The 144,179-nt window shown below is 38.6% G+C and overlaps 1 protein-coding gene and 1 long non-coding RNA gene across 4 annotated transcripts; one reads left to right on the plus strand and one right to left on the minus strand.

The window, feature by feature from the left end:
• The first annotated feature begins 4,203 nt into the window (after window positions 1–4,203).
• LOC109277885 (cytochrome c oxidase assembly protein COX18, mitochondrial) lies at window positions 4,204–86,353 on the plus strand. 3 transcript variants are annotated; one of them, XR_008421754.1, is made up of 15 exons: window positions 4,204–4,718; window positions 5,874–5,974; window positions 8,456–8,619; window positions 9,582–9,706; window positions 11,471–11,578; window positions 19,777–21,266; window positions 43,719–43,865; window positions 46,286–46,456; window positions 46,846–46,997; window positions 71,140–71,277; window positions 71,861–72,060; window positions 75,880–75,937; window positions 78,394–78,499; window positions 82,991–83,108; window positions 83,463–86,353. XR_008421754.1 is itself a non-coding variant. In XM_019467832.2 (6 exons), exons 1-6 carry the CDS (start codon window positions 4,377–4,379, stop codon window positions 14,581–14,583), a joined length of 1,014 nt encoding a protein of 337 aa, XP_019323377.2. In that variant the 5' UTR covers window positions 4,205–4,376; the 3' UTR covers window positions 14,584–17,138. The 3 variants fall into 3 exon arrangements, 2 of the variants coding, with proteins under 2 accessions (XP_019323377.2, XP_019323378.2); XM_019467832.2 differs by lacking the exons at window positions 19,777–21,266; window positions 43,719–43,865; window positions 46,286–46,456; ... (5 more) ...; window positions 82,991–83,108; window positions 83,463–86,353 and adding an exon at window positions 14,410–17,138 and having other exon boundaries at window positions 4,205–4,718; XM_019467833.2 differs by lacking the exons at window positions 19,777–21,266; window positions 43,719–43,865; window positions 46,286–46,456; ... (5 more) ...; window positions 82,991–83,108; window positions 83,463–86,353 and adding an exon at window positions 14,410–14,866 and having other exon boundaries at window positions 4,205–4,718; window positions 9,585–9,706.
• Window positions 30,751–50,679, minus strand: LOC109277923 (uncharacterized). The gene is made up of 4 exons (XR_002085392.2): window positions 50,640–50,679; window positions 50,192–50,316; window positions 36,326–36,472; window positions 30,751–30,978 (listed from the first exon to the last, which is right to left on the minus strand). It is a non-coding gene; the product is annotated as an uncharacterized LOC109277923 (long non-coding RNA).
• Window positions 86,354–144,179: the final 57,826 nt, after the last annotated feature.

The raw sequence follows: 144,179 nt of genomic DNA on the forward strand, positions 1-144,179 counted from the left end.
TAAATAAAAAACGTTGAAAAAAAATTTAAAAAAAAAAAAAAAAAAAAAGTGACTTAACTCTGGGAAATAATATTTGGGTTAGATCACACTTCAAATACTGAAATAATTAATATCTCAATTGTGTAGTCTTTTTATACCAAGCATTCCATTTTAGAGCTGATTTTGTTCACCAGTGCCAACAGAATCCCCTTTTCATAAGTTCTCAACATATATCAACATATTCAGAAAAACTGATTTTACTATTCATATGAAAGATATTTTCCCCTTCTGTTTACTGTTGTTGTAAAACTAAGTCATTTTGTTAGTAGTTGAAAATTAACTTTTTGTTAAATTACTTATTGTGATTTTTCTTCTCGGGAAAAAAATGGCGGTGGGGTCAGTAGTTCACTGACTGATTCTGTCTTGTTTTTCATGAAAATATTACACCATCTTTCTTTTGACTCAAATGACCTAAATACACATTTGCTAAAAATTATTTTGCACACTATATTATTCACTTCATCTTTCAAACAATACAAAGTGATAGACTAAAGAGGGAAATTCAAAATCACAAAGCTTCTTCAGAGCCTCTGTTTTATTTCATCTATTTTTCACATTGAGTTTTTCAGAAACACTCTCATTCCTGCAGATCTGCCAGTACAGAACTTTTGCAATGCCAAGTAGTGTAACGCACACCCTCAGAAAGCAGAGGCTACTCTGCTGTCCACCATTTTGGCCTATGAAAGATGTGGTAGGAGATAGCAGGGAAACCTGTATACATCCCACTGATCAATGCTTGCTTCAACAAGTCCCAACACTCAACTAACTGGTGTTATTTCCAGGGGATGAATTTAGGATGAGAGCTTCATTAGTGCTTTAATGTGACTTAACTGTGTTACTTACATGATTGCAAAACTACTGTCACTTGTATTTTGGGTGAGTAAAGAGTGTGCAACTATGGCTTGACATAAATAAGAGTTCTGTAATGTGACAGAATACATGACTAATAGATGTGTTATAAGAGGTTTCATATTAGACTTCTACCTTTAAATGCATTCACACTTTTGAAAGCTGAAAGCCAATTTTGCATACTCAGTACTTAAGAACCATGATAAGAAAGATGAGAGGATGTTTTTCTTTAAAAAATTTTTTTTATGTTTGTTTATTTTTGAGAGAGGGTGAGCATGAACGGGGGAGGGGCAGAGAGAGAAGGAGACACAGAATCCAAAGCAGGCTCCAGGCTTTGAGTTGTCGGCACAGAACTTGATGCAGGGCTTGAACTCACAAGTTGTGAGATCATGACTTAAGCGAAGTTGGACGCTTAACCGATTGAGCCACCCAGGTGCCCCAAAGATGTTTTTTGACAGAGAGAAGCTAATTTTACATTATGTAGCTTTGGTTTTGAAAAGCAATGCATTAAGTAAGTAGAGGAAAAAAAGAAATTCAACCTAAATCTGATTCCAAGAGGTCACTTTAACAATTTCTTATGAAAATACCTTTTAAAGGTTCTTTTGTCAAACATTTCAAAAGGCATATTTGGAAAATGAGAAAAGTACAAATATACAGTTTATGTGTGTAAATAGCCTATATTCAAATTTTGACCCCACTCCTGTGTTCAGCACTGATGGGTAAGAATTTCAGAAACTGCAGAAAGAAAATGAAAGTCTGTTTTTAAGGAGCTTAAAGTTAAAAAAAATAGTGTGTGACATAGTGAAGACAAGAATATTATAGGCTAATTATAAGCTAATTATAAATGTTGAACTTTTAAAAAGTGTTCTGGTATGTTGTGCAAGTTCATTTGCAGTGTTAGAATTGACAAGATTTCATTTGGTTTGCTAGGTGTTTGTATGGTCATTTCATACTGTATTCTGCAACTCAAAAGATACAAGTTACCACAGTGTTGGATAACCAGTACATACATACACATCAGTGCTAACACTCTACTTTTGTATTGGGCTTTTTATTTTATTTTATTTTTTTTAAGATTTTATTTTTTACGTAATCTCTACATCCAATGTGGGGCTTGAATTTACAACCCGGAAATCAAGAGTTGTACACTCCACGGACTGAGCCAGCAGGAACTCCTGTATTGGGCTTTATAATCGACAAATACTTCCCCCCCCCCCAACATGCTTTACCAAGTAGATAAGTTTCGATCACCTCTAATAAATGAATGTTAGTATATGTGAAATTAGTAGAAAAATATCCATAAATTTTATTTAGATCACAATATTGAAGCTTACAGTAGCAACACTTTAAAGTGAGAATATGTGACACCAATATGTATCCGAAAAGGTGGACCTCATCAACTCCGTGTCTTCTGCATATTAAAAGGTCAGAGTACCTAGCTTAAGTGCTACTGTGGAAGGACCAATTTCCAATGACATCAGTTCTCTGGAAGGAGAGGAACGCAGCATCATAGAATTTGCTTCTTTATTCCCACAATCTTTAGGTGAAGATATTTCCATTTAAAATTCGTTTCCACTTAAAATCAGTAGTGAGTAGCAACCAGTTGTTTCTTATTTACCTTAAGTAGAGTGGTACCTTAGTTTTTTTTTTTTGTTTTTCCTTTTAAAAAGGAACATCTTAGGGGCGCCTGGGTGGCTCAGTCAGTTAAGCATCCAACTTTGGCTCAGGTCATGATCTCCCAGTTTGTGAGTTTGAGCCCCGCATCGGCTCTGTGCTGACAGTGTGGAGCCTGCTTGGGATTCTCTCTCTCCTTCTCTCTGCCCCATTCGCACTCCCTCTCTCTGTCTAAATAAATAAATAAACAAGTTTTAAAAAATTTTAAAAAGGAACATGTACATATAGCATAAGTTGGGATTTGTGTGTTGAAACATTTCAAAATTCATGTAGGTGCAAAATTTGTAACTGCAGTTTGACATTACCCCAACATTTGTTGGAGGCTTGTTTTAACCAACATTTTACTCTACACAACACAATTTGGGGCCTAGGACTAGGAGTAACCCCTATGTGAGTAAACTCCTTCGCGTCATTCCAGTTTGTGTGTACTGTTGTCAGGAACACAAAACTAAAAACTAGTCCGTGTAGATTTAGCCTATTCCTTCTTCTTTTTTTTTTTTTTTTTTTTTTTTTTATTTTTGGGACAGACAGAGAGAGACAGAGCATGAACGGGGGAGGGGCAGAGAGAGAGAGGGAGACACAGAATCGGAAACAGGCTCCAGGCTCCGAGCCATCAGCCCAGAGCCTGACGCGGGGCTCGAACTCACGGACCGCGAGATCGTGACCTGGCTGAAGTCGGACGCTTAACCGACTGCGCCACCCAGGCGCCCCATAGCCTATTCCTTTTAACCCGAAGACACAATGTTACTGTTGAGGCTCTTGAACGTTTCTATAGGATACATGTAAACTAGTAAAGAATACACCGTGCTGCCAGTGATAACCCCTCTTAAGTAATGAGACTGTCTTAATAAAGTTTTGCTCTTTATAATGGAAGATAAAATGACACTCAGTTTGCAGTTGGGCTTGAAAATGTTAATTGGAACAGGTAAACCAATTAAATCTTTGTACTGTAGATAGAACTATGCCTAGTACGTAATGGATGCTCATTAAAACTCAGGGTCAGCCAGAAACACATGCCTTTCTCCAAGCAGGCATTTCGGCAGTATAATCTATTTCAGTAAGTAGCAGAAGCAATCAGGTTGCACGTAAAGAGGTGGGGGACTACCCTCTCTGGTCACAAAAACCACCCACCCAGTCTTTCCACTAAAATCACACAATCGGTTTGAAAGTGAAAAAGAATAGGGACGCCTGGGTGGCTCAGTCCGTTAAGTGTCCAACGGGGCTCAGGTCGTGATCTCCTGGTTTGTGAGTTCAAGCCTCCCATCGGGCTCTGTGCTGACAGCTCAGAGCCCGGAGCCTGCTTCGGATTCTGTGTACCCCTCTCTCTCTGCCCCTGCCCTGCTCGCACTCTGTCTCTCAAAAAAGTGAATAAATGTTAAAAAACAAACAAACAAACAAACACAAAAAACCTGCTAAACTGTAAAGGAATGGAAAGGCTCACGCCTTACACCGACTTAAAAGGCGAGGGCGCCTAGAGACAGCCCGGTCCCGCCCAGGGCAGCAGGCCCCGCCCCCGGCTCTACAATTCCGGTCCAGCGTCTGAGACGCTCCAAGCCAGCAGCGGGAAAGTTTTGTGTCTGCGCAGGAGGCCTGCCCGGTGCCGCGTGGGAAAGGCGGGACTTTCCTACCTCCTGCGTCATCCCCAGTGCGACGCAAGACGTCACTGGCTTGAACGGGAAGGTCAATAGTAGTGCAGCGAGCGCCCGTTTTTCGCCTTGGGTTTCCGGCGCGTGCGCTTGGCGGTCTAGGTGCCGCGGATCGTAGTCCGATTCTAACCTCTGATGCCCGTGTTTTAGCTCAGCCCCGGCGCCCACATGCTGTGCCGGCTTGGCGGTAGGTGGCTGCGGCCGCTGCTTGCACTGCAGTTAGGAGTCCGGGTCCCGCCTCTTGCGCCAACCTCGACGGGCGGCATTAAGCACTCTGCTCTGCCCGCTTGGGCCGTGGCGTCAGTCTCCGCAGTGGGCTCTGGCGGCCCTGGCAGCTGGTACGAGGCCCTGGCCACGTCGGCGCCGGTGCAAGGCGCGGAGGAGGTGCTACTCGGCGTGCACACCGCCACGGGTCTGCCCTGGTGGGCCTGCATCGGCCTCACCACCGTGGCTCTGCGCGGCGCCGTCACTCTACCCCTGGCCGCCTACCAGCACTACATCCTGGCCAAGGTGAGGGCCACCTGCACCCTGCGCATCAGCTTCGGCGGTGAAGGGTGGTAGACGTCTACCGGGGGCTTAAAATCCCTGGCTGCCGCCGGAGTGCTTAATGTAAATCATCGTGACCGCCTTCTTTGCTAAGAAATTTAACTAGCACTGGATATGGAATTGAGAGATGTCTGGTGATATGTGTACTTGTCATGTCGTTTACCCTGCTGGGTTTGTGCTCCAAGCCCAAGTGGTTGCTGCTGCTTGCTGCTAGAGAATGAGAGAAGTAAAAGAATTAGCAGAAGAAGTTGTGTGGAGAAACCTGTAAATTTGCCGTCTTAAAGGTTGTAGTAGCCTGTATGCCTGCAGCATCTTTTGTCTCCGAGTATTCCAGTTCACCTTATTGAAAACAACTACTAAACTAGCGATTTGCAAACTTGATTCCTTATTCAGGCCGTGCTGCCTACAACTCGGGTTAGTCGCAGCCACATGACCTTCAGTGTTTCGTTATTTTTTCTGTGGAATCAGGTAGTAATGCCTTCCTGGCCTACTTCACAGTGTTATGATATCAAATCAAATACTGTAGGTTAAAGTGCTTTGAAAGCAAAATATTATTCAAATGGGAAACTTCAAAAATAATGTCTTAACGTGTTTTCAAATAATTATTGAGGATGTGGAGACCCGGAAACAAAGGAAATTATCACCATTAAGACAGTGACGTGCTGTACAGAATTAACACAGAACAGAAATAAATACAAACTTTTTGTGGCTCTGTCGCTGTCACAGAGCGTATTAAAGACTCTTAATTAATAGACTTCTGTTTTCTCAGTTTACATTATTGGAAAATCCAGGAGTGAAACATTCTAGGATTCAGTTCTTATTTAATCCTTATAATAATTCTGTGAGGTAGGTGTTGTTAAACATTTTATATTATGAGAAAACAGGGTTTTACAGCTTAAGTAACTTGCCTGAAATCACATGGCTAAGAGTATGAGCTGGAATTTGAAATTTGGTTGTAACTGAAGATTTCTTAAGCAAATTAACATCTTCTGCTTAGACTTAAATTTTCTTGAGATGATCAGTAAACCACATTTCTGAGTGAGTTAGAGGACTATTATGAGTGGTTATGGATAAGATCCTTTATGTGCTCATAACAAATTCTACGTTTTCTTTAGCTAGGTGGAAAATTTGCAGCCAGAAATAAAAAACATTGCAAGGCATCTTAACCAAGAAATTGCAGTTCGTGCAAATCAGTTGAAATGGTCCAAAAGAGCTGCAAGGTGAGCTAATTCTGTGCATATAGACCTACATGTGTATGTATATATATACATACACTTACATACATCCCCAAATTGTGTCTGTGATTATGTTAATTAGAGGTTTGAGTATTCTGTAGCTGTAGCAGCAAAGTAGTTCTTTCACTCTTTAATATTTTAATGTGTTTGTGTGGTATGACAGTTTTATATAGTGGACTGAAAGCAAGAAGTAGAGAAACAAAGAGCAAGTTCCTTCTTGAGGGACTCCAGCCTCCTGAAAAAGACCGATAATCAAATAATGACATAACAATTATAAAAAAGGTTATGTACAAGTTCGGTCATCATGGAAAGTCAGGGAAGGCTTCACAGGATGAAGGTACCGTGCCAGTCTGTTGGAAGTTTAGTCAGCAAATGATACAGAATATTTATACACTTGACTGTTTTGGAAAGAAAGGTACAGCAGACAATAACCCACAAGAAGGGGGAGGTAGAAAATGTGAATGTGTGAATGCCAGGTTAGAAGAAATTAGATAGCCAAGGTGCTGTCTGTCCACTGTGGTTACCCTGTGTAGTTGTCTGCCTGGGCTCTTAGCCCTTAGAAAGTGCTTGAATGGGCTGCAATTCTATGCCTGCACTCAGCCACTGGGAACTTCTAAGTCCTGCTTCAGTCAGCCTAAGTTACTACTTAGTCAAATTCTGGTCTTTACTAGACTAAGTGTTCACCGGTTCACAGCAATGAGAAAAATAAGGGTTTTTATTATGAGTATATGATGTATATATGGTTGTTCATATATTTTTACCTATATGGGTAGACATTTGCCTACTATTTTCAACATGAAATTGCTTCCCTCTTCACTTAGTGTTGAAAATTTGGAAAGACCTGCCATTTATTTTTATTTCAGAGAGAGAGAGAGCAAGCAGGGGAGAGGGGCAGAGGGAGAGAGAGAGTCTCAAGCAGGCTCCACACGCAGTGCAGAGTCTGACTCGGGACTGGATCCTGCAACCCTGGGGTCATGACTTGAATTGAAATCAAGAGCCAGATGTTCAACCGACTGAGCCACCCAGGTGCCACAGAAAGACCTGACATTTAAAAAAATCATTGTGGTAGCTTAATATCTTTACTTGATAAACTTAACAGTGTTTAAGTTTTATTGATCAGAGAAATCTAAGGACAACAAATCTAGGCCAAAATAACAGATTCATAGCTGCTCATCTGAGTTATAAATGCAGCCTAGACAAGCCTGATACCTTGCTTATGCGGTACTGGCAGAATGATTTTCCAGATACATCCTCACACAGATAGATGACTTTCTAGAAAGACACATCTGAGGGTTTCCTGCATTTTCAATGGAACTGAGTCTTGAAGGGTAAAAGTGAGTTTGTCAGGTGGATAGCCAGGTAAGTGGACTGTCCACGAAGATGATTTAATGACTTCCAAAAGCATGCTGATGTAGAAGTCTGATATATTGGATAGCCTATGTCATTTAGGCACCAGAATATATAGGTGTGTGTAAAAGAGTAACAAAAAATAAAGTTCAAACCGTAGGCAGAGTCTAAATTACAAAGCCTGGGATATCTGTGTACTGTCTTAATGTAATACTACACTATAATTGTGTTACCTTCAAGCGTATTAAATGTCTACCTTGTACAAAAACCTGCTACAAGAGAATTAGAGATGAGTAAGACCCAACAGTTGACCTTCAAGGAGACTTTGATCTAGAAAGTGGGACTTAAGGCAAGAGCAAGAATAACTAATAGGATTAACAGAGAAACATGAAGAAAATCTTCATGAAAGAATTGAGGGGCACCTGGGCGGCTCAGTCAGTTACACGTCCGACTTCGGCTCGGGTCATGATCTCAGTTTGTGAATTTGAGCCCTGCGTCAGGCTGTGTGCTGACAGCTCAGAACCTGGAGCCTGCCTTGGATTCTGTGTCTCCTCTCTCTGCCCCTCCCATGTTCATGCTCTGTCTCTCTGTCTCTCAATAATAAATAAACGTTAATAAAAAATTAAAAAGAAAAAGGATTGAAGAATGGAGACCATTTTAACAGGTCAAGAACCTGTTACATATTACAGAAGCACATTGCTATAAAAGGTATATTCAGAGATCAAGTAATTGAGCTTGCCTGGAAGGGAGGGATTTTAGTTAAATGTGCTTTCACCTTTAGAATTTCTGGTACAGACTGGTCAGACCATGTCAGTAGTGAAATTTCACTTGTTAAAACCTAATTGGCCAAAGACCATCAGAGACAAAGCTTATAATCCGACAATGTCAGATTTATCAGATTGTTCTATAATTTGTGTACATTGCTAGAGAATTTTCAGTAAAAGGCCTTATTTGCCTTTTGTTAGGCAACCCCTTAATATAGCCTATGAGAACTAAAAATCCTGCACAAAACTTAAGCTAATAACCACAACATGGGTGTGTTTGTACTATGGGTATGAAGCACTGTTAGTCAAATGACATTTTCTCCTTTCCCTTTTTTTCCCTCTTCCTTCAAACTAGACTCACTTATCTAAAGAATATGCGGAGGCTTGTTTCAGAGCTGTATGTTCGGGACAACTGCCACCCTTTCAAAGCCACTGTGTTGGTCTGGATTCAGTTTCCAATGTGGATCTTCATGTCCATTGCCCTCCGGAATTTTAGCACAGGAGCAACACATTCAGAAGGTAGTTATTATAGAAGTCTCTTTCCCCCAAATAAGTTCTCTAACAATGTTTTTGTACTCAAAAAACAAAAACAAAATGTGAAAAATCCCTATACTTTTTATAATTAGTATATTGTCACCATCTTTCTTACAAGGGTATAGGTTTTAAAATATCACGTATTAGCTAACTAGCCATGTTGAGAAAACAAATGAATATAGAAAGGACAATAGTAATAGAATTGACCCTTGAACAACACAGGTTTGAACTGGGCAGATCCACTTATAGGTGGGTTTTTTACAGTACGGCACCATACATGTATTTTCTTTTCATTATGATTTTCTTAATAACGTTTTCTTTTCTCTAGCTTTATTGTAAGAATTCAGTATATGATACTTGGGTTATAGGTAAGGCTTCCAGACAACAATAGGCTTTCAATAGTTAAGTTCTTGGAGAGCCAAAAGTTATACACAGATTTTCAGCTGCTCGGAGGGTCGGCACCCCTAAGCCCTGAGTTGTTTAAGGGTCAACTGTACTTCTTCATGGAAGTCATAATAAATTTAGTGTTATAATTCCATGATTACGTTTTCTGGCCAAGAATTTCTTCTGTTTATAAAATTAAGAGATCAGAAAAGTTTTCACAGTTATGAATGTAACCATTAATTAAGAAACCGTATAATGAAAGCATGTATTTTTTACTTTCATTTAAAGGCATTTCTAACCAGAAAGTAATCTGAACAGAAAGAAAGTAGCCTATGGACAAATAATTATACAAACACAAGTCTGAAAGAGTGCTGCTACTCTATGCTCCTACAACTGTTTGCTACAGAGAGCTTTCTCAGCACAGGAAGGACTAGTTTATGTTGTGGAATGAAAACGAATGAAAGCAATACATGTCTTCAGTGTGAAAGACCCCTTATTTGAATTAGACTACTTATGTCTTGTGTATTTCTTCCTGCTATGTTTTATTTATGAAACTGTTTTAGCAGGTTTTTCTGTTCAGGAACAGTTGGCTAATGATGGGATCCTGTGGTTTCATGACCTCACTGCACTAGATTCCACTTGGATTCTGCCTATCTCTGTTGGTGTCATCAATTTACTAATAGTGGAGGTCAGTGGTTTTAAATGAGATTTGTTTGCCATTGGAATCATTGAGATTTTTGTTGCTGTTGCACCATTTGAATTGTTGGTGATAGCTCTGAGCTAGAATTGAGATTCCTTGGTTTCTGGTCATAGATCAGACATTGGCAAACTCTGTCTGTTTTAAGCCAGTTCCTTAATCTCTCTGGGGGGCCACATGCTTATAATTAAAATGGAGGAGCTGAATTAGAACACTTCCAAAGTCTCTTTCACCTTTACAATGATCTGAATCTAATACATACAATTTTGTGATTAGTTTTTGGTAAAGAGAGTAATTAAGATACTTATCAATCTGGTTTTATTCTTCCAGTAGGTTGGCAATTTGTGTATATATTTAAAATGTAAATTTGTAAGCAGGAAACACCATATCTGATTGTCATTTTTTAGCTGTATGACCCTAGAAAAGTTAGAACTTAGCTTTATATGATGGAGTGGAAAAATACAGATATACAAAATATGAATTGTCAACTATGTCTCACCTTTATCCCATGCTGTGTTACTCAGCAGTTTAGGGAAAGCAAGCTTTTAGTTGTATGAGGAGCTGTTCTCAGACTTTGAGTAGGACATAGTCTCTTTGAACTGGAACAAACCTTAGAAATGATCTTTAGAACTTCAGTTGAGATCTCACAGACCTGTCACTGGTCTCTGTTTGGGGAATCTAAAATACCATCCTAAAATGATGGTACTCTAATATCTTGGGTTAAAATTTCTTGAGAAAAGACTCCATGTGTAGTCTAAGTGTTTTCCTAAGATCACCTAGCACAATCCTATGAATGTGGTTGGTACTTAGTGAATATTTGTTAGAACGAAAGAAGTGGTAAACACAAGGTCACAGTGAATTAATGTCAATCCTTAGTCTTTCCTTTTAGTGACGAATGACCCGGTATATATAAGTTTACAAAAACTTATTTTTTATTTTTTTAATTTTAGAGAGAGGGAGGGAGAGTGCGAACCGGGGAGAGGGACAGAGGGAGAAAAGAGAGTCTTATGCAGGCTCAACGCTCCATGCGGAGCCCAATGCAATGATCTCATGACCCTGGGACCATGACTTGAGCTGAAGTCATGAGTCGGATGCTCAACCAACTGAGACACCCAGACACCCCAAGAAAATTTATTCTTACTTAATATACACCATGTGGCAGGCACTGTTGTAAGCAATTTACATGAATTAACTTATTTAATTCTTAGAATAATCCTGTGATGTAGCAACTAATATTACCCCAGTTTTAAGTTAGAAAAAGTGAGGTACAGAAAGGTTAAGTAACTTGTACAAAGTCACATAACCACTAAATGCAGGGCTGTTCACATGAATCTAGACAGTTTGGATGTAGATTCTGTGTTCGCAGTTATTACACTATGCTGCCTCTTAAGTAATTCATAAATCATAACTGCTTTTCCTAGCCTGGTTCTCCCCTTATTCCATGGAGCCAGATTACAAACCTTTGAAGTACCTATTAAGTTCCTTCTTTATGCCAGGCACTGTATGTAGGTGCCAAAACAAGGGTAGTGATTCATACATAGTACCTATCTTGAAAGGACTTTCAGTCTTACGATCTTTAAAAAAAAAACACAGATGATCAACTATATACATTTATCAGTGTTTTATTTTTAACTTTTTTGCTTCTATTAAAATATATGTAGGTGGAGGTCAGTCAAAAATCAGGTTGTATTTTAAAGCTTGTCTAATTTAATATGCTTAATACTCATTGTGTGTGTTTATATTCTACTCTCTCAGATTTTTGCTCTGCAAAAAACTGGAATGTCTCGTTTTCAGACGTATATTACGTACTTCGTTCGTGCAGTGTCAGTGTTGATGATTCCAGTTGCTGCAACAGTACCTTCAGTGAGTAAGCACCGGCATTGTGGGTAGTGTGCTAAATCCTCTCTGTGCATAGCTTACACTGGCTAGGATTCTGCCTCTTTTTTTTAATGTTTAGTTATTTTTGAGAGAGAGGAAGAGAGATCTGAAATGGGCTCTGCTCCGACAGCAGAGAGCTCCACATAGGGCTCGAACTCATGAACCATGAGATCATGACCTGAGCCGAAGTCTGACACTTAACTGATTGAGCCATCCAGGTGCCCCAGGATTCATCCTCTTCTATTGAGCTTCATTTGACTAAGTCCCTTACTGGTTTCCAGGTTTCTGTAGTAATTAATCTATCACCAAGTGACACTCGAATATTTCTTGGGTTGGTTAATCTTCCTCTGTGTGAAAGTGAGTTAGCTGTCAACTCTGTTTCTTTTTTTTTTTCAGTCTTATACAGCGCTGTGAACATAGTATTTGCTCTGTTTAATTAGTTGAAATATTGAATTCCTTCTGTCTACATAGACTGGGCCAAGGAATTTAGCTCTTAAAAAAGAAACAAAACTTCATGCTGAGTCCATAATGGCTCATATATAATATCGCTTAACCTCATAAAAATTCAGTGGGATAGGTACATCTGTCCCCATTTACATGTCATTACACTCTGATAGAAATGGAAAAAAATAGTTAACGTTTGCAGTTATTTCCTATTTTCAGCCTTTGTTTATTTCCCAATGAAACTTTAGTGCAAAGAGGGCAAAAGCTGTATTTGGCATTATCTCTGTCTTTGCTGAGGGCCAACACATAGACCATGAAGTAGAAGTCATTTGTGGGTGGTATGTAAAGTTATATCTGCATATATGAAAGTACTTCATTATCCTAAGAATCTGAACCGGTATGTTTTTAGCATCAAAAATATATTTTTAAAGCTGTCCCTTGGCCATAATACTGTCACTAATCCTGTGTAAAATAAGTAAGTCTCCACATTTCTAAAATAGACATCGTAATGTCTGTGAGAAGTAATGAAATAGCAACAAGTGCTTATTATGGTACTTTTCATGTAATAGTAATGTTGTAAAATACCCTGTGAAAATAGAATAGTACAGAGTCATCGCATTTCTGGGGGAAAATAATACCAGTTATAACTAAGGAAACTCCCTGGTCAAATAAGATAGGAGCAGTGAGTTTTCCGTGAGGGATTGGGTTTGAAATGGGTGACAGATCTACAAAGCAATGTCTTAAGTACCCAAAAGTTTATTCTCTCCAATATAGGAAATTCAGAGTTAGGCAGTTTGGGGTAGAGCTGGTATAGCAGCTGCGTGAAGATAGGAGAAACCCATCCACCTTCTCTCCCTGTGTTCCATCATCCACAGCCTGTAATTTCTATCTGTAAGGCCACGGGATGGTCATGATGGCTGCTGGAGCTTATCTTGCAGGATTGGTAAAAGGGTGCTTCAAGTGCAGTTATCCTCTTTAAGGAGCCTTGCCAGAAGTCACACCCAACACTTGTGCTTACGTCTGACTTACATGGGTCATAACCTAATTGCAGAAGAGGCTGGCAAGTAGTCTTTTTTTTTTTTTTTTAAGATAGCAGTATACCCAGCTAAAAAAGAGAAGTTTATTACTAAGGAAGAATTATTCTTAGTAGGCAATTTCAGGGTAGTTTTTGTGTCCTGGGTAAGTTCAGATGATGATGATTGCCAGTATTTATTTGATATTGACCTTGTGCCAGGCACTGTTTTAAATGGCTTACATATTTTAGCTCATATAATTCATCCAGTGTGCACTGAAGTGGGTGCCATTATAATCTCCACTTTAGTGATGAGGAAACAGGCACAGAGAGGGTAAGTAACTCACCCAAGGTCACTCATTTATTAAGTGATACTTAACATCTCTTAAGTATCTAAGGCACATCCAGGCAGTTTGGCTCCTGCTCATAACTACTATGCTAATCTCCTTTGAGGATGTATTACGTTCTGCCCCTAAGAATTTACTTTGGAACAAAGGCAGGTAGGTCACCTACTGTGCTTAGCAGTCTCTGTAAGTTATCACATTTTTTCCCCCCCAGCAACCTTCTGAAGTAGGTATAGTTCAGTTCCCATTTTATAGATGAGGAAACTGAAACAGAAGGAAAATAACTTCCCCAAAGTCAAATAAATGGAATTCAGATTCAGGCAGTTCTACTCCGGGACCTGGACTAAACCACCATGGGGTCATGCCCCTGGAGCCTGATCACATTCTGATGCCAAAGAAAAGTTTGGAACAGGGATGTATGTATGGGAATATTTTGAGAGGCTACAGAACTTAGCCCTTGACCTAAATAAGTCACCCTGGATGGAAGTACAAGAGAAAGTGGAAGAGAGACTCTCTGACAAAGGCTAAGATGCTACATTCCTGACTAAGAAACTAATTACTGGGGACATTATTTATAGACGATAGATCACTGTGTGGAGGGAAATGGGATCCAGGGAGCCTGAATGGCTGTGCCCCACAGTACCCTACCTCCAGTACAGCAGCTTGTCAGGACTCTTGTTGGGGGAAAAGTGTGCTGTATTGCCAAAGAAGGGAGGTGACATCTGTCTTGAATCTCTGCCTGGGAGATGCTCTCTGTCACCCACTTTCTATCATGAATACCTCTCCTTTTGCTTTCTTTTCACTTTTTGGTCCTTTCAGCCTCCTTTCTTACTTACTAGATTCATGACAGGTATCTAATAGCCACTACAGGTCTTGCTCAGTCTGGTGCACTGCTATTTGCACTGCTATTTACAGAGATTGTAATTTTCCTTTTTTATTGCCTGTCTGTCTCTGGACGTCAGTGTTCTTGGAGAATGGAGAAGCACTAACGTTCACGTCCTTTCTTCTCTTTACAGTCCATTGTCCTCTACTGGTTGTGCTCCAGCTTCATGGGCCTTTCACAGAACTTGCTGCTGCGTTCTCCCAGGTTTCGCCGACTTTGCCGAATACCATTGACCAAGTCAGATTCAGACACTCCTTATAAGGACCTCTTTGCTGCCTTTTACGCCAAGTTCATTTCAAGAACATGAGAGGCTTTCCAGTAATTTTGAAACAATTGGAAGTATAACTATCACACTACATTTAAGTTTAGAAATTCAGATGTGATTTAATTTGTCTTTATTTAAAATCATGAATTGTGTGAAGTACTGTGGGTTAAGATATAATACAAAAGTAGAATCAAAGTGTCTGGTTCTGCTTATAAAATTACAACTTGCTAGAGGTGCCAAAACTTTGGAAAACAGGATTAGATACTGAATGATGTTAAATTACACTGACCAATCTCATACATTAAAGTTTTTTAAAGTAAGAGAATCCAGTGAGGTGATTCTTAAAATTTTGGTGGTGTGGAGGATCATAGACCCGTTTGCACATCTGCTAAAGCTATGGTTTTCTTTTCAGACAAATCCTGGAACTCACAGTATGGGGGCCTTCATTGACAACCCCTCTGCCCCACACCAAGGCTCTCTGGTGATTTCCTGGTTGAGAACTCTTATTCTCATGGAACATACAATGATGAGTTAATGTGTGACTTTTAAAAAATGGACTTAAGATACATGCAGTAGAGTAGTCCATACAAGAAAGTACCTAATATGGTAGGTGATCTTGCCTTAAGACCTGCTCTGAAAAAATACGAAACGGGTACATTCCTTTTTCTATAATTTAAGACGTCTGGAATAGAGTACAGCACTAAGTATTGCTAGAGCCCAGAGTGGAAAATCTTAAGCATTCAGTTTATTTAGTCAAAGGAAGAAAACTGGAATGGTGGCTACCTATTGTGGATGTGATTTTATAAACTTTTTTATTTGGAAGATTAAGTACTCTAATGGGTTTATTATGGTAGACATATAGGTGAAATTAACAGGTAGGATAAATGGTAGATCCAGTTGTTTGATTTGAAAAGATGATAAAACTAATTGTGGAATAATTTGACAGTTACTTAGGAAGGTGATAAATTGTAAGTTTTCATTAAGTTGGAATGCGAATACAATCCGAGATGCCCTGCCATCCCATCTCATGTTTTACAATAAAGTAAAAACTAAAGCAAAATCAATTCTTTCTTAAATAATGTCTATTACATCTTAGCCATTTTGGTTGCCACCTAATTGAGAATTTAGAGGTAGCATTTAGGATCTGGTTTTCTTTTCTTGACTTCCCAGTCCTGGGTTGTGACTGCCCTATTGATGGAACTGTCTTTCTAATCATAGTGAAGGAATTGAAACATATGTACAGTCAGTCCTCATTATTCACAGATTTTGTATTTGCCAATTTGCCTACTCGCTAAAATTTATTTGTGACTCAAATCAGTACAATGCTTTTGATGCCACAGAGTGGCAAAAAAATTGAGTCATTCGAGGTACATGTTCCCAGCTAGGTCAGATAAGGCAACACTGTGCCTTCTTGTTTCAGCTTTCATACTATATAACCAAGTGTCCTTTACTTGGTCTATTTAGTGCTATGTTTTTTCTCATTTTTGTGCTTTTTGTTGGTGATTTCGCTATTTAAAATGGCCTCCAAGTGTTGTCATACTGAAGTGCTGTCTAGGGGCGCCTGGGTGGCTCAGTCGGTTAAGCGTCTGACTTTTGCTCAGGTCATGATCTCGCAGTTCATGAGGTCGAGCCCCATGTCAGGCTCTCTGCAGTTAGCAGGAGCCTGTTTCAGATCCTCTTGTCTCCCTCTCTCTCTGCCCCTCCCCATCTTGTACGCTCGCGCTCTCTCCCTCTCTCCCTCTCTCTTTCCCTCTCCCTCCCTCCCTCCCTCACCTCTCTCAAAAATAAATAGATATTTAAAAACAAGTCAGTCAATCAATGAAGTGCTAGCTGGTTTTCCCAAGCACAAGAATGCTGTGATGTTCCTTAAGGGGAAAATACCTACATTAAATAAACTTCGTTCAGGCATGAATTATGGTGCTTTGGCCATGAGTTTACTGTTAATGAATCAGCAATATATTTTATTGAGTTGACAAAAACGTGACAAGAGGCTTGCGGGAACATGACCCTTTTTTTTCTCTTGGAGCAATGGTTTATGTTCACTAAGTCAGTTTTTGTGGTAACTTTGTAGAATATAACAAGAATTGACTTTCTGTAATGTGCAATCAAGGAAGCAGAGGCAGAAATGGGTATGGTAGTTGTATTATAGCAAAAAGAGGAAAGGGAGTTTGAAATATTGGAACAAGTTGACTCTTTGCATGTGTATCATTGTGTACTGATACATACATTTTTCTCATAATGGGGTGAAGGAATTCAGCCCTCTTTCCCCATCTTACTCTAAGAAGTTGTCACTTTCTGAAAGTAAGAAATAAAGGAATGCTGTAACTCCCTTTTCCAGTAGGTGAATCTGCTTTCATGAGCATGCTTTTCCTTGTTTACTCTGATTCCTCTTGATTTCTAAATATATACTTAACATCTTTTTTCATATAGATATAATTTCCTATTGCTCTCCCATTTTCCGACTTCTTGAATTGCTGTTACAATGTATGTAAGTTTATTTAAGAATATTTCTCCCAGATCTCAAAATAATTTCTGATAGGGTTGGAGGTAGCTGGGATCTTGGAAAATACTCATGAATAAAGAAAACTGATACATTATGAACAGAGTTGAATTAGTCACCTGACTTCAGGCTGGTAAATATTCCTCTCATTTCTTTCTCTAGGCAGAGTTGTTAGTAAATAGCAAGTCCTAGTTCAGAAAATTTCATCTGTGGTCTTTGCTCTTACTTCCCCAGCAGTTTGTCATAGTCTGGAGTGTTTCCCGAGCCTGAGGTCAGGGGAGGTGGGTACTGGATGCACACAGAGGACACACATGCTGTTAAGATCCCTTGACAACTTACTGTTGGATGCTTCTCTGTCCTCTGCCGCTGAGGGACTGGCAGAGCTCTGTCCTGGACACTGCAGAGTTCAGGAAATCTTTCTGTCTTTTCAGATGGAGAGCATAATCTATTTGTGTGTGTTACCCTTCCTCATTTCTGGAAGTCAGTCTTTTTGTTTGTTTGTTTGTTTGTTTGTTTGTTTGTTTCAGGTGGGCCTTGTTTTTGTCTCTCGCCCAGATTCACTTTTTTTTCTGGGTATGACTCAGCCCAAGAGTTAGGAAAGAGTTAGGAAAGAAACAGTCCTGGATCTGTTTATATTATACCATGATGATACTGGAGCTCAGGAGTATGTTAGGAGATGGAACTGTCATACCCAAATAACTAAATTAGTTTTCCCTGGAACCTCTGTAAGAGAAAACCCAAACAGTCCTGTCTTGACCAGATGACATAGGTGGGAAGAGGAGGCTCACTTAAGTTAAAGGCAAAATCCTTGATTGCCACCTTCACAGATAACCCAGGAGAGGATGGAGAGCAAACCTTTCTAGGTACATTTAAACGTGCTCAAGAGCTAAAGACCAAACCCTACCCCCTCTCAGAAGAGGTACAGCTAGTTCTAGACTATATTGGGGAAATTGTAGTTTCTGAGGAAAAGTGGGAAAATGAGGGCCCACATAAACCTTAGTAATTTCTCTGTTGTGCATGTATGCTTCATTCATTCCGTGTGTCTTCATAGGTTTCTCCTCTGAGGATCCCAAGAATCCCCCCGCCTTTTTTTTTTTTTTTTTTTTTTTTTTTTTTTGAGACTCAACCTGTTAAATTGCTTCAATACCAGAGTAAGCCCTGAAAGCAGTAGGAACTCAGATCCTAGAAAAAAAACTAAAGCATGTAGTTTGTTTTTCTCCTGGGATGATAAGTGAAGTTACGACAGAATGCAGAATTTTAAATTTCAAGTATGACCTGTGAATCTGCGCAAGAATTTGGGTTTCTGTATTAAAGCTAAATATGCAAATGTGATGTAAAACCTGAGACTGTAGTTATAACAGATCATTACCGACACTTGTCTGTTTTTGTGAGCTGATTCTACCAGAACAAAGATTATCTGGAAATGCTGAGAATCTATAGAAAATGTTCTGAATGAACCTTATGGATATATATAGTTTAAAGTTGTAATAACTGATATTTTCTAATTATTTTTGTTATCTTTTCTTTTTATATATTCTGTATCTTATGAAATCAGTATTTAGCTTTGGGACATTTGAATTTGTGTAGTATGAAAACCATAGATATTTCTGAAATTTTGGACCTGTGTTTAAACAAGTAAAATAAGTATACTCATATATATTTTTAATATATTCATATATATAATATGTATGAATTTTCGTTCATGAACATTTCAGGCAAAACCTAAAGACTTTGGGGGTACCTGGGTGGCTCAGTCGGTTGAACGTCTGACTTCGGCTCAGGTCGTGATCTCACGGTTTGTGAATTTGAGCCCCGTGTGGGGCTCTGTGTTTACAGCTCAGACTGGAGCCTGCTTTGGATTCTGTGTCTCCCTCTCTTTCTCCCCTTCCCTGCTCACACTCTGTCTCTCTCTCTCTCTCTCTCCCTTTCAAAAATAAATAAACATTAAAAAAAAATTTAAATAGAAAACCAAAGACTTTGAATTTACATGTATTCTTTGCTAATTATATGAAATACAAAGGTACAAAGGTACTCTCTCAAAATCTTTTGAAAAAATGAAAAACTGGTACTGTGGTCAAGCTAGTGCTAATTGGGGGCATTCTTTGTTTTTCATCAGGTTTTGTTTTTTCATAATGTTGATCAGATTTTTTGCTTCTATAATTATTACTTAAGGTGTTTCTGTACCCATATACATATACTTTTAAATTTTAATTTGAATATAATTAACATACAGTGTTCAATTGGTTTCAGGCATATAGTATAGTGATACAGCAGTTTTGTACATTTTTTAGTACTCCACATGACAAATGTATTCTGAATTGAATTGGGGGAAACCTTTAAACCTGTAAACCTTGGTATGATAATACATTACATTAAGTTGGTATAAGTATCTTATATATTTCAAGATTTATGGTATCGTAGCTTGCAAAAAGCAAAATAAGTTTAAAAAGCTTGAAAAATCAGGGTAGTACTTAGCAAATGTTTAAAATAATGACAGTATATAAAAGTACATTAGTTTTAATATTACTAAAATTAAATGATGGGTGAAGAATTAGCTTATTCAGCCAGAGAGTGTGCATAGGAATTATGTATTTGTAATTATGTATTCAGTCCTTAGAGAATGTAAGTAGATCATATAATTGTGAAATTAGATTGTTGTGCAGAATTCTGGAGACCGGGGTTTTGAATATTTTACATCATCTCAAAGTACAGTAGACTTTTCTCTGTTCTGGCAGGTGACAGCCACAAAAGAAAGCCACCTCGTAAGAGCTTTGAACTATCAGCGGCTGCAATGCCGACAAAGCAAACTGAAATAAATGAACCAAACGTCATCAGATAAGGACAGACATTGTCATGGAGAGGCAATGGTGACTCTTGAACAAAAACAAAAGGAATGATGAAAAAATCTTTATTCAGTAATTGTATTGCTCTAATGTTGCATTGTTATTTTGGAACTCTTATTGTTAGGTAAAATATATAACATCTATTAGGTTTCTTAAGTTTTCTTTGGATGCTGTAACACATTCCTTTATGGCACTTAGGCAACTAAGAGGGAGATGTTATTGACCATATTTGTTGGAGATTTATTTTAAAAATTTGTTAAGTGAAGTATAGTTGATGTACAGTATCATATTAGTTTCATGATATTGCAGCACAGTGGAGATACATAAGATAAATTCTTTTCAAGTTTTTCTTTTAAGATAGCTTCAGGAATCACCCCTGAGAAAGAAAGTGGTCCCACAAAGAGGGTCCTGCCTCCCTGCGGTTCACCACCACCATACTCAGAAAGCCTAGCCTTCATACCTGTTTGACTTAAGACCTTCCACAATCTCAATTAGGAACTATACATAAAAGCATTTTGGTCCTGGTTGATTTCCATCCATAGGAACATAAGACCCGGCCAATACCACAAGGGGAAAAAAGTTACCAGCTTGGCAATGGCAGCAAAATTCCCACGAATCAGCTAAACCAAGAAAGTGCTTTCATACAGAGGCCTTGCCTAGTTCTTAGAGCCATAACCTTATGCTCTTCTGTAACTTGAACGTGAGGGAGATCCTGATACAATTGCCCCAAAGGAATTGCAGAGAGAACCCTGGCCCCTTGCGTTCGATCACAGACTGCCTTCTTGAACGCCCTGTGTTTTGGTAAGTTTTACAGAGTCTTACCTTTAATTACCTAGTCCTATACCGCTGGTTTTGTTTAATAAAATGAGGACTTCTGGGTGTTGGGGAACAAAAGCACTGATGGAAAGACCTGAAATAAAACTAAAAGTACTCCTAGAAAACATCACTTCTACTGAGGTATTCAATCTAAGGTAACAAGACATTTCTATCCTTGAAAGTCTCTGCTAGACTCCAAAGGGCCAAGAATTTCATGAAAAAAGAGGCCTCCAGGGAAAGTGCCCAATTTCTATCTTTTCCATTTCTAGGAAATATCACAAGCACACTTCTCTCCCTTTGCATCCCTGATAAGGCAGTTTACATTTGTTTTGCCTTGGTTAGGAAAGCAGCACTGTATTTAATTTAGCTTTGATTTTTGTCTTCTGGCTAAATTGTAGCTCTCCAGGGAAATTTAAAAATGCATTATGAAATACACCTAACTCTATTCCTTTCATTGCAGCTGCATTTCTGCATGTTCCAACCGTAGTACAAATAATTTGAGGGATTTCTTCTAATTACAACCTCAAGCCTCCTGGATCTTCTGTGAGTGATGGCTGCTTCTGAGGGTAAGGAGTATTAAAAATGTAAATTCTTTATCTATGAGAGAGCTAACAGCTTCATATTCCATGCTTTTTAAAATTTATCCTATATGTTGCTACAGGTAGGAACCCTCATAAAGTTTTATTATAGAAGCTTCTGTTGTGCTTGACTTTCCTAATAAAACGTCTCTGGCTATATCCAGCCTGATCACCAGCCCTTTCTGTCACGTATTCTCCAGAATTTTTCTTCTTCTCATCTAGGCTTCCTTTTTCTTAACTAAGTCTTCCACTGTACCTCTACTCTCCCAAACCTTTCCTCTGTTCTTACGTCCATTATACAGTAAACAAAATTCTCCTTGCAACTCAGGATGATGGAAGGTGAAAGACCTTTTATTTTTATTAGTAGATCATTATTTCCCTACTCATATGTAAGAAAAACTTTCTGTATACACGCCAACTGGATCTACCACTTCCTACGCTTGTTTCTGGCATCTATTGGCCATCTGGTCACCCCTGTCATTTACTGGCTTCCTCTCTGTCTTCAGGGCTGCCATCACAGTGGATGACTTCAGTAGCTAAGTGGACGTCTTGGTAGGTTAGGCAGTTTGTTAGGTTCCTAACAGGATACCTGGAGGTCACTAACGAAGAAGTCATGGCCAGCTATGGGGAAGGTCAAAGGCCTGTCCTGGCAGCACTACACAAGAAGCAGGATCAAACCAGACAGGCCCAAGATGGCAGATGCCATGAAAGGAGACCCTTGGCCAAATCAGGAAGAAAAAGCTCAGAAACCCTGCTTCCCCACCACTACCCAAGTAATAAATATTCTGCCACCTACTTCACTGTAATAAAAGATAGAAACTCGACCGCCCGCGTACACAGCTCCCTCACTGGCCAGCTTAACCTCCCCTTCTCTCTCTCTGTCTTTCCCTCTTTCCTTCTTTCTCTGTGTCCCTCCCTTCCCCCTTTTCCCTCCCTTCAGCTCGCCTGTCTCCTATCTCAAAAGCGTACTTTTCGCTTTAATAAACTTTGCTGCTTGTGTTACTTGTCTGCTATGCTGTGTGTCTGTCCTCGAATTCATTCTTGTGACAAGACCAAGAACCTTTGGCAACTCCTTTGGGTCTGGCTGGGTCGAGGCTCCAGGACCCAGGGAGTCCCCAGTTCACCTGGCAACAGTCTCATCTGACAACTTTGTCACCCGGTCGTTTCACCTGCTACCTGAGATATGTTAGTAATTCCTTTCCAGTCTTCAGGACTAAGTATTTCACCAGGTGATGACAATGTGTACCCTGCAGGCCATAGATTATTGGATCTGGGTTGTTCATGTAGCCTAAGCAGGACCATCAAATCTCTAGGAAATTTAATCTAAGAGCTATGAAGACACCAAGTCAATTGGGTAATTGGTTCATGCTAGACCAGCCATCACACCAGCCCAAACCCACAGGCATGCTACAGCTAAGACTTTGCATAGAAGACAAAGGTAGCAGAGAAAGCTTACGCAAGAAGAGAAGAGACAAAATAACACCATCTTGCAAAAGAAGCTGAGACTGAGAGATCCCAGTCTCTACCCCCATAAGAGATAGAGTGGGTTGCCAAAATTCCAAAATTTGAAATTGCAGCCACGTATGACTTTCCTATTGCTGCTGTAGCAAATAAACTTAGTGACTTAAAACCACACAAACATTATCTTACAAGTTCTAGAGGTCAGATGTCTGATATTGGTTCCACAGGGGTGTGTTCCTTATAGAAACTGTCAGCGAGAATCTGGTTTCTTATGTTTTCCAGCTTTTAAAGGTTCCAGCTTATGACCTGCCTCACTCTTTCAATTGTTGGATCCCCTTTCACTCTCACCCTCCTGACCCCCTTTTATAAGGACCCTTGGGATTATTATATTTGGCCACCCTGATAATCCAGGATAATCTTCCCGTCTCAAGGGGCGCCTGGGTGGCTCAGTCTGTTAAGCATCTGACTCTTGATCTCGGCTCAGGTTATGACCTCACAGTCGGCGAGTTTGAGCCCCACATTGGACTCAGTGCTGACAGCATGGAGCCTGCTTGGGATTCTCTCTCCCCCTCTTTCTCTGCCCCTTCCCTGTGTGCACTCTTTCTCTCAAAATAAATAAAATCTTCCCATCTCAGGGTGTCTGGGTGGCTCAGTTAGTTGGGCATCCAACTCTTGATTTTGGCTCAGATCATGATTTTGCGGTTTCTGAGTTTGAGCCACATTGGGCTCTGCCTTGGCAGTGCAGAGCCTGCTTGGGCTTTTCTCTCTGCCCCTCCCGTTCTCACTCACATGTGCGCACGCACGCTCTCTCTCTTAAAATAAATAAATAAACTTAAAAAAAAAAAGTCTTCCCATCTCAAAATGCTTAACTTAGTCACATTTTTGATCTCGTTCCTCAGGTCCAAGCACATCTTGATTAAGATCTGTGGAGGTGAACATGCGTCTTTATCTTCCATGCCACAGTGGTAGATAGTCCTGCACTCTCTACGTGCAAGGAGTCATTCCGTCTCCGTCTGCTCCCTTTGTCTTCCTATCTGTAGCCCCCTGTTTGCTTACAAGGGTGGTGGTAGGGAGAGCAGGGCAGCTTTTTTTACTCTTAATTGGAGTAATCCCTCCAATTTTTGTGTTAGCTGATGTCAGTGCCTTAGGCGGGGTGTGTTCTCTTCCATCCTCCCTTGGGCAGGAGGTTATTAAAATGCCTTACCAAGAAAATCCTGACCTTGGCTTCTGATGCCGTCCATCTCCGGGAGACTGCCCATTCTACCACTACATAAATGAGCTTACAGTGGTCAGTTGTTTTTTATGTCTGAAGTGCACAAATGCCATTTTGGGGCTTTTACCTGTCTTGCCATACCTGGTGCTACCCCAGACTGACAGATGTCTTCTATATCTCAGTGATGTGCTGAGGGATAAGACGTTCATTTCCCCCACCCCACCCCACCCCACCCCCAGCTTAATATCGCTGACACCTTGTCACTGATCCTAACATTGTTTAATGGAAGCAGGGCACACACTCAAAGATCAAAAATGACGAGGCAGTCATGCAGCTGGTAATTCCTTGTGGCCTTGTAGGCATGGCAACACACACATTGACTCTATTGTTATTTTTGTTCTGTATGCAGAGTTGCTGACATCATTAGTGAAGTTTTGTTAAAATCCTTGGGTTCCCCTGAGGATAAAAGGGAATAGACACACACACACAAAGTCCTTCTAAATGGGACATTTCATATGGCCACTTTTCACCTTTCTATTTTTCCTTTGATCACATAGAATAAAGCAAAAATATTTTTCCCTATTTTTCTCCACCAGAAAGTTGGCATAAAATGATCCATCAGCAAAACTGTGTATGCAGATTTTATTCTCGGATTTTATGAAAAAGGTCCCTGGATACAAATTATATGGGTTTGGTAGTTAAAATCAGGTTACCACTGTGGTGGGTAATATGTTCAAACGAATGTATTGGCCACAGGAGTCACATTTCAGTCAAAATGGTCAGTTCTCTTTGGCCTGAAGAGGAATTCCTATGTGAGCTCTCAGAGTTCATTTGTTCCCCACTTACACACAGAATGCTTACCTGCAGACTTCTTCCCCCAGTAGGACCAGGAGGGAGTGACTCCACTCTTCTTCCAGTGCCCATGGCCACCAGCAGTCATCAGGAAAGAAAAGACAAAGTGGTTACCTAGTGAAAGAGTAACCTCAAGTGAAAATAGAGAAATTCGAAATCTGAATTCTTGAAGGAAAAAAAAAAAAACCCCACCTGTAACTCCCAGGAGTAATATCTCTAGTTCTCTAAAGTAAATGGGACAGGGCCAGGGTTTCAGCTGAAGTCTTCTAAGGGACAGATACAATTTCTTCCAGATTTAGTGTTTTTGTTCCACCTCAAGTAGGGTTAGCTCTTTTTTTCTGAGCTAGACCTTTATTTTATTTCAATTTTCTTTACTTGCCGTAAGACTGCTATTGACTGGTTTATAGGGTTATTCTTTTAGTCCCAGGTATATTCAGATATTACATGCATACTGACCTTTATCCGAGGCAAGGGTCTTCAAACAGGTCTAAAATGGAGTCAGTTCGGTTTGTCTGAGAGGTCAGATCTCAGGCCTGCCGCCATCAGTCAATCCTTTGCCCACTTCTGGAAGAAGGTGTTCTTTCTTGCTTTCTTTCAAGAAAAAATAGTGGGCCTGGGGAGGTATTAAATCAAAATTTTCTTCTCTCATTCAGTATACTGAAGAGAAAAGGTTTTCCTCCTCTCTTTCTGTTGTAGACAGTAACCATCCAGAGCACCATCAGCATAAATCTTGATCCAAAAATGCTGGTCTTGAGAAGAACATTCTAACTTGGGGGCAGGGGGAGGGGTATAAACTTTTTCTTGAGGTTTAGCAAGAAGGGGCACTTGACAATTAGGTAGTTTGGAGAATTAGGCAAGGGTGTTCTCCTGAGAGGGAGGAATAGTTTTCAGATTAGTAGCTATGGTTTGGGCAATTTGGATTTTATCAAGAACAGTGGAGAGCAGTGAGGGGCTAAGGTCATTGTGTAGGAGAGAATAGATAAGAATGGTTGCAGGAACTCTGGAAGCTTCTCAGTTCCTCAGGGCCTCTTCCACTATTTTTAACACATAGGAAAGCAAGAATGTTTTTGCACATAAAAAGGAGGCTATTCCATAATATTTTGTAAGCATCATATATTCACTTTCCTTGTAGCATTATGTACCTCTGGCCGAGACATAACAGATCCTTGCAGTATGTTGTGGAAGAACAAGAAACAATATTCACAATCTACCAACTCATATAATTTACAGGAGAAGGAAGAACTGTTCTGTGGTAATAGCTGAGAGTCCCGGTGTTTCCCATAATAACAGTATGAGTCCTCTGGGAAAATAGCCATTTCTTAAATTTAGAACTGCCACCACCACCACCACCACTGAGCACTTGGCTCAACAGTTGGGGCATTTTGAATTCCCAACAGAAAATACTGATCTATTTTACCCAATTTTTCCCATGCCATATTCCATATGTATCTTAATTTTTCAGGACTCCAAAATCCAAATACTCTGGTATTAATACATCAGTAATATGGTTTTGTAAGTCGGTAATTTTCTCTAATGAAACAATTATTTTTCTAGGATACTCCTTAAAAAGTGGAGGGCCTCATATTGCTAATGTTATTTCTCTTTAACACATTTTCTATCTGATTCAGTGATGGGTAACACCTAAATTCCAATTGATCATTTGCTTTTCCATTGCTTAGTTTCATTACTAGGCCTCTTTTTATTATAATGGATAGCAGCCTAATTCAATCTAACTTCTATTAGAAGGGGAATCAGGGGCGCCTGGGGGCTCAGTCGGTTGAGCGTCTGACTTCGGCTCAGGTCATGATCTCACGGTCCGTGAGTTTGAGCCCCGTGTCGGGCTCTGTGCTGACAGCTCAGAGCCTGGAGCCTATTTCAGATTCTGTGTCTCCCTCTCTCTCTGACCCTCCCCCGTTCATGCTCTGTCTCTCTCTGTCTCAAAAATGAATAAAACGTTAAAAAAAAAAAAGGGGGGGAATCAATTTATGTAGCTAGCTATATATAGCTATAAGCTAGAAGACTACCTTATGTGGTCTAGGTAATGTTGGTTTTAGGCATGGGTGGTCCTGGAGCTTGAAAAATATTATCAAGACCATTTTCCTTTATCTTTCAACTTTGTTTTCCTTTGGGATGCCCTGATTCTTGTCTCAAGTGGCAGATATGGCCACTAGTAGTTCTAGGCTCATGATATTTCTTCAGTTAGTGTTTTTTATATTTCTAGAAAATGTTCCAGGAAAGACCTTGATTGGCTTATGTGGTAGGTAGATTAATGGCTTCCCAAAGATATCCATGTCCCAATTTTTAGAACCTGTGAATATGTTACCTTACATGGCAAAAGGAACTTTGAAGATGTGATTAAGTTGTGGCTCTTAAGATGGGGTGATCAGGGGTGCCTGGGTGTCTCAGTCAGTTAAGCATCCGACTTCAGCTCAGGTCATGATCTCACAGTTTGTGAGTTCAAGCCCCACATTGAGCTCTGTGCTGACAGTTCGGAGCCTGGATCCTGCTTTGGATTCTGTGTCTCCCTCTCTCTCTGCCCCTCCCCTGCTCATGCTCTGTCTGTCTCTCTTTCAAAAATAAACATTAAAAAAAAAAAAAAAAAGACGGGGTGATCATCCTGGAGTATCCAGGTGGGTCTGAAGTAGTTTCAGGAGGAAGGCAGGAAGTCAGAGAAGAGAAAAGATGCTGTGCTACTGTCTTTGAAGATGGTGGAAGGGGGCCATGAATCAAGGAATGAGGTGGCCTCCAGAAGCTAGAAAGGGCAAGGAAACACACTCCTTTCTAGAGACTCCAGAAGGAACACAGCCCTGAGGATCCATAATAGATAATAAATACGTAATAAATTATTTTAAGTCACTAAATTTGTGGTAATTTCTTACAACAGTAATAGGAAACAAATACAGCTTTTAATGATTGCCCATCCCCGAACCAACTGGTCAAACCTTAGTGTAAGAGTTTAGGTGTAGTACACTGCTCAGATATGGGTTATGTGCACTCCCAGAACCAGGGTTGAGGTAAGTCCAACCTAAATCACATGTGTGGAGTGAAGGAATGAATCCATCCTGTTCTTAACTACTCCGCAGCATGCATATCCGTATGTGTGTGTATTTATATACATTTATATTCTCATGATCCAATTAGCAGTCTCTTTGGCCTCTTGTTGAGTGATCAAACACTGGTATGAAATTTCTCAGTATTTTTTAGTCTTATATGGAGGCCACCAATCCGTCATGTATCAAGGCCAATGCATTTGTGGCATTTAACCCACATATCACCTTGAAGGCAGAGGCTACAAATGTTTCATAACTCTCCTCTGTTTATAGTTCTGATACATCTTATTCTTACTCCTTATTCTTACCACAACCTATAGTCCAGATTCAGCCCATCTGGGAACCATTTTGTGCTCTGACAGATACCTTTAGCTTTCTCTATCTAGTAACATACAACATAAGCTACCTTAGCTCTTGCCCTGACCATCATAGGCCATCACATTGGTTCTGATGTAATCACTGCATATCTATTCCCCTGGTCAAATTCTGTGAATGTATCTTCCCTTTCTAGAAGTGATCCAGATTTCAAAAAGGAATCATCAGTCTAATAATAAGGATGTATATACCACTTTTCCTATATTGTAAAGAAGCTCGGTAAAGGAATTGACCTATTGGTTTTGAAGAAGGCATGGTTCCAGTCTTCTCAGTTTATATACTTACTCACTGACTTGAGTGACCAAATCACAAAATGAAACACTATTTCTCTCTCCTTATGAAGATTCCAAACCCCAAAACCACCTTATTTTGGATCCACTTCTCTTGGTACCATTTTGCTAATAATTTTGGTTGCCAAGGTGGATTGTCTCTTAGCTCAGTTCTTTTTTATGATTTGCTTCAGGCACAACTTGACACTCACATGCCCCTGGGGACACTCCTGTGGGAAGCTGTGAACTATAACTTGGTCACTCTGCCTATTATCTTAGAGATAGAAAACTGATGATAAGGAGAAATTGTTAAAGGAAAGTTGGGCACTTGTTCCAACATGGCTTTTTTTTACCACTGGAGAAATGCAGGTGTCTGCTGTTAATTGATGAGGGAAAGCATGCCCTACCTCTTTCTCAGCTGGAAAAACAACAACAACAACAACACACACACACACACACACACACACACACACACACACACAAAAAAAAAACCAGAGTTGCAAATGAGGTTCATTCAGCTCTCAGTTCAGGTTTGCACTATAGTTTAACCCATATAACATCCATTGGGGGTGAGAACTTAAGAATGACTTTCTTTATTTTACCCATTTCATTCTCCATTCATGTAGGTGAGCTTTCACTTATAGCCTCCAATGGGGGCAGGGAGGGTGGTGGCATAAGTCCATCCTCTTCATCACAGAATCTCATCTGGACAGTCTTTTTTTAAGTTTATCTTGAGAGAGAAAGCAAGAGGGAGGGGCAGAGAGAGTGAGAGAGAGAATCCCAAGTAGGCACTGCACTGTCAGCTTGGAGCCTGACACAGGGCTCGAACCCATGAACTGTGAGATCATAACCTGAGCCAAAATCAAGGGTTGGACGCTTAACCGACTGAGCCACCCAGGCATCCTGGACTCTCCTTGAGCTATTCCCATGGTCCTTGATCCTCTTAACTACTTCTCTTTCATCCTAATCCCAACCTACTCTGTTGTGGGTGCTCCTGAAATAGGTCTCCTTTTCTTTTCCCCAAGATTTCTGTGCTGGACAGGTCCAGAAGATAGAGGAGGGTAAAAGTGATAGTCTGGCTGGAAGGTAGAATATAAATTTTAAAAAGATCTGACACTTTATATTATAGATGTTTATTTCCTATCAACATATCCCTTTCCTTTTATATCTTACATTAAAAGCCTGTCCTCTGCCCAGCACAGACAGCCCGCATTCTATCACCTAGGTGTAGAAGCTTTCAGCTTCCAGGAAATAGGGATGGGTGAAAGAAAAACTCACCTCACTATGTCAAACAAAAAATAAGGTGGCAAATGTTAGCTTGGTCAACTTCCTGACACCAATTTACAAACTTCACATCCACTATCTTTACCCCCACTTTCTCTCCTGGTACTATAAAACACATGTCTTTTTTTATTATTTATTATTATGTATCATTTGTTACTCTTTTTTTGATGATCCCTCCAGCAGGGACCTCACTGCCATGCTTAACTTAATGGTTCTCCATCATCCAGCATTGCTTAATCTGTATCTTTCAGTATTCCATGTTACTCTCTCTCCCTCCTATCTCTCTTCTCCCATTCATACTCATTTTATTTATAAGTCATTCATACTAGCTGTCTCCACTCTCTCATTCTTCATTTCCCCCCAGTTTTCATCACTTTGACCTTTTGATTTGTGCTCTAGTTCACTAATTTGTTCTTCAGCTGTCTCTGTCCTTCAGGTGTGTCTACTCAGTTCATCTACTGAGTTTTATTTCAGTTACAGAATTTTAAATTATAACTATTCTTACAAATTTTTGCACCAGCCTATTTTGCTACAAGAATATGGTATCTTTTTTTTATTAAAGCTTCTAAAGATATTAATTATACTTTAAAATCACTCTTGGGGCACCTGGGTGGCTCAGTTGGTTCAGTGTCTAACTTCAGCTCAGGTCATGATCTCATGGTTCATGAGTTCGAGCCCCACGTTGGGCTCTGTGCTGACAGCTCAGAGCCTGGAGCCTTCTTCAGATTCTATGTCTCCCTCCCTCTTTGCCCCTCCCCTGCTCATGCTCTGTCTGTCTCTTTCTCCCAAAAATAAACATTAAAAAAAAAAAGAAAGAAAAATCACTCTCAGTTTGTTGTATTTATTTTATTTCCTCAGGAGTTAGTTCTGTGTATTTGGATTTATGCTTATGTTTCAGGGTGTGATTTTTGCTTAACTATTTGGTGATTCTTGGTTGTGTTTTTGTCTTTGACTTAACTTTCTCTGCTAGCTTCTGTTATTGTAGCATCTTCCAGTAATTATGAGGAAAAGATACCAGGTCTTCTATGGAGAGTGCTCCTTGTAACTCTTGGGTGTAGCTAGCCATTCAGGACATAGCTTTGCTTTGTGTGAGGGCACGGCAAGAGGACAGCTGTCTGGGAACCAGGAAGTAGGTTCTCAGCAGACACCAAATCTTCTGGCATCTCATCTGATCTTGAATTTCCCAGTCACCAGAACTGTGAGAAATAAATTTCTACTGTCTATAAGCCACCCAGTCCATGTATTCTGTTATAGCAGCTGGGAAAGATTAAGACAGCATCTGAGTTGGTATAAGTCAAGATTAGAAAACTCACCACCAGCCTTCTTCAAGTATTCAGGAATCTATTTAAAACTGTCTGAGACAAAGACATATCTGAACTTTGAAACGACTGGAATTGTTGCCCAGTTTTTCAACCTTCAGTTATGCTCAGATAGCATATCAGAGACTTCTCACTAAGGATATTCATTTCTGTGTGAAATTAGAAATAATCTTATAGGGCACCTGGGTGGTTAAGCATCTGACGTCAGCTCAGGTCATGATCGTACAGTTCATGAGTTTGATCCCAGTGTTGGGCTCTGTACTGATAGCTCAGAGCCTGGGAGCCTGCTTGGGATTCTGTGTGTCCCTTTCTCTCTGTCCCTCCTCTGCTCACACTCTATCAAAAATAAATAAACATTAAAAAAAAAAAAAAAAGTAAGAATCTTAAGTTTCCAAAAAAGACAGCTGACTCGATTTTTTCTAATGCAATACAGTGGAAATGAATGAGGCTGATGGAGAAGATAATGTCATTGAAATATTCATGACAAAATTAATGAGAGAAAATCACATTATAAAACAATATGTGCAGAGATTCTTTAAAAGGAAAAGCTAGGGGCACCTGGGTGGCTCAGTCGGTTAAATGTCTGACTCTTGATTTCATCTCAGATCAAGATCTCATGGTTTGTGAGATTGAGCCCTGTGTTGGGCTCTGTGCTGACAGTGCAGAGCCTACTTGGGATTCTCTCTTCTTCTCTCTCTGTCCCTCCCATGCCTATGCTCACACTCTCTTATTTAAGTAAATAAACTTAAAAAAAAAAAAAAAAGAAAAGTTAAATGCTTATAGAAAGGATAAACCACAAAATATAAAGTGATATTTTCAAGATGTTAAGATTTGGGGGATTTATATAGCCTTTTCTGTGAAGCTAAAATTTATTTAGTGAAATGTATTACTTTTGTCATCATAAAAAGTGTTGTACACACATTTTCAGAAATCTGTCTATTTGGATAAATCAAAATCCTATATAATTGTTCTGGATCATTAAATAACATCCTAATTCTTTCATGCACAATTGTAGTTTTAATGAGTTGCTATAATAATTTAGGTGATTAATTAAAGATTGAGCTAAAATTATACCACTTAGGAGACTCATGATCAACTTATGGTAAAACAAGAAAACAATGTCTAATGTTGAGCCTTTTATTCTTTAAATTTTCGTTTTTGTATCTTATAGCAATAGCAAGATAGCAATTGCAGCAGTGGGTAGGTGGGCACAGTTCTGAGAAAAATATTGCAGAAGTGGTTCTTCATTGCCAGCGGAAGCTCATTGCTCACCCTGCAGGCTGTGTCTTAGGCAGTAGCCCAACACTGCCCACTAGTGGTTTGTAGAAACAAAGCATCAATGCCAATAAAGGGCAGGTGTTTTGCGTAAGCTTTCTTATACCTAGGACTTTTAAATTAGAATGAAAAGTTGTTTATGCTTATAGAGTTTTGCAATTCATAATAAACAGCCTCCTTATTTTATAGATGAGAAAACTGAGAAGTAAAATGAATAGCCTTAGATCCCACAGCTACATCGTAATAAAGATGGGAGTGGAACCTGGGACTCCATTGTCCCTAGCCAACATAATTTTTGCCAATCTGAGCTACCTTAGCTTTAAATTGGTTGGCTTAGAAGTCCAAGGTATTTGTCAAACATAGTCCTGAGTTGTAGACTCAATTATGCATAGGAAGCTCATGGCTCCTCATTATTTTCAGCCATCCCTTAACTTTGCCTGGTGATTTGTGATAGTTTGGATATAGATAGACCTTTGAATTTTGGGGACCTATTTATTTATTCAAGTTAATGTTACATAGATGAGATGTGCAGATGGTTAATTTAAAACATCACCCAGATATTTGGTTATTGCTGATGAGATAAAGCCAGCACAGGAAGGCTAAACTTTCTGGAAATGCACTCCTTGTCCCTGATAGCAATGGTAACTGGCAGAGTCTAATAACATTTATTGCAGACATATTTTCATTGTTAAAAGGGCATGTTGTTTGTTGAGTTAAGGCTTATGTGGAATTATTATGGTTTCACTTTCCTGATCTCCTTGACACCCACAAGTAGAATTGTGGCCTTTATGTTGTGCATTTTCTTGTGGAAGAGGCACAAGTGAAGAAACCACAAAGGTGTTAACAAGTGAGATGGTGATACAGCAAGTCTAACAATTTGACAGGATGTGTATATTTGCATATCTCCTCTTGATTTGGTCTTACTTCCTCCCCCGACTGCATTTAGATATGGGAGCACTTGATTAATTTTCAAGTCTGTGATTAGAGGGAAACTCAACTGCATTTTGAACTGACTTGTAGATAGAGTTCACTGAAATGAGAGTCAGACTTATGATTAATGCCTCTAGGTGGTGCCTGTGACCTGTATTTGGATTCAGTAGCTTATCAGAGACAGGAAGAATACTATAGAGGAGTGTGTGTGTGTGTGTGTGTGTGTGTGTGTGTGTTCCACTTTACAAGCTCTGTAGGGAAACAGTGTTAAAGACCAAAGAGTGAGCTTGGGGACCCTTTGTGGTTACTCAGTTTTTATTTTTCCAATATCCTTTGTTTTTTCCCTCCTGGGAAGGAGAATTCACGAAGTTGACATAAAGAAGGAGGTGAAACCCAAGGAAGAAATTTGGAATTTTTAAAACTTATGACTAGCAGTTTATGTTTTTAGGGGTGAAAAAAATGACTCTTTCATGTATATATTGCATCTAATATTTGTCTAATAAGCATATGCAGAAGGCATTCTGTTAGCATGCTACTCTTTTTCTGTGATGTGTCTCTATAGCCAGTCTTTTTCTCTCCCTTTGTTTTAGCCCTCTCTACTGTTTGCAGCTTGGGAAGGTTGATTTGATCACTCAGGTGTTTTTTTCTGAGTTGACCTCCTGTGTGATCTGGAGGTTCTGTTAGTGTTACAGTGTAACTAAGGTGTATGTCCATGTATTAGTCTAGAAAGCAGAGCTGGAAGGACCTTTAGAGATCAGCAAGGAAAGGAGTTTTCAAGTTCTCCGTTTGTGTGATCAATAACATTTCAAGCACAGATTGCCTAATCATATCTTGGGTTTAGAATAATTAAATAAAACAAACAAATAAAAAGGTCGCATAAGTCTGTAATTAACAGAGCCTGCATTGAATTAACAGAGGCTCTCAACTGTTTACAGATTTCACTATCATTCTACCATATCCACTCTTTCAGTGAATTTCAGTGGATTTTCAGTGATTTCATAGACCAAAAATTTGGGGGGTCAGTTTAGGATTGGCAGTGTTTTACTTAGGACATTAAAGCCACCCCTAATATCATGTCACCACTACTTCACAAATGAAGAGATATTTTAACACCATGTGGGTAAGAAGGATTTAATCTCAGAATTGATGACAGTCTTTCGATTTAATAATATATGTAAAACTCTACATTGTTCATTTCACCAAGGACAAATGAGCTCCTCTTAGTTTATTGGTAATCCATGAGCAGCAGTAGAGAACTATCTAGGACAGTCTCTTCATTTTTTGGGTGGAGAAACTGAGACCCAAATAAATTGACTTGTTTAAGGTCATATGTCTTGCAAGTAGCAGAGAAATGAGTTTTCCTTATTAGTTCAATAGTTAGAAAATTGGATGGCCCTCTCCCCATTTTTCTCTTTTTTTCTGCTGTTGCTGAGCGAAGGACACATACAAAAGCTAAGAAAAGGCAGTGTATGTCAGGCAGAAAATAGATCCCATAGTGGAATTTTCAATTCTATGTCATAATGGTATTTTTATTTTCTATGAAATCTAACTTGTTTCTTTTTTTCCTTTGTCATCTGTTTCCTTCTTTTCCAGGTTTCCCCCCAGATTTACAGAGGTATAATTGAAAAATAGAAGTGCGTATATATAAGGTGAACAACATGATGATGTGATAAGCATATACAATGTGAAAAGCTTATCACAATCAAGATAATTAACACATCCATCACCTCACATAGATACCATTTTTTGTGTGTGTCGTCCATTTTGTTTCTGAATCCCATTTAGAAATATATCAGTACGTATTTAAGAGAAAGGAATAATGTTTACTGAGTACTTGCTCAATTACAGGGATTTTGCTAGGTGTTTTGCATAGTTATTTAATCTTTGCCTGTCTCACAGCAACGTCTGAGATCTGGATGAATAACATTAAATGCCAAAATTTCCCACACCATTGATTTTCCTCCCGTTCGGTATTTTCTTTAGAAATACAGAACCGTATCTTCTTGCCATCTGGAATTAATTGTATTATTGCCTATATATCTACACATTCTCCCTCGGTCTTCATTTTACTACAGCTGTGGTCAAAGGAGGGGCTTTTTAGAATTACCAGACAGTGCTGGTGGAGGGAAATAAATCAAGATGAGCTGCATTTGTATGCAAATTAATGAAGGGGAAGGAGAATCAAGTCAATGAATGCCATTTCCTCTTTGGGAATCATTCCCCATGTAGCAAAATGGGTGAAAGTTCCCAAGTAACCAGTCTTCACTAATATGACCACCAGGGGGTGTTCAATACTGTCAGATTCTGGTGGTTCTATCTCCAGCAAAATCACAGCACAAGTTTTCTGTAATTATGTCTTTTCTCTCTGTCCATCCTTTCTGCTTTAGAATGGGATCATGAGGCAGATGTTTTATCTTTACTATTCCTTGACTTTTGGAGCTTTAATAATATTCCATAGAAAATAAGTAGTCCTTTTATGAGATTAGACTATATATTATACATGAAATTTTGAATTTACTAGTTACGTTGACCATTGTTTCTTAGACTTACTAGTTACCTTAACCATTCTAGAACCCTCCATGAAATGATGGAGGATAAACATGCCACTGGAAGGCCCTCTGCCGCTCACCTTTAATTTTCTCATTTTATTTCATTTGGTTCCAGGCCATCCTTTACATCCACATTTAAATTCCTTTCTTCTTAATAAAATATTTTCTGGCTATTTGATTCTAGAGAACTTTCTTCTAAACTCCTACAGTTCCTAATTCTTCACATAGTCCTGTATTGTCTAACACCATTAGCTTCTGCATTGTTGCTTTCTTTCCTCTAGAAGGTTAAGAACTCCTGGAGGAAAAGCCCTGCAAAACCTTTTCCTCAGGCCACAACAGTGTAGGAGTGAAACTGTGGTCTCAATGACCATGGCAAGACATACTTTCAGGCTTCATCCTCACCCACTGTGTAAGAACTCCAGCTCCCCCAGATGTGTCCAAACTAGCTCTACAGGTCTGCCTGAGCTTACTTCACCTGTCGGTCGCTGTCAGGAGGAGCTGGTTCTGGCTCCTCTCTCCTTCAGGAATGCTGTTGCTGGGGCCACCAGAAGCATCTAGAGTCCCTGCTGTTGCATCTGCAGTGCTAACCAGCAAGCTGGCCTCCTCTCCGGTTCCTCCTGCAGAACAAGATTTTAGTGCTTATTGACCTTTATTTACACCTTTTTTTTTTTTTAATGAACAGCTATCTCTCTTTTTTTCTCCAGTTTACAAAATCCAAGGCCCTTAACAAAAAGCTTTAAATACAGAAATGTTTTTCTCTGTGTTGAGGCATTAGTGTATGTGTATGTGTGTATTTGTGTGTGTGTTTACCTAAGACTTTTTGTTTTTATGAAACAGGTATATTACTGTATACTTTAAATAATTTATTTCACAAAAGCCTGTGCCCATAAAGTAAAACAGTCTTTCTATGAAACATTCAAGTAACAATGGCTTGGGCACCAACCAGACACAGGAGCAAAAAATTCACGCTTTTCCCTGGGTGTTTTTTTCCAAATATCTTGAAACTTGCCAAGGTCTCTTATACTCTTACCTCAATTCCATTCCCTAGTTGCTTACCCACAGCTGCCTTCTGAAACTGAATACAGGCCTGAGGGCCATAGGCTGCATTCCTAAGCCCCAGGAGAATTCTGCTATGAACTCTACTGCACCCAGGCATTTCCTCAATGTGGAGGCACCACTGTCATGGTGTTCCTAATGGCCTACTGCTCCTGGTGAAAATATCTATGGATCCACACTTTGAGGTTTGAAAGAGGATACTTCTCAGCATCATGCTTCATTGAGGTGCCCACAGTAAAAATACATGCCTCAGGCTAAATAATTTTTGATTCACTTATTGATTCATTGACTCACATGTTTTTTTCTTTCATTCAAGGAAAATGTTCAATGAGCATGAACTCCATGTCAGGGACAGTGCTAAACAGCTGGATAGACATTGCCCATCTGGTGTCCTCAGAGGACCTGGGGGTGGTGGTGGTAAGAGGCTGTGTTGGAACAGGTTCCAGCATTAGATACACACCGGTCCTGAAACCCACTTTCCTTTCAATGACTTTGGCCTTAGGTCTCAGTTTGGGTGATCCGTGGCCTAACCTTTCTTATGTGAGTTTCCTTGTGGACAACACCTTATCTTGTTGACATCTGGCTTGGGTTTGGATATCTCCATCCTCTCCCACCCTAGCTCATCAGACATGTTTTTATATCTTTGACTCTCTCAAGAGTATGGCTTTGGGATTCATTTCATTTTTTACCAGGATGCCCTTTTACTTCATACACATTTATAAAAGCATATGGTTCTACTCTACCAAAAAGACCTGGGCTCTAAATTCAGTTACTGTGTTGAGAGAGACATAATTCTTTTAATCTACAGAATCTGAGCCCTGATTCAGATGTAATATCTTGTAATAACTGTGTATATAATTTTGAATTCTTTTTCTCCTCCTCTTCTTCCTCCTAACTTAACTTTATATATAATAAATGCTAGCAGATATTATTAAAGATTCTTGAAAACATATTTTAAAACCTGCATAATGACCCATTGTGTGAATGTCCCATAAATGATTTCACCATATGATTGGGGAGTTTGTGTTTTGTTTGTAAAGTTTTGCTGTTATATAAAAAATCTTGTGATGAGAAACTTCAGATATAAATCTCAGTCCACACGTATTTCCTTAGGAATAACTTCTAAGAGTAGAGTTACTTATTAAACAGGAAACTTTTTTCCATAATTTTTCACCAATTTTTCTTTCTGCCAGCAATGTATGAGAACTATCCCACTGCATCTTTATTAACTTTTAGCATGTATTATTTTGGCATTTTGATAGAGGCATTGTTTTAATTTATATTTTTTGATTACCACTAAGAATGTACATTTTAATATATTTGTTGGCTTTTGTATTTCTATTAGTTTTTAATGCTTTTCATGATGATTTATGAGCTTGCTTTATATGGTAAAAATACAATGGCTCTTTGTCATAATTGTGCCAAGAGTTCTTTCTCCATTATGTTGTCTTTTCATTTTGGTTATAGCATTTTTGATGTGTATAAACTTAAAATTTTTATATGTCCAAATTTTTTCATATTTTTTGTGATTTCCTGACAAGTATAATTTACATCCAAATATCAGCAAAATATTCACATATTTTTCTATTTAATTGTTTTATTTTAAAGCCATTTTAAAAACATGAAGTTTACTAGATTTTATAGAATCTATCTCTTCCTCAAAGATTGATCTAGTGTACCTTACATTCTTTGTTGAATAATTAATTTTCCCTCTTGTTATGATGTTGACTTTATGATATGTTCTTTTATGAACGATGGTTATTCTGAGTTTGTCAATTTTGTTTTAGTAATCTGCCTGTCTCCCAGTACAACATTGACTTAATTACTATGATTTTGTTTTTAAGTTTATTTATTTATTTATTTAGAGATAGAAACAACATGAGTGGGGAGAGGCAGAGCGAGAGAGAGAGAGAGAGAGAGAGAGAGAGAGAATCCTAAGCAGACTTCACACTGCCAGCCCAGAGCCTGATGTGGGGCTCAAACTCACCAAACCATGAGATCATGACCTGAGCTGAAACCAAGAGTCGGACGCTTAACTGACTGAGCCACCCAGGTGCTCCAGTATGATTTTACAATAAATGCTAATATTTGGTAAAGCAAGACTCCTTTATTATTGCATTAAGAAGTTACTCTGCACTCTTGTCTATTTATAGTTCTAGGCTAAATTTAGAATAATTTTATCCAGTTGGGATTTCTCATTATTCCATTCAAAAAGTGTTTATGGAGTCCTTCACCGTGCCAGGCATTCCTTATTCTAGGTGCTGGGGAATGGAATGCACTTGTGTCCAAGATAGACAATCACTGCTGTCGTGGGGTTCATGATCTCTCAGAGGAGACAGACGGTAGACAAATAAAGGAATGGCTGTACGGTGCAGTATCAGGTGGTGCTGGTGTGACAAACAAAAAAGCAGGGCAACGGCAGAGAATGATGGAGATGGTGTTAGAGAATGTTGTTCAAGAATATTTCTATGAGGAGGCCATGAGAGAGTGAGTGGAAAAGAGTAGTCACAGGCAGAGGGATCATGGGTTCCTGGTGCCAGAGGAGCGGGAGGAAGGCTTGTGTGATCCGAAGGAATGAGGGGTTATAGGGATGAGGTCAGGAATGGAGTCAAGGGCCAGATCACGTGCAGCCCTGTAGGGCCTGAAGAATACTTTGGATTTTAGCAAGTGTTTTGATTAAGATTATGAAACATTTATAACTTACTTTGGGAAAGAATTGATATATTTTCAGAATTCCATTTTTCCTTTGAAGAAAGTAGTCTCTTACCATGTTTTCGTTTCCTTTTATCCCTTCACCTCCTTCTACTTTACACTTTATAGTAAAAATATGTCATTTTGTTTGTGTAGGTTCCTCACATGTTTTTGGGTCATTTCTAGATATTTTATATATGCTTCATGGTACTGTCAGTGGAATATATATTCTATTGTATTTTCTAACATACTTTCTGGTGTACAAGAAAATGTGGATATACATTGTATATCTTACACTTGAGTACTAAATTTGAAATTTTCGATTAATTCTTTACCAGTTTTGTGTAAACAGTTTTAATTTCATCTTCCATCATAATGACAGTATGTCCTCTCCATTTACATAGCTCTACCAGATCAAGAGTGATATTGGATAGATATCTTTGCCTATTTACTATTTATGTAAATGCCTCTAGATTTATTTTTAATATAAGGTTATTATTTTAGAATATTTATTTGCACATTAAATAATTTCCTTCTAGTTCTAGCTCTTAAAAGTTACTTTTTTCCCCGTAAGAATGATTTACTGACTTTCAGATTCCTTGTTAGCATCTTTTGATGATTGTATGGCTTTTGTTCTTTGACTTGCAGATTTAAGGAAAGATTTCTAGAAAAAAAAAGATTTGTAGATTTCCTAATATTAAACAATTATTGGACCCTTTAAATCAATGCTGTTCAGGGGCGCCTGGGTGGCTCATTCGGCTAAGCATCTGACTTCGGCTCAGGTCATGATCCCACAGTCCATGAGTTCAAGCCCCGTGTCGAGCTCTGTGCTGACAGCTCGGAACCCGGAGCCTGCTTCAGATTCTGTGTCTCCCTCTCTCTGACCCTCCCCTGTTTATGCTCTGTCTTTCTTTGTCTCAAAAATAAATAAACGTTAAAAAAAATTTAAATCAATGCCGTTCAATTATGGTAGATGTTTGCTCTAGTCTACTGATCAATTTACTTTGTTCTTATTTTATTTGGTCCTTGTCAAATTCACATAAGTAAGACCAATTTATAACTTTTGTATTTTGGACTCACTTTGGTCACCTTTGCTATTTTGGTTATGAAATTAACTGGATCACCTACCAGTAAAAATGTCTGGTCCTAAAATCTTTTACTGGATATAATTAGATGATAACCTTCAATTTCTTCAAAGCTTATCGATCTTCTCTTGTTTGATATTTTTCAAGCCAGTTTTGATTCCATATATTTTTCCTCTCAACCTTTTATTTCATTGAGATTTGGGGATTTGTCAGCACAGACTTAGTAATTATTTAATTTCAGGAAAATCTCTTTTCATCGTAAGGCCCTTCTTGTCCCTGTAATTTAGACTTGAGACCATAGAGGCAGGACTGGGGTGATCTGAGAGACTGACGTTGGGCTCCACTCATTTGTCCTTATCTCATTATCTATGAACAAATATATTCAGATGGAAGCAAAGGGAGGCAGAAGGAGATGTTTAATTATTGAACATGGATTTCAAAAAAATGCATATTCTGAATACTTTAACAACACAAGGGCTGGTACATGATGTAGACTAGTGTAGATTGATATAGAGGGTTTTGTTGGCAGACCACCTAGGTTTAAAACCAGACTCCATCACTGACTAACTGTTTGACCTTGGGAAAATTGCTGTGCTTCCCTGTGCTCCAGGTTTTTCATTTGTGAAATGAAGATTAATTAATTTGCTGATTCAACAAATATTTATTATATTTATTGAGAGCCACCTATGTGTTAGGCACTGCTTTAAGATCTGCAAATGCCTCAGTAAAAAAAGTACTTGATCTTTGAGTGTATCCTACTTGGAGTTCTTGAGCCTCTTAGATATACAGATTAACTTTCCCCACCTTCATTGAGATATAACTGGCACATAACATTGGGTAACTCTAAGGTGTATAATGTGCTTATTTGATGTACTTACATATTGCAATATGATTATCATCACAGTGTTAGCTAACACCCCATCATTTCACATAATTGCTATTTCTTTTTTGTGGTGAGAATATTTAAGATTTACTGTTTTAGCAACTTTCAAGTGTACATCATAGGATTGTTATTGATTAATCACAGTGCTGTACATTAGATCCCCAGAACGTATTCATTTTCTAACTAGAAGTTTGTACCCTTTGATGAGCACCTCCCCATTTTCCCTGTCTCCCAGCCCCTGTTAACTACCATTCTGCTCTCTGTCTCTATAAGCTCAGCTTTTATAGATTCCACCTATATCATATAATATTTTTCTTTCTGTGTCTGACTTATTTCACTTAGCTAATGTCCTCAGGGACCATCCATGTTCTTATAAATGGAAGGATTTCCTTCTTTCTCATGGCTGACTAATATTTTATTATGTAGAAATATAATATTCATATGTACATATTTATGTGTATGTAAATATATATATTTAATACATCTACTTTATCCATTCATCGATCAGTGTTCATTTAGGTTGTTTCTATATCTTGGCTATTGTAAATAATGCTGATATGAACATGGAAGTGCCCATACAACTTCAAGATCCTATTTTCATATCCTTTGGATGTGTACCGAGAAGTGGGATTGCTGGATCATATGGTAGTTCTATTTTAGATTTTTGAGGAACCTCCACACTGTTTTCCATAGTGATTGTACCAATTTACATTCCCACCAGCAGTACACAAGGATTTTCTTTTCTTCATATCCTCACCAGCAGTTGTTACCTCTAATTTTCTCAAGGATAGCTATTCATTCTAATAGGAATGAGGTGATCTCTTACTGTGGTTTTTAATTTTTTTTAATTTTTATTTATTTTTTATTTTGGGAGAGAGAGAGAAAGGGTCCACAGATCATGGCTTGAGCCAAAATGAAGAGTTGGACACTCAACCAACTGAGCCACCTGGGCACCCCTCAACCTTTTTTTAAAATCAAATTTGAAATTATTGGTCACTATTTCTTCACATTTTTTTTCTGCCCCTTCCTCTCTGTTCTTTCCTCTGTGACTCCTATTGTACATACTTTGGTAGCTTGTAGTTTCCCACAGCTGCCAGAAGCTCTGTTCATTTTCTTCATTCATTTTCCTTTCTGTATAATCTCAATTGACCTGTTTCCACGTTTTCTGATTCTTCTACCAGTTCTGCCATGAAAAAGTAGTTGGGAGTAACTTTGGGGTGGGCACTTCTTTATAACACATATGGGAGTCCTCTTAAATGACATTTGAGTTGAGACTAGGTCATAATAAAATCTGGTTTCCAAAGGTGATGGGTTATTCTCCAACTGAATTGCAGACTCTCCCTCCATGGGTTGGAGAAGGGGGTTTGATCCTTCCCTGGGCATCTCCACACACCAGTGCACTTGATGGGAATTTCTGTGTTCCTACTTTAGCTCTCCAGATATGCTATACAGACAAGTGTTCTAGTTCTAAGAACTTTATTTTTTAATAACTCGTTGCCAATTGTTCTAAAACCCCTTCCATTTGCAAAGGAACTTTTATGATTTAGGCAGACATGAATTTTTCATAGAGAAGTAGGAGGACTTAATTATAGTTTCAACACACATTGGCATGCTTGGAAGTATCCAAAAGGAAGTCAAAGAATTTTGAGAATTTAAGCCAAGATACTTATTTCATCTTAATAATGTTGTGGCTTGATGTTATTTTACCAGTAAATATTCCCATAAGTATCAGATAATTGGGCTTTATTCTATGGCCTGAAGGCCAATATTCTTGGTGCAACCAACTGAAAGACTGAATTCCAAAAATGGAATTTCTCCATGGAAAATATGTTGTTTCCAGCCCTTGGTATTCACACCTAAGGCGTGTTGGCAGCTGTTCTTTGGCCAGCGGAAACAGGCATGGTGGTACATAAAGGCAGTTTCTATGGAAACCTGAACCCAAATGATACTGGGGCTGTGAAGATCAAAGGCAACACCCTGAATTGTTTGGAGAGCCCAATGAAGGTTTCAGAACTTTATCGTTCTCCACAGAAAACACTACAGCCAAGAATTTGAAATGCTTTCTTCTCCAGGTGCATTAGAACTATGTGCATAAAATAGAAATTTGTAGTTTGCTCATGAATTTATCTGTTCTAATTATTTTACCAGCTATTTTACAACATCCTTCTCTGCCATAAAGAGAATTGTCATCTTCCATTAATGCTGTGATGAATACGGAAGTGTCGATACTACTTCAAGATCCTATTTTCATTTCCTTTGGATGTATACCCAGAAGTGGGATTGCTGGATCATATGGTAGTTCTATTTTTAATTTTCTGAGGAATCTCCACACTGTTTTCCATAGTGATTGTACCAATTTACATTCCCACCAGCAGTACACAGGGGTTTTCTTTTTTTCACATCCTCACCAACAGTTGTTACCTCTTATTTTCTCGAGCATAGCCATTCTAACAGGAATGAGATGATTTTTTACTGTGGTTTTTAAAATTTTTTATTTTAATAAATAAATAAAGCAATAAGACACACAAAATATGCTGAGCCTATAAATTTGGTGGCAGAGATTGATTTATTTTCATAAACCATGGATAATCTATTCAGTGTGTTATTTTTCCCCATACACTCTTCTTCCTATATACAAACACCCATGTTGCCAGATGCACACACAGCTAAACCACAGTTCTACCTGTAAAGAACATTTTGACCTACAGTAGTATTTTCTCACATTAAGTGTCATCCTTACACTGATTCTTTGTTTAGTATTTCGATACAAATCCCATTATCACAACCTTAGCAGAAATTAAAGTGGAAGAAAATATATTCCCATGAACGTGTCTTCCCAAGAGTGCATTTTGTTTTTATTTTGTGGAGCTTGATGTGTACTCGTTTCTTCTGACAAGCTCCCAGTTTATTAAAGTCCTGGTGAATGACAAAGGAGCATTTTCTTCCTGTCTAGTGCAGATTGTCAAGATAAAATCTCTGAACATACTACATTTGTCTGTGGGGATTTGCATCCTTGGTTTCAAGGGCCATTTTAGAGTCAAGTGGATATGTTAAGGTTAGTTGAAGTAATCAAAAGCATCATATTCACCATGAAGTAATGAAATGAAGACTGGATATGTTTATGCCAAGATTTATGATTAATTTGTGCACATGAAATATGGAGGGAGGGAATGGTATAATTTGAAGAAGCTCTCTATGAAATACTTATTAAACCTTACAAGGCCTTTACTTCTCATAGACATCCAGAACCAAGTAATCAAGCTACCTAGACCGTATTTATTAGAGTCTAGTTTTCTTAACATTCCTGAAGGGAAAAGTTGCTTTTTCCCACCTTACAGGAGCACTCCATCTCTGCTTCTCCTCTCTGAGACACAGAGTACCAGCCACATTTCCAGGCTGGTTCTGCATATTTTCTTTACTTTTCACTCCTGCTTTCATCCCTCACCTATGAGGGGCACACTTGCCAGAATCTCCTCTCATCATACCTCTACTTTTTCCTTTCCCCACCACAAACAAAGGACGTTTGACTCAGAATTGTGATAAACCTCAATCTGGAATTTTCACTTTTCTTCTTGCAAAGCATTACGTTTTAATAGTGAGCTATAATATAACTAAGGTTTAAATCAAACTGGCAAATTGGCTGTTTGCCATTTAATACACAGAATCATAGGATAAAAAGATATAGAAGGGAACTTGGAGAGTATTTATCAGTATTTTGCCATCATTTTTCACTAGAGGACTTCTGCAGAGGAAAAAGAGCCAATTCAGCAGATGTCTGGAGGCACAGAGAAAGTTCCAGTCAGAATGAATATAATATATAATGTCTTTGAAGTTCACTATTTTAGCTTTAAAATTTTCTGCAACTTTGAAGTTGATACTAAATTATACCTTTACTTGTTTTCTAATAAAAGTAGTTCTAGAATTACTTACCATTAAGTATAGTGGTCCCTATTTTTCCTTCACCTTTGTGTAGCATCTAGCACGTATCTTTATACCTTGAGGAGAATGTAAACCCCAATACAAAAAATACAGACTGGACAATTATATTCTATGGTAGGTGAGTAAACTGAGACCTAGAAATGTAGAAATTTGCTTAAGATCACCATGGTAGAATCAACATGAGAATTCAAGTCTAATGGCGTTCAGCCCAGTGAGCTTCTCATCAAACTCAGACATATGTTTCAACCTGATATCTTTTCCACATGTGTTCCTGGAAACTAAGGTTTCTGTAAGTCAGGAACATCTTTGGAACCTGACTGACCTCACTTAACCTGGTTTTCATGCCGTATAAGGATTCCTGAAAAACCACTGTAAGAGTAATTGTGTGTCTATATATGCCTCTTTCAGTAGCTTTGCTCACAAGGGGAGACGTGAGGGTGTGTGTGTGTGTGTGTGTGTGTGTGTGTGTGTGTGTGTGATAGCAGGTGAAGTAGGGAAATGGTGAGTGGTGGTGGTGGTGGGTAGCATTCAACAGATCATTTTTTTCCCCATTTTCTGAAACCACTACTTTTTCCTGAAACCCATTAGTCTGGTTTTGGCTTTAAGCTGCTGAAGGAAAGCATTATTCAGGGAGTACTGCAGGGGCTGATTCTTGTGGAACTCATGAGAGTTAGATTTGGCTGATGTCAAAATTTTCATCAGATTTTGAATTTTCAGAGACATTTTGTACTCTGCTTATGAGATTGATATAAATAGTTTTGTTCTCTGTCTCCCAGATAGAAGCATGGATAAAAAGAAGAACTTCATTTGTTCCACATGGAAGATAACAAAATATATTTGAGTGATTGGATGGATGGATCTTTGTGGATAATCATTAATCAAATTTACATAACCATTTTCATGAATAAGGGAAAATTTGCTATTCTAAGCTAAGTTGACAAAAAGAGGTAATACTATGTCCCTTAAAAAATATAATACAAGTGAAATGTACACACTCTAACCAACCAGGTAGAAATAAGGAAAAATCCTTATTGCTTCCTTTCATAGGTGAGATTAGAGAATTCTGACTTTTCTCTTTGGTCAGGTGAACCATTCATAGGTATTATGTGAATGCCTTTATCAAATAATCCTGGACTTCTCAGGATACCTATTTCAGTGCCAGCCACTCAGATAGAAGTTGGGAATATAAAAATAGCTAAGGTCAGTTGTGCCTCAAGTTTCTTACAGTCCATTGGAAAGACAAGTACATGAATAACTAACCATAGTATAACACAACAAAGTTTTATGCTGGCGGTACAAATGAGAAGAGAGATTCTGTTAATTGTTGTTACTGCAGGGGGCTACAGAGGGTTTCACTGAGAAGATAAGTTGTAATGCAAGGATGTATTAACTTGGAAGTGGAAAAGTGGAAGGAGAAAAGCGATGGCAAGGCGATGGTTGGAAATGGGAGTGCGCCATGATCTGTTGAGGAAATGGCAAAGAAAAAAGGTAAGTGCAGGTTCGACCAAGAAGGGCACTTATGGCAGGCCAGCATGAACCTGGGAGCCAGCCAAGGTTTTAAACCGAGAAATCATTGATTGGGTTTGGGCTCTTTAAAAAGCTATCTCTGACAAGAGCTTGTAGAATCGATTGGGTGGTGGGTGGTGTGAGAAGATTAGAGAGAGGGGGACCAGTGTTATCCAATTCTGTAACCCTTTTTTCTTTTCATACAAACTCAAAAGTTGCTAAAAATAAAGGAAGGTTTTAGAAAAGCTGATTTTATCTCTGATAGGTGAGGTGACAATAAATAGAGATAAAATGAAGTTGCATGCAATGAGAAGGGGAAGTGCAGGTGCAGGAATTGTGTGAGGAAAGACTAAAAATCTCTTTAAAACAAGACATTCAGAAACAGTGATTTGTCCAAGGTTGTAGGGATGTTGGAAGCCATCACAAAATGATCCTTTAGCCAACTAGAGAAGAGTGAGAGAGCAGTGAGAAGACATATCCATATTGTGTATTTATTCCATATGATGTAATGTTAAATGAAAAAAGATATAAATTTTTTTTAAGTAAACATACTCTCTGCCCTCACATAATCACAGCCTCCCACAGTACCAGCATCCCATATTAGAGTGGTACATTTCTTGCAGTTGACGAACCTACACTGACACGTTACTGTCCCTCAAAGCTTTGTAGTCCACATTAGGGTTCCCTCTTGGTGTTGCACATTCTGTGGATTTTGACAAATGTACAATGACATGTATCTACTATTATAGTTTATTACAGAATAGTTTCACTGCCCTAAAATCTTTTGTGCTTTTTAACACTTTTATATAATAATCATAACATTTTAAAGACATATATATGATATATATGTACGAAAGATTGGAACTAAATTGAGCAGCATGTTTTAAGAGTGCTGATTCAGATTTCCTGCTCACTTATAGATTCATATTTCTTGCTTGGCCACAGGACATACTAATGTCCTTTCCTACGATCTGGCCATTTACTAGATCACTCTAGGCCCATTGGGCATGTTTTATCATTAGGCCTAAATAACAGCGAAACAGGATTACTTGTGACAGGAGACAGTTCCAGTTTTTCATGAATGTTTACAATTCATTAAAATATGTGGGGGAAGAGGCTTCATTTAATCCAAGAGCAGTGAAATAAACATGTTAAGAACATCTAAATAATTTCAATATATTCATTTTTGTGTTGGGGGAGGACAGTCATTTAGAGTCCCAGGCTCTGATATCTCCCATACTCTCAGACCCTATAGCAGCAGTGTGAAGGTGTTAAAATCCAGCATACCTGTTCTCTGCAAAGCAGTTATGGTAGTGATAGGGTGGTATTGGGGCATGGGTTGTATATGTGAAGAATCAGGTTCTGTGACTTTAAAAAAGTATAATTACCTACATGGCAGGGAAAAAAATTGAAACATTTAAAGAGAAAAAATGGTGCAGGGAAAAAACATTCTAGGAAAAAACACCTAATAATCTAAATAAACTAGATGACTCTCATCATCTTTTGTTCCTTTTAACTCTGGGAGTATCCTGGTTGGAGCAAACGAATAAAAATAAGAAATAAAATATTGTTCAGTTATGAATGGGACAAAAAGGGATTTCCATAGTATTCTTTAAATGGCAACGATAACTTTTTCTGAAGATAGATGGATACTTGTAAGGTTACAGCTGGGATAGATCATGTTCAGGGATAGTTTTGGAAAATAAAAAGCTGATATTTTAAATAAATACAAAATTGGAAGATTAAAAAAGGAAATGATTGGTTGTGTTTTGCTGCAAGAAAGAATAATTCTAAGAATGCTTTTTCTTTTGTCTATCTACCATCTACTTCCTATGAATTAAATATATGAATGTCTTCTTCAGAACATTGGAATGCCACCTTTTAGAATAATTTCCATTTTTTGGTAAAGGTGTTTAAATAAAGACATGTTTGGGCTATGCTTGAGAAGGCAGGAAAGATTTGGCTGTATTGAAATTTATATCCAGCTATAAATCCAGTATCTTTACCTCTTGATTTTTAAAGGCAGTGGTGAAAGGGAGCACAGCATGTGGTGAATTATGAATGAAGACATGAAAGGATTTCTTGGTCTGATGTGAAGCCAGTTCCTCCCCCACCACACTCTGTTTCTGGAGTTGTCTTGAGTCCATTATAAATATGACTCTAGTGAACCATACAAATATCTCCTTTGGAGTGTTATGCACAGTGTTAATATGTAGTCTATCCCTGAGATGCTTTTGTGCAAATAAGAAGTGCTACTTAATAAAAATCAGTGTGTGCAAGGGTACAAACTAAATATCAAACCTTCAAAGCGTCTTCATGACAGAGATTACCAATTCTGACTCTAATTCATTATTTATATAGCAAAAGCATGTGGGAGTATGTGTGAGCAGCAGTAGAGGAGTGGGGAGAATCTTCCTGTTCACATCAAAGGTGTTAGGATACCAGGGACTGTTATCAGGATTCCTTTTTGAAAAGGAGTCTCCAAGACTTTGGGGGAAAGCTAGCTAACTAACTCTCCAACTAACTAACAGCAGTGAAGGGATTCACTGAACTGGACACTTGTGCTGTGAGTACCCTTCTAAATATATGTTATACTTAACAAAGTTTACATTAAAAAATAGTGGTGAGTGCTTTGGGATTAACAGGCACCTAGGCCACTTGGATTAAGGCACTTAATTGAGAAAGACAATTATTGACTGCTAGTGTCTGGTGAAAATAGGTAGGCAACTCAGGTGGAGATAGCTGACAACTGGTCCTAAAGCTTGGGATCTGGTTTGCTACTGGGGAGAAATGGTTTTGAGAACATCACTTATAAATATTCTCCAACACTGCTGTGTGTGAATGTGTCCCACATAACACCAGGAAGGGGACTGTAAACATTGAAATAGCAATTGGCTCTTTAGTTGCCAAACAAATACTTTTACGTGTGGGGATGGATCCTTGTGTGCTGGAAAGAGAAATTTATCAAAGGTGAGATATCAGAATTAGTTAAAAAGTGGGCCAGCAATAGTAGAAGCATGGCTGCCAGGAGAAGAGAATGGAAGTGACAGCAGCAAACACAGAGGATATAATCCAAGGAGAAAATGATCCCTGCAGGACTCAGTGAGACAGAGAAGCTTTCAGGATTTGAAAGAATAATTCAGAGCTCAATATTCAAATGCCACTAGGATTCTTACCTACACACTTGATTGTCCCTGTAACTTCCTCCTCCTCAGAATAGCCCTTCTCCTACAAGTGACCTGGGAAAACAGGGATTATATTCCAGTTGCCATTTTGATTGTCATCAAATCTTGGTTGTTTCCTGATTGGAATGATTTCAGAAAATAAGGTTTATATTTTAAATTAAAATAGCCAGAGTGGGTGGGGTGGACTTTATTTAAAATATGTACATATTTAATAAATATATTTATAATTTAATGTATTTATTTAGGGTATTGTGCTAAGTGTTGAGTGGAGTACCAAGAAGTTAAGACCCAGTCTTCTCTCGCTAGAAATCTAGTAAGTAGTCATCTGTTTCCAGATTTTCACATCTAGGATTGGGTGGTGGTTCGTGTGGTAAATTATTCAAGATAGGCTAACTGGTGTAAAAACAAAACAAAACAATTCCCAGATTGAGCTACTTACATGGCATATTTTATTGCAGGTCAGTGGAGGTGAAAGGATCATTTACACTCTTTCTATTCCATGCCTCTTACATCACAAAGGGCCTTGGAGTCTTCTATGGGATCCTCTGCATCTGAGCTTCCGTTAGGGTCAGGCCTGGAAGATTTTTATACGGTCTAAGCCTGAATGTCACTTCACTTCATTCTAATGGCCTCACGACCCACTGATTACAAGGAGGTCTGAGAAATGCCGTCTTTCTGCATTCCCAGAGGGAAACAAAGTGGGGTCTAGATGGCATACAACATAGTCTTGTGCCATCAGAAGGGATCTCTCAGGCTTATTTTTTCTAATTTCTGAGAGTTTGAATTGGATTTGCTCTTCAGCCATTAAATTTCCCGCCTTTTAATAGGAAATAGAAGCAGGGAAGACAACACTTATCAAATATCTACTGTACATATACATGAAATCAATTAGCCCTTAACCAATCTACTGAGATGGGTATGGTTCTGGGTTACATATGTAGTTGCTGAGGCTGGGAGAGGGTAGGCAGCTTGTTCAAGGACACTAGCTAGAGATCAGTGGAAGAAGTGTTTAGATCTGCATGTCTGTTTCCAAGGCATTTATTCTTCTATTATCTCTGAAGTAGGAAGTTTAGCTAAGGAACAAATACTTGTTGAATTAATTAAAAAGATAAAAGAATTAAGTTACGAAAAAAGGCAAAAGTAAGCAATGAAGAAAAAATTTTAAGAAACATTTATGGGGTTTAATAATTTTTTTTTTAAGTAAATGTATGCTTAGAATTATAAGAAAAAGGTGCTCAGCACTTAGCTGTTGTCCCACCCTTCAACTAAACCTAGGGAGCAGTGACTAGTTCGTTCGTTCTCTTTCTTTCTTTCTTTCTTTCTTTCTTTCTTTCTTTCTTTCTTTCTTTCCTTGTTTCTTTCTTTATTTCTTTTCTTTTTTTTTTTTTTTACCATTCATTCAGCAACTATTTAATGGAAGCTTAGCATGTATGCATCATGAGGATCAGGGATGAAGAAGACAAACATAATTCTTTCTTTCACCAAGCATACACACACACAAGCCTTAAACACCACTCTCATGTAGCTTTTGTTGGGTTTGGGCAGCCCTTTCTCTTTAGGTGCTGCACTTGAAATCTGCTGATCAATATCTTTGTTCTTTCAAAGCAGAGGGGAAACGTCCTTCTTAGAAAGTAGTGTTTTGAGAATTCTCTCTGTGGGGAAGCACAGTAATAAGAGACTTGTTCTGTATTCCTGAATGCTTCCAAACAGCAGTCTGCTTTTCTAGAAATTGTTGGATGGCTTCTCCCAGGCACAGGGGGGAGCTCAACATTTAAGAATCCTACCCCAAAGCGTCTTTGGAATGGAGTGGTTAAATTGGTTCTTGAAGGTTGAAATGTATCTTTTCAGCTCTGCAAAATCAGCTTCCTTCATGCTTGTATTCTTCCTTTTCAACCAAATGCTGTGATTTTGTACTTGCCAAATTGATCTGTGGCAGAAAGGAGACTCCCAAAAGCTGGAGATAAAGAGGAGGAAATGTCAGGTGCTAGCCAGATTTTTTTCATTAACTCTGCAGCCGGGGAGTCCCTGAGTAAAAACCATACAAGTTAAACTCAGCATTATAGAAGAATTGTCATTATTTGTTTTAAAGCTAAGATTCTAATTATAATTTTAATACATATTGACATACTAAAATAATCTATAGTACAATTAATTTTTAAATCAGGTTATATTTAATGTGTTCAGTAGCTGGTGTAGATGATCCTTCTAGATACAGACTCTCTTCCTGAAGTTTTCTAAAATGTCAGTTTGGAAAAGCACTTTCTTGTATTTAAATTCTCTGTCACTTTCAAAAATTATGAAATCCCAGCAGTGTTTCTTGAATTTTTCCCAGAAATACTCACTTTGTCTTGTTGTATAGTTAAATTATTGTTTCTTTTTCAATCATTCAACAAATAATCATTCAGCATCTCCTGTGTAGCAGTTCCTGTACTAGGTGCTTTGGAACCATCTATGAGCCAACTGGTAAAAGTCCTTGCCCTTTACCTGAGTTCTAGCAGAAGGAGATAGACAATAAACAAGTGTATTAGGTAGATGATGTCGTTCACTTATTTGGGCATAAGCCTCCTTCATTGAAAAGGTGACTTTAGAACTAAGACTTGAAGGAGATGAGGAAGTATCCCAGTGGAAACCTCGAGGGAGAGACTTCCAGACAGCAAGAGCACTCATTGCAAAGGCCCTGAGGCAGGAGTATGCTTGGCATACTTGAGGAACAGTGAGGAGTTGAGTGCCCAGAGCAGAGAGAGCCAGGGGAGAGGAGTTCAGAGTGGTACTGTGGGCCAGATGGAGGGTGGGGTGGGTGTAGGCTATTGTAAAGACCTGGGCTTTTGTGCTGAAGGGGATGAGGACTCATTGCAAGTTTTTGACCATAGTAGGAACATGATCTTTCCCTATTTTCCTCTGTTCTTATACTTATTTGCTTTTGGGCATTTTTGTAATATTTATAATAGTGTTATTAGTAGGCTCTAGTCATGAGTATATTCAAATTTTTATCTGGTATGTTGCCTACAAAATGCAAAATCAGATACTGCAACAGCTTAGTTATATAAGCAAACAATACTCTATTTGTGGATACTAAGTGGCCAGGGGATTTCTGTATTCTGATTGGTTGACTTTGTGACTCAGTCAGTCCAAATATCATCCCTGATGCAACTTTTTAGAGTGCAGATTTTAGTAACCAATCTTACAGTGAAGCAATGTTTGCATATTTTATAACTTATTAGATTCTATTTTTTTCTAGATGGATCTCTGAACATTTACATTTTAATAAACTTCCCCCAGAAGAATACATTCTTCCTGCACACAGTGGCTCCCTTACATGTTTGAAAATATGAGCAAGCTTATATTTTGTATTTTATGCCCACTTCCCTTCTGTGAATGAAGTATGTGACTTCACGTTCTGTATTTTCCAGTTAGGTTCAGAGGGTGTTTTTGGATCTTGCCTCAGGCCCACGGACTAGAGAGGCTGTGGCCTGGTTCACCTCATGGTAATGGCTAGTAGTAATGTGTGTGGATGGATGTACTCCTGACCTGGAGCCCTGGGCCCATCTAAGGAGAGAAGTGTTATTTAATATAATTTTGTTTGCATATAAAGAGCCAAATGATTAGAGTATTGAATTAGTTGTTAGATATTTCTACTAATGGAAGCAATTTTATTTTGGCAGCTGGTGAGGTAAAGGGGTATAGGGGAGGAAAAAGTTTTTCCCTATCCTCTTAGGATAACTGGCTGAGTCCGAAAAGTAAACTGATACAGACAGATTAATAGGAAAAATGCATACACATTTATTAACTTTTTACATGTATATGGAAGCCTTCACAAGAGGCTGAGGCCTGGAAGAAACCACGGAAGCAGGAGGCTTTTATACCTTTGAGACAAAGAAGCAATAAATTGGTGAAGGATTGGGGCACCTGGGTGGCTCAGTCAGTTGAGCGTCAACTTTGGCTCAGGTTGTGATCTCACGGCTCATGCGTTTGAGCCTTGCACTGGGCTTTGTGATGACAGCTCAGAGCTTGGAGCCTGCTTCGGATTCTGTGTCTCCCTCTCTCTCTGCCCTCCCCCTCTCACATTCTATCTCAAAAATGAATAAACATTAAAAAAAAATTTTTTTTTAATTGGTGAAGGATTGACAAGGCAAAGGAGTTTGGGCTTAGGGTAGTGGTACTGGGGCTAGTAGGTCTTATCTTCCTTAAGTAGGGTTAATTTAATAAGATTTGTTTGCAGATTCCTCTAGTGCTATCTATGAGCTAATGAGAGTTTGTCTTTAGTAAAATAATTTATTTTATGCCTTTAGGTAGAAAACAGGGAGTTTTTTCCCTAGGTTTACTGCTTAATTGCCTTTTATTCAAATTGCCTTTAATTAAAGCAGCATATTTTAAGGTAGCATATTCTGGTTACCTTTGGTAGGTTGCTGACAATCTCTTTAAAAACCTAAGAAAAAGGGTAAGAGAAGCCTCAGTCTACCCATCTGCAGGCCTTAGGCCAGAGGCAGGGAAGGAATCCTTGAATCTTCCATATGGTTCAAGCCCCTCACCAGGAGTAGGGGCTCCATCAAGGCTCAAAGGTGGTGAGATGATTCAAACTCCTTAGCCTTGTCCTCTATGCAGAGAGAAAGTAAGGGTTCTGAGAAAGAGCATGGGAGGGACACTTAACCCAGATTTACAAAGCAAGGGGCAGATAAGGCTTTCCAGATGAAGTGAAATTGGAATTGAGGCCCAGCAGGGTAAATAGAAGTTAGCAAATCATGAGAAGACAGAAGAGGAGGAGTGGGAAGAGGAGGAGGAGGAGAGGACGATCTTGAACAACAAGAAGAGAGCTTAAAGAGTGGGATTGGGAGTTGAGTAGTGGGTCAGGGAAGAATGAAGACTCATTAGAGGAACTACAAGGATTTTGGCATGGATGAGTCATAGAATGCATTTGGGAAGAAGAGAAGAAGCTAGAGAGTTAGGCAGAAGCCATAGAGGTAGGGTCTTAAAGGCCATGGTGAGTTTCTAGTTTATTATAAAAATATCAGGGAACCTTGCTGGGGTTTTAAGCAGTGGAATGATATGTTTATGTTTGCATTTGAGAAAGGCCATCCTGATAATAGAATAGATTAGAAAGAAACAAGAGTGTGGGGGGAGGGAGGGGATGGGGAGAGAAGGGACCATTGCCATTAATTCAAGTGAAAGAAGATGCTGATGGCTAGAGCTACTCGGATGGCAATGGTTATGAAGAAAAACAGTTGTGTCTGAGAAAGAGTTATGTAGTAGCTTTCATTGACAGGACTTGTGACAGACTGGTGTTGGAAGCTAATGATACCATTTAACATAATGGTAAGGAATAGGATTGAAATAAAGATCACAGAAAAGATCCTCTTTGTAGGTTAATATGGAACACACACTGTTCACATCACATCTGGGTTTGGCAACCCTATAAAACCACTGCCCAACTTGGTCTTCATGATGACCACATTCATAGAAGCAGCGTGTCTAATAGACAGCTACCCTCTCTTCTTGTCTTCCTCCTCTGCCTTTTACCTGATAACCCTCTAAATTTTTGTCCCAACTCTCATCACTTTAAAAGGAACAGCCCTGGAATGCCAATCTCATGGTGGGATTGAGTTTCAGCAGGAGACTTGACCTGTAGCCTCTGGCAGCACCTTGCTTTGGCTCTTGGATAAGAACCCTAGACAAGAATGTGCTGTAGTTTATTTGGGCATCACCTGATTTTTGAATTAGCCAAGGAACGCCATTGCCTCAGCAATTTGCAGAGAAAAGCAGATTGTTACTAACTTGTCACCATTCAACCTCTAAATCTGCCAAACTTGCCTTGATCTGGACTAGATGTGATTCCATCCCTTAGGCTAATTTTGGGGACAAGAGCCCTGGAGTGGTGGGGAAGAGAAAGTTGTGTGGAAGTTTGAGGGGCAAGTCCTATCAGATAATCTCTCTAGAGATGATGTTCTTCTCTGAAGAAGATTTTTCTTCTTTTTTAACACATACTCTCCATCTCCTCTAATTGTAAAGTCATGCAATCCACAGATGTTGGCTTGGCAAGTGTGTCCACGCAGTCAGAAAAGCGAAGCAGCAGAAGGTTCAGTGTGCCAGGTACCAGGGCATGAGTTTTCAAGGAAGTGGTACCTTCCCAGTGCAATGGTCAATAGTCAAAACATTTTACCCCCTCTCCTCCTTTTTTCTTTGGAGGGTTAGAGAAGGGCTGGTGGGGGGGGGGGGGGATGTTGGGTTGGACTGGGGAAGAACCACAAAGGTGTTTTTCTGTAGAACAGATGAGGTCTCTGTACCGTATCTTGTGTTTAGTTTGGTTTTTATGGGTCCACAATTGAAATACACAAAAGCTAGGTGCCAAAAGGATTGAAAAGTCATTTGGAATAAGGATAGGAGCTGAACATGACCTCATGGGAAGAATGTTGCTCAGTGGAGACAAGTGGGAAACTTACATAGATGTGGGGGGCTGACACATTGTTCGCTTTCCAGAGAAGGGTTGGTCAGGGGCAGCATGCCAAATGCTGGTAAAAATGTTCTGAAGGGCAAACCTTACATGGCCTGAGCATTTGGAATTTTTTGTTGGCTTCTTTAAACTGCTATATTTTCCAACTCTTTGGGCATACGAAAGCTCTCTTCATTCCCTTGCAGGCTATTAATTTCCTAATATGTAGGTCTTTGTCTCATTGACTAAATCCAAGCCAAAGTTAAGCAAATGAGATATTTATTATCTCACAATTCTGTGAAGATTGGAATTACACTGCCACAAGCCAGAAAACTACCAGAAGGGAGGAAAGAGGCCAGGAACAGATCCCCAACACCTTCAGAGGAAACATGGCTCCACTGACACCTTTGTCTCAAACTTCTAGTCTACAGAACTGTGAGACAATACATTTTTGGTGTTGAAGCCATTCATTTTGAGATACTTTGTTACAGCAGCCCTAGGAGACTAACACACCATCTGAGCCCCTTGAACAAATTGAGTGTGAGAATCTATGCTTCTAGTGCGTTCTCTCACTGCCTCTTTTGCAAATGTTTCTTCCTAGAGCGTGAAGATACTAGCTCAGATGGAGTCTGTTTAGAGTATCATTCCCAGTGGTTATGTTTCTGTGTGCACTCAGTGTTTGTGGTTGAGGTGAACTTTGCTGAGTTATATGAATCAAAGTGTTTCAAAATGGACCTCCACATGAACTCTGGATGTCCTTTATCTTTGAATCAAGAAAAAAAGTTCTTAAAATGATTTGAAAAAAAAAAAAGACTTTTATATTTTAGATGGATTTCAAGGAATTAAATGTTTCCCACATTAAATATCTGTTAGAATGAGTATAATTGGACAACTTCAGATAAGTCATTTACCTGAGTTACATATCTTAAAAATGGTGGTAACAACAGTTTCCTACTTGCATCAAAGTGTTGCTTAAAAAAAAAAAATAGTGTGAAAGCCCACTATGAACTATAAAATACTATACACTTTTGTTGATATAAACTAAATTCATGATTATTGTTTTATTTATAATTTGCACTCTACATTCATTTAAAATATATTTGAGACATAATGAAATACAGATAATTAAAATAGAAAATAAAATACAAAATCATCTAGGGGAAAGAGAACACAAATATGCCTCAAATCCTAAACTAAAATAGTGTGGTAGAAACTGCCTTAGCAAACACCCAGGCTACAATTCCCAGTTTTCTTTGTAGTCAGATGTGGTCATATGATTTGGTTCTAGCCAGTGGGTCCTAGTGAATGGAAGTGATCTGTGCCACTTCCTGATCTGACTCATAAAGGCTTCCATGGTGTTTCTTTATGCCATAACCCATTCACAAAGGGTGGAATGGTGACCCGAATACCAGAGTGATTTCGGAAGCCATATATTGCATATGACACAGATCTGTTAGCCTAGAGCAACTGTGAGCAGCAGATAGACGCTTTCTCTTCTCCAAAGGCAACCAGAAATACCTGCCCTAGGCTGCTCTCTGAGTGTCTAAGAACCTCTGCTGTCATTGTATTTTGGACCTGTCATTTTATAGTAGTTTAGTCTAACTAATACATACAGTTACTATATCTGAGTATTAAATTTAGTTCACTTAGTTCATTTTTCAGGTTATCATCTTTCTCTGTTAATCCTTCCGTGTCTCCAGATTGCCTTCACAATTAAATTCAAAATCCTTAACATGGTTCACAAAACATGTTCTGATTTCTCCCTACTTCTCCATAGTGTTTCTTGCTACTCTTTATTTTGCAGATAATTCTCCAATGAAACAGAAAAACTTGCCTTTCCTCTAACATTCTCATTTTTGTGTTTCTTGCTCTCCCTGAACTGCTTTCTCTTTTTCCTGCCTAGTTTTAGATGATCTCAACTCTCACCTGTGGAAAGCCTTTCTTAATTCTCCACTCTCCTGACTAAATATTTATCTTATAGTTTCCCACAGCACTCCATCTGTTCTACTAAGACTTACTTTCCTCTATTGTAATCATTGGTTTGATTTAGGGACCTGTCAACTGACCTAGAGTTCATTGATGGCAGAAGACTTTCTTTGAGACATCTTTGTATCCCTAGTTTCTACCAGAGTACCTGAAATGTTTTTCAAATAAGTAAGCAAATTATTTCAGTGCTATTTATTGAGTGCTTCACATGTGTCAGGCCCTTTAAGTGCTGGGGATCCAAAAAATGACAAGGCCTCTGCCTTCATGGAGATCACAGTCTAGTGGAGGAGACAGACATCAATCAAATAATCAAACAAAAAATGTACAACCTTGGTAATGCTGTACATATGCATATATCAGCCATTAATAACGTTCCAGTCTGACTTCTCAGCACTTGAGTACAAGAAATTTAAGATTTGGCACTCAAAATTATTGCAGTTTGAAAACATGTAAAATTATTGAATCCTATAAATATTAATCAGACCTATCACATATTGAGCTTTTTTTATGGGTGAGGCACTTCAAAAAGATGATCACATTAAGATCTTCTTGAATTCTCAGGAAAACCCTATCAGTTGTAGACTATTATTACAGAGAATGAATTTATAATTATGGTCTCTAGACCAAACACAAAATCAGAACCATCTACCTAAAAGTGCCATCAGGCATGGCTTGGGGAATTAGTTTTTGGCCATGCCTTGTACCAAGCTCTGATCATGGTATTGATCTACAACTTGCTCTTCCTCACAGAAGAAAGTAAAAAGTGAGATGCTTCTTAGATCTGGTGAAATTTCAACTTCAAATCATGGGCATCTAATGTATTCCTGTGAGCTCTTAGGGAAGCCTGAGAAAGTATACCTCCTGGTGAGGGTTTACTGCATGTTTTTTCCCCTCACCTTTCTTTTCTTTTTTTCCACTGTTTCCATACAATCATCCCCATTTTTCAGATAGAGAGTTGGGGATTAGTGAGATAACAAGTGCTATGTCCAGAGGTGTGATGTGATTTGCCTAAATTCAGGTATGAAAAGTAAAGAAAACTCTGTTTTCATAGATAGATAGATAGATAGATAGATAGATAGATAGATAGATAGATGGCTTATACAGACAGAAGAAAATACATAGGTTTATAATTTTAGCTATTTAAAAAAGGAAGCACTCAGATTTTTCAGGTAGTACATTTCTGGCCTTTGATTGTAGAAGAAATTGGAATTTTATGATCATTCATTCATTCCTTCATTCACATATGGGAGTAAAAATGTTCCATAGGGACACTGTCCTTGCTCTGGAGGAGAATGAAAGAGATACACACGCAAATATAGGAAAAATACTGATTTCTGTGATAGAGCAGCTGTTACATATTATGAACATGTAAAGAAGGTGGTAGCTATATTTCCATGCATGGTCAGGAACAGTCTGAGGAGGTGACATTGTCCCCTTGGTTTGAGTAGAAATTCATGAAACAGAAGAGAGAGAGAGAGAGAGAGAGAGAGAGAGAGAGAGAGATATATACAGGGAAGAAGTACATAGTGTGCAAGAGCTTGGAGATATTACAGGGAACATAGGAAAAGAGCAAAGAGTTCAGTTTGCTTGTTATAGAGGATACTAGGAGTGTGGCAGTGGTGAGAGTGACTGGGGGAAAGGTAGACTAAATCATGGAAAGCTTTGTAGACTATTACAGGACTAGAAGTTAAGATATTATCTTATGTAAAATATAAAATGTGAGGTTAATGAAGACATTTAAGACAGGGAAAGGACATAAACATATTGGTGTTTTCAAATGGTAACAGTGCAGTTAGGAAAGAAGAATTGCTTTGAGAAATATCTTTTCAAGAAAAATTTAGGAGATAGAAATTATCTTATCGGAGATAGAACTGATAGCAAAAATTATTTAGGTGAGAGGAAGGACTGGAGCTGTGCTTTCCCATAGGATAGCCACATAAGGCTTTTTAAATTTAAATTACATTAAATGCAGCGAAAATTCATCTCCTCAGCCACTAGCCACATTCCACATGCTCTATGACCATGAGTGTCTTGGACACAATATTGGACAGCACAGACACAGAACATTACCATAATTACGGAAAGTTCTTTTTTTTGTTTGTTTAGTAGAAATTTCTATTGGACAACACAGGACTAACATATCACTCTGTTTTAAGTTTGGGTAGTGAATGACAATGGCACTTATCAAAATAGGGAATATAAGAAAGTTTGAAAGGGAAAAAAAGGACTTCCATTTGGATACAATGTGTCTGAGATACTGTTGGACATCCAGGTGAAAATGTCAAGCAAGCCGTTATTAGATCTGGTACTCAGGAGAGGCAAGTTTAGAGACAGATAGATATCAGAGTCTTCAACTTACAGGCTGAAGCCATGGAAGTGGTATGAGAAGAGGACCCGGAATACCCCATAGGTCTTCCTCACTTAAAGGGAAGCAGAGAAATAGTAGTACAGTATGAAAAGTGATCCAAAGAAGAGCAATCTGAAAAGCCCAGAGAAGAATTCTGATAGAGTGATAAAGTTAGTAATGAAAATAAATAAATAAAATTAAAAATTAAAAAAAGTGTAGACCCTGAATATTCTTTACCTGTAAGTAGGAGTGGGTGGAGTTGAAAAGACTTAAATGGCCTTGGAGTAAAGGTGTAATTACTGAGCCAAATGTCAGAGACAGTGGAAGGAAAGATGGGTGAATCTTGAAAAGGGAAAAAGATTACTTCTGTTTCCCAGAGCCAGGGTGGAAGGAGAGAATGATTAATAGTTGCGGGTGGAGGTAGAGAAATTTGGAACTGTTCACATCCTAGTTTTGTAACTAATGTTTTCAAGTATGATTTATAGACTATACAGAAACATTATGTATATGGCTAATGTTGAACCTTGACAAAAGCCAAAGGCATGTCAACTCAATTCATAAGATTTTGCATCGGAGGAAGCTAATGAAGTCTAAATGGACAATTTTCCAGACTGGGATGATTTATAGTAAATCCATTAAGTAGCTTCTGATAGGTCTGTGTCTAAATTGGACTTCTGTAGAGCAGGTTAATAATCAGCTCAGAGTTGAATTTTGTGGTAAATAAGCTCTAAGAAAGACAAAATGAATAAATGAATGAATCTACTTTACACATCAGAATCAAACTTCAGAGTACGAAATACAGAAAATAAAAAGAAAACCTAAAACACTAACAGAGAAGAGAAAACATTAACTACAAGGGTAGGTAATTAGATTGGCAACAGGCTTCTTACTGGCAACAATAGAAGACCTAAGAAAGAAGGGAAATATCTTTAAAGAAAACATAGTTGCCAATCTAGTATACCCAACTAAACTATGATTCAAGGGCAAAGATAAAATGAAAACATTGAAGAGTAATCCTGAAAGAATTTACTAGTTATAGATTCTCATGGAAAAAATTAAGGACACACTTTAGGAATAAAACTTTTTAATGTACAGAAGGAAAGAATGAGAAGCAAGAGGCAATGTGATAAAAAGAAATGGGTATGTATGGCAATATCTAAATAATCACTAACTCTGTAAATAATAAAAATAGAACTGATTAGCTTGGAGATAAAACATATATGGAGGTAAAATACTGACAATAATGTATAAAACAGGAATGTGAGTAGAGTGAAAAGTTCAGCAGAACTTTTACTTATTCAGGAAGAAGAGAGTTAAATTGTTTCAGATTTTAAGTCAAATTATGCATGTGAAAATTATAAGGGTAACCGTTCAAGTTATAGAATATATAAAATTCAAATAACTCAAAATCTGAAAACAAAAAAAGATCAAACTTAAGCCAAGCAAGAGAATAGAAAAAAAGAATTATAGGGAATTTTTTCATATTGCCCCTATTGGCTCTGATCGATCTATCTATCTATCTATCTACCTACTATTTATTTATGAGAGAGCTGCAAGTGAGTGAGGGGCAGAAATAGAGAGAGAGAATCCCATGAGGTGCAGTGAGAGAGGGAGAGAAAGAGGGAGCGAGAGTGCGGAGTCCAAGCTCACCTGAAGTGGGGCTCAAACTCACAAACTGAGATCATGACCTGAACCAAAGTCGGATGCTTGACCAACTGAGCCACACAGGCACCCTGGCTCTTTTTTAATTTTAATTTAAAAATGTTTCACTATCAATTGTGAATGTTTTTGAGTCTATGGGTTTAAGAAAAAGGGAAAATATGCAGTTTTCCTCAAATCTATGACATGCCAACCAACATAGTGCTACATGTTAGTGTTACATAGTGTCATTTTGGTGGTGAAATGACTGTATGCATAGCAATTCTAGCAGAAATAGGAGAAAGCTATTAGAACTAAAGAGTTTAGCAAAGTTTTAGATATATGACCTATTTATAAAAATCAGTAGTATTTCTCTATGCAATTATCAACTAGAAAATATAACTGAAATGAGATGTTATTTATAATATCACCACAAATGAATAAATTTCTACAAATCAATCTAGAAAATAAAGCCAATATCTTTGTGGAGAAATATTCAAAGCTCCATTAAAAACATAAAAGACACTTTGAATAAATGGATAGGCTGATTTAATGTAGTACAGATGTCACTTTTCCTCAAACAAATCTACAAACTCAATACAATTCCAGTCAAAATTCCATTTATATTTTTTTGAAGAACTTGAAAAACTGTATAAAATCTAGGAAAATAAAAGTCTATGAATAGCTAAGCCACATTTGAAAAAGAAAAGAGAGGATTTACTACATCAGATATTAAGACACTTGACAATTATGTGGTTTAAAGTTGTTAAAAAATTATTGGTTATGGAACAAAGAGTGGAATGGAATAAAGACTCATAAATTGAACTTTGAATATGGGAAACATACAGCTGACAGGTAAAGTGACATAATAAAAAAAAAAAGATGTAAGAACAGATTATTTTAGTGTCACTGGAACATTCCTCATACAAGAAGAAATTTGGACCCCTATTTTATACTGTATAGGAGGCAGTTCTGCATAAATTAGAGACATCATTGTGAAGGTTAAAGATTCTAAATATAATAAAATATTTATTAAAAAACGACAACATCAATGACAAAACACAAACCCAATGAAAAATGCATTAAGGATATGAAAAGGCAGTATAAAGCGGGAAGTCTGAATGGCTAACAAATTCCCAAAGAGATCTCAAATGTAATCAAAGAAATTAAAGCCAACAGTGAGATGCTCTATTAAAGCTATCAGAATGGCAGACATTAGAAATGTGCATACCAAGTAGAGGTCAGGATATATAATGATAGATACTCTAATGTTCTCCTGTGGATGCATGCAGTGGTATGTTCATTGCTGTTACACCCTATGGTCTGGCAGGCTCTTGGTTGTTTATCCCAGAGAATTTCTTGCACATATCTATGAAGATCCATATAAGTAAATGTTAAAATATGAAATAATGTGTATGTTAGACCTGATGAAAGCATGAGATATTTGAAGAGAAGAGAAAGTAGGGCAGCAGGTTGGTGGGATGTCCACAAGTTTGTTATTTTTTCTTTTGGGTTTGAGTTTTGAGGACAGGCTATAAAACCATCTGGATAGGGATGGGGGAAGCACAGTGACTGGGCTATTTGTGCATATTTTTATGCAAAGCCTTGCCTTTGGCATGAGCCATATCTAACATGGTGAGAGAAGGAAATAAACACAGATGGAGGAAGGTGCCTAGAGGAATGAACCTGAGGTCTTGTGCCTGATTCCACACTGCAGGTCATGTGAGGGCAATGAGTGCACTGGAGATATGGGCCCGCAGTAAGGAGGCAGCAATGTGTGGGGACTTCCTGAGAACCAATGGCTGTATCTACTGACTCCAGCAGTGGGTGTCTGCATGATGCTCTGTAGGGCTAGGAGTGATCAGCCACATTTCAGTAGATGTCATCATAGAATTCCCAGGGACCAAACTGTATCCAACTGCTTCATAAGCCCACATACTAAGAAAAGGCATAAAGACCTACAGGTGAGGAATGTAAACACTCCTTCTTCGGATAGTTAAAATCACATGATTTCTCACATACCCACAGACAACATATTGGAAAGGAGAAAGGGGAAGAGGAGGTGTGCTAAAAAGATTGGTAACTTACCCCAAAGAGAGTTAACCTGAAAGAAATTGTTAAGCAGGAAGAGATGTCTTTAACTGGCATAGGAGATTAGATCAGTTTTAAAATAAGAAGACACTGCATTTCCCCCTTGCATATATGTGTGTAAAGTTGGTGACATGACCTTGCTACATTGCCGTATGTATTGTCATTGCACCAAATTAAGAATGTGATTCAGGCAGTTCTTTTTCATACTTGGTCTAAACAGATGGAAACCCCATGGAGCAAATTATAGGATGATTCAGAGCAGGAAACACACTTTCACAAGGAAACAAGAATCATAAGGCTATGGTAATCATGTGTAATGGGTTCACCCACGACTATTAAACAGAGGCCCTTGTGGGATAAAATCAGCCTCTATGACTCTTAATGGTGTTGACAAGCTGAGAAACTTGAGTCGGCCTGCCTCAGGTGATTTCAGGACTCCAGTGGCATTCCTCATGTCCTCACTTTTTTTTTTTTTAAATCTGACAGATGCTAGCCTTTGCTTTTCAGTTCTTGGCTATTATTTTCCATTCATAAAATTCATGTACCTTGATTTAACACCGATTTAAAGCAATTCCTCCCCCCCTTTTTTTGGTCACCAAATCTAGTTATTTCTTCCTACCGTGTTTTGAGTAATAATGTCTACCAGCAGGGAGAACTTGTTTTAAGATAGTAGTTTCTCATTTTTAATTAATCAAAGATATAGAACAGTTCAAAGTAGAACTTCTGGTCTGCTTCTAGCCACTTAGTATATATAACCACCTTAGTATATTCTAGGCTACAGTTTCCCTCTATGCTCATTTATCACCTTGAGGACCTCTAAAATGGAGACACAGTAAACCAAGAAGCCAGTACAGTACAGTTTTGGGGAAAGAACATGACTGATTTTTGAACTGCTTCACATCCTAGTTTTGTTTTTCACTTAGGCAAGACACTAAACGGAGTCTCTCTCATTTATTTAAAAGAGATAAGACTTGGGGCGCCTGGGTGGCGCAGTCGGTTAAGCGTCCGACTTCAGCCAGGTCACGATCTCGCGGTCCGTGAGTTCGAGCCCCGCGTCAGGCTCTGGGCTGATGGCTCGGAGCCTGGAGCCTGTTTCCGATTCTGTGTCTCCCTCTCTCTCTGCCCCTCCCCCGTTCATGCTCTGTCTCTCTCTGTCCCAGAAATAAATTAAAAAAAAAAAAAAAAACGTTGAAAAAAAAAAAGAAAAAAAAATAAAAGAGATAAGACTTTCTGCATTATTGTGAGAAAGTTTAGATGGTTCAATATGCATAACAGTAAAGAGGGGGAAAGAAACCACTTAGTTTCCAATATTTAGGGTTATTTTACCCTAGTTTTATCTAACATTAGCTCTATAAACAAGGAGGCTCTAAATGAGAATAAAAAGTAAAGTTAATTGAGAAGTTTTGGTAAATCCTCCAGTGGAATTCCTCCCAGAACATGAGAAAGTGAACGAATGACGCTAAAGTGAGTAACAAATGTTTCTCAGAGGGAGGTAGTATCCAGTTCTTTAACAAATCAGTGGATAGATCATTAAACAAATTTTGGCGATAGATCATGGTAGGAATTTCCCCAAGCTGCTATAACAAAGTACCACAAACTGGGTGGCTTAAACAACAGAAATTTATTGTCTCATAGTTCTAGAGGCTGGAAGTCTGAAACCAAGGTGTCACCAGGGCCATATTCTCTCTTAAATCTGTAGTGGAGACTCTTTCCTTACCTCTTCTAGCTTCTGCTGTGTATCAGTGATTCCGGGCACTCCTTGGCTTGCAGGTGAATCACTCCAATCTCTATAATCAGATGGCTCTCTTCTCCCTGTGTGTCTTTACCTTGTCTTCCTTCTGTGAGTGTTTGTGTCCAAATTTCCCCTTTTTATAAAGACACTGGTCATACTGGATAAAGGGCACATCCTGTTCCAGCATGACCTCATTTTACCCAATTACACCTGCAACAACCCATTTCCAAATAGGTCACATTCTAAGGTACTGGGAGTGGAAACTTCAACATATGAATTTGTAGCGGGGGGGAGGGTGGGGTGGGAACACAATTCAACCCATAACAAGGAGAAAGGCTAACTCATAGCCAGAGGACTAACCAACAACTTTGGGACACCTGGGTGGCTTAGTCAACTAAGCGTCCACTTCGGCTCAGGTCATGATCTTGCAGTCCGTGAGTACGCATCGGGCTCTGTGCCAACAGCTTGGAGCCTGGAGCCTGCTTTGGATTCTGTGTCTCCCTCTCTTTTTCTGCCCCTCTCCTGCTCATGCTCTGTCTCTCTCTCTTTCTCTCTCTCAAAATAAATAAACAAACAAACAAACACTAAAAAAATAAAAGGAAAGAACTAACAAGAACCTTGATAATTTTGTGTATTCTGTTTTCTTTCAGTCCTGAGTCAATAAAAATTGGGGGTTTAACTGGGCTCTTGGGTATTCGTCACTGGTTAGAGAGCTGTTTGGAGGCTGGGTAGGTTCATTGGAAGCGTAGTTCTATTCCAGAGATGGTTTGGCATATGGAGCTCACCAGGGGTAAAGACTGTGGTAATGTGTGGGTGAGCCAGCAGGAGAGGTAGACAAGTCCAGACACAAGTTGAAAAGAACCTTTCTACTCTGGACTCACTTCCCAGCGCATTGCAGAAAGCAGTTCCTACTGGACCCAGGGAAAGCGCCTTCTCAATAGAATGTGACCTTCTCCTTCCAGAGTCACAGATTTATGAATTTTCCTGTTGGTTTCTTTATTTTCATCTCTCTAGTTGCTCGGAGGAAAATCAGGATAATTCTGACAGTAGAACTTTCAACTTAAGGCCTTTTATTGCTCCTGGGTTTGTGGTTTTGGGTATTACTCATACATTTACATCCACAAAGTAACCTTGAGTTGTTGAAATGTGGTCATTAATTAATCAAGTAATCTAAGTAAAACCTTCCCTGTTAGGCATTTCTTGTATCATTTTTCCAGTGAGTTTGAAACTGGGTTTCCAATAATTTCTGATCATGAAGGATCCTCTGGCTTAGGACTCACAGTAGAAAAGTTCATGGAAAGCCTAGGGTATTAACTTCTTTCCTGGCTGTATTCCAGTTGGTTTTAAATCACTCTGCTTGCTTTGGCTTTCCCACATTACCTCTTTATGTGGGTGTTATAGGAACCTTCCACTAGTGTCCAGTAAAACTCACCCCTTCCCTCTCAGTCTTGCTACAAAAGGTTGGAAAAAAAAAAAAAACCTGGTGGTACCCTTACCTTAAAAGTCAGGCCAAAGGATAGACAGAGGTAACAAAGAGGGGAAGCTGGGAGTGGTCATCATTTTTCACACTTAACTGTTTGTGAGGGACAATCAGAAAAGAGCTCTATGGAGGGAATGGCTCTTTATGGAGTGAGCCCTTTGGAGGAAATATGAGTCCCATGAGAATTTGAAGTTCACCTAGAGGTTTAAGAAAGGATTAGCAATTCATGTGTGCTACCAGCCAAAGGCAGAAAGGAAGTTATTCTTGTGTTGTGGGTGGTCAAATGTCCATGGAGCTATGAGATTATCTGACGGAGGTAAATAGCAGTGAAGAAGAACAAAGAAGGGATGTTTTTTTTTTTTTTCTAAGCATACAGCTGTACTACTAAGTCATCCAGGTTAGGACTGAGCACTTAGGAGGATGTTCAGATATAGAGAGCACCACACACTCTCATAATATCTCTTCATTAAAAAATTATTTTTATCCCCCAGTTTTTAATTATGAAAATAATAATACATGCACATTGAAGAATAATCAGACTGTATGGAAACAAATTAAGGAACTGAAAAAAATACATACTATAGACCTTCTACCACAATTATTTTCATTATTACGTATTACCTTCTAGTTTTTGTCTAATGCATTCATTTTCCTTGAGTTGCAATCTGCTTGATATTAAATCATAAACATTTTCGCATGTCACAGTCTTTATCATTATCATTTTACACCACAATATACTAGTTCATTGTATTATGTATGTTAAACCATTTTCCTATGGTGGGATATTGGGAAACATGCACTTTTATGGGTAACTTGAATTATAGTCTTCGTAGATGGTGTTTTGCTTCATTGCATTTGGGGCGAATACATTTTCCAGGAACCATATTGGGTTCATTAGACATAAGAATTTGATACCAGTACCTGAATTTAATAAAAAGTGAGAATTACCCAGTACCTGTACCACCAGCCATTTGTAGGAGATGAGTATTAGAATGTTGGTAACATGGAATTGGTACTCTAAAAAAAAAAGAAAGAAAGAAAGAAAAAGGAATGAAAAGTACTCTCTGGGTGTCAAAGACAGTCAAAGAGAATTTTGAGGCATTAGCAGAGAGATTAGTGACTATTATAATGTATTTCTGTGTTCTGGATAAGAAGGCATTCGGCATGGTCTGCCCAAAATGAAGCCAGAATTCCAAGTAGAAATGCAATAACGTTAAGAAAACTTTTCTTGGCATTATAAGCTCACACATGTACTTTTATATGCTACAAAGTTGAAAAAAAAGTTAAAATTCTGAAGTATTGAGGCCACAGCTATAAAAAATTAAGGTTTTAAACTAGATTTATGAAAGTAAGAAAATATATGTTATGGTATGCTAAATGCTATTCTAACTACTGCTTTTTCATGCTGGCAAATGTTCTGCTTCTGCCAATGTGAACAATTATTTTTGCTGGCCCAAAACAGTTCAAACAAAAACAGAAGTCAGCCACCATTTCTTAACATAGTAAAGTTGAAAATTTCAAACATTTAATGGAAATTATTTTCACATTTATTTCATTGGTATTCAAAGGAAGTAGTAGGAATTCCATAAGAGTTTGTGTTTATGACAAAAGTAAATTGCTAATGTAAAGTTATTTGGAGGTTAGAAGTATGGTAAATGGAGATGATTTAGAAAGAAACAAGAGTATCTATTTTAAAAACATTATTATTAGCTTCTTCCTTCTTTGACCCTCACAGACTATGTAAGAGTCTGAAAAAGACACGGTGAGTGGACTACCAAATATTCATTCTTTTTTCATGTTTAACAGAAACCAAATTCCTCAGTGAGTTCCACAGATTCAGCTAAAATACTTTCCCAGACTTGCTTACAGTTTGGAGTAGCTACATGACATTTTCGGCTGATGAAATAATTGACAAAAATGCTAGATTCAACTCCTTTACTCTTCTTTCCTTCTTGTTCTTGCCTGGAAGACAGGTAGTTAGGTTGAAAGTAACATCCAACTTGGGACACCCCACAGCAAGGATGAGGAATTAGCTATATAATGAGAATGAGGAATGAAAAGGAAGTGGGATCCAGGGACACTGATGACACCATGGAACTAACCACTGGGCTGCTTGTCTCTGCACTTCTTTTTATGTGAGGCAAATTATGTGAGGCTCTATGGTTAAGCCACTGGCATCAGTTTTTTGCTACATACAGTACACACAAATGCTAAATGAGGCAGAGCCCTTGATATAGCCTCTTTTTGTATCTTGTACTTCTATTTACAAAGTCTCTGCTATGATAATAATGTGTTTAATGATTTTTGTCCTCAAATCTTCTGAGCTATTAACTACATTAATGACTTAACATTTGTAAAGCATCCTCTCTTGTTCATCATTGTATTTAATGCCTACAAGTATCTGACATACCATGTGAACTTAATAAATTATATTTCCAGGTAATTTGGAAAGCTGTTTTGACTCCAAAATACACACGCATGCGCACACACACACACACGCCCATCTTTACATAAATACATGGATGCATAAACATTCTATATATTTATGTTATGTGTTTTAAAATACTTGTATTGCTTTGAAGTACTCAGATATTAAAGAATTATTCTACGAGAATAATTGTCACTATTTCTTTTCCAGTTAGGATTTGTGTATTACTGTAATAATGGACATTTATGTGTCTCATTGAATGCTAAGGTCTTAGGGAAGCATAAGAGAACTGATGTGGCTGAAAGGGAGATAAACAGTGACTTTGGATCTCCAGCTGCATTTGTCAGGCCACAAGCATTCTGTAAAAACGAAACAAAACAAAACAAACACGCAGGATTTTAAACTCAAGTAACTTTTGGAAATACAGCATGTTACACCGTCTTTATCCTGGTGATTCATGGGTCCATTAAAGTTGCCTACAGTAGAGAAAACTGTTTAACTCTGTGTAATCTGGAATTTTCCAATCTTATGTGATCATCAAGCCCTTCTATTCAAGTTACACCTATTAATAATGCTCAGGGAAGATACTTCTGTAACACATACTCTGAAAAACCCTACAATTCAGTGACCAGAAACCTGAAAAATCATCGCTATTACATGGTATTGATCTACATTAGTTAGTGTAACTAGATAGTAATGAGAAATAAAACATATGACTTTTGGAAAAGAGTAGAAAAATGAAGACTTTTTGCAGAAGACAGAAATACCTAGTTTACCATGAAGGTGAGGCATTTATTTTGTTCCCTATTTTAGCTCCAGTGGCCAGAGTAACATGTAAGTGTTACTTGTTGGTGGAAGGAAGGCTTGGTGGAAGGAAGGATTGATGGAGAGATAAGGGATCTCATGGGATCCAGTATTCTAGAGAAACATCCTGAGAAAGTTGCCTAACAGGTATGGTTTGATAACCTTTCTGAAGACTTGAATGTGCCTCACATACTGCTTTTTCTCCAAATTGTCATTGTTTAAAACTTTTGAGTTTTACTCTAATGATAGAAAATATGTGGACTTGATATCTATCAATCAGAATTTTCTCAACATAGTACTCCAGGCAACTACTACCAGCTGATTAGCATAAGGAAGAGAGCGAAAACCATCTCTAACATAACAACTTCCATCTCTAACATAAGGCTTAATATTATTTTTTTCCTGCTTAAATAATTTATACTTATCTCATAATCATTAGTCTCATGTCCCTAGCATTATCTGAAGATGAATTATTTACTTTTATCTCTCAGATGCTATTGTGATTGTTTTAAAATGACCACAAATTCTTTGATGTTTCTCTTCAATAGATGGAAACTAATTCCTTGTCTACTAAGTGTGGGCTGGAGTAGATTTAGTGAATCTCTTCTAATGAAAAGAATTTAATGGAAGTGACGTGTGAAACTTTGAAGACTAGATATAAAAAATACTGTGATTACCTGCTAGTTTTTTTCCCCTCTTCTATCTCTATTTCTTATTTTCTCTCTCTCAGATAATTCAGTGTGGAGGAAGCTAGCATCCAGGCTAGAATCCCGTGTGGTGAGGAACTGAGACCTCACTCACCAACAGCCATATGAGTGAGCAATCTGGAAGTGGTACCTTCAGCACCAGTCGGGCCATCAGATGAAACTGCAGTGTCTGCCAGTACCCTAACTACAACCTTATGAGAGTCTCTGAGCCAGTGCCACCCAGGTGAGCAACTTCTGAATTCCTGACCCATAGAAACTAAATAATACATGATTACTATTTAAACCACTAAGTTTGGGGATAATATTTAAAATATAAATGGATAACTAATTCAACAATTTTAGGAACGTTTTTTAATGTTTATTTTTGGGAGAGAGAGAGACAGAGTGAAAGTGGGAAAGGGGCAGGGAGAGAGGGAGACACAGAATCTGAAGTAGGCTCTAGGTTCTGAGCTGTCAGCACAGAGCCCCACTTGGGACTCAAACTCACAAACCGCAAGACCATGACCTGAGCCAAAGTCAGATGCTTAAACAACTGAACCACCTAGGTGCTCCAACAATTTTAAGAACTTTTAAAGAAATAGGACTCATTTACAGCCCCTTTAAAAACCCACCCTCCTCTACTCCCAATTTTATTACTTTGGTATGGCCAAAGTAACTAGTTATCCACCAATTCCTGTTTGTTTGTTTGTTTGTTTTTTCTAAAGCAGGGGTAAGAAAACTGTTTAAAAAGGCCAGATAGTAAATACTTTAGGCCTTGTGGGCCATGTGGTCTTTGTCACAACCACTCAACTCTTGCAGCATGAAAGCAGCTGTAGACAATACTTACATGAATGAGTATGGCTGTTTTCTAATAAAAGTTTATTTGTGGACACTGAAATTTGAATTTCACAGAATCTTCACATCATGAAGTATTATTCTAATTTTGATTTTTTTCCCCAACCATTTTATTTTTTATTTTTATTTTTTAATGTTTTATTTATTTTTGAGACAGAGACAGAGCATGAACGGGGGAGGGGCAGAGAGAGAGGGAGACACAGAATCGGAAGCAGGCTCCAGGCTCCGAGCCATCAGCCCAGAGCCCCACGCGGGGCTCGAACTCGCAGACCGCGAGATCGTGACCTGAGCTGAAGTCGGACGCCTAACCGACTGAGCCGCCCAGGCGCCCCTCCCCAACCATTTTAAAATGTAAAAATCTTTCTTAGCTTGTAGGTCACTTAAAACCAGGCAGTGGGCCAGATTTGGCCCACAGGTATAGTTTGCTGATTCCTGTATTAAGTTAATAGAATTCTTGATATTTAACTGTCATGAATGCCCAAAATAAAGACATATTTCAGACAATAGCCATGTGACCACATCATGGTTAATGGGATGTAGGTGGAAAGGGTATGTGCAAATTCTGAGTCATGCTATTAAAGAGAAGTAGTGGACTCCCCCACCCCCACCACCCCCTTTATTCCCCTTTCTCACTGGCCAAAGTGAAGATCATCCTGGACCATGTAGATGACAGAAATGTCCTTGGGGTGGTGGAACAAACAGAGCCAGAATTCCTAGTTTTGGATCGTGTGCAGTCATACTTTTATAAGGGTAAGAAATAGACTACAATCATGTTTAAACCTGTCTGGTTTTAGATCCCTCTTCACACGTCACCAAATGTGAGCTCTAACTGATTCAGCTGGTTAGTGGTTAGCTACCATCTCTTAATGTAATGCCAGGTTGACATTGTGTTGTACTTTCAAGAATCACTGCAGACAGTGGTTAACAGCTATATGTGGAGTTAAAAAAATAATTCTTGGTTACTTATCAAGTCAGAATAGTCTGGACATAGGATAGCTTTGACTTTATTAAAAAACCAGAATTTCTAAAAAATGGCAGGTATTTGCCTTTTCTTCTGATTGTTGATTTCCTGCAATTTGGAAGTGAACAAATGTGCTTTTGTATCCATTTTCTCCCACCTCTATCATACTTATGGCCAAGAGTGGAATATGGTTAATTGAGAGACACATAAACAATACACTCTTTATAATATCTGAGGAAGAATTAATTCATAGTGTCCTTTGTGGAGCTTATTTATATAAATGAATGGGTTTAAAATCTCCCACCCCTACCCCCCAAAGTATCCCATGGTCCTATGGATCTTCTCATTCATATAACTAGAAGAAAATGTAATCATAATAGATATACCTATCTTCTGAGCACTTTTTATTTTCCACACCAGAACATGGGGGTCCCAGGGTGTGAACAACAGTGAAAAAGAATCCCACAGTCAAAGTCTGGAAAGCACTATGAGAATCATCAGCCATCACTTGGCAACATCAGAGCATCAGGCATTGTCCAAACACAATTGTTTGAGTTCTTGTGCTGACACACAGTGTTTCCCATTCATCTCTCCCCCTTTCTCTCCTTCTTTCTCTCCCCGCCAAAAACCCAACTCACTTTAAATAGGCACCCTCTTCCAAGTCCTGGCTGTTAGTGTCCCCAAGAGATTTCAGGGAGATACAGCCCTGGCTGAGGGTTAGAGCCAGAGGCCAGCCAGTGAAGGGAACAATGTCTGGGTTTTGAGAACAGCTGGAGCTTCAGAGGGAGAAAAGCAGCTTGGCGAATGAGGAAAGAATGTACTTGTCACTTCAGAGGCAAGAAACTTCGATTTCTCTCCTGCTTCTGCCAGCAAGTGTTTATTGGAAAGGAGAGTGGTGGTGATGGGCAGGTGACTTTCAGTTAGGATTTTATGGAATTTTTCATGTTTATTTTACCTTTTCAAAGAGCAGATAGATGTACAAATCCCACAGTATAACTATTCTGAATTCTGCTTGTGTTTTTATTGGATAAAGGAGTGTTGTTCCTCAGAGCTATTTTTACGGATGCCGCCCCTGGCCCATTTTGAAACTCTGCTTGCTTTCCTTGTATGTGAGCTAATATTTGTTATAGGGATTTTGGAGAAAAGTAGTAGAGGGTATTCAATGGAAGGTGAAGGCCGAAGGGAGGAGAAATCCTGTTCTGAGAACATGAGCTGAATTTACAGATGGGGGAATTGGATGGGCCTTTTCAGACAAAATAGGGATGTTTTAGCTGACACCAAGGTGAGCTTATAAAAAGTTTGATGAAGTTGGGGGGAAATAAAGTTTTTAAGATGTCATATTCTTTGGTCATGTCTTGAGTTCTCTGATTTTCTTAGATTCTTCTGGAAAAGGATAGAACAACAGAGACTGTTTTCCCACTCTGAATTCCTTTTGTTAGACTTGGAAAGTTTGATCTGATTTTAAGTATCCCTTATAAAATGAACAAGGAGTTCAATATTAATATTCAAAAAGTAATAATTGTTACCATTTAAAGGTCTCTTATCTCCTTTTCTCCATTCCCCCAATTTTTTTGTCTACTTCAGGATTCTTCTTTTAATTGTACCTGTTCTTGTGTTTGTTTTTTAATTTTTCTTTAGTTGGGGAATAAATATATCTAAAAGTTAAAATAGGGAATGAGACTTTATTGCAAGAATGTAAGGGACCAACTATATAGTCACTCTGGGTCTCTAAATTTCCCCAACTAGAATTAGTACTTCTGAGAGAAAAATAATATGTTGTGGTCTATTTGTCAGTAACCACAGTGAATTTCCTGACCTGGCAAGGTTCATGCAAGCCACTTCAGAGGCGTGGCCTCCTCCGCATCAAACTGTGTGGTAACTTAGCCTTTAACTTGGACACTCTTGTCTGAGGCCAAAGTACCAGGTTTCATTCAGCATCTATGGTGTGAATCACAGCAACTGTTTGCAAAAGGTGTCTCTTAGAAGGGGCTTGTGAGCAAAACAGGAACTTAGAATTTCATAGACTCCTTCCCAGCACAAGAATAGTCAGTGAACTCCAGGGACTATCCTGGGAGCAACATCTATCACAGTTCTTTATTCACCAGCATCAAGAGCATCTCCAAAGGGTTGACATATTTTTGTTGTTGTTGTTTTTTAATTTTTAATTTTTAAATATTTATTTATTTACTTATCTATTTATTTTTTAAATTTTAATTCCAGTATAGTTAACAGACTGTATTATATTAGTTTCAGGTTTGTAATATAGTGACTCAACAATTCTATAAATCACCCAGTGCTTATCATGGTAAGTGTACTCTTTTTAACGTTTATTTGTCTTTGAGAGACTGAGAAAGAGGACAAGCGGGGGCAGGGGGGGGGGGGCAGAGAGAGAGAAGGAGACACAGTATCCAAAGCAGGCTCCAGTCTCTGAGCTGTGAGCACAGATCCCAACACGGGGCTCAAACCCACAAACAATGAGATCATGACCTGAGCCGAACTTGGATGCTTAACCAACTGAGCCGCCCAGGCACCCCATAGTAAGTGTACTCTTAATCCCCATCACCTATTTCACCAATCCCTCCACCCACTTACCCTCTGGCAACCATCAGTTTGTTCTCTATAGTTAAGAGTCTGTTTCTTGGTTTGTCTCTCTCTGTCTCTTTTTTATATTTGATTATTTCTTAAATTTCACATATGAGTGAAATCATATGGTATTTGTCTTTGACTGACTTATCTTGTTTAACATTATACTCTCTAGCTCCATCCATGTTGTTGTAAATGGCAAGATTTCATTCTTTTTTATGGCTGAGTAATATTCCATTGTATGTATACACACAAACATACTACATACATGCCACATCTTTAGCCATTCGTCTATTGATGGACAGTTGGGCTGTTTCCATATCTTGGCTATTGTAAATAATGCTGCAGTAAACATAGGAGTGTGTGTATCCCTTTGAATTAGTGTTTTGTATTTTTGGGGAGTGCAATTGCTGGATCACAAGGTAGTTCTATTTTTAATCTCTTGAGGAACTTTTTTCCATACTTCTTTCCACAGTGGCTGTACCAGTTTGTATTCCCACCAACAGTACACAGTGTTCCTTTTCCTTCACATCCTTGCCAACACTTATTATTTCTTGTGTTTTTGATTTGAGTCATTCTGACAGATGTAAGGTAGTTTTATTGTAGCTTTGGTTTGCATTTCCCTGATGATGAGTGATGTTGAGCATCTTTTCATGTGTCTGTTAGCCATGTGTATGTTTTCTTTGGAGAAATGTCTGTTCATGTTTTCTGTCAGTTTTTTTTTATTGGATTATTTGGGGGGTTTTGGTATTGAGTTTTGTATGTTCTTTATATATTTTGGATACCAACCCTTTATAGGACACATTGTTTGCAAATATCTTCTCCCATCCCATAGGTTGTCTTTTAGTTTTGTTGATGTTTGCTATGCAGAAGACTTTTTTTGATGTATTCCCAATAGTTTATTTTTGCTTTTATTTCCCTTGCCTCAGGAGACATATCTAGAAAGATGTTGCTAAGGCTGATATCAGAGAAATTGCTGCTTGTGCTTTCTTATAGGATTTTATGGTTTTATGTCTCACATTTAAGTCTTTAATCCATTTTGAGTTTATTTTTGTGTATTTAATATTTAGGGGTGCCTGGGTGGCTCAGTCAGTTAAGTGTCTGACTTTGGCTCAGGTCATGATCTCACTGTTCATGAGTTCAACCCCCACGTCGGGCTCTGTGCTGACAGCTCAGAGCCTAGAACCTGCTTCAGATTCTCTGCTTCAGATTCTGTGTCCTCTTTGTCTCTGCCCCTTTCCCTGCTCACGCTCTGTCTCTCTCAAAAATAAATAAATATTAAAATTAAAAAAAAACATATTTCTTAAGGGGCTATTTTTAATAGATTTCCTAATTTGGGCATATTATTCTCAATATTTTAAAGGCTTGCATGTTTAAGACTAAAGAACAGCTATATAGGGGAGTCTGGATGGTTCAGTTGGTTTAGCATCCAACTCTTGATTTCAGCTTAGGTCATGATCTCATAGTTCCTGAGATCAAGCCCCATGTCAGACTCTGCGCCTAAAGCACAGAGCCTGTTTGGGATTCTCTCTCTCCCTCTCTTTCTCTCTTTCTTTCAAAATAAATAAACACTAAAAAAGGAATGGGATTCTCTCTCTCCCTCTCTCTCTCTTTCTTTCAAAATAAATAAACACTAAAAAAGGAACAACTATACATAAAATGTCCATACTACCCAAAGCAATCTATAGATTCAATGCAATCCCTATCAAAATACCAACAGCATTTTTTACAGAACAAATAATACTAAAATTTGTATGGAACCACAAAAGACACTGAATAACCAAAACAAATTTTGAGAAAGAGGAGCAAAGCTGGAGATATCACAATCCCAGGTTTGAAGATATACTACAATAATAACCAAAACAGTATGGTATTGGCACTGGCACAACACATAGATCCATGGAACAGAATAAGAGCCCAGAAATAAATCTATGCTTATATGGTCAATTAGTCTATGACAAAAGAGGCAAGAATATACATTGAGGAAAAGACAGTCTTTTCAATAAATGGCGCTGGAAACACTGGGCAGCTACATGCAAAAGAATGAAACTGGACCTGTTTCTCACACCACACATTAAAATAAACTCAAAATGGATTAAAGACTTAAATGTATGACCTGAAACTATAAAACTCCTAGAAGAAAACATAGGTAGTAATCTGTTCTGCTTTTTTTTCTAGATAAGTCTCCTCAGGCCAAGGAAACAAAAGCAAAAATAAACTACTGGGACTACACCAAAATAAAAAGCTTTTGCACAGTGAAGGAAACCATCAACAAAATTAAAAAGTAAGCTACTGAATGGGAGATGATATTTGCAAATGATATATCTGATAAGGATATAAAGAACTTATGAAAAGAACCAATAAATAGATAGATAGTTAACTTCTACAACTAAAAAAATCCAATTAAAAAATGGGCAGGGCTCATTATACTTCAATTTTTAAAAAATGGGCAGAGGACCTGAATAGGTATTTTTCCAAAGAAGATATACAGATGGCCAATAGACACATGAAAAGATGCTCAACATCATTAATCATCAGGGAAATGCAAATCAAAACCATGATATCACCCAATACCTGTCAGAATGGCTAGAATAAGAAAGACAAAAGATAAGTGTTGGCAAGGGGGTGGAGAAAAGGGAACCCTCTCATGCACTATTGGTGGGAATGTAAATTGATGCAGCCACTGTAGAAAATAGAATGGAAGCTCCTCAAAAAAGTAAAAATAGAAATACCATATGCTCCACTAGTTCTACTACTGGGTATTTACCCAAAGAAAATAAAACACTAAATCAAAAAGATATATGCACCCCTGTGTTTACCGTAGCATTATTTACAGTAGCCAAGAGATGGAAGCAACCCAAGTGTCCACCAATAGAAGAATGCATAAAGAAGATGTGGTATATATATACAAAGGAATATTGTTCAGCATAAAAACGAATGAAATCTTACCATTTGTAACAACATGAGTGGATCTAGAAGGTATTATGCTAAGAGAAATAAAAGAAAGACAAGGACTATGTAATTTCACTTACATGTGGAATCTGAAAAACAAAACAAAGCATAGCAGACACATAAATACAGAAAACAAATTGATGGTTGCCAGAGGGGAGGAGGTTGGGAGGAAGGGCAAAATGCATAAGGAAGAGTAAAAGGTACAGGCTTCCAGTTATGAAATGAATAAGTCATGGGAAGAAAAGGTACAGCATAGGAGGGGATATAGTCAGTGGTGTGGTAATGGCATTGCATGGTAACAGATGGTAGCTAGACTTGTGTTGAGAATAGCATAAGGTATAGACTTTTGAATGATTATGTTGGACACCTGAAACTAACATAACCTTGTGTGTCAACTACATTTTAATTTAAAAAAAAAAGGAAACATTATCTGGGTATATCAAGTGGTCAACATACCAAGTCTGGGCTTTTCTAGATCTCTGGTTTACCATTTACCATAGCCTTCATTTTTTGGCCGAGGTATTCAGTTTTGTTAACGCTTGAATTGCCTGCCATCAGGGAAACTAAACATAGCTTAGTAAATCTACCAAAGCTTTGTGTATAACAACATGGATTAACCACATGGGTTGCAGGAGACAGACCGCTCGATTAGACCTTGGCTTTGCTTTTTACTGGATTTTGATCTTGATCAAGTTATCTGACCTCTGCATCTGTGTCATCATCTGAAAATGAGGGTAATAAGTGCCTCCTATGTTACTATTGTAATGAAATAATGTGAGTAAAATGTGAGGTATGAATGAAATGATGCTTGTTAAGCAATTCACCCATTCCTGGCAATACTTAAAGGCTCAGTAAGTATTAGATGTTGATAGTGATGTTATGTTGTGGATTTTCATCATTTTATTATTATCATGGCTGGTTTTATCATACGAGGCAAAAAGTTAATATAATGAATTTATAATAAAACATAGTATAGTACCTGGAATACTTGAGTTACCTCTCAATAGTACTTCATTTATTGGTTTAAAGGTAATTTAAATATAGAAACCAGTAGTTAGAAAGCTGTCTGATTAATAAGGATAAAAGATTAGTTTATGGACAAATTGAAATAAGTTTTTTTGTTTGTTTTGTTTTGCTTTTAGCTGGTATCAACTCATATTAAGAGAGTAACTTCTGGTTATCTCTGCTGATAGAATGATGATTGGCCACTAAATTTACTGTTGATTAATTCTTTTGATTGAGGTGAATTCACATAACATAAAATTAACCATTTTAAAGTATATAATTTATTGGCACTTACTACATTCATAATGTTGTGGAAACACTTCCTCCTAGTAGTTACAAAACATGTTTTTATCACCCCAAACAAAATCTCATACCCATTAAGTAGTCACTTCTCACTTCCTGATCCCGCTAACCCAAGGCAACCACCAATCTACTTTTTGTCTTTTTGGATTTATTTACTTTAGATATTTCATGTAGATGGAGTCACATAATATGTGAGCTTTTATGTCTTTCACTTAGCCTAATATTTTTGAGGTTCATCCACACTGTAGCAATTATCAGTACTTAATTCCTTTTTATGGCTGAGTCATATTCTGTTGTGTATATAGGCAATATTTTGTTTATCCATTCGTTTATTGGTGGCCTTTGATTACTTTTTACAAGTGTAAAATTACTTAATAAATACAGCCCGGTAGAAAAAATACTTTCAATATGGGCTTCCAAAAGGAAAATGTTAGGATCATGAATAAATGGTACATTTACCTAGCAACCGTTGACTCTCCAATGACGAGTACAGAATGTGACATGTGAATGAATTGAATAAACTTGCATGAATGATGATGTTAGAAACTGACTTACAGATGGAATCAGTGTTCCCCATTGCACCAACTCAACTGAAAGGCAGAGGGTAAGGGAGCTCACTGCTAGAGTCTATGCAGGTCAGCCATATGGGCACAGGGCACTATGGAGAAAGGCAAATCTGGAAGGGCAAACTGAGAAAGCCAACATATGGACCAAAAGTCACTCAGGTCAGAAAGGGGCAGGTGACTGCACCTCTCATCTTATTCAGGGCCATAGAAGAATGAGTGATGAGTACCATACACAGATACCCATGCTCGTGCTTTCCTCCATTAAGCCTTACATTCTGGTTCTAATACAGGGAGTTAAAAAAGTAATATATAAAAATTAATGGTTTTGATTAGTATACAGTTACAATTTTGGAAACTGCTGAAATTTAAGGCCCACAGAGTGACGGTAATAAAGGTAAACTTGAAGAAAAATTGAGACTTGCCACACTATATATATCATATGCCCTAGATGGTGACTGCAAAGAAGCAAAATAAACTTCATAGAAACTGTGCCAGTTTAAGGAATCTGGGGAAAGATACTTGCTGAAAGAGCTCACCACATGTTTGCAAACATAAATCAAATTTAAGACAAAATTTTCCTTGAATGTGGTAGTTGAAGAATGAAGCCTGGTTATGAGCATAATCAGAACACTTTCACCACCCAAAGCGCCATTTATTCTCAAGATTGTAATGAATTTATTCTGCTTCAGAATTGCTTTATGTCCCACATGCTGTAATTTTTTATCTGGGAGTAATTTCATGATGCTTTTATTTGGCTAGCATAATTTAAGATTTAAACATAAATGCTTATAGATAATTTTCAATAATAGTTTTGTGATTTATGGACTTGCCAGGAATTAGATGAGGTCTGTACACGCAGCAATTTGACATATTTTATTGAAGAATATATAAAATTAAGAGGTTGGGAGACAGAAACATACATGAGTAAAAGACAGGGAAATAAGTTATATTGGGGGGCAACTGGGTGACTCAGTCAGTGAAGCGTCCGATTCTTGATTTCAGCTCAGGTCATGATCTCACGGTTTGTGGGATCTAGCCCCACATCGGGCTCTGTGCTGGCAGCACAGACACTGCTTGGGATTCTCTCTCTCCTTCTGCCCCAACCCCCTCAAAATAAATAAATACATTTAAAAAGATAAGTTATATTAGGAACAGCTAAATAAATGAATATAATTTAGCTTAAAGAGGGGGTATTTGAAGAAGAGTTATATGGAAAATGCTGACTAACTGGATCTTTCTCTTTGTTAAGGACATGGGATAATGAACTTAATGAATATAAGTGAAGGATATGAATACTGGATTCAAAAGGACTTGGGTTAGAGTCCCACCTCCAAACACTTACCTGCAGTCTATAACTTCGGACAGATTCCTTAACTTATCTCACTTTGGTTTTCTGATGTGAAAAATTTCAGATATAACAGTAATTATGAGGTTGTTGGGAGGATTAAATGAGCTCAGCTTTGCATCCTGATGCACAGTAAACATCCAGTAAATGTAAGCTATTTTTATTGCTCAGAGTCAAGGACATTTAAATACTGGACTAGATCATCAAAGGAATAGATTCTTCCCTTGAGAGCAGAGAGAATGTGAGAGGATCTTCTCTGTCTGCAAGAAACATTCTTCTCCAGATGATCCATTTATGTATTTTTCTAGTTCACAATCCTAGCAGGAACGTATAAATAAGGAGCAGCTGTTGTAAAAATCCTTTTTCCTCTTTCATGTCGGCTTGCTATCTTTGGGAAGAAAATTTTTGCTATTTAAACTCCACATTGGTCACTATGCTTGTGGGTTGAAATAGGGGCCTTACTGCTGATGGGGCTAAACCAAAGCTTCCAAGGGGGAGCCAGTGCCTGAGAGGTATGCTGCTATTGGTGCCCTGCTCTTATTTCTCAGGCAAGCCTCCCCACTTCAGTTAGACAGGCCAAATCTGCCTGATCTTTTCTTCCAAGCCAAGGGTGACTACCCTGCAATGGCACGTGGCAAGTGGAAGGACCAAGGAATTGACATTCTCCAGGAGCAGTCTTCCCAAGTGACTGGTAGAGGTGGTGGGTGAATTCTTGAGCTCAGGTAAGAAAATTCTCTTTCACACTGTTTTCTCATAGGAGTTCACACCTGGCACCAAGTGGGATTCACTTTTATTTGCTGCTTCCTTTTCCTTTTCTCACTTCCCCCACTTTCCCTTTGGTGTTTTGGGGATTACCTGAATTACCTCAAATAAATTGCTTGCATTAAAAATCCTTGTTTCAGAGTCTGCTTTTGGGAGAGCCAAACTGAGGCAGGGTGTGAGTGGCTGTCTTTCATGATTTGTTGATTTATTTTTTCCAGCTTTATTGAGATACAGTCGGCACATAATTGTATAAGTTTAAGGTGTACAAGGTGTTGATTTGATGCACACATATATTGTATCTTTTATGTTTTCAGAGCAGCGAACATCAAAATAGAGATTATGGGAGATTTGATGTGAATGGGAAAGGATGAGATTTATGGGGGAATTCACAAGAGGAGAGTCCATTGATTATAATTACAGACATATTATTGAACACTAAGTGCCAGACACTGGGCTAAACCCTGCTAGCATAAGAGATGGGTGCTGTCCTGGAGAGAGTCACACTCTTCCAGGAAAGACACTCCTAGCAATTCATCAATAAATTCCAAGATGATTCATGACTTAAGAAAGCTGAGAGAAATGTGCAATGGGAGTACTGATGAGAGAGAAGCTTGGAAGGCTGATGAAGATGTACTCCAAATTCACAAAGGAAGTATATCTGTGGTAAAGGATGAATAGGACTTTGGTGGGCCCAAGTTGAGAAGAGCCTTCTAGACAGAGAAAACAACCTGCATAACGTTTGAAGTTACATGGAGTGTTTGGGTGGACAGCTGGAGAAAAGTTCATCGTGGGGTGGAAAAGAGGCAGGAGATAAGGCTGAGAGGACGTGAAACATCTGATTATAAAAAGTCTTGTCTCCTTCAACTGTAGAACAGATGATAGGAGGAGGAAGGTCTTGATGCATCAGAAAATGCAAGTGCAGTGCCTTGTTCGTCACTTCCTTTTCTGCATGTCTCTGGTGCAAGGAGAAAAGGGAGAGGAGAAGAGACTCAGGAGAGAGGCTGTGTATCTTCAGGTACATCCATCATTGATGATCACATGCCTGACACCATACTAGTTCTTTCCAAACCTTATCCCATTTCATCCTCACGGTAAGCCAGTGAGGGAGGACTGTTCAACTGTTTTGCTGGTGAAGACATTGAGGCTTAGAAGAGGTCTAGAAAATTGTAAGATTTGGAATCATGACTGCCTGCTTAAAAAGCCCTTAACCACTACATTATACTACTTCTCTTTGGGAAGAAGCAAATGTGGAGTGGACAGCAGCTGCTGTGGTCGCCTTTCCTGGATTGGGTGACAGCTAAGTGCACTGAGTTCTGCTTATGGAGCCACAAAAATCAGAAGAAACCAGAAGGAGCAGCCATCATGTTGGAAGTCATTTCTTTTGGTATTTACTTTGGTGAAGTCTCCAGAAGATACTTTGGACTTGGAGTACTTGCTTTTTCATCAGATTCATCCTTAGCAACTGCTAAAAGCATTCAACAGAGGACAAGAGAATAAAAAAATTACTTAATTCACACAGTGGCAATGCCAGCGCTCAAGTGACTATTGGCCTTTGGTGAACCATTTTCTTTAAGAGCCCTCGTATAGCACTATCATAATTCTGTAACACCTCAACGCTGACCTTTTCGTTTGTAAAAGGCTTAAGTAAACAAAATTATAGCTTTTCTGCTACACTCCCAGCATTTTTGAGCTACTTAGTATTTTTGAACTTTAACATTTGTCTGAAGAACTCAGTTACTTGAATGAAAAAGTTTGTCATTGACCTGTCATTTAACACTTGAGAAAGTGGGGTCTAATTAGTGTGGCTTTTAAATTTTTTTCTACAAACGGAATTCTGAAATGTAGATAGATAAGAAATATAAAGTGGATCAGATGTTCTCATAAATAATGAAAACCAGACATTTGAATGGTTTGGAAAATTTTAATCACTGTATATTCTCATGCTACCCTGAAGAGGGAAGAAGTACAGAGACAATCTAGAAAATGTCAAAGTACCTTTTACACATGTAACTGAAGTCTTAACTAAAAAGCTCTGTTGGGGCACCTGGGTGGCTTAGTCGGTTAAGCATTGACTCTTGATTTCAGCTCAGGGTCATGGGATCGAGCCCTACATCAGGCTCTGCACTGTCAGCCAACCTGCTTGGGATTCTCTCCCTCTCTCTCTGTCTCTCAGTCTCTCAAAATAAAGAAATGAATGCATGAATGAATGAATGAATAAAAGAAAAGCTCCGTAAATTGCAGAATAATCAATTATTAATCTTCTGCTAGACTGATAATCTTATTTTTATCAGAAGTCTCACAATAGTGCACTGTAAAATTTTTTTTCAAATAAAAAATTATTTGAAACAACCCATTTCTGTAATGCATTTTAAGAGACCCACATCATCAGATGCCCTAAAAACTGGCACACCACCATTATAAGATCATAGCATATGGGGACTTGGCATTTTGAACAGTGATTATTTCAGGTAGCAATCTTAAAATAAGCATTTAAGTCATTTTTTGCATCAACTACTAGACCCCTGTCTTTTAGAACTGGCACAATGTTTACTCTGTATCAGAATCCCAGTGATCTTTGAGAATCAACCTGAAAATGTTAACTTGCTGCTTCTGATGATGGTTGATGGTTATTCCTCTTTAGACTGAAGAGGGAAAAATCTAATGCATTCATCTAAAAACTTTATTTGCTATGGGAATTTGCTTTGGCTAATGCAATGTTTAAGACCTGCTGGTTCACTCAAAGGTCAAGGAACATTTATGTAAGGAATCTTCAATAACATTCTTTCAGCTTGGCGAGCAGAGAATACCCTGATGCCAGTTTTCCCCTCTTTTGAGTATTAAATTTGTGTATGTCTGCATTTAAATTCCTACCAAAGAGTGAAATTGTTTTCAAAATATGCAGATAACATCATGTCAAGTTAGAGCATTGTTTTAATTTTATTTCCTTTTCAGTGATTTTCCTTGTTGGTTTATCAAAAGCACTACTTTGAAACATTGATCATAACCAAAGCCTGCACTGTGAAAATATCTTTTACCAAACAGGTCGGTTTGCATTAAAGATGCTTCCTAAGGGGATGTTTACCTGCATTTCCCAAAGTATGTTCCGCAAACCTCTAATTCTAAACACTGGCTATGAGGATGGTAACAGTTGTTCAGAAAGAAAGAAAGTGTTCTTTCTGTGATTAAATAAATTCGAGTGATTCTGGGAATGTGGTGACACAACTTCCTTTCTTCCACTTTCAGTTTGAAACTACTTGACTCTCCTGAGCCATGTATCTATTGAGCCTGAGAACCTGGGGGTGCGGGGGAGGCTTTAGGCACCGTTGGGTCCTTTTGGTGAGGAGTGGTCCAGGGCTTCCTTGGATTAGAGGGTACTTTGTAAACACTTTGAAACCCAAGGCACCTAATCCTGGGAAATTCTCCACCTCCGTTTCAGATGAGTGTCCCCCTCCCTAACTGTCCACAGATCAGGAGAGAGCTGAAAGACTAAGTGGCATCTACCCTGCCATTCAGGGTAGGAGACGACAGGGAAGTTCTGCAGGACTGGTACGCTGGGTTTTCATCACATGCCCCAGGTCCTGAGAATATTTTGCCTATCACTGCCCTTTATGCTTTCTCAACAATAAAATCCAAGTTCCAAAGAAGCTACAAAAAAAGATAGCAGCCCAGCCGAGAGGGTCCAGCCACCCAAGAGAGAAGGAACAAGTTGAGCTATGAGAACGTATGTCACAGAAATACAGAAATAGAAGCGCTGGGGACAAGATTACGGTTCAAGATGGCGACGCAGGAGGCTCCCGGGCTCATGTCTTCTTCCCACGGACAAACCCAGTCTGCAGCTACATACGGCACAAAGTCTTCAGAGAAAAACTGTCCGAGCAACTCCTGTGCATCTGGTGAGCGAGAGAAGTCCTACTTTGAAGCAGGTAGGAGAGGCTGGGACACAACCTTGCCATAAGCCCTGTTCCCAGTGCCGTGACCCGCAATTGGGAGGGAACTCAAAACCCCGAGCTTCCCCTGGAGGGTTTGAACCCCACACCAGGCATATCAACTTTTAAGACCTGAGAGACAATCCCCCAAAACATCTAGCTTTGAAAAATAACAGGGCTCATCTCAGTGGGGCCCCCAAGGCTGTGAGGATCTAAGAAAAAAAAGCTCTTAAAGGGTTTGCACCCTTGGACTTACTTGCCTGGGGGTTCAGTGCAGAGGTGGCAGATAGAGACATGCTCAGACTTTGTGTGAATGAGGCTCATTTGCCGATTTCAAAGCCTGGGTCTGAGGGACAGGCATCTAATTCCGCACACATCTAGGGGCCTGCTGGCTGGTGAGTACCCTCTTCACACTCTCCCTCTGCCTCCCTCTGGCCAGCAGGCGGTGTCTTTTTCTTTCTTTTCTCTTCCCCCACCCCCCACCCCCAACCCCTGCAGGCACCATCTACATGCTTGCCTTGTGTCTCATTCTGATTGGCAGGTGCCATCTTCTGTTGTACCCCTTTTCCCCCAGGAGGCACCACTTATATGTTCTCCCTCTGCCTGATTCCAGCCAGTGGGCACCATCTTGGTGCCCTCCCTCTGTTGCACTGCAGAGCATCACTATCTCCTGGAGGGGAGCTGTTGCACGTGCCTGGTGCCCCTGGTTTTATAGCTGCCACCCAGGGAATGCCCCTTGATCATCTGGCTCTGTGGGCCAGGGGTGCTTGTGATCCTGAGTTTCATGGGAGTGTAACAATCAGAGAGACAGTTCTTGGCAGGCTACCGCTCCTGGGGCACTGCACAGACAGCAGACTGAGACACACCCCAGTCTTTCTGTCAAAGAGGCCTGCTTGCTAATGCTGGCAAGGGGTTTGGCACACAACTAGAAACCAACAGAAGTGCCCTCAGGGAATGGAGGCTGGAGAACTTTGCAGTCTCCCTCTGCCTAGCTACTACCACTCACCGTATCTCCCCCAAATGAGCTTAATGCTTGTATGGCACCCTGAGCTTTGCAACTCGCCACCAGGGGACATCTGTACATTGCCTGACACTGGTGGCCATCGGGGGACCACAGGACTGTATATATTTGCATCCTTTAAAAGCTGCTGCCCGAGGGCCTGGCTTCTAATCAGCTAGATGGAAATGATGATGGAAAGATAAAAGATTGGTGGGTAAATCCAGGAAACTGAACATATGGGTAGTAGGTATTCTGAAGGGGAAAAGAGAACAGATGGAGGAGAAACTGTACTTAAACAAATTCTAGGGGAGCATTTTTCAAGCCCGAGCTGACTTGAGTCTGCAGATTTACAGCACTCTCAGGGCTCTAGGCTGAACTGTTAAGAAAAGATACTCACCCAGTTATTTTCTGGTAAAATTCTTAAACTTTAGTGGATAAAGAAAAACTTTTTACAGTCTTCCAGGAAGAAAGATCAAATTGCCTCTTGAGCAAAAAGAATCATAATGCCACTAGAATACCCATCTGTAAACAAAGGAAACTAAAAGACAATGGAATAACATCAGAGAAAAAGAATAACACCTCAAGAATGCTGTATCCAGCTAAGGTATTGTTTACCTGAATAAAGACATTCCAGGATAGGTGACAAAATAGAGTTATCCAAGTAACCCCTCTGGGATAAATACTTGAGATAGTCTAGCTAAGATATAAGTGAAACCCAAATGAAGAACTCAAGCCAGAGGCAAGATGAAGAGGACAGGAATAAATGATAAACAGGGAGCCTCACCATATGAACAGATTCATTAATTCAATCAAAAAATAATTGTTGTGTGCCTGATACATACGAACATAGTTGTTGACAACAGGGATACTGTAGTGAATAAGATAAACAAGAATTAGATCTTAATGGATGAATCTAATCTGAGAATAAAGAACATAATGGTAACTAAGGATGGCTGAAAAACAGGGAATACATTGTAAGGGATTTTAAAATAAATACTAAAAAAATTCCCACAAAGCCTAAAAGAAGGGGGCGAGGAAGAATGAATGCATTCTGAAATCCTAATGGCGGGGGGGGGGGGGGGTGCGTGGGGGAGGAGGGAAATGACAGGTGTTGGGGGTTGGTAAGGTGACATTAAAAATATTCTAAAGAACTTTTGCTATTGGGAAGAGTGGCAAAGCAGTTGTTTTAATTGCAGATGTCAGCTGTGGTAGGTAAAAATCTGAAGATGACTCCCCGACATCTCTTGCCCTAATCCCTAGGACTGTGAATATCATGCATGTGATTATGTTATCTTACATGGCAAAGGCGTTTTGCAGAGGCAATTAAGGTTACTAATCAGTCAACTGAGTTAATCAAAAGAGAGATCATCAGGGTAGACCTAATGTAATCACACGAGCACTTTAAAAGCAGAGTGTTTTCTCCAGCTGATGGCAGAAGAGGAAATCAGATAGATTCAAAGCACAAGAAGGATTTGATGCACCACTGATGGCTTGGAAGATGGAAGGGGCCACATGAAAGAACTTGAGGGTGGCTTCTACTTGCTGAGAATAACTTCTGGCCAACAGCCAGCAAATAAATGAAGACCTCAGTCCCACACATACAAGGAGCTCAAGTCTACCAACAATGTGAATGAACCTGGAGGCAGATTCTCCTCAGACCTTCCAGATAAGATCCCACCATGGCCATTCACCTTGATTTCTGCCTGTCAAACTCTAAGCAGAGTTTCTGGGTGTCCAGACTTCTGACATACAGAACCGTGAGCTAATAAATGGGTTTTGTTTTACACTGGTGAGTTTATGGTGATTTGTAATGCAGCAATACAAAACTAATATGTCAGGTTGTGAAAGTATTGACTGATACTTGACTTTTATTACATCATCTTGATGCTTTTGATTAATAATAATTTTATAACTTACAATTAATGACAAATAATTAGCTTAGAATAATTTGATAACAAATATCTAAATTGAAATAAATAATAAAGAAAGTAATGTATTTGGAAGCCCTTTGTAGACCATAGAGTGGTATACACTGTATAGAAGCATATACAGAACTTTAGGAAATGCATACAGAGTATTATTCTTTAGTTTGTTGACTCTTTTTCCTCAGTGTGACACTTATTAACATTAAGTGTGTTAACTCAAATGGAAAGTGATCTTTAAGTTAATATGAAGTGTTTTCATGACAAACCTATAATTAACACAAAGAAATGTTATATGCTTTTTACAGAGATTTGCTTGGCTAATAGATTTTTCTCATGCCTTATTACTGTAGTCTTTTATATTTAAGTATATACTTTATGTAAATTTTCATCCTTTCTCTTAGCATATTCAGCTTTGTTTTCACTCTAATGGTTTATATCCTCCTCAACTTTTACAAATACAAATCAACCTTATTATTATTTCTATCTGTAGAATATGGAGTATAGTATTTCTTAAATAACTAATATACAGTTTCTAGGTTCACCTAATCTCATAGCTTCTTAATTAAAAGACATTTAAAAATTATCCAAAGCTCAAGAGGCAGTATGAAATAGTAGAAAGAATGTTGTATTATATTAGAAGCTGGAGAATTGAGTTCAGTCTTCAGACTTCATTGGCTAGTATTGCCATCTTTGGCGAATCTCTTCTCATCCTTCTTGGGCTCTATTTTTTAACATTTGTAATTCAAAGGAGTGGTGTCCATACTGCAGAACCCTAGGCTCTTCTTTGGGGTCCCCATATTTGCTCTAGAAATAAGTCAGAGCCAGTGGGGTGGCTTTTGGATGCCTACTACTGTTTTAATTGGTGTAGTTCTTTTATCTGTTTCATATAGTGGCTTCTGTATCATATTTCATTTCAAGAAATAGCTATATAGTTTTTAAAAAATGAACACCAGAATACTAGATGATTTCTAAGATTTATCCTGGTTTAAATATAAGTTCCTCTTTCCACTTGAATTTTCTTTTCTGAATTCAGTAACTGAATAGATTCAGATAGCAAGGTATATACATTATATACTATGTATTACTTCACAGAAACAGAACCAACAGGATGTGTTTATTTTAATGAATTGACTCATATGGTTATGGAGGCTTTATAAGTCCAAAAAATCATCAGGGTAGGCCAGTAGGCTAGAGACTGCACTTTGAGCTTTGCTTTGAGTCCAGACAGTCTGCTGACAGAATTCCCTCTTGGTTGGGACAGGATGGTGCTGATGGTCTTGTCTGTCTTTGATTGGATGAGGCACATCCACATTTTGGGTGGTAATCTGCCTTACCTAAAGTCCACCAATTTAAATGTTAATCTTAGCCAAACAAACACCTTCACAGAAACATCCAGAAGAATGTTTCATCAGTTTCAGGGCACTGTGGGCAAACCAAGTTGACATACAATTAACCATCACATACTATCAGGTGCTTGGGTGGCTCAGTCAGTTAAGCTTCTGACTTTGGCTCAAGTCATGACCTCATGGTTGGTGAGTTGAGCCCCGCATCAGGCTCTGTGCTGAGGCTCTGTGCTGACAGCTCAGAACCTGGAATCTGCTCCAGAATCTGGAATCTGCTTGGGATTCTGTGCCTCCCTCTCTCCCTGCCCCTCCCCCGTTCTCACTCCATCTCTCTTTCTCGCTCAAAAATAAATAAACATTAAAAAAATTATTTTAAAAATTAAAAAAAATCTCACATACTATGAAGGAAAAATAATAGGACATTATAGCTATATAATTGGTCTTTTGCCAATAGACAAGAATATGCACTAATAAAAGATAAAATATCTTCTGCCCATTTCTTAAACGGATTATTTATTTTTTGGGTGTTGTGTTTGATAAATACCTTATAGATTTTTGATACTAGCCATTTATCTGATATGTCATTTGCAAATACTTTCTCCCATTCTGTAGGTTGCCTTTTAGTCTTATTAATTGTTTCCTTCACTGTGCAGAAGCTTTTTATCTTGATGAAGTCCCAATAGTTCATTTTTGCTTTTGTTTCCCTTGCCTCAGGAGACATGTCTAGTAAGAAGTTGCTACAGCTGAGGTCAAAGAGGTTGCTGCCTGTTTTCCTCTAGGATTTGATGGTTTTCTGTCTCACATTTCGGTCTTTCATCCATTTTGAATTTATTTTTGTGTATGGTGTAAGACCCTTTTCCAAAAAAGACATATAAATGACTAACTGATACATGAAAAAGTGTTCAACATCACTTATCATCAGGGAGATACAAATCAAAACCACAATGAGATACTACCTCACACCTGTCAGAATAGCTAATATTAACAACTCAGGAAACAACAGATGTTGGCAAGGATGTGGAGAAAGGGGAGCCCTTTTACACTGTTAGTGGGAAAGCAAACTGATGTGGGCACTCTGGAAAACTGTGTGGAGGTTCCTCATAAAGTTAAAGATAGAACTACCTTACCACCCAGCAATTGCACTACAAAAGATACAAAAATACTGATTCAAAGGGGCACATGCACCCTAATGTTTATAGCAGCACTATCAGCAATAGCCAAATTATGGAAGGAGCCCAAATGTCCATCAACTAATGAATGGATAAAGAAGTGGTATATATATACAATGGAATATTACTCAGCCATCAGAAAGAACGAAATCTTGCCATTTGCGACGATGTGGATAGAACTAGAGTGTATTATGCTAAACAAAATAAGAGAAAAATACCATATGATTTCACTCATGTGGAATTTAAGACACAAAACAGATGAACATAAGGGGAGGGAAGCAAAAATAAAATAAGATAAAAACAGAGAGGCACTCCATAAGAGACTCTTAACTATAGAGAGCAAACTGAAGGTTGTTGGAGGGGAGGGGGGTGGGATAGATGGGCTAGATGGGTGATAGGAATTAAGGGGGGACACCTGTGATGAGCACTTGGTGTTATATGTAAGTGATGAATCACTAAATTTTACTCCTGAAACCAATACTAAAAAATGCAAACAATCAAACAAACAATAAAGAAAGAAAGATAAAATAGTCACTGGGTTTTATTTTATGGAAGATGACAGAATTAGAAAAGTCAACGTTCATTTTAATAAGTAGAGCATAAGTTAAATTGCTTGGACAAGAAATTTCTCCTCTTTGAGTAAATTTGGGCCTAGATTTATAAATAAGTATCTCCTTCTAAATGATAGCTATTTCTTTCATTGAAGAAGTATCTCCATAGTTCTTAGAGACCATGGATTCATGATGTCCCAATCTTTACTTAATGTCTGTTCCTTCCTAAGTCTTTGCTTCTTGCATCTGCTTACTGTTTCCCTTTGTTGTTCCTTCCATCTTTGTTCATTTGTTGCTATTGTCTTCAGTAACTTTTCAGTAAATCATGGCATTTTGCAAAAATAAAATGAACATATTCTTAGTAGATTGCTCTATATAAAGAATGTATGTATCTTTTTTATATTTCTTCATTTGGTAATTGTCTGATGCAAGAGGAAGGGGCAAGGTACATTCATCTTACAGAACAATAGAGAAATGAAGCATTTGTTCAAATTTAGTGATAAACATAATGAATAATTAAGGTTCCCTTTTCTCTGAAGACTAAATGAAATTTACATAATTTAGCAATGTATATCATAGAATAAAAATAGTTTGTGCAGTGCTGTAGCTCCCCTTGAGGTAGATTTCCCCCACAGAATGGCATTCTATTGCTAATTTAATTATTCTCTTCTTTGTACCTTAAGAGTTCTAGAGCTATCCAGATGTTAAATATCCTTTTAAAAAAGAAGAGTTTCATTATGAAATGATGCACATGACATATTTGCTTACAATGACACTATACAGCCAAATTCCCAAAGCAGCAACAGCAAAGTTTCTCAGGCCCTCTTAACAACTCATTTGTATTCTTTCAACATGATTCCTTGCTTCTATGCTGCTTCCTTGTGTTGGGTCAAGGTTATAACTGATTTTTCTATTTTGCAGCCTCATGAAGAAGCTTTTTTATTTCCTGAAAAAAAAAGATGATGAATAAGACTTTCAATATTTTTTAAAGACTGAAAAGATTGGACATAAAACTCTGGAATAGTGGATACAACTTTTTCATGCTTTGAAAGTAAGTAAGTGCAAGGAAAAAGGAGTTGGTCAGGGTGAGCTGTGAAGACAACAATCTGATGAGCAAGAGTGATCTTCCAATTTTCAGGAAGTGGCCAAGGAGCCAACTCAAAACATCACCAGCTTTTGAGAAAGATGCCATCACCTGTTAACTATCCTGGATTTGAGGTTACTTTAGAAATGAGAATGGTATGTTCACAGTTATCTTTGAGATTGTTCTAGAAAAAAAACACTTACCCATTGCCAGAGGTTGAAGGAGGAGAGAGGAGCAGATTTTAAAATTTTGAATGTAGTGTTCTATAGTTAGCGTTTCTCTCTCCACAGGAACATGTTCTACCCTCCTGCTTCTCTTAGACAAGGACTGTTTTATTTATTGTTGTGTCTCTGGAACCTCACACTGGTCTTAGGTAAGATTGCATACTAAAGAAATATTTGTTAAATTGAGCTACCTAATTTCTCACTATTAATATGCCATTTATTCTAGCTTTTGCTTATGCTGCTGTATTATGAGATCTTAGAATTACTATGATTGATATTCTTTTAAAGCCCAGTAGAAGCAATTACGTAGCAGTGACATAGTAGTAACATCATTTGTTTTTATGAATCAACATACAAAAGAAGACTTAAAGGCAAATTTCAGGTTTGAACCCAGAATGTCCATCTCTGTATTAAGTTAAACTGCCATACTTCCAGCACCTACCCAAAGAAGAGAAAATGTTGATTTGCAGTGAGTTCAATCCAATTTAAATTCCTCAGAATTTTTTTCCCTAAACCTTCTCCTGAAGGCAACCAATCCCTAATTTGCCTAAAGCAAATATGAGCCATGCCCCTCTGTGCCTACTCATACATTAGTGTTCCACTTGACCACCTACATTTGGTTATTTCTAATTTGTTAGGGGTTAGAACTAGAATCTGAAGTTGCAGACTGATTGTCTGCACCCAGATATGGCTCACATAATTGATTTTGTTTGGTATTTTAAAAATTAGTGTTTGTATTTGGGGGTCCTTAAAACCATCTTTGGGTTCAATGATTTGCTAAAAGGACTTACAGAACAAAGAAAAACTGTTACTCATGGTTACAGTTTATTACAGCAAAAGGATAGAGATTAGAATTAGCAATGGAAAAAGGTTCATAGTGCAATGTCTAGGAGACACAAGGCAGAAGTTTCCAGCTGTCCTATCCCAGTTGTCATGGAGACAGTGCTTAATTCTTCCAGCAGTGATATTTGACAGCATGCATGGAGTATTGCCAACCAGAGACATTCACCTGAACCTTGGTGTCCAGTGTTTTTCTTGGTTAGTCACACAGGTATGACTGCCTGCCTGTGTAACTGACCCTATCCTCCATTCTGTCCAGAGGTCAGGCTGATATCACAGGACCCTACATCTGTACCATAAATCACACTGTTGGCATAGACTATGTGACATGGTCTAAGGCCCTTAGGTATGCAAAACACCCTTATCAGGCAGGGTATTCCAAGGGTTTGGAAGTTAACTTCCAGGAACCAGGCAAAGGCCAAACCTTTCTTTGGAATGTGCAGAGGGTAGTCAACCTCGACCTGTTGAGTGAATCCTTTGCTGCATAGTATTAATAGTAAACATATGAGGTTTAAGACATTTCACATTACATATGGATTTAGGATTCTCTTAAAAAACTGGACAAAGTGGCCCATGTGTCAACCTGGCCACCACTGATAGGAGCTGAGCAGCTATTTTTACTTTAGGTAAGTCATGTTCTTTTCAGCTTACCATAGTCCTTCAATATTATATCCAGTTTGTTTCACTCAATTACATGACTTGTTCATCTCTTATAAGCATTAAATTATAGCTGGCTTGGAAACTAAGAGATTTGCTGAAGATTCAGAATGAAAAAAAAAAAGATCATTCTTTTACCTACGGAATTTGTCATGTGTCTCCTGAAGTTGTTTTTCCTATGATACTTTGTTCACCATTTCATTCCTTAACTCATGGGATAGTTATTTCTGAGAATATCATCATTATCCAAATTAAAAACCCCAGATTACTGTGGAACAAGTTTTCAAAATTTTTTAGTCCAGTGACTGCAACAAAGTAATTATAGATCATCTACTCTTTTCTTTTCTTTTCTTTTCTTTTCTTTTCTTTTCTTTTCTTTTCTTTTCTTTTCTTTTCTTTTCTTTCTTTCTTTCTTTCTTTCTTTCTTTCTTTCTTTCTTTTTCTTTCTTTCTTAAAAAAATTTTTTTTAACATTTATTTTTGAGAGACAGAGAGAGACAGAGCATAAGCAGGGAAGGGGCAAAGAGAGGGAGACGCAGAATTCGAAGCAGGCTCCAGGCTGTCAGCACAGAGCCTGACACGGGGCTCAAACCCACAAATCACAAGATCATGACCTGAGCCAAAGATGGATGCTTAACCGACTGAGCCACCCAGGAGCCCCTCCTTTTCTTTTCTTTTCTTTTCTTTTCTTTTCTTTTCTTTCCTTTTCTTTTCTTTTCTTTTCTTTTCTTTTCTTTTCTTTTCTTTTCTTTTCTTTTCCTTTCTGTTCTTTCTTTCTTTCTCTCATTCATCTTTCTTTCTTTTTCTTTCTTTCTTTCTTTCTTGAGAGCAGGGGAGGAGCAAAGAGAGAGGATCTTAACATGGGACTCAACCTCATGACTCTGAGATCATGGCCTGAGCCGAAATTAAGAGTTGGTTGCTTAACCAACTGAGCCACCCAGGCACCCCCAGATCATGTACTTTTTCTAACCTCACTCATCCCTTTTTCCTAAACTACTCTTACCTAAATTAAAGGAATAATTTTTTTTTTCTTATTTTAATGATATTTTATTCAATACCACACAGAAATTTTAGCTGGAAACCAGGACACAAATTTTTAGACTACATACGGCCACTTTTTCTTGGGACTTGTTCTAAGTTGATCCCCTATAACCTGACAAATAGGTTATAATGAAAACAATTTGCAGAACAAAAATGCCACACATTCAGGTACTTTTTAAATAAATGTTCTTTAAAAATAGGTACAAAACAGTTTATATTCTTTGCTTGGTAGGCTTGATGAAGTCCCAGCTCCGTGTCCTTTTAGAAGCTTTGGCTGCCTCATTACAAGAGCAATTTGCTCAAGGCACACATCCATCAGTACAGAGGCAGCAATAAGGCAGCTGAATTCCTCCTAATCCAAGGGCTCAGAGCAAGACATTTAAGGATCAAGCCTGAGCATTACGCATAAGGGTGCAGCTGTAGTCTGAATTTTATAGAGTGATTGCTTGCCTTAGAGTTGAAACTTAAGCTAACTGGCATATCTATAATTATATATTGTCTCTACTGAATTATTTAAAAGTAAATTATAAATATCTTAACACATTTCCAGATTGCTAGTGATAATGATTTGTAGTGATAATGTTGACCTGTTGAGAAAGAGAATCGATATCATATGATCTGTCTCCTATTCCAAAGCAGGAGTTTCACTTAAAATATCCATGTGTATAGATATCTGTCATATGGAGAAAGTTGAGACTCTATCGGTGAGTTGGTGGTTATTATACTTTAATTCTTTTGCTGATACTCATTTTGAGAGGAAACACATGCCAGTTTTCTTAACTTAAAAAGTAATGATTAATAAGGGAATATGATTTAAATTACATAGAATATGTGGTCACAATGCAATAAATCATAATGAAAATGAATGTATCAGGTTAAAAAAAACCTCTTGGCTTGCAGCAGCTTACTTGACTGGCTTTGAGATTTATTCTTAATAACAATAGGCAAGACAATTATAAAAATCTAAGAAATACTGTGTTAGTACAAAAGTATAAAAGCACCGTCTTTCTCTTGAGTTGGTAATTATCAAGAATTGGAAGTTCCATTTAAAGCTATATACTTGGAGCCATTAAGAAGTCAACTTATTACTGAGAGCCCTACAGGAAAACTAAATTTGTTATTAAGACTCTGGAACTCTCTAGCCCCCAATCTCTTTTTCCCTCCACTGAAACAATTGTTTTTATAGCATGATTTTAGATAACTAAGGTTTCTAAGGAACATAAGGATCACATTATAACAGAATAAATGGCATTTAATGTGACAGTAATAGTATACACGGGACTAGAAAGAGACAGGTGGAAGGATTTGTGAATATCTGAGCCATTTCCTTTAACACTTACGATTTTGTCTCACATGCAGGCTTTCAGCTTAGTAAGGATTCATTCTTTTGATGTTTAAAAAGAGAATGATGATTTTTTCTTTGTGTAAAATTTATATCAAACAAGTACTTACTCTTTCTGTAGACATAAATTAAAGGTTACATTCTGTATATTCATGTGCTCATTACACACAAAACACATATAGTCATCCCCCTACATGCAACTGTTATGGATGCTCTTTTCTTCTGTCAAGAGCTCTCCCTTCACATACTCAAATTGTATCCACCTTAGTGTTTCTTTTCTTTGCCTACTCATGCAACAGCACTCCCACTGAGACATAAATGTGATTAGGAACATGTATAAAAATACAACTGGCAAAAGAGCAGGGGAAAAAAAGAGGGAAAGGTTCCGTGTCAGGGAAAGGGATATTTTATGGGCAGGAACTACAGAAGTCAATAAGATACGGGGTAGTACTTCTCCATCGTTAGAAGGAATGTCATAAAATGTGTTAATCATTCAAGGAGCCAAACACATTTAGATACCTCATTCATATGTTATCTTTCATTAAATCTGAAGCTGGGGCTTGTTCTACTAGTGATTTTCTGCCTACAAAGAGGAAAAATGAGTTACTATTCTTAATTACATGATAGCAGTAGGGTACATTGCCTTTGTTTGAGAAATGTTTTATTGTTTTTTATTTCAGGAATGTTAACAGTATGTTTTATCAGTTTTGAAAGTTTTCCAGTTAAAGGTTTAACCATGGGTGGGGTGAGGCTGAGGGGTGAAAGGGACAAAATAGGTCTCAAAATTCTCTCTTTCTAGCTCTAGCCAGAAAGTACTCTGTACTTTGAATTCTCCCTCTAGACAAAGAGTCAGAAGGAATGTGGTATGCATTTTAAAATATATTCATTAACTTGGGGTGCCTGGGTGGCTCAGTTGGTTAAGCGTCTGACTTCGGCTCGGGTCATGATCTCACTGCTTGTGAGTTCAAGGCCCATGTCGGGCTCTGTGCTGACAGCTCAGAGCCTGGAGCCTGCTTTAGATTCTATCTCTTTGCCCCTCCCCTGCTCACACTCCCTCTCTAATATAAAATTAAAAAAAAATTAAAAACATTAAAAAATAAATAAAATATATCCATTAACTAAGCAGGAAAAATAATTCATAGGGTACCAGTTATTTTTATCTTTTAAAATATGAAGATGCAGAGTCCCAACATTTCGAGAGAATTCTCAGTTCAATCAATTCTCAGCTTAATCTTTAGATTAAGCCCAGTCAGCATCCTAATATTCTAAATTTTGTTACTGTCCTAAGTATACCCCTTTTTCAAATCATAACTTTATTCAAATGTATATACTAAAAACTTCTAGCACATAAACACAATCAGCAATCATTTGTGGGATTATTATTATTATGTGATATTTAAAGCATTCCATTAAAGAGCTTGGTTGGTATCAAGATACCAACCAGTTTCGGGGCATTTGGGTGGCTCAGTCGATTAAGCGTCCAGCTCTTGATTTTGGCTCAGGTCATGATCTTGTGGTTTCTGAGTTCGAGCCCTGCATAGAGTTCTGTGCCGACAGCATGGAGCCTGCTTGGGATTCTCTCTCTCTCTCTTTCTGTGCCCCTCCCCTGCTCTCTCTCCCTCTCAAAATAAATAAAGTAAAGATTAAAAAAAATGAAGAAGATACCAACCAGTTTAATAATGGTTATAGAGGAGAGCACAAGACTGTGAGCTCCCAGAGAGACCACCGTCCGCATCACTTTTGTCATTGTATTCCTAGCACCTGGTATGGTATTGGCGTATAGACAGCAGGAGGTTAATACGTGGTTTAGTCTGAATAACTGGAAAAGAAGATTGCATAAATTCTGTGATTGACATATACAATGCATCATCTCATTTAATCCTCAAACCCCCCTCAAGTAGGTACCATTTTTATCCATTTTATTCATGAATTTAACAACTTAATGACTGGTGAGTTTTTGTAGCTTGCCCAAAGCCACATAACACAATGTGGTGGAGCTGAAATTTGGAGGCAAATTCTTTAAACTTTTGCTACACTAACTTGCTTTTGCCACAGAGTTCTGAACACCTAAACTATTTTAGAAGGAGGGGAGAAGCTCAAGATTTGCAGGGAGAGTGCTCTTGAGACCCACTAGTTTTTGTTTTTTTTTTTAATGTTTATTTATTTATCTCAAGAGTGAGTGAGTGAGTGAGTGAATGAGAAGGGGAGGGGCAGAGAGAGAGGGAGAGAAAGAATCCCAAGCAGGCTTTGCACTGTCAGCGCAGGGCTGTACTTGGGGCTTGAGCCCATGAATCATGAGATGACCTGAGATCTAGAGGCGGACACTTAACTGACTGAGCCGCCCAGGTGCCCCGAGACCCAGTGGTTTTGAGGTCCCAGTGCAGCAAATGTTGCCTAAAATGTTCCCAAAAGATTTTAAATGGATGTATGAATGCTCTTAGTTCTGCTTTGGGCAGGAGACTTTTTTTTTTTTTTTTTTTAATACAAATATTTCCAAATGGTAGAGGGAGAAAAAAAATCTTAAAAATCTTTATTGTCTCTTGAAAAGCCTTTTGAATACACAGGAAGAAAACTCAGCAACGTGAGGCAGGGGCTCAGATGTGGCTGCCAGAAACTGTTGATAGGTCCAATTACACCATTTATTCTAATAGTGACACCAACTTATTTTCCTTTAATTTTCTACTCAATTTTCTGTTCTAAGTTTAGATTTTTGTAACATTAAACTGTTTCTGAAGCAGTTTCTAAGGAAACCTCTCAGGCGAGGCGCTTAAATCGGTAATTAGAAAGCCGTTATGTGTAAATTAAGTGAAACAGGCTGCGTGCCTAGAGGAACAGATGGGAAGGGGCAGTTTCAGAGAGATTTCAGCTACAGTGGCCGATATGTTTTATTCCTTTGCTGACAGCACCCTGGAAAACAAGCTTTCCAAGGTCCCCAAGGATGTTCAAGGTCAAAATATAACAACAATTTTGTGGTTATCAAACTCTGTGCCATCTCTGACCCCCCGGTGATCTTGCAGCCTCACCTTGTCCCAGAACTTTGTAGCATCCCTGATCCTTCTCTTTCTGCTGTTCCCCTGCACACTTGTGATTTCAGCGGTGGGAGGGGGAGAGTGTCCCATGCTTGGAAACTCTCCAAGTGCTCCAGCTTTCTGGGATTCTCTGACCTGTGATATTTAACTGAAGTTGATGCAACTTCTTTCCTCTAATCTTGCATCACATGTTTGGTGGGAACTCAAGAGCCATCCCCATATTTGGGGCAAAACAATTTTTTTTTTGGTGCCAGGGTTGGAAAGTATAGATTATGATTTCCCTGACTTCCTCTCTGGCTCTGAATTCCCACCTCTGCCTCTGCTGAGCCCTGTCTGCTCTGCGTTTTGCTCCTTTCCACTCCATTCCTTGCTGACTGACTCTCCCCAAAACAAAAATTTATCGTATTCTATTATTCAGAGCAATTCAACTTTCTGCAGCCATGACTGTAAACTTAACCCCAGAAATACTTTTGCATACTCAAAAAAATAAAAAACCTTGTTAAACAGTCTCTTTGCTCTGTTAGCAGCATGAAGCATCCTCAGAAGTGTTGAAATGACAGTTTTTCCTTTATCTTAGGCCAGCTCACATTCTTGGGGATGGCCTTCTCCTCCTTTGGAAGGTAGAAGGCTATAGTTAGTATCATTCGTTTTTGTTAATGTAGTATTCTTATCCCCTGCGTTTCTTTTTTCCAGGCAGAGGGACATTCATTAGGCTAACACATCTGGCCTCTCCTTGTCCCTTTGTTCTGTCCCTTGGCAAATCTGGGACAAGAGAGTGGGCACATGTGGCCCATATCCTTCCTGCTCCTGTGTTTTGGTGTGTGCCTGCCTCAAGGGCGTGCACATCTGCTCTGCTATTCCCTGATGTTCATTTTAAGGGGCAGGTGCTCCCCCCTCACCTTTTTCTTTTTTTTTTCTACTCTACTCACCTGTGGTATGTTCTCAGCTCCCAAAGTAATAAAGGGAACACTCTGACCTCAGTTTATTTGACTTTCACATGCCAATCTGTCAGTTATTTTCAGTCCTATTGGGGCTATTTGTTGGTTCCCTCAACCCCCATCTGTTTTAATGTTTATTTACTTATTTTGAAACAGAAAGAAAGGAGAGAGCACAAGTGGGGGAGGAGCAGAGAGACATGGGGAGAGAGATAATCCCAAGCAGGATCTGCACTGTCAGTGCAGAGCCCAACACAAGGCTTGAACTCATGAACCGTGAGAACATGACCTGAGCCAAAATCAAGAGTCGGATGCTTAACTGACTGAGCCACCCAAGCACCTCTAAACCACATCGTTTTAAAAAAAATTTTAATATTTGTTTATTTTTGAGAGATATAGAGACAGAGCATGAGCAGGGAAGGGGCAGAGAGAGAGGGAAACACACAGAATCTGAAGCAGCCTCCAGGCTCCGAGCTGTCAGCACAGAGCCTGACACGGGGCTCAAACTCATGAACCACGAGATCATGACCTGAGCCGAAGTCGGATCCTCAACTGACTGAGCCACCCAGGTGCCCCCAAACCACATTGTTTTAAAAAGCACATCGCCCCTCCCCACCAATGTCATGTTTCCATTTTAACCAATATCCTAAATCCCTAAAGCCTGACCCTTGCACCTATCAGTCTCAGAAGACAATCTAACCTCCTGCTTCACAGGGAAAATTAAGCCAGTTGTCTGTTCCTTTGCCTAAGCCATGAACCTCCTTCCTGCCTTCCCCTTTAGTCTGCAAAGAAGGATGTACTTCACTCTTGGAGCAACCACTGTACATCACTTTTTTTTTTTTTTAAGTTTACTTATTTATTTATTTTGTGAGAGAGAGTGCATACATGAGCAGGGGGAGGGGCAGAGAGAGAAGGGAGAGAGAGAATCCCAAGCAGACTCCAAGCCATCAGTGCAGAGCCCGATGTGGAGCTCGAACTCCACATGGGGCTTGAACTCATTAACCATGAGATCATGATCTGAGCTGAAACCAAGAGTCGGATGCTTAACCAAGTGAGCCACCCAGGCTCCCCTACACAGCTTGTCATCTCATGCTTTCAAGGCACATGCAAGGTGTTGTTCCATCTGTCAGCATGTTCTCTGTTGAGTCATCTGTTTCCTTTCCTGCTGCCCTTCTTCTACCCATAAGCATGCTTGGGTATTCTCATCTTGGAAACCTTTCTCATTACACTGTCTCCGTCATTTGCCATTATCCCTCTTTTCTTCTCTTCACAAACAGATATCTTTGAAGAGTAGTCTCTACTCACTACTCTCTCAGTTCCATTTTTTCTTAACTCCTTACAGTCAGGCTCCCATCCCACCAGTCTAATGGATTTGTTCTGGTAAAGATTTCTGTTGAATTCTTAATTATGAAATCCAATGAATCTTGTTCATTTATCATTCAGTTTTCCTCCCTGCATCACTTAAAAGGTTAACCAACTCCTTGAGATTATTTCTTGGATTTCCTGAAACTACTCCATAGTGCAGTCTCTGGAATCTAGATGAAGGTTTGCATTCTGCCTCTACCACTTACTCACTGTGAGGCTTCACACAAGATTCTTAACCTTTCAAAACCTCAGTTTCACCACTTGTAAGACAGCAGTACTAACAGTATCCTCATCACAGGGCAGGTGTGAGAATAAAATAGAGAACGGTACATGCTAAGCTCTTTACCCTAGTTGGAGGCATAGTCTTCAGTCCTAGGCTCTCCTCAAATGACTTGCCCTGTAGTTTGCAATTCTGTGTCATGAAATCCCATGCATTGTTCGTTCTCATCTTTTTGAACTCACAACATTCAATAATTTTGACCAATCTATCTTGAAAACGCTTGCTTCTCTTGGTTTCCTGGACACCATACTGTCATGTTTTTTTCACCTATCTCTCTGCCCCTCCTCCCCCTGTCAGTCACCTTCTCTGGTTCATCCTTTTTTATTTAGTATTTAAGTGGCTGTGGTTTCTTGAAACCCTCTTCTCATGTTTTATTCTTTCCCTGGGTCATTTCGCCCATGTCCATGGATTCAGTTCTTACCTCTGCACTGGTGACTCCTACACTAGTTTTTCTAGCTAGACTTGTCCTCTGAGCTACACAGCCAACCATCTATCTATGCACCTACTTGTGTTCACAGGCATCCACAAAGTCTATGTGCCTCAAATGAAACTCAGGGTGTTCTCTTTCCTTACCAAACCCTGACTTCCTCGAGTTTTTTAATATTCCAGAAATCTAATATTCCAGAACCTTGAGTTTTCTAATTTTAGGCTAGGCTGAGCTCCCTATTTCACTGTTCACAGGGTTCAGTATTTCTCTGTTAACCTGTTATCACAGTTAGGGTTGTATAACTAGTTATTTGGTATTTTCTACCCCAGGTAGTACAAACTCCAGGACACCTAAAGTGTCTGGTTAACAAGAAATAATCAACATGCAGCATTTTACCTTATGGAAATAAACATTCCATGAATAGATAAAATACATTATGTGAAGAAACACTTAATGGAATTCCTGGCACATGGCCATCACTTGAAAATGTTAGCTATTATAATCTTAGCCACCAATCTGTAACTTCCCTCCTCCTCTCTATCCTTTGAAATACTGGTGTTTTCCAGGGTCTCTCTCTATCTCTCATGTCATACTTTACATATATTTTTTTAAGCAATATAATCTACTCTCTGGTTTTGTCTATTCCCTGTGAGCTGACATTTTAGTAGGGCTTTCAATTTATACTGAAAGACCAGGGAGATGCTCTTTGAAGAGTAACATTAAGGGATGAAACTTTCAGAATAAGTATGGGCCTGACCTCCAGAGGCCAGAGGTCTGCATGACCACTATAGGAAATTAGTTCTAACAGGGTAAGTCGGCTACCAAGCATGAGGTATCTGAAACATGGCATTCCAAGTAAATTCATCACTTACTGCTGCTGTCTCTTCCTATATTGAAGACCCGTTCTCTCTGATTTGGTGAAGCAGTGTCCCTGGGCTTGACTCTGACTTCATCTTCTATTTCCATTCATGCAGGCCATTCATTCAACTGCAGTGATTCTAATATGGAATGCAAACAAAAGAGCAAGAAATTTTAAATGTTCATGTAAAGAAGTATTACTATATACCCTGAATGATGTAGATCAAGGGTTGCCAACTTGTTCTGTAAAGAGGCAGAGAGTAAATTATTTTAAGCTTTCCAGGGCCTAAATACATACATACATACATACATACATACATACATACATACACAAATAAAAATGCATCGCCCAGTGGTTGACAGAAAAAAAATAAGACAAGAAACTTGCAGTGATTCTTCCAGATGTTAGGAGGAAAAATTAATCTCACTCATGGTCAGTGCTATAAACAATTAAAGTGAGACACAACCATATTGTTCTGAGTTCCCAGCATTAAATCCCTTTAATTGATAGCCACACACAATACCATTTTTAACAAAGCAAAAATTATTAATAGTATTCCCTTTCACTCTCAAAATGTCTTGATTTGGATAATAAATTATATGATCATCCTCCTTACAGTTCACTCAACCTAAAGTGACAGGGTAATTGAGAGAGGGAAGGGATTCTAGTTTTGGCTTCTTGACATGCTCAAATCTAGTCTCCCTCATGAGAATCGAGGTCCTGGCATTGAGCTAAGGACACCAATCCTTGACCATGTCTTGTCACCTTGAATGACTTCTTCAGAGCCCTTGGTCTAATTGTAGTTGCTGGCCTTAGCTGGGACTTCCTCAGTATGCAGAGGTATTCTATTTACATCAAATTCTAAGATCAGTCTCAATGTCTTTCATACAGGGACGCTCTCAGTCTCCTAATGTGAATTCAAGCGTCTTTCTCTGGTATTCTCAGATTCAGCATAACAGGCAGTATTACTTGGCCAAGCCTGAAAACTCCAGTTCTACCTTCTATCTTACATCAAAATGTTTCAAATGATCAAAATAGTTCACTGATAAGATTCAGCTAAGAATGAAGATCTGTTCTGGGTGCCTGAGTGGTTCAGTTGGTTGAACATCCGGCTCTTGATTCTGGCTCAGGTCGTGATCTCATGGCTCGTGGATTGAGCCCCACATCAGGCTCTGTGATGGCAGTGCAGAGCCTGCTTGGGATTCTCTCTCTAACCTCTCTCCTTGCCCTCCCCTCCTCAAAAATAGATGAATAAACATTAAAAAAAAAAAAAGAATGAAGAGCTGTTCAAGGTGAAATGCCGGTCATCATCACTGAGAGACTTCTAATCAGCTCATAACTGTATTTTTTTTATTTTTAATTTTTTTTTGCTTTTTCCATTTATCTATCTATCTATTTATTTATTTATTTTTTAATATATGAAATTTATTGTCAAATTGGTTTCCATACAACACCCAGTGCTCATCCCAAAAGGTGCCCTCCTCAATACCCATCACCTACCCTCCTCTCCCTCCCACCCCCCATCAACCCTCAGTTTGTTCTCAGTTTTTAACAGTCTCTTATGCTTTGGCTCTCTCCCACTCTAACCTCTTTTTTTTTTTTTTCCTTCCCCTCCCACCTGGGTTTCTGTTAAGTTTCTCAGGATCCACATAAGAGTGAAACCATATGGTATCTGTCTTTCTCTGTATGGCTTATTTCACTTAGCATCACACTCTCCAGTTCCATCCACGTTGCTACAAAGGGCCATATTTCATTCTTTCTCATTGCCACGTAGTACTCCATTGTGTATATACACCACAATTTCTTTATCCATTCATCAGTCGATGGACATTTCGGCTCTTTCCGTAATTTGGCTATTGTTGAGAGTGCTGCTATAAACATTGGGGTACAAGTGCCCCTATGCATCAGTACTCCTGTATCCCTTGGGTAAATTCCTAGCAGTGCTATTGCTGGTCATAGGGTAGGTCTATTTTTAATTTTCTGGGGAACCTCCACACTGCTTTCCAGAGCGGCTACACCAATTTGCATTCCCCCCAACAGTGCAAGAGGGTTCCCGTTTCTCCACATCCTCTCCAGCATCTATAGTCTCCTGATTTGTTCATTTTGGCCACTCTGACTGGTGTGAGGTGATATCTGAGTGTGGTTTTGATTTGTATTTCCCTGATAAGGAGCGACGTTGAACATCTTTTCATGTGCCTGTTGGCCATCCAGATGTCTTCTTTAGAGAAGTGTCTATTCATGTTTTCTGCCCATTTCTTCACTGGGTTATTTGTTTTTCGGGTGTCAGCTCATAACTTTAAAATGTCAGCTTCTTGGGGTGCCTGGGTGGCTCAGTCAGTAAAGTGTTCAACTTTGGCTCAGGTCATGATCTCGCAGTTCATGAGTTCAAGCCCCACGTCAGGCTCTGTGCTGATAGCTCAGAGCCTGGAGCCCATTTTGGATTCTGTGTCACCCTCCCTCTCTGCTCCCTGCCATGCTCTGTCTCTCTCTCCTTTAAAAATAAAATAAAATAAAATAAAATAAAATAAAATAAAATAAAATAAAATAAAATAAAATAAAAATAAATAAAATGTCAGCTTCTTGAGGTTATGCACACATACACATGTTATTCACACACACATTCATTTATATAAGCATAAAAGTATGGAAGGTTATTCATCAAGTGATAATTATGAAAGCTGTTTGTTTTTAAGCCAAACTGAAGAATAAAAAAAACATAAAAATCATCCTGGTTACATTGTCATCAACAAGCATATTTTGAGTACCAGCTGTGTGCCAAGCACCATGTAACTACCTTTTGAAATAACATAAGCAATAAAATGTTATAATCTGAAAAAAGTTGATTTTTTTCTGTAGTTTGTAGATCTCTGACCAAATTAACTGCACATTTATCCTTCTCCCATAGAACATCATACTCCCTTTCAGTATAGCATGCATCATCCTATATGACAGCTATCTGCTTCCATTTTTACTGCCTCTGTCAAATTGTGATCTCCTTGAGGGGAAACTCCATCTTTTCATCTTTATAATGCCAACTACTGGCCCAGTGCCTGGCTTATAATAGGTATGCTAATTTTTTTTCTCTTCATGCTAGTTTTTTTTTTTTTAACTTTTCCTTATATAAGTCAATTTAGAACTAAAATAATTGAGTGGAGTTGAAATCTGTGTAGAATGACTTCAATAGCAGGCTAAGAAAAAAGATAGTTACAGAAATACTTTCCTAAGTGAACTGAGTTGAAAATAAACTTGCAGACCATAGTGTGAAACTGGCTTTAGAGAACGATGTGTAGTTTCAGAATGATTATTGGTTCCAGCCAACTTATCAGTTGGCATATGATTAAGTTTATTTTGAATTAAGAACAATATCTTATCAGATCGGTTTAGTCCATCTACATAGTACCTTAAAGTAGGTGTTAAATAATGCTCATAGAATGAATGGGTCTACATTTATCATAGAATTTGCATTAGATGTTTTACCAGAAGTAGTATTTGTTTTGATGTTTAATATTTATTTAATAATAAGGAAAGCCATTACTGATTATAAAAAAAGCATATGCTTAGGAGTTAGTATTTCCTTATTAGTAGAGTAATTATTAAGTGCTCAAAAAATATTTGGCAAAATAATAAAATCAAATGACCATAGTCTTCCTCTATGACTGGTTTAGCAAAACTGGGCATCCTTCCTACTGTCATTTCTTTCTTTTTTTTTTTTTTAATGTTTTATTTATTTTTGACAGAGAGACAGAGCATGAGCGGGGGAGGGGCAGAGAGAGAGGGAGACACAGAATCCGAAGCAGGCTCCAGGCTCCGAGCTGTCTGTCGGCACAGAGCCTGACACGGGGCTCAAACTCACAGACCGTGAGATCATGACCTGAGCTGAAGTCAGACGCTCAACCGACTGAGCCACCCAGGCACCCCTCCTACTGTCATTTCTTATTCTGTGTCTATTGTAGTTCTTAGTTTTATGTTTTTATTACTTATATTTATTTACTTACCGGTTTTACTCAATAGAGAATCGTTAAGCAGCCAGCGTTAGGCAGCCTGGGATTGTGCCATGGCCACATCCTGTCTCTATGCCCTTTGATTCATTGCTCAACTTCTGAGCATCTCAGTTTCCTCACCTATAGTGGAAAAGATAATACCTTTCCTCACAGGAGTGTTGTAAAGATCAAATGATATAGTGTTTGAATAAGACACTTCTTTTCACCTCGTTTTCCAGGTATTTGGAGTCATCGCTTCCATTAATAATCAAATAAAAAACCCTCAGACTTGTATCAGATAAAGTGGGAAACCCAATGTCTTCCTAATATTTCTGTGGATTCTTAAAGGTTTGGGAAGAGCTTAGATTCTTCTTCTGTCTGATAATTGAAATCTCTGCACCAAGCTTTAACTTTAGCTACTCTTCCTTCTCTACCCTTGTTCCCAAAGTTGCTGTGTTTTCCCCCTCTAGTATAAACATCCCCCCTTTCCTCCAAAGTACCATTCACACATCGGTGTTATGAATAACAGATTAGCAATTGTTTTGCTGGTGGTTTTGGGGTTATGGGGCTGGAGTGTTAATCGCCATGTAGAACAGGAAACAGCAAATTTAGTCTCAGTCCTCACTTCCTAGGCATTCATCACTTTGCCCACCCTACAGAGTTTCTGATAACTTGTGCGTTCCTCTCTTTGATCTTCCACTAACTTCACTGTCAGAAGTGGTGTGTGTGTTAGTGTGCGCACGTGTGCATGCATGTGCCCTGGAGTGCAACGGAAGGAATGAATGACTTGTAATCTTTGAATGGTCTCCACCTTGGTATTTAACTGTGGTTTGCATGACTTCAAATGCAAATCATTCTTCTTGGATGTGTATTCTTATATATTGTCTCTTTAATCCTCCTAGGTATTCTGTGACTTCTTGATGTCTGTTTACAAAAATACTTTACTGAAGTGTAATTTACATTCAGTTCAATTTACACATTTAAGTTCACAGTTGATGAGTTTGACAACTATATTCCTTTGTGTAGAGATCACCACTGTCAAAATATAGAATAGCTCTGTCACTCCTAGAAGTTCCCTAGTGCCCCTTTGCAGACAGCCCTAACCCCAGGTGACCACCAATCTGTTTTCTGTCATTATAGATTAGATTTCCTTTTTCTAGATATTTATGTGAATGGATTGTTCTGTCTTCTTTCTCCCATCATATTGTTTTTGATATTAATTCATGCTGTTGCATGTATCAGGAGATCATTCATTACATACATTACATTGCATGTATATACTAAGTTTTTATACTATTCATTCACTTGCTGATGGACATTTGAGTTGTTTTCAGTTTGGGACTATTAGGAACAAAGCTGTTATGAACATAAATGTACAAGTCTTTGCATAGTGTTACATTTTATTTCTGTCTGTTAAAAATCGAGGAGTAGAATTACTGAGCCATATGATAAGTATGTATTAAACTTTATGAGAAACTGATAAACAATTTTCCATAATGGTGGTACCATTTTAAATCCCCACTAATGATATATGGGAGTACTGGTTGTTCTATATCATCAACAAATCCCTGCTATTGTTAGGTTTTCAAATTTTATACATTCCAGCGGGTGTGCAGTGGTATCCCATTTCAGAGTTTTAATTTGCATTACCCTGACAACCAATGATGTTGAGCACCTTTTCATATGGTCATTGGCAGCTCATTCATGTCTTTTGGGGGGTGAAGACTACAAAATTTCTATAAATACCATTTGGGTCCTTTATATGTCTTCTGTACTTGTCCTTATCATATTTATGCTTCCCTTTATCTTCTTGAATATATGGAGCATATTTAAAATAGCTGCTAAAACGTCCTTGTCTTCTAATTCCACTAACTCTGTTACTTCTGGATTTGTTTCTATTGATTGGTCTTTTTCTTGCTTATGGGTCATATTTTCCAGTTTCTTTTCATGCCTGTTAATTTTTGTTTTGATTCCAGCTGGTATGAATTTTATGTTGTTTATTGCTGGATTTTGTTGTATTCTTTTAAATATTTTTGGGCTTTATTCTGACAGGCAAGTAAGCTACTTGGAATCTGTTTGACCTAGTTGAGGCTTGCATTTAAGCTTTGTTTGGGCATGTCTAGAGTAGTCTTTAGGCTAAGGGTAATGAAGTATACTTCTGAGGACTCTATCTACCATCTCCTAGATTGTGAAATCTTTTCAATGTAACTTGTGGGACAGAAACTCTTTGTAGTGCTGAATGAACTCTGTGAATTGTTTGGTGCACTGCTGTTTGATGTTTCTTAATCCCACCTTGTGGAGTATGAACCCTTGCAAGCTCAGATTGGTATTGAGTGAAAGATTCAAGAAGAACTGTCTCCTCTCAGGTTTTCTGCCCCACAAATTCTAGATGCTTTCACCTTCCCCTATTGTGCTATCTCCTCAACTCAGTGAGAGGACAGTGCTCTGTGCTCCCTCTCCCTGCCTGTTTTCCAGGCAGGAAACTAGGGTTTATCATTCATTTTCCTATTATGAGAGACCACAGCCCTGTACTATCTGCTGTCCGATATCTGAAAGCAGTTGTTGATATGTTTTGTCTGGTTTTCTACTTGTATAGTGTGGGAGGATAAATCCAGTCACGATTACTTCTTCATGGCTCAAAACAGAGGTTCATATACTAGTATCATTTAAAAATTTGATGGCTGTAATAGGATTAAGAACGTTTAATTTGCTGATTAACAAAAGGAAAATTTAGACTCGCCCACATTTCATAGAAGAAAAGCTATTTAACAGTAAAAATTTAAGAAATATCTACTCTCAGTATATAGGATAATTCCTTCTATTAAATAAATGTAGTTCATGAAAATTTTACATTATTCATTTTCTCCTTGTCACATATGAGTAGAGTTTACTTATGAACCAGCTTTAATCTGTTGGGTTTTGGTCAGGAGCCACTGATCCAGGCCATGCCTTCCTTTTCCTATTTAACAGAAAAAGCACTGAGATTCAGATAAATTAATGAGAAAGTGATAAATGGTTAGCAATATGGCCAAGGCAAAAATTGGATCTCTTGACTCCTGGTGCGGTCCTACATCACAATGAGGTTTTCCATGTGTGTGAACACGGTCAGCCGAGCTACTGGACACTGCCTTCTCATGGAAGTGTTAAACCTCACAAAGTTACTTTGGTCCTTTGTCACTAGTCTCTAATCTGAGTGAAGTACAATTACTTTGATGAAAATGCTAACATTAGCTTTAAGAAATTAGGAACTAAGCTCAGTGTAGCACTTAAAATAAGAAAATTCAAATCTGTTCATGTGACTTTTGCAAGAGAGAGAGATGCTCACCAAAGCTTCCATCTGGTCTTTAACATTTACCATCCCCCTGCGTTAGGCAGGTCACATAGCCAATCCTGGCCAATTGACTGTGGGCAGAATGACATGTGTTGGTTTTATGCAGAAGTATAGGAAAACTGGAGTTGGACTCACCAAATGCCTTTCCTCTGCTGTGAGGACTGTGGTGTTGGCACATCCCCAATGGTAAAGCTATAAAACAGTTTTTCTTTTAGCCTTGATTTTTGAGTGACTCTGTGGACAAGAGTCCCCACCAACTCACAGTGGACATATAGCATGAATTATAAATATACCTGTTTTTTTTCCTTTAAGCCACTGGGATTTGGGAGTTACCCCAGCGTAATTCAGTCTGTGCTACATTCTCATTGGTTAAAGGATGCCATCCTGAATTACTGATGAAGCAGGGAATGATTCTGAACATACCTGTCACTCTCCGTCTTTATCACAGTTCAGTCACATGGATTTTTATCTGTTAAATGTTCTTTTCTCCGTAAGCTGCTGCATATCTTGGCAGCTTTGAGGGTAACCGAGTGTCATCATTTGTACACTGATAGTCACTGTGATTGTGCTAATGGATTGGGGTAATTATAGCATGTCAGCATATATTGGGTGAAATTTTTATCAAATTATATATTTTTCTTAACTGCTATAGAAGTGGCTTTGTGAGGCCATGAATTTACATAAATAGTTCATAGGGGTGGATGGGAAACACAGTATAACATGCATTTTTAATGAATAAAGCCAATTTGAGATAGTTTAAAATATCAACAACATTAAGAGAAAGAATATATTGGAAAGATATTTTTCTATCTCACAGAACCCCAAGAACATCTTGAGCCTCTGGCCTACTGGAGCAGGAATTGAAAAGATAAATCTTGAATCCAGGCAACACTCTTTCTCTTCAGTCTCTGGTCTCTGATCTGCTCATCATTCTGCTTTATTCTTTTCTATTAACTGGAATTATCTGCTTCTTTGTGTGCATGGGGGTAGATGGCTACACCCCAGTCTCAAGTTTGCATTATCTTGGTTCTAATCATATGGTGGAAGTTAATTAACTGTATCTGAGCCTTTATTCCAAACTCCTAAGAAAAGTATAATTGGCCAACATAGGATCAGAAGAGTGTGTGTGTGTGTGTGTGTGTAGTGGATTTCTTAAAGAAATCAAATCATTGTGAAGTGAGCAGAGACCCTGAAGTTATTTTCAGCCATTTGAGATATGAGAAACAGTCTCAACAGCAAATCACAGAGTTGGGGCACCTGGATGGCTCAGTCATTTGAGCATCCAACTCTTGATTTTGGCTCAGGTCATGATCTCATGGTTCATGGGTTCGAGCCCTGTGTTGGGCTCTGCACTAGGAGTGCAGAATCTGCTTGAGATTCTGTCTTTCTCTCTGCCCTTCCCCTTCTCTCTCTCTCTCTCTCTCTCTCTCTCTCAAAACAAATAAACTTAAAAAAGAAAAAGAGCAAATCAAAGAATTGATAGGTAAAATTCACCAAAGCTTATCTAGAAAAAATGAAAAATCTTTTTTTTTTCAAATTTTTTTTTTAACGTTTATTTATTTTTGAGACAGAGAGAGACAGAGCATGAACGGGGGAGGGTCAGAGAGAGGGAGACACAGAATCCAGAACAGGCTCCGGGCTCTGAGCTGTCAGCACAGAGCCCGACGCGGGGCTTGAACTCACGGACCGCGAGATCATGACCTGAGCCGAAGTCGGTCGCTTAACCGACTGAGCCACCCAGGTGCCCCGAAAAAATGAAAAATCTTAAAACCAGGAATAGTTTACTTAAGAATCAAGAGAATTGAATTATTGATTATTAAATATAGGAGCAGAGGGTGAGATACATGATAAATTTTGCTTATAGAGGTTTATTTTGATTAGCTAAATGTTTATTAATTTAATGAGCTAGAATAAACAAAATGCATGTCACAGAGAAAGCATTCCTTAGTTTTACTCTTCCTCTCACACTCTAACTTGGCTAGTCTTTTTTTAAATTTTTTAAATTATTTTTTAATGTTCTTATTTATTTTTGAGACAGAGACAGAGCACGAGCAGGGGAGGGGCGGAGAGAGGGGGAGACACAGAATCTGAAGCGGGCTCCAGGCTGGGCTCAAACTCATGGACTGTAAGATCATGACCCTAACTGAAGTCGGATGCTCAACTGATTGAGCCACCCAGGTGCCCCCTAATTTGGCTAGTCTTAAGGGAAATATATAAATGGTATAAGGGTTATTGGTTATATGGATAGTAAAAAAACAATAAAAATAAAATTTAAAAAAAAGGAGAGAATTAAAAGGCTTCAGAGTTTCCAAGAAAGGAATTCAAGGAATCTCAAAGGCAGCAAGAGTGTTGTGAAGCTGAAGATAAGCTTGACATCTTGGCCAGAGGGCTGCAAAATGGGCACAGACCCTGAAGGATAAAATGCTGGGATACGGGAAGAAAAGACTTCATTTCTATTTATACTTACTCTCTACCTAAAAATTTAGAAATAAATGAAGCTTTGCTGATATGTATATAAAAATTGATAGCCTAACCTGTATTGCATGTTAGACTTGAGGTACCATGTCTGACACATGAGGGAGAAGGCAATATGCGTCATGGTTAGGATCACAGACTCTGAAACCTCATGTCTGGGTTTTGGTCCCACCTATTAGACTGACTATTTATGTGACCTTACATGAATTCTGTAACTCTCTGTGTTTCTTTTGCCTCACCTATAAAAGAGGAATAAAAATAATAGTATTTGATTCATAGAATTGTTCTGAGAGTAAATGAGCTGATCCATGTAAAGTACAGTAAAACCTTGGTTTGCAAGCATAATTTGTTCCAGAAACATGCTTATAATCCAAAGCACTGGTATATCAAAGCAAATTTCCCCATAAGAAATAATGGAAACTCAGGTGATTCGTTCTACAACCCAAAAATACTCCTATAAAAATGATTCCAATACCTAATATAATATTAAATAATAAAGAAAATACAAAATATAAAGAAAAATAAACTAACCTGCATTTATCTTTGAAAACTTTTGTGGCTAGTATGAGGGAGACAAGAGAGAGGAGGGTTCTTGTGTAGAACGACTTTCACTATCACTAACGGATGTGGCCTACAGTACAGTATTAATAAACTTGTCATATACGGTATTTAATGTACCTGGCAATAAAACAGCTGAGGAAAGGGTCTCTATATGTGGGCAGCCTGACCTAGAATGAAGCAAAGCAGTCCTGAGCTTACTCTTGTATGGAAAAGCAAAGGAGTATTCATAGGTGCTTTGAAGTGACAAAAAACACACAAGTGACAGTTGTGGGCACCTTCCAACATTTGGAAAAATCACTGATTTCTGCCAAACTCTGTAGCCTGAGCCCGAGCAGCCGAGCATGGGAGATGATCACCTACAATCCTGCAGCAAGGTTGAGAGAGAAAAAGAGAGAGAGAAGAACCATTGGCTCAGCTGTGATCATGTCACATTCGGCATCACGCACTATTCCTATTGCAAGACATGGCTCATTTATCGAGTTAAAATTTATTAGAAATGTTTGCTCATCTTGCAGAACACTTGCAGAACAAGTTACTCTCAATCCAAGGTTTTACTGAACTTGGAAAAGTCGCTGATACATATAAGCATCATGTGAGTGTTAGAAACAACTTTGATCCTGAGAGAAGCAGGCAAGTTCAGCAGCACAGATGAGCTGATGGTGGTGCCTTCCCTCATTTGTTCACTTTCAGCATTATGTAATATATTGCCATTCAGATGCACTTCCTTTAATGGAATAATACGGATTACATCATTTAGTTTCAGTGAGGGCAGAAAGGATTTTTAGTACCATTAATATGTAGAAATAAGCAACACATTATTTTTTTCACGTAAACTTAGGATAAGAACTCTTGATTTTGTCTCTTATGATTTTTCTAAATTCTTTTCTTTTTCTATTTGTTATTCATATTCTCTTTATTTGAGGTATATTTTAAGGCATTTCACCTAATGCAAGGAAACTGGAAAAGAATGCAATCACATTAATCTCTGCATCAGACTGATTATATCAGGCATCAGCACTATGATGGAATCTTTAATTTGGTGCCTTGAAAGATGAAAACAGACCTCAAAGATAGAACGTGTGCACATAATTGTAATTAGTAGGAGGACCGGAATGGGTCGGATTGTTCAGAGTTTGTTCTGTCTGGTTGGGAACCAGAGCAGGTAATTCCCAGTCAAGTAAGGGGAACCAGTGCGTGCTAAACCCCCTGGGTGCCTGTGCCATTGTGGCACAAAACATTTCATGTTTTGCAGAAAAGGCAAAAACTCAGTAGAACTGATATTCAGAATTTGGAAAATGGTAGAAACTGTTTTTTACATGGTTTCCTAAGATTAAGGATCAGGAAGCAATCCTGAGTTGTTGTCCTTGTGTGGCCCCTTCTTCTTTCTTCTCTCTTCTTTCCATTATGTGTGGAAAACCAGAATTTGATTTCTTGGGAAGAATAGCCAAATTGAAGGATGTACTCAAATGTTGTAATGGTCAATTTTGTGTGTCAACTTGACTGAGCCACAGGGTTCCCAGATATTTGGTCAAACATTATTCTGAGTATGTCCAAGAGGGTGTTTTTGATGAGATTAACAGCTGAATCAGTAGACTGAATAAAGCAGATTGCCTTCCCTAGTGTGGGTGGCCCTCATCCAATCTGAAGGCCTGAATAGAACAAAAAGATTGGTCTTCCCAAGAATAACATGGAACTCCTCCTGCCTGACTATTGAGCTGGGACATTAGTCTTTTTCCTACCTTTGAACTTAAATTGAAAAATAAGCTCTTGTTGGGTCTGAAGTCTGCCAGCTTTCAGACTGGAACCAACGCCATCAGCTATCTTGGGTCTATAGCTGACTGCAGGTCCTGAGGCCTCTTAGCCTCCATAATTATGTGATTCAATTGCTTGTAATAAGCCTCTTCATATAATAAAACATGTATATATAATATATATGTATATATTCTATTGGTTTTGTTTCTATTAAAAGCTCTAACTAAAACAAATGTCAATAGCATTAAGAATGATTATTCTAAAAAAAATAATTATTTTCATTCTAATACATTCTGGTAGTATTAGAATGAATAAAAATGGCCCACATACTGGCTTAGGCAAGATATACTTAAGAAACTTAATTTAGTGTAGAGATCTGAAAAACAAACAAAAATAGGTCTGAATCAAGAATACAAGGCATTCCAAAATACTACTTTTTATGCTAAATAACACATCTTGGTGTGAAAAACAGCATATGACTGCTTAAATTATTATATATTATATTGATAAATAGAGGAAAGAAATGTAAGTCAAGCTTAAACGGAATCTGTATGTATATAAAAAGTGAATAACTTCATCTTTTAATAAGACAGACTACTCTTCAGAATCAATCACACCTTATATTTTTAATGCATTTTATGGAGTTGAACATTAAGAATATTGTTGAGTATTTTTTATTTGGCTTTGTCCTCTAACCATTAATTAATATGGATTTCAGTATTCACTTAATGGTATGGCACTGTGATTTGGCAGTGCAGGAAATAAACATTATAGCATGGCTGTTATTATTCCCTAGGCAGCCATGAAACCAAATAAAGCAAAGATGAGACCCAGTGTTTTGAATTTTACCTCTTTCCTATGTGCAAAATGGTCTGGGTTTAGTGAAAAAATGTTCCCTTGAAACCTCAGAAAATGTTTGCTTGGACTGAACCTCAAGAACGTTTAGAGTTAGAGAGAGAAGGAAAAAGATGCATTTTAATAATTTGAGTGAAAAAAAGCACAGATTTAATAACTCACAAATGGGACATACTGCACTTTTTCTGTTACTGTGGCCTTTGAAATAATTTGGGTAGGTGCCTTGATAAGCAACCAGACAATAGTATTAGCGAAATTGATCATGTGGGCACTAAACCCAACTCCAACTTTACCAGTACTTGCCTGGGCTCTTCCACCATCTCAGGTATGCTTGTAATAGCTGGAGATTCTGGGATCGATTTCCTATGCTTCACATAGCCAAAAGCCAAATAGTGTTTGTATTTCATCCCCAGCTTTACCACAAGTCCAAGCTCTTGCCAAATATCCCAATACCGAATCCAGAGTATATTCCTTATGGACTTTCTTTCTCATAAGGTGTTATTTATGTGACTGTCTTGGGGTTGGATAACATGACTTTTAATTTAACCAAAAGGCAATAGCAATGCACTAGATGCTACTTGTGAGACAGTGTCTATATGAGAACAGTGGTCTCTTGAGGAAGAATTAGACATGCATGTGTAGGAATAGGCTGCCTGACAATAAAATTGTTATTCCTAACAATCAAGTCAGACTTCTTGGCAAACGAGTTCTGGGTAATATGTAGCTTACAATGTCTTTTTACTTACAGATTGGCAGCGTCCAGCTGATCTGATTGCTGATACATTACATTCCTCTTGAATAATAAGAAAAATAAATCCAGAGAAGTGGAGTGTGGGGGAGATTATTGCTATTTTCCCCAAATAGGTAACTACAAAGTGTCAGTGCCAGTGGAAATGCACAGCCCTGAGAGCTACTCTGGTTTCTTGGTGGGGGCTAAGAGAGGAAGGTCAGCTAATATACTTTAAGTCAAAGACTGAAGTGTTTCATAGAGTTTATCTGACCCTCACGGGGAAGGAAAAACTAGGGCTTGCAATTTCATTTGTTGCAGAATTTCTGCCCTGTTTTTAAAGACATAATGATAATTATATGGGACAAAGAATAATTAAAATCATGGGTAAAACAGTGAATACATCAAGTAATTTTCCCCAGCTTCTTCCTCCCTCTTGTACAAAGCTCTCCTCTTCTTTCTTGTTACCCAGAGGCTTTGTCCTTCATCATAATTACTCTTTCTGTGTCATTTCCCCTGAGGCTCTTCCAGAATCTAATGATAAAACTAAAAATTCTATTTTGGTGAAAGTGTCAGTGATCAATTATTATTCAATGTGTTGCCCTTCCTAGGTAATATCTGCAATTTAAACAATAGTTTTCTGCATCCCTATCCCTGAGGGATGAGCTGAGCAGTTTGAGCTCATTTGTAGTGTTATTCTAAATACAACACCTTGATCCTGAAAAGCAGACAGATTAAAATATTCTTCTGGGTCTTAGAATTAATTCAACACATATTGAATAAAACCTACTATTTGCCAGACTATTCTAGTCATACAAAAACAAAGGTGAGTAAAATACAACCCTTGCCCTCAGTGAGCCCCTGAAGATTTTACTGGAAAGAAATGTTATAGTCTTCTGTGCATGGTCTTAGAGTCCCCAAGTTGGGAGGAAGTCATTAGCGGTAAGAAGACGAAGCATCTAAGTTAGAGGTAAGAGTTATGAAATGGTGTGGGACATGCTAATCACTCCTGTGTTTACTATTGCACCCTACACTTCATCCTCCACGTTATACTGGGGGGGGGGGGAGTCTTTGCTTAGGGAACAAATGTTACTTTGGTTCACACTTTGGTACTTGCAGTCAAACAGCCAATCTGACAGTTCAAACCTTGGCTATACAACTGACCGACTATAATCTTGAGCACGTTTATGTACCTCCTCAAGCCTCAATTTCCTCATCTGTGAAAATGAGGAAATGAAAACCTCTAAATTGCTTATTTTGAGGGGAGGATTTAATTGGATAATTCATGCCAAGCACTTAGTACAGTTCCTGGCACAAAGTAAGCTCTCAAAGAATGTTGGCAAATATAATGTAAATAAAAATGGATGTACCATGTGGCTCAATCTTCACCTGGAATTAAATCAAAGGCAATAGAAATCCAACTCCGGAAGCCTTGATGAATAATGTAGGAATTTGGTGTCGTTTTCTGAAAGAAGCAGTCCCAGAGATTTTAGAGGGTCTAACACATAAAGAAGCTTCTAAGAAATACTCTAGAGTATTTCCAGTCATTTGTTCCATTGTCTTTCTAAATTCCATGCCATTTGTGACAGCTGCTAAGAACCTCTCTCACTCTCTCAGCTAAATTTGTCTCCTCATTAGCTTCCCCAGCCCCCTTCCCTAAAGAGCCAACTCACTGGTCATGTGAGCATGTTCATGCTCACAGTTCCCATGCTCAGGCACTGCCCGCACCCCAAAATGTGACCATCTCTACTAGGTACAGCCTCTGAGAAGCTTAGGTTTTCTCTCATTTAGATTTAGTTTCTGAAAAGTGTTATTTCCCTTGAAATTGTGATGAATGAAATGTGACGTCTTACTGAATAGTAGTAATAACATTATTATTAAGTGAATAATCAATGCATGACTCTGCCATTGTGGCAAAAGGAGCCCTAGACAATATGTAAATGAATGGGTTATGGCTGTGTCCAAAAAAAAAGCAGGCGGATTCTAATTTGCTGACCCCTGATGTAGCCATCGTAGGGACTTTGGCTTTTACTCTGAGGACAAAAGATTCTATTAGAGGTTTCAGGGCAGAAAGGTGACATAATCTTACATTTGAAAAGGATCCTTCTGAGTCTGTGTTGACAATCGACTGTAGTGAACAAAGATAGGAGGGGGAGAACAGGTGAGGGATTATTGCAACAGAGAAGGATAGCATGAAAGTGAGAAACAATGGGATTCTGGAGGCATTCTGAAGATAAACATTTACAGGAGTTTTTTATGGTTTGCATGCGGGATTATAAGCAGTAAAAGTGTGGGAGTGGGAGGGCCAGTTAGAAAGCAGTTAGGTATTCCAGATGAGGGGTGATGCAGGCCTGAACTAAGGTGTGGCTTATGGGTTTTATGCAAAATGCTGGCCATGTGTAGTTGTTAAAGGGTGTGTGTACAGCAGGGAGATAGTGCCTGCTACTTTTTGTACATGGCAAATCTATTGATCTGTCTCATTTCATACCTAAGCTTTCTCTTGAGCTTCTAAGGTGCCTTGAAGAAACTAAAGAGAGAATGTGAGGAGTTGCTAGTAACATCCCTCCTGCCTCTGTGCCTGCAAATTCTGGTTGGAGTGAAGACTATCTTCTTAGCCTGTAGGGGGTGGTGGTTGCCTGCCTAATAAAAAGGGAGTAAGCTGATGTTGACTTGGTTTCTTGTCTTTATCCAATTTAGTATATGGAGATCTGAACCTAAGTTACATTCCTAAGGTATTATCTAAATATTTTACCAAGTTTATGATCCTTTGATTATATAAGTCACCGTTATTTTTTCCCCACTACAAAAGAAACAAACAAACAAACAAAAAACCACTGCTAATTGAAACACAATGCTTCCAATCACCTCGGTTGTGAGACATATCCTGATTTTAGAGCTGTCAAAAGGTTAAAAGTATGAATCTTAAAAATCAATGAAATACAGCATGCTAAAAAACAACAACAACGATGACAACAACAACAACAAAACAACAACCATGTAAGCTGGCAACCAAATAAAAATAAGGGACTTCTGTACTGAATGCCTATATTACATCAGAGTGCCCTTCAGAAACTCCAGTATTCACCATATATGCATTTTCAAAATAACTGGGATAACTTATCCTCTTTAAATTATATCTTAGTGGATATCTTGTTAAAATGTATTATGCATTCAACTAACCCTACTGCTTTATCTTAAAATGGGCATACTGAATAACATTCCATCTTTTTATCAGTGGCTTAAAGTCATGATTATGAATAACATTGGTTTCTAAGACACCACTCTCTTTGCTTTACTCCTAGTTTAGTGGCTTTTCTTGTCTCCTCTCAGGGTTCACTGTCATTTCGCCAAGGCCCTAAAACTTTCAGGTGCCCCAGGCTCAGTCCTTCTGTGTCATCTTCTCCTGGTGCTCAGGTGAGCTCCCTAACTTCATGGGTTTTAAATACCTTGAACACCACCAGCCAGAACCTCCCTCTGAATGTCTCTCTTACATCCAGTTATACAGTTGTCTCCTTCACTTGGATGCCTGATGGACACCTCTTACCTGACCTCTCCAACTGAGCCCCTCATTTTCCTTCTGAAAGCTTTTCCTCCCCAAATCAGTTTTGTTTCAGCAATGATATTTCCATTCTTCCAGTTGTGCAGGCCAAAACATCTGGAGTCATCTTTGACACTACTGTGTTTCTCACCCCTCATATCCAAGCCATCAGTAAGTTCTTTCCATCCTATCTGCAAAATATATTCAGAACCCCACCGCTTCTCACCCCCTCCACCAGGACCATCATTCTCTCTTAGCTGGAGCTCAACAACCTCTCCTTGCTGCCACCCTTGCCTCCCTAGCACCCATTCTCAACATTTTTATATGGATCCTTTAAAAATGTCATCTGATTATGCCACCTTTGTCGTCAAAACCCTGCAATGGCTTTACAACTGTTGCAGAGTAAAATCCAAAGTCCTTACCATGATCTACAAGGTTCTGCATGGCCTTGGTCTCTGCCTCCTCTCTGACTTCATCTTCAGTCTCTCTTCCATGGGCTTCTTCTGCGTGCTTAACACAGGGTCTCTCAGTCTTAGCACTGTTAGCATATGCTTTGTTCTGGAGGGGTTGTCCTGTACATTGTAAGATGTTTGCTAGCATCCCAGCCTCTATTCAGTAGATGACAGCAATACCCCTGCATTGTGACAAGAGAAAATACCTGCAGACGTTGCTGAATGTCCTCCAGGGGTTGGCGTGGGGTGGGGGATGGATCCTGATGGAAAACCACTGCTCTAACAAAACAAAGCTCAAATGCGCTTCTTCCTCTCTTCCTCAAGACCTTCGCATTGTCTGTTCTCTCTGCCTTCTTCCAGATACCACACAGTGTGCTCCCCTACTTGGCCAGGTCTCCGTTTCAAATACCATGTTAACATAAACTAGCCATCCCACTCTCATTCCTTGCCAAGCTTACATGCTTTATTCTCTTCTGTTCCATTTACTGTTGCCTTATTTTAGTCACTTACTCTATCCAGGTGTTTCCTTTAACGTGAAAGGAGCACAATTAGGGTAAAACTCTTGTCCTCTCTGTTCGCTCCACCCCAGGGAAGTGGGAGGATTTAACTGATTGGCATATTTGGTAAGAACAAACTGGGCGTTTGGGGCTCAGTTCTCATTTTCTTTTTGTGTTGGAGGTGTGTTTCTCCCCAAGAGCAAGTGAGGGGATCTGCTGTGTTTAACGCTGTCTGCGACTGCATGGGTAAGTTTGCCTCAATCTGAGGTTCCATAACTTTTTCGCCTTTTTAGCCACACCCTCTTATTTAGCCTTTATCAGTAACAAAGGTGCTATTTCTAGCTCTATATACTTTGTCATCACATATCTTAATTTGTTCAGAATTTAGGGGAAAAGGAGTGATATTTATCAGACCCTTTGAGACTCTAATATCTGAGGCATCGAGAAATAAAGGGGGGCACCTGGGTGGTTCAGTTGTCTAAGCATCTGACTCTTGATTTTGGTTCAGGTCATGAGCTCATGGTTTGTGAGTTTGAGCCCCACATCGGGCTCTGTGCAGATCGTGTGGAGCCTGTTTAGGATTCTCTCTCTCTTTAAAGAAAAAGAGACATAAAGAAAGGACTGGAAGCTGGGGGAAGCACCATAACATGTAAACAACAAGATTCTGGTGTGATCAAAGTAGTATGTAGCTTTCGTTGGGGATTTTGTTGTGTGGATAGGGTATACTGACCTTTGCTACTTGTAGAGGATTGTACTTGGGCAGTTTTTAACTACTGTGGCCGGGGCAAGAGGCTTTCAGCCTTGGGCGATGCAATATTTTACCTTTGGTGGATGACTGCATTGTAGAGAGGTATTTCCAGAGTCCGATATCTTTCTACAGAGTCAAGGCTGTGCCTTCTAGGTGTCTGAGAGCCAGGGCTGCCTGGGCCTCAGCAAGGGCACAGGGGTCTCTTGGGTCATGGCACTGGCTGCGTGTGAATGCAGCCGTCACAAAAGCAGCAAGCAAAAGTGCAGAAGGTGCGGGCTCTCCTCATGTGCAGGCCTCGGCAAGTGTAAGGACCTCGGCAGAGGCAGATCGGTGGGGCTCCAAGGAAGGGCTGCTGTGGCTCACTACACAGGTGCAGCTCGGCCTTGCATATTGCTGAGGTGAAGATCTGACAATAGGCTAAAGTGGTTTTCCACGTGGCAGTCCTTTGTGACATTAGGGGAAGGAAGCCTATTCACTACCTTGACAGAGCAAAACAACCAAGGCCCATGGACACTACAGAGCATTTACTAAAGGAGGGGAGGAGGGTGTAGTTTTCATTGTTAGTGCCAGGCCTGGCAGACAGCACTACACTCAGGGCCCCAAATTCCATTCCCAAGGAAGGGATGTGGAAGGTTAAATTGGGATTTATGTGTTCTTTCCATAGGTGAAGTGTTCCTTCCACGTGGTCTCAAGTTGGTTCTTGATTGGTTAATTTTTTTCTAACGGAGAGCTACTCTATAGGAGGCAGGTTTTTCAGGCCTAACAGCCCTTGATGAGAAGTAGAGGAAACAGCATGGTGGCCTAGGACCAAAAATATCTGATTTCGGGGGAGTGTGAACAATATGATCCTGGATAGAGCCCACACACCCTTTACTAATGGGGCATCATAATTGGGGGTTCCATGGGAAATGGAAATTAGGTAAGTAAGAAGGGAAAGTAAGGCTCTTTGCTGAAGAACTGGTGATTGGTGCCCTCACCAATATAAAATTCCAGCCTTGTAAGAAGACAGTAACTTCTCAATGTATACACCTAGAAAAGAGACAAAATACACAAGCAAGTCCCTCCCTCCTCCTCTTCATGCTAAATGTTTAATGCCAAAATGAACCAAAATTCAGTTCTCCCCACTTAAGGTAAGTTTCCAGATCTTGGGTTTTGGGCACCAGGTTTAGGCTGACTAACATTCTGGCAAAACTGTCCTCATTTTTTAAAGATAACATTGAGTCTTTGCAACACTAAATATTTGGTTTCAGAGACATAATTTTTTCTAAGATAACAGTTTTGGGGGTGGGGTAGGGATTTGTTTATTTTCTAATTTAGTGGGTGCTGGCTGGTGCTGTGATATACTTATGTGTCCAATTAACTTTTTGGACTCTATAATAAGGGAAGTACATCAAAGACTTGGCATTGCACTGCATAGCCCTGAGGCAACCGCTCTCTTCCCGTAAGAGACAGCACACGCTGCAGCTGATTAAAGGACCCCCCACTTCACCCAGGCAACAAGAACCCCTTTAAAGTAGAGTAAGAAACTTTGGAAGAAAAACTTTGGATCTGAATTTTGTTGACCTTTAACTTACATGGGCAAGAGTATTTGATTCCATTGAATTTTAATACTTTTGGACATTAAATCACAGAGATTAGTGTCTGAACTTTGCATTTTTCTCTGAAATTACATAACAGATGGGAGTTTATATCTAATTGTGGGGCATCTCTGTGTTGGCAGGGTATTATAGAGTGCCTCAAATTGTTTACTTTTACCAAAAAATCTCCGATAAGCTTTCTTGGATAGTGTGGCTTATCACAGTTGGGTATGAGACATTGAATAGGGAGTGAGATGCCAACCTTGAGAGAGAATGACGCTGGAATTGGTTTAAGTATTAAACTGTTCTAACTCATTTTAGGGTTTTCCAAGAGAAAATTCTAAACCTCCCAAAAATATCTTCAAAAAAGAAGTGGCTGGTGTGGAAGGTGTTGCCTCAAGAAGGCAACAGCAGGATTGTTCTAATAAATTTCTTACCTCTACTCTGAGAGAGATAGCAAAACCCAGGGTTGACCATAGACAAATTGGTTAGGCTCACTTAAAAGATCAAAAAGCTGGTGCCTGTTGGAGAAAAAGGTAGAAATGCTTCTTCTTTAAATGCTGGTGTCTCCTTCCATGTTGAGGGAGTTAAATGAGTGGAATACTTAGTGTGTCTCCAATCTTTTGCTCAGAGCACAGCTAAGGAAGAACAAATGACTTACCTTATTTGAACATTTGGAAAGAATAAACTGCATGCTTGGGGTTCACTTCTCTCCTTCTCTTTTGGGACAGAGATTCCTACTAAGCAGTCAGCTTCCTCCTGGCTCTCTATACCTTAAGTCTTAGCCTAGGCAGTTCCTGATAAGAGCACATCTTCCCTTGTCTAGGCTTGCCTGTGACTGGGTGGGAAAGCCTGTCCAAACTGGGGGCTCAGTATTAATGGTCTACTTAGTTGACCAGTCATATCCTTCAACTTAGTCTTTGTCCATAATAAAAGTTATATTTGACCTATTATCAATCTCTCACTTTTGTTTTATTTTTCCAATTCCTCAAAACTAGAGGAGAGGGAGCTACCCATGCTTGAAAATATCCATACTTACCACTTTCTGACCTATTCTTCCTTTATGTAATGTCTCTCTTTGGTAGAATACGAGTTCCAAGGTAGGAATGTGTTTTCTTCTCTGTTGTATCTACATTTCACAGTACTAACACAAGGTAGTTTCTCAATAAATATTTTTTTAATGAGGACCTCAATTATGATGCCATACAAACTAGGGTGGTGACCTCAGGGAATGAGTTTTTCCTGCATTAAATATGTCCATGTAGGGGAGCCTGGGTGGGCTCGGTTAGGCATCTGACTTTGGCTCAGGTCATTATCTCACGGTTCATGGTTTGAGCCCCATGTTGGGCTCTGTGCTGATAGCTCAAAGCCTGGAGCCTGCTTCAGATTCTGTGTCTCCGTCTCTCTCTGGCCCTCCCCTGCTCATGCTCTGTCTCTCTCACTCTCTCAAAAATAAGTAAACATTAAAAAAAATTTAAAAATATCTCCATGTAAATTGTGGATTGTTAATTTTCTATCTCTGCTTTTTCTTATGAGTATTATAAAGGTGCATGCTTTTACTCTCTCTCCATCATCTTATTTTCTAATCTTCTGTGTACTTAGGGTAAATAAAATTTTTTTTAATTTGTTTTTTAAATTTACTTCCAAGTTAGTGCAACAATGATTTCAGGAGTAGACTCCTTAATGCCCTTTACCCATTTAGCCCATCCCCCCCACCACAACCCCTCCAGTAACCCTCAGTTTGTTCTCCATATTTAAGAGTCTCTTATGGTTTTGTCCCCTTCCCTGCTTTTGTATTATTTTTGCTTCCCTTCCCTTATGTTTTGTATCTTAAAGTCCTCATATGAGTGAAGTCATATGCTATTTGTCTTTCTCTGATGAATTTCGCTTAGCATAATATTAGGGTAAACAGTTTTAAAATAAGAAATCAAGAATCTTTCTTAGTAAAGTACATGGAGCTTATATATTTATTGAGGCTGTTCTGTAGTATTTCTGTTTCTCGTGTTTAGTTGAGTTTCAATGACTTCAAGTTGCTGGATAAATGACATCTGAATAAGTGAGGTAGATGACAAAAGTATTGTGTTGTGGTGTTAAGTTACTACTGGCCTTCTGTTTGTCAGAAGAAGGATCCTTTGCTCCTGGGCTGTGGTTTCAATTTTGTTGTCCAAGGTTTCAGTTATCCATTTAGTTATCATAGTCTAGAAGTAGATGATCCTCCTTATGATTTATCATCAGAAGTCTAACGCTGTGTCACAACATATGTCATTCACCTTACATTATCCAATCACGTAGGCATTTTATCATCTCACCATCACAAGAAGGGTGAGTCCAGTACAGTAAGATTTTGAGAGAGTGAGACCACATTTACATAGCAGTATATAATAACATTATTACACTATGTTATTCTTATTGTATATTTTATTAGTTGTTATTCATCTCTTACTGTGCCTAATGTATAAATTAAATTTTATTACAAGTATGTAGGCACAGACAAAACCCAGTATTTATAGGATTTGGTACTCTCTGTGGTTTTAGGCATCCACTGGGGGTGTCTTGGAACGTGTCCCCAGCGAATGAGGGGAACTACTGTACAAATTTGGGCATGTTCATGAGTGTGCTCAGACACTTTTGTCTCTTCAATTAAACTTCCTACGTGGCCAGCTCTTAGTAATGTTAGGGTTTTGAATTAGGAATTATTTTGAGGTAAAACCGTAAGCTTAAACTTACTAGAGAAAGAGAGGAGAGAGAGAGAGAGAGAGAGAGAGAGAGAGAGAGAGAGAGTGTGTGTGTGTGTGTGTGTGTGTGTGTGTGTGTAGGGGTTTCCATTTAAAGTTTAGTTAAGAAAAAATTTTACATTGCCTTTTTGTTGTTTTTGTTATTGTCCCTGAAGCTTAAAATTCCCTTTGGAACCTCAGGAAAGGGGTAGCTCTGTTAGAATCTGGTATTTCTGCATTTTCGTGGTATGATGCCGACTTAATATCATCAAAACTCCACAGCAAACTAAATTGGACCTTTTTTGTTGTTGTTATTGTTAAAAGCAACAGAAACCAATCTGTGGTAGGCAGCTTTTAAGGTAGTCCCATTGACTCCCACCTCCCAGCATTCACACCTTGTGTGGTCCCTTCCTCTTGAGTGCAGGCTAAACATAGAGACTTGCTTCTAGTGAATGGAATGACAAAAGTAATGTGGATCACTTCTGAGATTAGGTTATAAAAGACTGACTTCCATCTGGCACTCTCTCACCCTGTCGCCTGCTCATTCTGATGAAGCCTGTTGCCGTGCTAAGAGCTGTCCTATAGAGAGGCTCACATGGCAGGAAACTACAGCAGCTCCTGGCCAACAGCCAGGGAAGAACAGAGGCCCTTAGTCCAACAGCCTCCAAGGTACTAAATCCTGCCAACAACCACTCAATGAGCACTAAAGTGGATTCGCCCCAGTTGACTCTTGAGATGACATTAGCATTGTTGACACCTTGATTGCAGTCTCTTGAGATGCCCTCAGCTGGAGGACTTAGCTAAGCCATGCTTGGGCTCAAGATCCAGAGAAACTTTGAGCTACTGTGTGCTGTCTCAAACCCCTATGTTTTGGGGGAAATTATCACTCAGCAATAGATAACTAATATACATCCTAAATATATCATGAAAAATTATATTTAATAATTTATTAGCTGACATCTCTTTCAACTTTAGTTAAAAGCAAAGAGTAAGAAATCATTTGACTGACAAAAGGATTTGTTACCCAGTCATTAGAATCATTTGCTTTCTTGGTTTCTGGGAGTCATACTGCAAAAGACTCTACCAAGACTTAACAAATAATTATCGGTAATATAAGGTGCTTTCTAAGTTAAAAGCTCCTTGTTTAATACAATATACTAAAAAGGTGGGAGATTTGAAATGTTGAATTTATGCATCTTTGCCAATATAACATCTTTTTAAATTGAAGTAGAGTTGACATACACTACTGCATTAGGTTTAAGTGTACAAGATGGTGGTTTGACAATTACATACATTACAAAATGCTCATCCCACTGAGTGTAGTTACCATCTATCAACATACTAAGTTATTACAATATATTGAGCATATTCCCTGTGCTGTACTTATCATCCCCGTGACTTCTTTATTTTATGATTGGAAGTTTGTACCTCTTGGTCCCCTTTACCTATTTAGCTCATTCTCCCACCCCTTTCCCTCTGGCAACCTCAAGTTTGTTGTCTGCATTTATGAGCCTATTTCTTTTTTCTTTTTCTTTTTTTTTTTAATGTTTATTTATTTTTGAGAGAGACACAAAGTGTGAGCAAGGGGAGGGGCAGAGAGAGGGAGACACAGAATCTGAAGCAGGCTCCAGACTCTGAGCTGCCAGCATAAAGACTGACGCAGGGCTTGAACTCATGGACTGCAAGATCATGCCCTGAGCTGAAGTTGGACACTTAACTGACTGAGCCACCCAGGTGCCCCTATGAGTCTATATCTATTTTGTTTGTTCATTTGTTTTGTTTTTTAGATTCCACATATAAGTGGAATTATATGGTATTTCTCTTTTTCTGTCTCACTTATTTCACTTAGCATAATATTCTTTTTGTGTACCTGTTTTGCTGCAAATGGCAAGATTTCATTCTTTTTTTATGGCTGAGTAATATTCAATTTGAATATAAATATATTCAATTTATATATATATATATTACATCTTCATTCATTCATCTAACAATGGACACTTGGGTTGCTTTTACATTTTGGCTATTGTAAATAATGCTGCAATAAACATAGAGATGCATACATCTTTTTGAATCAGTGCTTTCATCTTCTTTGGGTAAATACCCAGTAGTGAAATTGGTAGATCACATGTTATTTCTATTTTTAATTTTTTGAGGGACCTCCATACTTTTTTCCGCAGTGGCTGCACAACTTACATTCCTACCAACAGTGCGTGAGGGTTCCTTTTTCTCCACATCCTTGCCAACATTTGTTATTTCTTATCTTTTTGATATTAGCTGTCTTGATTGGTGTGAGGGGTTATCTCATTGTGGTTTTGATTTGTAATTTCCTGATTATTAGTGAGGTTGAGCATCTTTTCCCATGTCTATTTGCCATCTATATGTCTTTGGAAAAATGCCTCTTCTGGTTCTCTGCCCACCTTTTAATTGGATTATTTGTGCTTTTTTTGGTGTTGAGTTGTTTAAGTTCTTTACATATTTTGGATGTCAAACCCTTCGCAGATATATCATTTGCAAATATCTTCTTTGATTCAGTAGGTTGCCTTTTTGGTTTGTTGATGGTTTCCTTCACTGTGTAAAAGCTTTTTATTTTGATGTGATCCCAATGGTTTATCTTTGCTTTTGTTTTCTTTGCCCGAGGAGACGTATCTATAAAAATATTGTCAAGGCTGATGTCCAAGAGGTTACTTCCCATGTTTCTTTTAGGAATTTTATGGTTTTAGGACTTGATATAATATTTTAATCTTTCACATTGCCTTAAATATATCCTCCCCCAACTATTAAAGTTGCAAATTTAGCTCATTTGATTTATAGAAGAAATTTGCCAAAAGCCTAATTTGCAAAGTTGTCCTTATGTTCAAATTAATTAACCAAATTGGATTTACTGTCTGTTGGAAAAAGCCTGACTTTATTTTAAAAATTTAAACATCAAACAAAAAATGTGTTTAAAATACACATTTAAAGAACATTGTATAAAGCACTGAGAAATAAATTGTGGTGCACATCTTATAAGATCCTATTCAAGAACAAACTATAGAGTGCTGGGTTTATTTTTGCCTCAAACAGCAAAAAGATAGATGGGTCTCTGATGGAAGAAGGAGAAGAAAGTGTTTTTCCAGGCATTTACCTGGGAAAATGAGCTCCAGGAAGAATTTCTCAGTTGGGTAATAGAAAATATTAAGTTTCTTTTCTTATCACCAGTGTCACAATATATAACTTTTCATGGGGACTCTCAAATCTCTTTGACATTTCTGTCTGTGGGGAGAATGAAGTCATTGTGTAAAAAAATAATGTTATTAATCTTATTCATAAAAATAAATTATTATACCTATTCTATAGAGAAAGATATTCCTTGTGGAATAGGAAGACACCCTCCAAAGCACGTATATAATAATATTTTTTCTCATTAGGTTGTATGAATTAAGTGGGATGCTATATGTGAAAATGCCTAGTGTAAGTCCTAAAACTTTGGAGGTACCAGGTTTTTTTTTTTATTAAGTTTCTAATTTTAATTCCAGTATCGTTAACATATGGTGTTATATTAGTTTCATGTGTTCAATATAGTGATTCAACAATTCTGTACATTACTCAGTGCTCATCGTGATTAATATACTCTTTAATCCCCGTCCCCTATTTCACCCATCCCCCACCCACCTCCCCTCTGGTAACCATCAGTTCTCTATAATTAAGAGTCTTTTTCTTGGTTGGCCTCTCTCTCTCCTACTCTCGCCTTTTTTTCCCTTTGCTCATTATTTTTTTCTTAAATTCCACATATGAGTGAAATCGTATGGTATTTGTCTTTCTCTGACATTTCATTTAGCATTATATGCTCTAGATCCATCTATGTTGTTGCAAATGGCAAGATTTCATTCTTTTTTATGGCTGAATAATATTCCATTGTATGTATATACTACATCTTTATCCATTTAACTGTTGATTGACACTCGGGCTTCTTTCATAATTTGGCTGTTGTAAGTAATGTTGCAGTAAACATAGGGGTACCTGTATCTGTTTGAATTGGTGCTTTTGTATTTTAGGGTGTTAGTTCCCAGTAGTGTGATTATGTTGTTTTGTCTTTAATGCATTGATTTAAGGCCATTAGTCTATGTTCTGCAGGTAAAGGTGATGGCAGCAAGGAGTTAGAATGTCTGGGGACCAAGGTTTTGAGTGAAGCTTTGAGGTTTCTGAGGATATTTCAGTCTCCATAGTTTATAAGTATGTATATATATATATATATATATATATATATATATATATATATGTGTGTGTGTGTGTGTATGTGTGTGTGTGTATATATATATATATATATATATATATATATATATATATGTATATGATGTCCAAGAGCCTAGACGTTTCTTCTCTAGAAAGAACAAAACGCTGGCCCCTAAAATAAACATGGGAGAGAAAAGTGGCTGACCCAATGGACTGTTAAGCTTTGGAGTGAGCTACTACTGAGGTTATGAAATCCCATCTTCTGGCTGCCTGAAGAAGTAGAATATTTTTTCAGCTGTCTGGTATGTTAAAACAGATATGGGATGAGGCTGCAGGACAATGGAGATGATCTCTCATAGTCTATCCAATCCTAAAATTGACTAATTTTTGCAAAGGAATGCATGGTGTTGGGTAACAGGGAAATAAAAACTTCTATTTAGAAGGCATTTTGTGAATTAGAATTTGTAATTCTTGGGAAGTTTTTCAGGAACTGATCAGTAAAATGTCTATAATATATTATTGCCTTTATTTGTAATCTGAGTTTTAAAACGATAGTGCCTATTTTATACCTTGTCCATTTTGTAATTGTACAAAATTGTATAGTGCATCTTATTGCCATTAGAATATACACAGATTCCTTTTCTCTGCTAGCCTGTGCATTCTTCTAGGCAGGCACCATGTCTTCTTTTATCTTTAAATTCCTAGAACCTGACATAAATCCTGGGATGTAATAGGGGCTGAATGAACTTTTGATGGACTGAACTGAACTGAGCCTGCCCTGTAACAGTGTACCATTTTTTTGGTAGCATTTATTTTACTTATTTTTGGGTCACTGCCATTTCTATTTACTTTATCTCCAACATTAAGTTTTGCCCTTCTTTCATCTAAGAGAATCAGTGTATTTTAGTGGCAAAGGCACACTGTCAGACTAAAAATCTGCTTGGGTAATCTGCTGAGTAACTTTGGGCAAATTACTTAATCTCTCTATGCCTCAATTCCTTCATCTGTGAAATGGGGGTATTGACAGTACCCATTTGTAGGTTTTGTGAAGGACTAAATGTGATAAAGTATCTAACGTGTTTTTCACAATACTTTGCATATGGCAAGTGTTCAACAAATGATACCTATTTTTAGTTTCGCCTGTAGCATCACAGCACCTGATTCCCTACTTCCCTCCCTGTGGATGGGAGGCAAATAATCCAGGTTGAATTCCAATAAATCAGAATTTGGGGGAGAAATAGCCAATGGCTGTAGTAGATAGAGATTTTTAAGAGAAGATTACTAAATTAAAATTTGAGTTGGTATTCAATGTCTTTTAATTAAATATATTTTAATTATTATCATAATTAGTACTTTAAAAAAAAAGTTGCTCTTACCTAAATCTTCATCAGTCCTTTTTACCTTCTGCAAGATATGTACAACCTCACTTAATACCATGTGTTTCCATGTGAGTTTTATGAAGTTAGTACCCAGTGCTTTCATAGGCAATACATTCTCCCAGGCTATTATGGAATGCAAGGATTCATTTCAGAAAAACATAATTGCTATAACATATGGGTACATTTATGATCCTATATAAATAAAAAAAATGCTAGGGTATATTTTCCCATGGCTGCACTCTAGGAGTAGCTTTAAAACGGTTTTTGTTTCTAAGATAGGAATAGTTCATATATAAGAACTGGTGATTCATTCATTAATCTTTACAAGTTAAATTATAGCTCTATGTATCCCATTGCATTTTAATGTCCCCCAAAGGGTCAAAAACAAAAACTAGGATGGTAAGTGAGATGACTTATACCATGGGAGTGTTATCAATAATGAGCTGCTCCGTGCAGTCTATTAGTTCTCAGATCCATTTTCCAACCCCCCTCCACCTACTATATCTTTTTTTCTTGCAGACATTTTCTGGATAGTTTTGGCCAATGGAAGATACTGGTGGGAGACTGGAGGACAAGGTATTTCCACACCCCTCATTTGCTTGAGATGGGGAGAGTCCTCTCGGGCAGTGGTTGTGTCTCATCATGGTTATAGCTTTTGCAGGATGGCCACTGATCATTGTTCCAGCTAACCCTGGGAAGTCAACTGGTGGAACTAACTCTTACTGCACAGCTTGGCTTTTAGGATGGTCTCCTCATCTCTTCTTCTAGTCCCTCTAGACCTAAAGGTGATCACAGATTCCTTCTGCTACTAGTTTCTGGGTTGTCTCAAGGAGCCATTGTTTGGTTTTTTTATCTCTTCCAAACACTTCGTGTCTTTCTGTTGGTTTACCTAACATAGACCTTGATGTTTACAGTAAGATATTTTGTGAGTTTAGCAATCTGTATAGATAAGCATACACCTTTGAGTTTTTTTTTTTTTTAATTTTTTTTTAACGTTTTTTATTTATTTTTGAGACAGGGAGAGACAGAGCATGAACAGGGGAGGGTCAGAGAGAGGAAGACACAGAATCTGAAACAGGCTCCAGGCTCTGAGCCACCAGCCCAGAGCCTGACGCGGGGCTCGAACTCACGGACCGCGAGATCATGACCTGAGCCGAAGTCGGCCGCTCAACCGACTGAGCCACCCAGGCGCCCCCCTTTGAGTTTTTATCTACATGTAGCAGGTACATAATATGTGCCTTAGTCCATTTGGGCTGTTGTAACAAAATGCCACAGACTGGATGGCTTATAAACAACAGAAATTTGTTTCACACAATTCTGGAAAGCTAGGAAGTCCAAGTCAGAATGCCTGTATGGTCATGTTCTAGTGAGGAACTTATTCCTGGCTCATAGCCAATGGCTTCTCACTGTGTCCTCACATGATGGAAAGGGCTAGGGAGCTCTCTTGGGTTTCATTAATAAAAGCACTGATCCCATTCATGAGGGCTAAACCCTTCTGACCTAAGCACCTCTGAAAGGCCCTACCTCCTAATACTATCACATTGGGCATTAGTATTTCAACATAGATTTTGGGGGTAAACAAACATTTAGACCATAATATGTCTAAATGGGGGAATGGGGAAGTTTCTGGAATCTTGTTCCTTTGAATGCTGGGAGTAAATCTTTTTCTTAGATCACTTCTAAGGGCTTGAATGCTTTAGACAAAAATTTATTAGGCTGTAGCTCTTTCCTTCTCAAAATTGTTGCAGTCCTTCTCCTCAGCTGAAATTGCACAACGATTTTTTTTTTTTGGTTGATAAGCAAAAGGACAGAGGAAAAGAACATGGAGGCCTCTATACATCCCTCTTGTCAGCTCAGAAAAGGTACTTCAACTTCAGGTTCTTCTGCATTGATCTTTAATTTTCATGGAATAAGGAACAGCTCTTTTTAAAAAATGGGTAGGAGTGTTAGTGGGCTGACTGGTGCTGTTGGGTGTAATACATTGTAGGAAGGAGGCTCATCATAGATATGAAAGATCTTTCTCCTTCTGCTCTGATCTTCTCTTTCACAAGGAGAAATATTAAAATTATTTATTCCATAGGAATGTTATCAATAATGAGTTGCTCAGAGTTTTTGGATATATGTGCTAATCTTAAACCATGAAAGTACCAGAAAGAATGTTTAAGAACACCAGATTACCACTTGGCCAAATAATCTCTTTATTCACTGTTGTTTGTTGTAATCCCATGGATTGGGTTGAGACCATTTGCTGCCAGGCTCTACTTTTGATTGCTTCTTATTTCTTTGTGCTCCTTTGGAAGAACACAAAGTCAGATAACTAGGCGATGGTGATTCTAAGCAGAAGAGGATTAATTTCTTCCATTTAATAGTATCATTCTTGATAAAACAGGATGCTTTTTTGGAGGTAAAGGGCCAGAGAGATGCATCTATTAATTTCCAAGATGTTCAAGATTCATAGCCCAGCACATAATTTCTTGTGTAAAGAGAAACAACAACTATGACAACAAAATTGTCCTAAGTTTCAATGAGAGGATATTTCCTGCCAGTAACTTCATGACCCTCACATAGCTTAAACTTATGGTTTGAGATAATTTTTTCGAAGGGAAAAATAAATTGGTACTAAACTCTGGCATTGGCTTCTTGTTTCTTGGACATACTCTGTAAACATTCTTACAAAGATTATTTGGAAAAGTTCTTCACAACTTTATATTTCTTACTAGTTTCATTGCCAAAATAAACTAGCCCAGGGCCAATAGCTGTCTTTCAGTCTCTGGGTTTGTTTTTTTTTTTTTTTTTAAAGCGTTTGGGAATCTTATCTGGGGAAGTCACTGAGACTAGTGATGTTTCTATTGAATTAAAGGCTTGTAAGCTAAAGTTAAGTTCAGTAAACATTTGGAATATAAGATGAATAAAGCAAGTTCTTAGGACAGTAGGTGCTCAAATTTTAGCCTTTATCAAAGTCACCTGGAGAGCTTGCTAAGCTCCATCCCCAGAGTTTCTAATCGAGTAGCTCTAAGGTGGGAACCCAAAATTGCATATCTAAAAGTTCTCCAGTGATGCTGATGATATTGATCTACAAATCATGAAAAGAACAGAAAAACATATGATAAAATGTGATTTGTATGCTTGAAAAATCACAAGGATACACAAGGTGAGATAAATGAAAGAATACCTAAATCCATTGTAGGAGAGGGGTGTTGATCAGGAAAAGCTTCAGGAAAGGATGATACCTAAGCAGGATTTGGTAGCATGAATGAAAATTCAAAGAGGAACAGTAGAGAATAGAGAGGGAATTTTTGTTAAATACCAACATATAGAAATGTTCAGAGGCATGCCAGAGCACGATTTATTCATTCATTTAACACATTTTAGTAATAGCCATTACATCTTGAAAATAAATAGTGAAAAACAATGTGTTTACAAAAACACTCATTGATAGATCACTTGGCTGAGGTATGTGTAGCCGAATGCCCTAACAGGATATGGGCCTGGAAAAATGGTCAAGACCCATTAGTGACTCATGGATATTATATGCCATGCTAAGGAGCTTGGATTTCCCCCTCTAGGTAGTGAGGAGTATTTTGGGAAGATCATTCTGGCAGCAGTGGAGAATGGATTGGAGGGAAACAGAATACGATGAGTAACAGAGATCAGTAGGAAGGTTATTGCAGTAATCGGATTAAGAGATGATGAAGGATCCAGCAATGTTTTATTTCATTTTTGAGTCATATGACATATAAACATAGTTTTGGTGGGGCGCCTGGGTGGCTCAGTGGTTTAAGCTCCCGACTTTGGCTCAGGTCATGAACTCAGGGTTCCTGAGTTCCAGCTCCATGTCGGGCTCTGTGCTGACAGCTCAGAGCCTGGAGCCTGCAGCCTGCTTCACATTCTGTCTCCCCCCTCTTCCTCTGCCCCTCCCAGACTCATTCTGTGCTCTCTCTCTCTCTCTGTCTCTCAAAAAATAAAATAAACATTAAAAAAATTAAATTTAAAACATAGTTTTCGTGCATTTTTCTTTCTCTATAAACCTATCACCCAGCTCCCACTCCCATTAGAATGTTAACTCTTTAGGGGCTAGGTGATTAGGGTTTTTTTTTTTTAATCAAAGTCTGTATGGTTACCCATGTGTTCAATTAGTATGAAGGAAAGAGTATTCTTGTATAACCACCTAAGCAAGTAATGAGAGTAATTTAGACAATAAGGAAAATAAAATTGACTAGGGAATTTTTGGAATATTTTAAAAACCACCTTTAAATAAGTTATTTCCTGTTAAGTTCTTGTCTCTAAATTTAGGCAGTGAATCTATTGCTATTCTAAATTTAAAACTGTCTTTAGATTTATAGAGTAGCTGGGGCATTGGTAAAATAGTATGTAGAGCATAAAACACAGAAACTGTCTTTCCTTCTGCTAACTCCAAAGAATATCCAATCAAGGTTATGAGAACCACATAGGCAATAGTCCTCATACCCAAAATCTTTTAGGTCAATTCATGTCTGATTATATTTTCAATTCTTGCCATGCCAAAATGTTCCATTTGATGAAAACATAGCTGCAATACTTGAGGTAAGCAGAATTTGTAAAATAACATTCCAAAGATGTCCTGCTCTAATCCCTGGAGTCTGTGCCTAGAAATTTTCACCCCCATGACTATATTATCTATGTGGCATAATTGATGTTAAGATAGGAAGAGTGTCTTTCTGGACCTAATATAATCACATGAAGCCTTAAAAGCAGAGAGTTTTCTCCAGCTGATAGCAGAAGGAAAAGCCAGGGGAATTTGATGTATGACAGGTATGTATTCAAGGACCCATTGCTGGTTTGAAGATGAAAGAAACTACATAAGAAGGAATGTGAGTGGCCCCTAGGAAGAGTGAGTGGCCCCCTATTGACAGCCACCAAGGAAAAGGGAGCCTCAGACATACAACTACAAAAGACTGGATTCTACCAGTGACCTGAATTAGCTTTGCTATGGCCTGAATTATGTCCCCCAAAAGTACAGGCTGAAGTCTTATTTCCTACAGTCAGAATGTGACTGTATTTAGAGATAGGGTCTTTAAAATTTTTTTTTAACGTTTATTTATTTTTTTGAGACAGAGAGAGACAGAGCATGAACGGGGGAGGAGCAGAGAGAGAGGGAGACACAGAATCGGAAGCAGGCTCCAGGCTCTGGGCCATCAGCCCAGAGCCCGACGCGGGGCTCGAACTCACGGACTGTGAGATAGTGACCTGAGCTGGAGATAGGGTCTTTAAAAAGGTAATTAAAATGAGATCATTCGGGGGGGGGGGGGGGGTCCCAATCCAATATGGTGCTCTTATAAGAGGAAATTAGGACACCGACATGCACACCGGAAAGACCAAACAAAGACAGTAGAAGATGGCCATCTGCAAGCCATGCCTGACAGCACTGTGATGTTGGATTTCTAGCTTCCAGAACAGTGAGAAAATAAATTTCTGTTTAAGCCACTTAGTCTGTGAAGCTTTGTTATTGCAGCTCTACTAAACTTGGAAATGGATTTTCTCCCACCATGATTTTAATCTTGGGAGACCGTGAACAGAGAACCTAGAGGAGACCATCTGGACTTCTGGCCTATAGAAGTGTGAGATAATAAACAGATATTTTAAGTCATTCAATTTGTGGTAACTTGTTATGCAGCAATATAAAACTAATACAATATCCTAAATTATTAATTCATGAATGTGCCATTTAAATATTTTAGAATTGTACTTTAAGATTTTTAAATCTTGAAAATGTGAATGAAATACATTATTTACTTCAGGTAGAAACTTAGCTCATTTTAGACTTGTTCAAATTCAAAAACATGTTGACATTTTTCTCTATGGTGAGAACAAAGGGAATACCCTTAGCAGTCTTCATTGTTGTAAACCAAGCTTATGCTCAGGCTTCTAATGGAAGGTGGTGACACTAAGCCTGAATTTAAGTTGAATTGAAGTAAGTGAGGATTTGAGGCAGAAAGAGTCAGTGGCTACAGTTGGTAGAGATTGGTCCTAGATGATTGCTAAATTAATGTTTAACTCTGTTATTCAGCATATTTTAATTCTTCTCAAAATCATTACTTTTACATATGTAATTTAGAAAATCACAGATTACTGGATAGATTAAAAACGCATCCTGGGGTTTCTTTCCCAGGGCCCACAAATCAGGATCCCAGGACTGGTTCAGCAGGCATCCCATGAGGTGTATCACCTATGACCTGTAGCTTTTCAAGCATTTCCTTCTATAATATATTACAGCTATGAGGATTAAATTGGCCCCTCCTAAGTGGTTGACTGACAATACCAAGTTAAAGATAAATTTTTAGTTTCAGAAATGAAAACCAATGATGAAGGAGCACTTTTATTTCTGGTATAAATCACTACTACAGAGGAGATAGATGAGGTCAAAGGCAAAATTTGCAGGACTCTGGGGATTATTTGAGTTTTTGTCACATCTGCAATTTCCTCTGAATAATTTGGGAGTCTGAGTAGACAAGTCATAGACATTTATCAAAATAACATGTATGTCTCATTTTTCCTAGAAAATGACTTATTTTTTGGTTTATATTTGGGAGTACTGATTTTTTCACTTCCTGATCATTGTTCACTTACTCGTAAAGTTGACAAATTTCTGTTAACTATTCCCATGTTTATCTACTTTGTGGATTATTATGCATAATTGCTCATTTTTCATACTCTGCATTTGAGGACTTTCCTAATAAGCTTTTCTCACCAGATTTCAGGCAAGAATAAAAAAAATGAGAGTAAAAAATATAACTATTATGAGGATTAATGACAACTCTAGGAGAGGTTTGGGATAGCAGAGTGATGATATTATTGGCTTACTTTTGTTCACTGATGTTTTATTATCACCTAACATAGCACATACAAAGCAAATGGTATTTATTGCACAAATCAATGGGAATCTGGGCTAATTTTGGGCTTTATTTTCATTATTGAGCTTGAATAGTTTCTCAGATATGTATCAGCTTATATGTGTATCTTCTTTTTTTGTGAATTTTCTATTAACATCTTTTGTCCTGTTACTGATTAATGTTTTTACTATTAACCTGTCAAACATAGCAAGGCACAGTTAAGATGATGGAGAAGTAAGAAGAGCAGGATTTCCCTCGTCCCTCAAACACAGCTGTATTGAGGTCAGATCACTCGGAACGCCCAGGAAATCAATCTACGGAATGGCAGAAGGATCCCCACAGTTGAAGGGAGACAGGTTGTCAGGATCGAGGTGTGGAGGAGGTAAAATGGTGTAGGCACAAAGAGGAAGGAACCCCTTCTGTGGAGAGACAAAAGGGAGAGAAAGACAGGCTGTGAAAGTGCAGTATCCAGTTAGCACAAGAGGAAAACCTCTCTGGACCATGGACTGGGGAATGAGAAATACAGACAGTGCCAGTATCTATTCTGCAAACAATATTAGGAGCTGAAACTCAAAGGTATCAAAAGTGCGCAACTTTCTCTGGAGTGAAGCCAGAGCCGGTGTGCATTCCTGGGGAGGAAGGAGCCTGCCGGGGGCTTGGTAGCCTGAGATGTGAGGGGCCCACTCGAGAAAACAGTCCCCTTCCTCCAGTACTGTGGAAGGAGGGTTTATTGCCCCCCCCCCCCCTCCCCGCCCCAGGATAAAAGACCCTACAGGCGCCAGCCAAAGGCCTTTTATCAGCAGAGTAGAGTGAAACTACCCCAGAACACAATCCACGCAGTGCAGGGCCCATTAAGACACCGGGTTCTGAATCCCAGCTGAGTGCCTAGGAGGCGCAGGAGACTGTGGAGCAGGACAGAGTGATCACCTGCCTTACTCTGTGAGGGCTGCCTGAACAGCATGGTTTGAGATAGCCAGTCTGGGGAGGAGAGATTGGGGTGTCACCATTTTTCTCGCCAACAGCAACAGGGTGAGACGTTAGCAGCACAGCTGCCCCAATGGCGGCAAGACCTGCTTACACCAAACCCCGCCCCTCCATGCCTGGCAACTGCTTATCTACTGGAGCAGGACTGACGCTGACAGAACCAGGCAAGCAAACGGCCTCTCCCCACGAGACCAGCACAGCCACTGGTCCCAGAACACCAATAGACAACTGGTTGGGTTTTTTGTTTGTTTGTTTCTTCCTTTTTTCTTTTCTTTTTCTTTCTACTCTCTTCTTTTTTTCTTTTGGAATCAAGCTCATAGTTTCTGATCTGTTTTTCATATATATATATGTATGTATATATGTTTGATCAGGCATTTTTATTCTCTTCTTTTCCCACCTTTTCTCTTTCTTCATCTTCTTTATTTTTCACTCTCTTTCTCTGGATTTAGCCTTATAGTTTTTTTGATTGTCTGGTCTTATTTTCTCCTCTTTTATTTTTCTCTTTTTATGGGATCCGACTCCACCCCCCCCCCCCCCCCCCGCTTTTCCTTATTTGTTCCAGGGTTACTTCAAGAAACAAATCAAAACACACCTGGTTGAAGGTCCAAACACTCACCACTACAAGCAAGGAGGAGCTCTGCAGAGGACTGACCAGGAGGAAAGAGCCACCAAACACAACAACAGGGTGCATACAACATACACCAAAACCACTTCTTGAAGTGCCGGGCCCTGGACAGTGTATGACCCCCTTTTAATATAATAGTCATCACAGGTGCAGGACATATAACAAGGTTTTAAAACATGCAAAAGACAGAAACTTGGCCAAAATAACAAAACGAAGGAATCTCCCCAAAAGAAGTTTAAAGAAGAAATCACAGCCAGAGAATTGCTCAAAATATACATAAATAATGTATCTGAACAAGAATTTAGAATAACAGAAGACTAATAGCTGGGCTTGAAAAAAGCATAGAAGACAGCAGAGAAATTCTTGCAGCAGGGATCCAAGACCTAAGAACTCGTCATGATGAATTTAAAAATGTTGTAACAGAGATGCAAAAAAAAGAAAAAAAACCCACACAAAAACAAAACTAGATACAGTGATAGCAAGGATGGAAGAAGCAGAGGAAAGAATAGGTGAAACAGAAGATAAAATTATGGAAAATAATGAAGATGAAAATAAAAGGGAAAGGAAATTACAAGATCATGCAGGGAGAATTAGAGAACTAAGTATTTCCATGAAATGAGACAATATCCATATCATAGGAGTCCCAGACTAAGAAGAAAGAAAGAAAGGGGCAGAAGGTTTATTTGAACAAATTATAGTTTAGAACTTTCCTAATCTGGGGAAAGAAATAGGCATCCAATTCCAAGAGGCATAGAGAAATCCCTTTCATCAACAAAACCAGGTCAACACCATGACATATGATAGTGAAACTGGCAAAATACAAGGATAAAGAGAAAATTCTGAAAGCAGGACAAATGGGCCTTAACCTACAAGGGTAGACACATAAGGATAGTAGCAGACCTGTCCACTGAAATTTGGGAGGCCAGAAGGGAGTAGCAGGAAATATTCAATGTGCTGAATAGGAAAAATATGCGGCCAAGAATCCTTTATCCAGCAAGGCTGTCATTCAGAATGGAAGGAGAGATAAAGGCTTTCCCAGACAGACAAAAACTGAAGGAGTTCGTGACCACTAAATCAGCCTTACCAGAGATCCTAAGGGGAACTCTGTGAGTGGAAAGCAGCAAAGACTACAAAGGACCAGTAACATCACCACAAAAATGAAACCTAAAGGTAACATAATGGCACTAAATTCATATCTTTCAGTAACCACTCTGAATGTAAATGGACTAAATGCCTCAATCAAAAGATATAGGGTATCAGAATGGATAAAAAACAAGATCCGTCTATATGTTGCCTATAAGAGGCTCATTTTAGACAGGAGGACACCTGCAGATTCAAAGTGAGGGGATGGAGACCTATCAATCATGCTAATGGATGTCAAAAAAAAAAAGCCGGAGTAGCCATACTTATATCAGACAAATGAAATTTTAAAACAAAGACTATAATAAGAGATGAAGAAAGGCATTATGTCATCATGAAGGGTTCTATCCATCAAGAAGAGCTAGCAATTCTTAAATACAGAAAACAGAGTGAGGGTTATTGGAGGGGAGTTGTGTTGGGGAAGGGCTAAATGGGCAAGGGGCATTAAGGAGGACATTTGCTGGGATGAGCACTGGGTGTTATATGTAAGTGATGACATATTTAGTGATCACTAAATTCTATTCCTGAAATCATGATTACACTATATGTTAACTAACTTGGATTTAAATTTTAAAAATAATTCATTAAAAGAAAGAAATAGTAAAAAAAAATAGATTAA

This window comes from Panthera pardus, unplaced genomic scaffold, assembly GCF_024362965.1.
Source record: "Panthera pardus isolate Hobbes unplaced genomic scaffold, ASM2436296v1 HiC_scaffold_13, whole genome shotgun sequence".
Taxonomy (NCBI): Eukaryota; Metazoa; Chordata; class Mammalia; order Carnivora; family Felidae; genus Panthera; species Panthera pardus.

Coding starts and splice junctions, on each gene's coding strand:
- LOC109277885 (XM_019467832.2), top strand. CDS start 4,377: ATGCTGTGCCGGCTTGGCGGTAGGTGGCTGCGGCCGCTGCTTGCACTG. Junction 8,620..9,581: donor AGGAGCAACACATTCAGAAG/GTAGTTATTATA, acceptor AAACTGTTTTAG/CAGGTTTTTCTGTTCAGGAA. Junction 9,707..11,470: donor TCAATTTACTAATAGTGGAG/GTCAGTGGTTTT, acceptor CTACTCTCTCAG/ATTTTTGCTCTGCAAAAAAC.